General features: G+C 39.8%; 3 protein-coding genes and 1 non-coding gene across 17 annotated transcripts in view; 1 reads left to right on the plus strand and 3 right to left on the minus strand.

The window, feature by feature from the left end:
- The window catches only part of MYBL1 (MYB proto-oncogene like 1), a 21972-nt gene extending 11356 nt beyond the window's left edge, over window positions 1-10616 (minus strand). For 2 of the 4 annotated variants that reach the window (XM_020812109.3, XM_020812101.3), the window contains exons 1-7: window positions 10447-10616; window positions 6548-6667; window positions 6393-6464; window positions 6019-6111; window positions 5612-5832; window positions 3609-3786; window positions 1238-1312 (exon numbers count right to left, since the gene is read on the minus strand). In XM_020812109.3, coding sequence (XP_020667768.3) covers window positions 1238-1312; window positions 3609-3786; window positions 5612-5832; window positions 6019-6111; window positions 6393-6464; window positions 6548-6667; window positions 10447-10482 — 795 coding nt within the window. In that variant the 5' untranslated portion in view covers window positions 10483-10616. The remainder of the gene's footprint in view (window positions 1-1237; window positions 1313-3608; window positions 3787-5611; window positions 5833-6018; window positions 6112-6392; window positions 6465-6547; window positions 6668-10446) is intronic. The other 2 variants (XM_078393787.1, XM_020812119.3) reach the window with 1 other exon arrangement.
- Window positions 10617-11866: 1250 nt separating this feature from the next.
- TRNAY-GUA (transfer RNA tyrosine (anticodon GUA)) lies at window positions 11867-11959 on the minus strand. Its single transcript has 2 exons — window positions 11923-11959; window positions 11867-11902 (listed from the first exon to the last, which is right to left on the minus strand). It is a non-coding gene; the product is annotated as a tRNA-Tyr (tRNA).
- A 17880-nt stretch (window positions 11960-29839) lies between these two features.
- On the minus strand, window positions 29840-41421 carry VCPIP1 (valosin containing protein interacting protein 1). The gene is made up of 3 exons (XM_020812129.3): window positions 38428-41421; window positions 35538-35624; window positions 29840-31064 (listed from the first exon to the last, which is right to left on the minus strand). Exons 1-3 carry the CDS (start codon window positions 41108-41110, stop codon window positions 30190-30192), a joined length of 3645 nt encoding a protein of 1214 aa, XP_020667788.3. The 5' UTR covers window positions 41111-41421; the 3' UTR covers window positions 29840-30189.
- Window positions 41422-56276: 14855 nt separating this feature from the next.
- Window positions 56277-121668, plus strand: SGK3 (serum/glucocorticoid regulated kinase family member 3). 11 transcript variants are annotated; one of them, XM_078393790.1, is made up of 19 exons: window positions 56288-56450; window positions 91615-91718; window positions 96559-96765; window positions 99527-99610; window positions 99727-99799; window positions 104800-104875; window positions 106209-106284; window positions 108480-108567; window positions 110048-110100; window positions 111059-111116; window positions 111660-111743; window positions 111826-111957; window positions 112422-112534; window positions 112769-112805; window positions 112901-112987; window positions 113753-113848; window positions 117213-117368; window positions 118822-118911; window positions 120516-121668. In XM_078393790.1, the coding sequence occupies exons 6-19, from the start codon at window positions 104842-104844 to the stop codon at window positions 120684-120686; spliced, it is 1275 nt and encodes a 424-aa protein (XP_078249916.1). In that variant the 5' UTR covers window positions 56288-56450; window positions 91615-91718; window positions 96559-96765; window positions 99527-99610; window positions 99727-99799; window positions 104800-104841; the 3' UTR covers window positions 120687-121668. The 11 variants fall into 11 exon arrangements, 9 of the variants coding, with proteins under 9 accessions (XP_078249914.1, XP_078249916.1, XP_020667808.3 ...); XM_078393791.1 differs by lacking the exon at window positions 56288-56450 and adding an exon at window positions 56728-56865 and having other exon boundaries at window positions 110051-110100; XM_078393788.1 differs by lacking the exon at window positions 104800-104875 and having other exon boundaries at window positions 56277-56450; window positions 110051-110100.
- Window positions 121669-121896: the final 228 nt, after the last annotated feature.

Consider the following 121896-nt stretch of genomic DNA (forward strand, 5'->3'; position numbering starts at 1 on the left):
TTAAATGACAACTTGATTTTCCACACAGATTTGAAACACTTCTTAAATTTTAATTGCTTTCAAAATATTGATGGTTAAACAAAATTAAATGTGGACAATTTGGTCACTGATATTGTTCCCATAGATGAGTTCTCCTGAGAACGAGGAAACTACATCAGTACTTAAACAGGTTATTCTCTGTTCTTGTCACGATGCATTTGGAAGAGAATCTCCACACCATTAAACTGACATGTCAAAAATATCTACTCCTTTTTTGGAGAACAATGTAGAATTTGGATCCTGTAGGCCTTTAAAGAACTAAGCCCTAAGACTGATGCATAGTGCATTATTTGATGTAATATCTAGAAATAATGCAATAACCATTATGTCTGAGTAGTACTATGGTTTAATTATTATCTGTCAGCCTCAGCATGGTATTCTGTTTGTAGCCTCTTTCACGTCTATCATTTAAATGAACTATTAATATCTAGATGCATGGCACTAAGATCTTCAGTCCTTTAATAAATATTGTTTCCATTTCTGTTGGCAGCACATGTAATTGTAGTGTTGACAGCATGACTAAGGAAAATTAATAAAGACTAACAAACTGTAAAATACATAGAATGCAGAAAGCTGTAATAGTTCAGTTATGTAATGATAAACTAAAATACAGATGGTTGCAGTTTGAAGTACAGATCATAAGAAAAGAAATACAGGAAGAACAAGAACTTTAGAGGTAAAAAAAAATGGAGATTGGTTTGGATGCAACATAACTCTGTTTAGAACCGCCACATTCAAAGGCAGAAAGGTGACATTCATCCTCTAGTAGAAGAACACAATGTCTTAATTTTTTGCGTTACTTAAATTACAAATAACCTTGATTCTGTCCCTCTACCCTTATATTTTTTTCAGGTGCAGAAGTAAAATTCCCCATAATAAAGCCACTTTATCATGGGTACCATAATGCCCTTGCCTCGAGGAAAAAAAGCACAGGCTTTCAAACTAACTGTAGACAAATGTTCATAAAAATTTCCTTTGCTAAAGAAGCATATAATTAGGATAATGACCACTACAACACACGTAAGGAAAATACACACTGCACAGGCTGTCAGCCATCTCACTGTTGCTGAATGCATTTGCTGGTAGATTGTACATGATAAAACCTTAAACTAAAATATTCTCAAGTAGCCTGCCTGAGAAGAATTTTCAGGTTATTGTAGAATGCCTAAAGGTTAGGTGTAATGGGTCAGGACATTACCTGTATGAAGTCTGAAGAAGTGGTGACATGGTCTATGAAATTGCCTTCTGCTGATACATACTGGTATCCTGGGATCTATCAAATCAGAATTATTTCTTGAACATTAATATCTAAAGCCAGGGTCCATAGAGACAGATCCCCCACCTACCCCCGCATGTACGCCCCCCACGCACTCACACACATGCACTCACACACACAGGCACAGATGCCCTGCCCACTCATGCAAGAGTGCCCCACACACACAGACCCCGCCCCCAACCGGTCCACAGTTCGAAAAAGGTTCGGGTACACTGATCTAAAGCATTTCTTTAACATTCTCCAATTTCAGCAAACTTCCTATTTTATATATTGTTATTTGCAAAGGCTAATTGCTTTGAGTTAAGTAGGAACACTCAGATTATTAGATTAAGAAATAATTGAATAATTATTTTTCCAAAGTACCATTCAAAGAGAGAGAAATTCATCAAGTCAAATATTTAATTACGTAGGGATTTTTTTAAAGCACTCTATTCTGTAGCTTGCATCTTAAAACTAATTGTATATCCATTTGTTGCTCAAGAAAGAAAGAAACAGGTATACAATTAGCTTTAGGGTGCAGTCTTAAAAACTACGTATTTTTCGCTCCATAAGACGCACCTTTCCATAAGACGCACCAAATTTTTAGGAGAAGAAAACAGGAAAAAAATTATCTGCTTTCTTCTCCTAAAATTTGGTGAGCCTTATGGAGAGGTCCATCTTATGGAACACACCCTAGGGTCCTAGGGTGTGTTCCAGGACACTTTGGAGCCTCCCTCTGCCTCCCTCGGGGGCCAGAGGGGGTGAAATCGCCACCTTTTGGGGCTCTTCTGAAGTTTCCCAAGCCTCAGAAGAGCCCCCAAAGGTGGCGGTTTCATCCCCTCTGGCCCCCAGGGGAGGAAGGGTCAGTCTCCAAAGAGTCCTAGGGTGTGTTCCAGGACCCTTTAGAGACTCACCCTGCCTCCCTCGGGGGCCAGAGGGGGCAAAATCGCCACGTTCTGGGGCTCTTTTGAGGCTTCCCAAGGCTTCCCAAGCCTCAAAAGAGCCCCAGAAGGTGGCGATTTTGCCCCTTCTGGCCCCCGGGGGAGGCAGGGTGAGTCTCCAAAGAGTCCTAGGGTGTGTTCTAGGACCCTTTGGAGACTCACCCTGCCTCCCCTGGGCGACAGAGGGGGCAAAATAGGCAGCTTCCAGGACCTTTTCTGAGCCTTTCCAGGCTCAGAAAAGGTCCTGGAAGCTCCCGATTTTGCCCCCGCTGTCCCCGTGGGGGGGTGGGGGGAGCCTGGCAAGGGTCCTGGGAGGCTCCCTTGGACCCTTGCCACGCTCCCCCACCCCCCATGGGGCCAGGGGGGGTAAAATCACCAGCTTCTGGGAGTGTTTGGAGACTCCCCAAGCCTCCAAACACTCCCAGAAGCTGGCGATTTTACCCCCCTGGCCCTGTGGGGGGGGGGAGGGTGGCAAGGGTCCTGGGAGGCTCCCTTGGACCCTTGCCACCCTCCACCCCCCCATGGGACCAGGGGGGCTAAAATCGCCAGCTTCTGGGAGTGTTTGGAGGTTCCCCAAGCCTCCAAACACTCCCAGAAGCTGGTGATTTTACCCCCCCTGGCCCCATGGGGGGGTGGGGGGAGGGTGGCAAGGGTCCAAGGGAGGCTGCCTTGGACCCTTGCCACCCTCCCCCACCCCCCACGGAGCGGGGGGGTTTAAAATCGCCAGCTTCTGAGAGTGTTTGGAGGGTTATCAAGCTTCCAAACACTGCCAGAACCTGGCGATTTCGCCAGGGCTGGCCCCGTGGGGGAGTGGGTGGAGGGTGGCAAGGGTCCTGGGAGGCTCCCTTGGACCCTTGCCACCCTCCACCCCCCCATGGGACCAGGGGGGGGTAAAATCGCCAGCTTCTGGGAGTGTTTTGAGGCTTGGGAAGCCTCAAAACACTCCCAGAAGCTGGCGATTTTGCCAGTGCTGGCCCGTGCGTGGGTGGGAGGAGCGTTGCAAGGATCTGAGTGAGCTTCCAGGACCCTTGCGACGTTCCCCCCACCTGGAAGCTGGCGATTTCACTGGTGCTGGCCCCGTGGGGGGGTGGGGGAACCTCGCAAGGGTCCTGGAAGGCTCACCCGGACCCTTGCGATGCTCCCCCCCACGGGGCCAGCAGCGACGAAATTGCTGCATTCACACCATTAGACGCACTGACTTCCCCACCCACATTTTGGAGGGGAAAAAGTGCGTCTTATGGTGCAAAAAATACGGTATTTTCCTGCTTCTTCCAGAGTTGAGTATTAATAAGCTTTAAAAGATTAATAAATTCTGAAAGGTTCAATTTCTTCATTTTTTAGATGGACAAAACAGTCTATGATCTTTCATGTACCTGTACAGGTATGTAGAACTGATTTGAGACATGAAGATGGTCTGTGGATGGACATGTTTTTGGTGGCACTTTGGATAAGCAAGGTCGCTCTGTTTTGATTCCATCCTGTAAATATCCTTCTTGTTCAACTTTTCTTCTCATAGTAGAGTTCCAGTGATTTTTTATTGAATTGTCAGTTCTGAACAAATTATAAAATACATGTCAGCCAAAGATAAGTAACTTGAAATCACATTTTCAATGGAAGAAATAAGTGATACTGCATTTACTTGGGACTTTAAGCAAATTATTCAATAAGGAAACAAATAGGTATACAATTAGTTTTAAGATGCAAAGTTACACTTCAAAAATTCACTAAGTTAGAACAAACATTTCAAACATCTCTTTACAGCAGTGTGACAATTCTATTATTAAAAGTGAGTCTAATGCCTCCTTAGATTCAAAGAACTTGTTTCAATGATTGAAAACTTTCAAACATTTACAGAATGAGTAGTAGAAAATTAGGACACTGGAAGCTGAACACACAAGTAAATTTCTTTGTGTTTAGTAGTAGAACCACTTGAAATAAAATAATTTGTATCAGCAAGTAAATCACAAAAACATTCAGAAGCAATCATTTTCTAAAGCAAGAAAATAATTTAAGAAAATGACACCAGCACTTCTTGTTTCAGCCAAGCACCTTCCTATATAGGAATCATAAAATAAGAGACACTAGTGTATGTCTCTTAAAGAAGATCAGTCTACACAGAGATAACTCTAATTTTATTACTCCTGCACATAAGCCCAGTATCTTCACTATATCATGCCATTGTGAGATGTAAAATGTAAAGGACATTTTGCAATTTGGGTTTTTAAGTAACACCAAATGAAATATGAATTTAAATGAAGAAAAAATCTTGGATATTTTTCTCTAGCTTCCCTTTAAGAGTAAACTTAGGAAGAAACTGAGTCTGCTATACTGAATCTAGGGACCATATGTGTGCACTTCTACACTGCAACATACATAACCTGTGAGAAACCATTCTATGCTATAAGGAAAGGTACTTATTAAGAGCATTTATATCAGCTAGCAACATCTTGGAGACTTTAATAAACCAAGGGCTGAAATCGTATTACACTTGGCACAGTGTAGAGTTACTCTGTATTGGGTGCCTAATAGTGCAATGAATTTATTTATTACGGTCAGGTGACCAGCTCACTAATAGCGCAATTCCCATGTTGTGGGAATGCATCTGCAGAATTGCTTGGGTGTGATTTTTACCTTGGATTGAATTTCACAACTGCATGCAAAACTTCAAGTTATGCAAGAGTAGCTTCACAACTGGATTTTGGCCAAAGAATTTAGTATATTGCAGGCTGGCAATCTAAACTAAGGAACTGCAGAGCAGCTAATCTACCTAACTGTCTTCCTGCTTCTTCTAAACCTCTAGGAATGGGTAGCAAGATGACATGAACTAGCACATACCTCGAAGTTAAGACTATTTCTACGTCATTTCACAAATAAATTGTTGGCATATCAGCAAGATTGTATGGACTGGTTCCACACAGCTGCACAAAATACATCCTGAATGTCCAAGACTAAACCTAGAGAAGAGGGTCATACGAAACCAGTGGATGCCTAGCTAGGTTAGTCAGGCATAGGACTTTCTGTTATGGAGCACAGCCTACTGAACAAAAAACCTGTTAGGTCAAAATTGATGCACATATTAACTTGAGACGGAAGGTAGATGCAAGTTCAGGTAACAAGGCATCCTTGATTTCTGAGATTCCCCTGGACACTCAGAACCACTCTTGTACATAACTAGATTGTGTTTTTGGTAGGTCATGCTTTGACAGTCACACACTAAGCTCTGAAAAATATCCTCATGTCTATTAGTAAAGCTTGTGGCATCACTGATCTTTAACTGCAATAATGTGCCAAAGATTTGATTATAGATTTTTGAAACCCAGAATAACTCTGTATTGACTATCGTATGCACACATGGAAATGTTAAAATAAAAAGCACCTTCCAGGCAGCAACTTGGCAATTTCAGCCCACCGATTCCCCAAACGTTTATGAGCTTCATAGATGATTCTGTCCTCCTCCTCAGTCCATGAAGATTTCTTTACCTCTGGATTAAGGTGATTGTGCCACCTCTCTCGACACTGTTTCCCTATTCTTCCTTTTAAGTGCTTTGCAATCAAAGACCAGCGCTTTGGTCCATATTTCTGAACAAGTTCAATGACCTGGAATGCAAATTGAACAGTGACAGTATTCAACAAATTAACAACAAAGAGAAAAATACACATGGATCCTTAATAAATGAAGCAAAGAAATTCAACTATGTTCAGTGCTCCCTAAAAAGTAATGCTAAGCAAAACAGTACACTGTAGGCTAATCCTATTGTATGAATAGAAATATTTATTAATTACCCTCTGATCTTCTTCCTTAGTCCAGGGGCCTTTAATAAGTTCTGGATTTAGAACTTTCTGCCATCGATGCTGGCATTGAAAATCAGATCGATTCTGTGAAAAAAAAAGAGGGGGTATCTATCTAGTCTCTCATGCTGATTCAAGATTGTATAAATCACATAGGATTCTGTAAAACATTACGAGAGCTTCCACTTGTAACTAAGACTTGTTGCTCAGTGTTGAGACCACATGACATATGCAAAAGCATTAAGTGATATTTTTGAAATTTGACTTGGTATACATAACCTTTTCATATGGACTGATGCACAGATGATGTAACACCTGGGGACACTTGTGTGTTAAAAAAATTCTTCACTGAAACAGTTTCCACTTACTTGCAGATGACTAGCAATAAAGGTCCAGTCACTTGTCCCATGCTGTTCTACAAGCTTCTTCAGCTTTTCATCCTATTCAAACATTAAGAAATGCTATAAACAGATACATAGCACTACACTGAAGCATAAAAGAAAAACCATTATCTAAGACTCACCTCATCACGTGTCCATTTTACTCTATTACATAGTTTCTTTGACCCTTTTTGTTGTGGCACTTCATAGTCATGATCCGCATAATGAAAGTCGTCATCATCTTCCTCACTGCAAAGTGCAAGCTAATATTAAGTTAACACAGACAGTGAAAGTATGCTTATGCAACAGCTCAAGAAAGAAGTATTTAACATAAGATTTAGAATCAATATTGTTGGCTTTGAAGACATTGCTGCTGGTGTTTACTCAGTTATTAATATGTTATCCTGAACTGTCACAAAACTTAATAAAAGTCAGTTAATAAAATCCTGTTGTGTAACTTGGATTGGGCACTGGAAACATTCAATTTATATTAATTAGATGGTTTCCAGTCACTCCCTATTTTAGGCTCTGAGGCTCCCTTGGATTCCCTTGTGTCCTGGGAAGATTTTGGGAGCCTCAGGACAACTAGGGGAACCTTTAGAAGTCAAATATCGCTACCAGATTGCCGCTGTCAGGATCAGAACCACCACCACTGATCTAGCAGTGATTTTTTTTTTCAGTTAAAGTGTTGTCCAAGGGAGCCTAAGTGGAGTCTCAGAACCTAAAATGAGGTGATTAGAAGCTTTTAATTCATATAAATTAAATAAAGATTTCCAGCTTTCAATCTGAGTTGCACCAGGTATAAAGTTGTGCAACAGGATTTTGCCCTATGCAATGTAACAAAACAAAACCTCGTCACAGTATGCATCTTAATCTGCAACATCAGTAGAGAATTCAGCTTGAAATTCACTAAATAATACAAATAAGAAGCAGATTTGTCACTTTTGTACCCACCTGCCAATCATATGACATCTAACAAAATAGTAATTCTAACACTGTCAGGTGTTTCCATCACAATTTTTATTTATCACAATTCTATCACACTCTTCCAAGTTGTTCAGGTAGGATGCATATACAGTGGTGCCTCGCAAGACGAGCACGCCATTTAACAACAAAATCGCATTACGACAAACTTTTTGCGATCGCAAAACGATGGTCTAAATGGGGGGATTTCGCTTTGCAATGATTGGTTCCCTGCTTTGGGAACCGATTCTCGCAAAATGATGATTTTCAGCCAGCTGATCGGCGGTTTCAAAATGGCCGGCGGGTTAAAAAAATGGCTCCCCGCTCTTTTCTGGGACAGATTCCTCACTGCACGGGCAGTGAAAATGGCCATGCTATGGAGGATCTTCGCTGGACGGTGAGTTTCAAGCCCATAGGAACACATTAATAGAGTTTTAATGCGTTTCTATGGGCTTTTTTATTTCGCATTACGTTTTTGTTCTACAGCGATTTCGCTGGAACGAATTAACATCGTAATGGAGGCACCACTGCAAATATAACGATATCCTGTTCTTTTTGAGACTAAATTATAAGAAAGCATAATTCTTCACAAAGCCTCTTCCAAAACTTTCATTGGCATGTTTACAGCTTTTATATACATGTGGGGTTAACTGTTTTGTATCCAGCCATTTTTTAAATGTTCTATAATAAATTTATAGAATGGAAATATAAAAAAAGTATAACATTGATACACAACAGTTGACTGGGTAGTTTGGTAGCACCCCACATTTTCATACTAACTGTAGAGCAAAGGTGTGTAGAATTACAACTCTGAGGTAAACGTAGCAGACTAGCTATTATAAAGTAAATCTGGCATCTTGCCATAATATGCACACAAGCCTTCTCAGAATGTACTCAGTGTAATCCCATATTTAATAATAATAATAATAATAATAATAATAATAATAATAATAATAATAATAATAATAATAATAATAATTATTATTATTATTATTATTATTATTATTATTATTATTATTATTATTATTATTATTTATTGTCATTGTAAGTATATACACAGTATACCATACAACGAAATTCACAGACACCCAGAGACCAGACATATGCACACACATAACATTCCCCAAACACTCCCCACCCACTAGAAGTCCCCCACTAAAAATACAAACATGTACACCTCAGGCCAAGTAACACATTTCAAACATTAATTTCCCTAGATCCTTATGAAACCCTGTTGAAGTTTTCATGCTTTCAGGGTAGCATCATCAAAGAACTGCAAACATGATGGCATTCCTCTAGCTCTGCTAGTATATTTCTTAAATGCAAAGGTAATTATAATATATTAATTGTGTGCCATCAGGTTAATTACCACATATGGCAACCCCTTCCATGTTTTGCTAGATACTGAGTACTCAGACGTAGTCTAGCATTTCCTTCTGGGGGCACTCTGGAACAGTATTGTGCAGCTTGCCTAAGGCTAGAAAGAGTTGCTCTTCTCAAGTACCCAACTCACTGAGCACCCAATCAGCCAGTAGATCTCATTCAGCAAGCCATACCTAAAGCTCCCACCAGATGATTTTTTCAAATCTACCACTTTTCTAGAGACTACTGTTTGCTTTTATACTACTTCCAACTTCAGTTGTGAAGGGAACCTCTGTTAAACAGAAACAGCAGTAGTTTGCAAACCATATTTGCACTTGGTTTCAAATCACAGCTTGGTGGCTCACAGGCAGGCTCTGGTATGGATATTAACATTTGCCACAGCTTTTCTAAACAACATTTCTGTGCTACATTTGAATTCTTGGGTCTGGCTTTGATTTTGATATAATAACCAGTTTCACATCCAAAAAAGATTATCTAATTCACATTAGATCTGCAACCTACTCATATTTACATGAAAATAAATACTACTGATTATTCATAAAGAGTCAATAATTGTGCATGAGCATTACAAAATTATAACCTGGCAATTCAAACTAAGCTGACAACTTTTTTAATCATGCAGTTTCAAGACTAAAGACAGAAAACAGAAAAATATAATTAGCATTTGGTAGGAAACAGAAATAATTGGAAGGGCAAAAGCAGGAATTATTGGCTTAATGTGAGAGCAGAAAACAGTATTATTACTGCCATAGCCAACATCACATTATATTGCATACTCAAACTACATCTCTAAGGCATACTGTTCTGAGTAATTTGTTCTATCAGTAATTCCCAAAAGACTTCTGCAACTAGGATGCCTTAATTAATATTTAAGTGTCAAAAAGAAGGTCAGCCTAAGAAGTCTATATGTTTTTACTATAATTTGCAATGCACAAACTTCTGAAATTGTTTATTTTAGAAACATTAACTAAATATCAGTGAATATAAATATTATGTGTCAATATATATAGACAAAATTGCTAAGTGTATCTTTTTCAAGTCTAAACACTGAGGACCAATACAATATTGTTCTCCTTGTACCTCGTTGTGAATTCTGCACAAAACAAATAATATTTGACTTATTTCTTCGTTGCATGGCGAGTTCACTTACAGCTAAAACTAGATGCCACTACTCAGGCACACACCCCTACAAGCCAAACTTTTGCCTAGGAAAAAAGTCTGCCAGAAGAAAATGGAACTGAAAAAAAAAAGCAAGAAGGCATGGATTACTAGTAAGCAAGACCTTTTTTATATATATCTACATGAATCTGTTCCAAAAAGAAAGAGAGAGAGAAAACGGAGTAGAGAGTGCAGGATGGTCTGCGATTCCAAAGAGAAAGAAATCGAAGTGTCGGAGCCCCTGATGGTGGGATTGGGGAGGATCAAGCGGACAGATGGCAGCACCCCACCCAACCACTGTTTAGCATTGGCACTGAAAAAAATACAGAGCGAGGCACTCCAGAGGAGAAGTAAAGCAGCAGCCCCAAAGATGCTGATGTCAGGGCAGGTGGAAAAGGAAGAAGAGCGACGTCTGAAGGAGAGGGGATCCATCTGTGGAAACGGCAGGCAGGCAGGCAAGCTGTCAGCCGCCCCTTCTGTCCAGCCGGCCTGCAAGAAGAGATGCCGAGAGCGGGAGGCTCTCTACGTGGCTCCTTACCTGCGCGGCCTCTTCGCCATCCTTCGCGGGCACCATAAGGCGAGAGAAAGGGAGCAAGGATGTCACCACCCCTGGCCACGGATGGCCGTGGCGGTCGCGCAGCCCCCGAGGGACGAGCCCGGGGGCGGTGGGGGGAGCTGCCTTTTAGCCGCGGCCCCGCCTCGTCCCCCACCCGGGGGACATCGCCCCGACACCCAACCCCGTTTGGGAGGGAAAAGGGTCGGGCACTGAGCGCCAAATTCCTCTCCGTAGCCTCGTTCGGCTGTCACTGCTCGCTTCTCCTCCCAGGCTTTCCTTAGCGGAGGAGGAGGAGGACGCCGCCGCCGCCCTCGCTGTCTTTTCGTCCCTGCCGCCGAATCTCGCGCCCAGCCTCTTTCCAGAGCCACCGTTTGAATCTGGGCACGCGGACTGCCTCCCCATTGGCTGCTCCAGAAAGCACGCGACCAAACAGAGGTGTCGGTGCGAGAAAGGAAGGGGAACGGCCAGTAAGGGAAAAGAGGTGGCGGGATACTGCAGAGGTCGACAGGATAGGGGAGGAGTCAAGGGCGGGTTGAAGCGCAGGGCATGCTGGGAAAAAGAGTCTTTTCCTCATCCGAGACGTGAGGGAAACCAAAAGGTGTTGGAAAGTGTCTCCAGCAAAATAACCAGCCATGAACTTTGAAAATGTTCCTTGCTCGTCGGGGCAGCCTATTACCTCCTTCCCTCCTTTCCCCCCCCCACGTTAAAAAATACGAACAGACACAGAGGATAGCCTCTCAGTTGCTCCTCCTGCTGGCCCCATGGCTTCGCCTCATTACGAGGACGTGGACTACAAGCCAGAAAAGCTCGTGCCAAATGAAATTAGTTAGCCCTCTGGTTCTTAACCTTGGGTTACTCAGGAGTTTTGGACTACAACTCCCAGAAGCCTTCACCACCAACTCTGCTGGCTGGGGTTTCTGGGAGTTGCAGTTCAAAAACATCCGAGTAACAAAGGTTAAGAACCACTGAGTTAGCCCACGGAGCCGCCCTTTCTAAGGGGCAGTTGTTTTTGTTGGCTTACAGCAAAAGCAACAACCTCGGAGCACCATAAAAACTAGCGAGTTTTACTTGACATAAACGTTCGTGGATGGTAACCATGTCTTGGAAAAAATGATCTTCAATCTACGAAACCTTACGCCAAATAAAACTTCTTAATCTTTTAAGCTGTGCAAGCCTACGTTGTTGTTTTTTGCTGGAAGAGGCTGCAGACTAACGTAGCTACCCCCTCTGGAGTTTTGCGCGAAGTGGTTTACTCTTGAATTCTACTTTCAAGGGAAATGGAAATTTATATTAATAATAATCGGACTCGAAATATGGAACATTGCCGCTGAAAATAAAGCGAATAGGAGGTGAGATGTAATAGTTTCTGACGAAAGCCACCCCAAAAATGTAAAAACAAGTCTCCTTCGAGCCGGAATCGAACCAGCGACCTAAGGATTACCGCTTCGAAGAACACCTCTACAGTCCTCCGCTCTACCAGCTGAGCTATCGAAGGGACGTTGCTACGAAGCTTCTATTTTGCGTATACATTCTGCTGAGAGGCCAAATACGAACTCATGTCATTATGTCGTTGATTTTTCAGACTTCAGTGTGTTTTTCATAAGTAATTTTTAATTTAAAATGTAAAATGATTTTAACACCATTTCGTATAGCAACAGATATAACCGCACTACCGTCCAGAGTTTCTAAATGTGTTAAAAACCACTTTCAATTTTTGGAAGCAAGTATGATCTCAAGTCACTTGTTCCTACTGCGTGGTGCCGATGCACAAGTAGGATTGTTCTACCGCACCATGTGAAACCGCCTCAGATCAGCACGATCGTAGCCGAACTTAGTTGCAGTGTAGAGACTATTTCTATACACATTTTACTCAGAAGCAAATTTCTCCAAGCTCAGCGGGACCTACCCCCAGGTGAAAGTACACCGTAGTCCAACTGCCGGCAGCCCAACGTTAGACCATAATACTCTCCCCCCCCCCCCTTCAATACAGCAAAAGGAAAGCGGGAAATAGTGGAAAAATCTTTATTAGCAAAATGAAGATGGGTTTGTGCAATAATCAGTACATACCGTTTGCGAATGCCAAAAGAAAATGCCCTGCAAAACTTAGACAGCATAGGGATGTAGTTCTTTGTTTTCAGACAATAGAGTGAGAATCGGTACGCACCTGACAACAGAAAGCTGGCAAAATAATCCCTTCGAGGTGCGTGTCTTCAATCGGTGCCCGGACTATGACGGCAGCTGAGGTTGCTGCTGCACACATTGGTAGGTGTCATCAACTTCAATTCAGCAGCCACCTACCACACAGGGAACATTTTTGATCCGGATCCGGCTTACTCATATAGCCCATCAGCGAGGATTCTTTTTCAGGGAATGGTGAGGCTATCCCCAAGAACACTGACCCAAAGCAATAGATCCTCGCAGGCCATGTGTCTGCAGGTTCCCATACCAAGGGAGGCTAGAAAGACTTCCACCAAAAACTGAGCCTACTCAATTGTAGCACCAGCCCTTTGGAATAGGCTTCTGTTGGAGCCCTGCCTCCCCAGCCCCTTTTCAACCTATAAGAGGTTGTTAAAAATATTTTTCAACGAGGCTTTTGATGGCATCCTCTAATGATTGTCAAATTTCCGCTGCATTTCTTACTTTTCTTTGACACACTTGGCACACTTTTTTGTTGTTGATGATGGATTCGTTTTGTTGTTATTACTTCAGCGTATTGTTTACATTTTATTTTATTATTATATATCGTATTTATTTAATTTATCTGTTAACCGCTGAATTTTTAGCATGTATACATTACTGAAACAGCAATGTCTATGTTGGCTAGGGCATGTCGTGAGAATGGTTGATGGTCAGATTCCAAAAGATCTCCTGTATGGAGAATTAGTGCAGGGAAAGCACCCCAGAGGGAGACCACAGCTGCAATGCAAGGATATTTGCAAGCAGGATCTGAAGGCCTTAGGGATGGACCTCAACAGATGGGAAACCTTGACATCTGAGCGTTCAGCCTGGAGGCAGGCGTTGCATCATGGCCTCTCCCAATTTGAAGAGACACTTGTTCAGCAGGCCAAGGCAAAGAGGCAGTCCTGAAACCAGCAAAATCAGGGGACAGATTGTATTTGTCTTCAATGTGGAAGGGATTGTCACTCTTGAATTGGCCTTCTCAGCCACACCAGACGCTGTTCCAAGACCTCTATTCAGAGCATGTTACCATCGTCTCTCAAGAATGAAGGATGCCTACAGCTAACCACCCAAATTAATACTTTGCACTAATTAGATAGTAGCAGGCAGGCAGGCTGGCTGGCTGGCTGGCTGGCTGGTTGGCTGGTTGGTTGGTTGGTTGGTTCTAATAAACCAGTTTTTAAAAATAAAATAAAAATTAATGGTAATTGTTACGTTCACCCCGTGCCCGTTTCTTTTTCTCAGCCCAAAAGGGCTCACGCTGGTGATGTTCCCTCTTTTCTTTCACTGCCACCAGTGGATTTCTTTATTCATGCTGTAAAGGACTTTAGTCTGACCCTGGCTGCCTACAACAGACCTGGTTTATTAAAGGGTATTAGGGTATTTAAGGTAATTCAGGATCACAGATGTTCTTCATTCATTTCATAGAATCAATGGTAATCTTCTACCATGAAAAAGAAGGTTGCCATGTCAGGAAATGTTATGTTTAAAAAATATAATTATTAATAGCTAAAAGTCAGAAGGAAAAGTGTACCCCATTCACCCTTCCACATCTCTAAGCCAGAGTCAGCATTATCAACCCATCCAACACTTATTGTTGAAGAACATTTTTAATTACTGTACTATTAGATGTATGTTAGGAAGAGACAAAACAATGAAACAATTATCACAAGAGGAGCTGTGATTTTGCCGCCTGTCATCTACCTCCTTTTTCTTTACTTTATCCAAAGAAGTGATTGTCACACCCAATTCTTCTAATAAAACCAGTTTATTGTTTAGCATGGCTTCATCAATTTGTAGGTCTTATTATCATCATCCAACTTTAACAATAAATCATAAGTCTTAACATTATTAAAACTGGGTATCTCTTCACAGTACGGCAACAGGGAATAACTGTTAAGTTTGTGGGACCATTTGGATCTGGTACCCATCAACTCAGGCGTGTTCTCAGCCCACTTCAAGTTTGTGGATTGAATGTCGAACTTTCCTGGTGTTCCCCTTTTATTGCACCATGCATTGTTCTCTGGTGGGGTCTGAAGGAGCTGGGCCCACGGAATTTCTCTGGACTCACTGTACATCTCTGCCTTTCTCTCCTCTGTTCTTCCCTCTTTACACACCCTTTGTACTCCTTCCTTTGCTTCCACTCCTCAGTCTCCCCCCAGTAAGGTGGCTTTCTATACATCTGTTGTCTCCATTCCCTTTCAGCGTACAAACGGGGCACCTTGAATTCTACCCACTCTCCTGTCCAAGGGTCTTTTTGGATCAATTCTACAAGTTCTTCTTTTTCCTCTCCTTTCTCTTCCCCAACGTGCTTCTGCCTCCACCCTTCCTTCTTATCCTCTTCCTTTCCCACCTGATTTGCGCCACTTCAGTCTCTTCTTTTATTTCTAGTTTACTTAATTCCTTTTCTATCACTACTGTCTCTTGTGCTTCTGTCTTTATTTGAGAGTTGGAAGGTACACTCTCCTGATCCTGGGCGAGTTGGTTCTTCGCCTCACAGGAGCACATGTCTTCCTAAGATAATAAACATTATTTGTTCAGACACATCCCTGTGACATTCACATTGTATGAACCCACAATTAATTGTTTTCACTGTTTACATTCAACCAAATATCTTCACGTTTCACCAAATTTTATGACTATTTTAGATTGCAGCATTCATGGTTCTTGTGGTGGACTTGATCATGTCAACAAATTTGTTGAATGTACTTTTGGAGGAACAACTACCAAAAAGACAAGTCCACACTGAAACTATCTGCATTAAAAGGGCCTCAACACATAATAGTTTGGTTTTTTTTCTTTTTTTAATACAAAATCTTGGCACGTTTATTCAGTGACTGAGCTGGCACTTCAGTTCTGCATTTCTACCATAGAGCCATCCGTAAGGCTGAGAAATAATTACAGTATTAGTAGTCTGTTTAATATAGAAAGGGCTCTATTATGTAATTAATTATTAATAACCCTGTTATCCAATAAGCTCATGCTGAAAGTTTCTAGTACCAATGCAAAATAATTTGAATACAGATAAGACTGCATTTGTAAGTGCTTCCTGGTCTGTTGCCTAGATAATAGGTACAATAAGTTATAATAAAACTTAAATATATGCAACTAAAGGGAAAAGTATCACAGATGGATCTTATAACTGATGAATTATGACCATTTCTATTTTTGAACATTTCATGTAGACTCGTGAGTTATGGGTTCCATAAATAGGATAAAGGAGTTTCCAATATAGTCAGCTGAGAGGAGCATGACAAGAGCAAAATCCTATTTAAATCACTAACCCACAGAAGAGTTGGATTAAAAGAAATGTTTAGTGGGAAAAACAGAAACACCTCAAAGCCTTGCAAATTGAATATGTGTAGAAATTGTGCTAGTACGGAGGTATTGCAATCTGCTCTGTTAGATATAGAATATACAGCTAAGTTAAGCGCACGGCCACTCCCTAACAGGAATTATTCAAAGGAAGCATTTGTTTCAGTGAACAATTTGGCCTTTCATAACCTAGCTCTGTGAACTACATTGTCATGGCAAAAAAACCCAAAAGTCAAAAGACAAGATATGAAGAATGCAGCTCTTTTATATGGAGAAAACAATCCTAACATGCTGGCAATAGACTTCGCTCTGCTTCAGAGGTGCAAGGACAGCCATTGATATCTACAGCTGTAATAAAAAGTATTCAACCCCCATTGCAAAACAGGTTTATTGTCAAAATGTACAGACTTTCAGCTGTTTGCAATAGACAAATCAAACAAAAGCAATTGAAATGGCTCAACACAATGAATGCTTCCAGTGGTTTCCCCAAATTCAACTGAAATGCAACTTTTAATGAACTCTCCAGTCTCAAAATTATTCAACTCCTTCATGGCAAGCATCTTTAGTATTTACTAGAGCACCCTGTTGCTGTTATGATCTGCTGCAAACGAGATGCATAGACAGACCCCAGCTTGTTGCAGCGTTTCTGAGGAATCTTAGCCTATTCTTCTTGACCAATGGCCTTCAGTTCAGTAATATTCTTGGGTTTGCATGCTGCAACCACCTTCTTCAAATCCTACCAGAGATTTTCTATGGGGTTCAAGTCAGGTGACTGTGATGGCCACTGTAGAATCTTCCAGGACTCCTTCTGCAACCAAACCTTGGTGGAATTTTGGGTGTGTTTGGTATCACTGTCCTGTTGGAAAGTCCAATGACACCTAAGCTTCAGCTTCTTCACAGATGGCATGACATTTTCTGCTAGGATTTCCTGATACTTAAATGAATCTGTCCTGCCTTCCACATGCTGCAGGTTTCCAGTGCCGGGGGATACAAAGCAGCCCCAGGACATCACCAAGCCACCACCATGCTCTGTAGGCAGAGTGTTATTTTCAGCGTGTGCTTCATTCTTCTTCCTCCAAACATACTGCTCATCCAGTTCCAGATTTGTTTTACAGATCCATAGAACAAAATCCCAAAACTTCTGTGGCTTATTTATATTATTTTAAGCATATTGGAGCTGACTGTTCTTGTGCTCTTTGGACAGTAGTGGTGTACATCTTGGAGTTCCAGCATGGAAACCTTCTTCATTTAATACGCGCCTTACTGTGCAAACTGAAACCTCAGTGCCTGTTTGTGGGGGTTCAAACTCTGGCTCTTGTTTTTGTCCAAATAAATCAGCAGACTTGGAAAGTTTTGAAACAGGTGTAACATTTATTGCGGTGTTTAACAGAAAACCAGTACAGTGGTGCCTCGCTTAACGATTGCCTTGCTTAACAAGGAAATCACTGTACGATTAGGTTTTTGCGATTGCTTTTGCAATTGCAAAACGATGGTTTAAATTGGGTTTTTCTGCTTTGCGATGATTGGTTCCCTGCTTCGGGAACCAATTTTCGCTTTACAATGATCAGCAAACAGCTGATCGTCGGGTTTCAACATGGCCACCGGCTGAAGAAAATGCCCCCCGCTGTTTTTAGGAAGGCTTTTTTGCTCAATAGGCACCAGAAAATGGCTGCCATATGGAGGATCTTTGCTGAACGAGCAGATATTCAGCCCATTGGAACGCATTGAACGGTTTTCAATGAGTTTCAATGGGTTTTTTAATTTCATTTGACGACGTTTTCACTCTACAGCAATTTCGCTGGAATGAATTAACGTCATCAAGCGAGGCACCACTGTATCAGCAAACGCATTCCAACCTCTGTTACCTTCCAACGGGTTGGCAAGGGGCTTCCCTTCTTCAGAGTTCCATGGTCCAGGCCAGTCCGTGGACAGATTTCGGTTCAATACCAGTCCGGTCTCACCTTCCTATAAGGGGACCATGTCCTCATCCCGGTTATCCACCCAGATGGGGTCCCTTGTAGGGATGTCGGTCTGCCATGGTCCTCCAGGTATCCCCTCACTCTCCATTCTAACCTTTCACATTTCTCTCTCTTCACTTTCTCCTTCTCTTCCCTTAATTTGCTTCTCCACTCTTTTGCCTCAGCTTCAACCCAATAAGAAGGTCTAGGAGGTATTTCTCTCCTTCTCTGATAATCAGCCTCCTCCTTGGGTATCCTGAGTCTTTCCCATGCCCCAGTCCATGGATCCTGAATCCAGATCAACTCCCAACCTGGTGGTAACTCTCCTTCCTTCCTGTTTATATCTGCCACCCCCGCCTCAACCTCTACCCCTGGCTTCTGCTCTTTTCCCGCCATTTCTTTCCTGGTTTCTTTAACCGTCAGTGTGCAGTTCTTCCCCTATTTTCCCCAGGTCTGTTTCCGGTGGTTCTGTTTTTCTAGGAGGAGAAACATGCAGGGTCTGAATCTCCTTTTCTGCAGTGAGGGGTAGGGATGGCACTCCAGCGAGAGTGCCCTTACTCTTGCCTCCGGTCTCACATACCCCCCCCCCATCTGATAGGGCTATCCATTTCACCTTGCTCTTTACCCAGGGACCCTGCCAGGAGAAATAATCTACGTTAGTGTGTTCTTTCCCCTTCCTATATTGTACTGTAAAGGCAAAGGGTGGCATGGCTAAATTCCAGTGGGTAAGTCTGGGATTAGTGTCCTTTATTTGCACTAACCACTGCAATGGTGCATGATCCATTATGAGGGTAAAGGGGGGTCTCAGTAAATGATATCTCAAGGTGTGGGTTGCCCACCAAATCACCAAGGCCTCTTTCTCAATAATAGTGCATTTCCTTTCTCTCACTGTAAGTTTTCGGCTCAGATAGAAAACAGGGTACTCTACCCCATTGCGTACTTGAGCCAGTACCACATCTAATCCTTGATCTGAGGCATCGGTGAACAGGATGAAAGGTAGATTGAAATCTGGTGCAAACCTGGTTGGCAGTTCACACAATACCAATTTAAGCATTTGGAAGGCCTCTTCTTTGACTCTGTCCCATTGAACCCATTGTCCTGCCCTTTTCTTGGTGGGGTCTGTCAGCGGGACTGCTATGGTAGAGAATTGGGGCACAAATTGACGCTAATACCCAACTAACCCTAAGAATTGCTGAACCTCTTTCTTAGTGTGTGGCTGGTACCACTGGTTTATCTTAGTGACTTTTCCTTCCAGCTGGATTTCTCCCTCTCCTACCTTAAAACCCAAATATTCTACCTTTGAAAGGGCTATCTTTCATTTCTTAGGATTAGCAGTCAGCCCCACTCATTTCAAGTCTTCTAAGACCCTGCGCAGATGTATCAGGTGCTCTTCTCATGTAGAACTATATACAATGATGTAGCCTATGCATGCTGTGGCACAGTCTTGGACTAGGGCTAACACTTGGTCCATGAGGCATTGGAAAGTAGCAGCTGCCCCATGTAATCCGAAAGGCATTTTTGAGAATTGGAAAAAAAAAACCCGGGGGTAGAGAAGGCAGTCTTTTATCTTGATCTCTTAAGGGGTTCTGCCAGTAATCCTTTGTTGGGTCTACCGATGATAGGAATCTGGCGCCCCCTAGTCTGTCCAACAAATCCTCCACTTTTGGCATCGGCTACACATAGAATTTAGAGATGGTGTGGACCTTTCGATAATCTATACAGAATCTCACTGATCCATCAGGTTTTGGTACGACCACAGGATAGCTGCGCCAGGGCCCCTTGGCCAACTCGATAATTCCCAATTTCAATATTACTGTTACCTCTTGTTCAAATACATGAGCCAATTGCCATGGCCAGGACCATCCTGAAATCCTCACCACCATCCCTGGGGGAGTTTCAATGCTATGTTCCACCCACTGTACAATCTGGTTTGATGGAATACACGTAAGGGAATTCTTTCTCTAGTTGGCGAATTTGAGTTATTTGTTGGGGCTCCACCCGATCATCAATCACTACATGTGGGTTCGGTTCTCGCTTATCTGTCTGGGCCTCCAATTCTTCCTCTCCACAGTCTCCATAAAGAGACTATCTATCCAGAGTTTCAGCAGATTAACATGAAGCACTTGCAACTTCTTTTTCTTGTCTACCATATTCACTTCATAATCTGCTTCACTAACCTTCTGGGTCACCTTGTAAAGTCCCTGCCATTTCGCAAATAGCTTAGCTGAATCCGAGAGGAGCAACACTAGTACCTTGGTGGCCATGGCATTCGGACCTCAGGTGTTCACTCCTGTCATCTCCACCATCTTCTCTATCCTTCTAGATTTTTCTGCTTGCATCATCATTTTATTCAGCCATGGCTCTTCTGCTCCTGAATAATCCTCTAACAGTGTCACAGCGCCCTTTAGGCTGGAGGGATTGTTTTTCATTACCCAGTTTCTGGGTCCCGTTCCTAAGGTTGATACTAGTTTTTCCATGATTATAATCGCCAGCACTTCTGCTGTTTTTCCTTTAGGTTTTACCCATCTTGTGGCATTAACTCTCATTTTTTGTGCTAGGGTTCGCGGGTGTATCTCTGGGCATAATCTTAGGTCTCTAAATCTTCATCGGTATGCCTTTTCGTTTAAGTTCAATGTATTTAGGATTGCTGTCTTTACCTTTGTATAATCAGCCACATCCGTTGGGTCTAGTGTGTCTACTATCTCTTGTGGTAGACCTGTTAGGTACAGCGTGAGTATCAGAGCCTAGTGTTCTATTGGGCACTGTGCTGTCATGGCCACTCTTTTGAATGTGTTAAGAAATGCTGCCGGGCCATCGTAGGGCCCCATCTTCTGTATCCTTATAGACAGCTGACTTGCTATCAGTGTTTTTTGTGGTATTGTCCCTGGTGTTGACGGGGTCATTAAATCGGTCTTCATCAGTTGTTCTATCAGTAAATTCTGTTGAACTGCTAGTTGTTTCATCAGTGCTTCTTGACCTTCGGTTACTTTACGGAGCCATTCGTCTGCTGGGCCTTCTGATATCGAAGCCCCCCCCCCCCGGTTGTGCGTCAATATGTGAGGATTCAAACTCTGGCTCTTGTTTTTGTCCAAATAAATCAGCAGACTTGCAAGGTTTTGAAACAGGTGTAACATTTATTGCGATGTTTAACAGGAAACCAATATCAGCAAACACATTTCAACATCTATCACCTTCCAACAACGGGTCGGCAAGGAACTTCCAATCATCAACTGTAACGTTCACCCTTATTATGTTAAGTAGTTATGAATATTCATATTGTAGGCTAATATTGCTGAGAGGCGGAGCTGAGAGATATGTAATAAAAAGGCGGAGTCAGAGAGTGGGTCAGTCAGTAAGAGTCAGTCAGTGAGAGAAAGAGTGAGTCAGAGTGGAGAGATAGAGTGTGGTATTTGGGAGATCTGAGGTGTGGTTAGAGTGAAGAATGAATAAGAACTGTTATGACAAATAGAAGGTTGAGACTGATGATAATAGAAGTTACCTATGATTAATAATCAAACATCTGTAATCAATAAACAAGTTTTATTTAAAAGACAGTGAAGTTTGGACCTTTATCTTCATCCTTCCAGAAGTAATGTTGATTTAGTGATCAACTGGTGGCAGTGGGGTAAAAAGGAGTACTGTAGTTGTGTGCTCTGTGTTTGGAGGCCGAGGCAAGGGGCACGAGGGCAAACACCACATCAACCTTAAAGGGCTCCGTCCTTCAGAGTTCCACAGTCTGGGCCAGTCCGGGGATAGATTTCGGTTCAATACCAGTCCGGTCTTGCCTTCCAGTAAGGGCACTGTGTCCTCATCCCAGTTATCCACCCAGGTGGGTTCCCTTATAGGGATGTCGGTCTGCCATGGTCCTCCAGGTATCCCCTCATTCTCCATTCTAACCTTTCACGTTTCGCCTCAGCTTCACCCCAATAAGAAGGTCTAGAAGGTATTTTTCTCCTCCAATAATCATCCTTTTTTTCTCAACCTACCTTCTCAGAAATCTGGTTGCAGCCACTGATAGCTTCCTTTTTCTGCCCTGTCCAGGTAATATAACCACTGTTCCTTTAACTTTGAACTTGCAAACTATGCTTCCAACAATGTCTCTAGGAACATCCAGTGCTTTCACTATGTTTTTGTAATCTTTTCCCTTGCTTGTGAAGGGCAGTGATCATTTCTCTCAACTTTGTGGACCATTCTTTTGATTTAACCATATTTCTATCATGCAGTCAAACATGACACTCACCAAACCCCTGGCCAGTTCAGGTATTTCACGTGTTCCAGCTCATGCACACCTGGAGCAACTAATGAAGCCTGTAATTAGTTGCATCAGGTATGCTTTGGACAATATTTGTTTTCCATATTTGTGCTGTTGTGAGGGATTATCTTCAGGAGGTTGAATAATTTTTGCCCTGGCAGAGATCTGAACAGAAATTCCGCCACTCTTACAAGAATGGGGAAAGATATGGACTGTTATGGGATCCTTGGATAGCATTCTACGTATATGCCTCTCTGGCCATTCTTGCCAAAAACTTGATGGTATTTACCAAGTTGTGAATAGAGCACTGCAAGGTAACTCAACATATTGATTCAGGCTGTCTATGCGTAATGCATAAAATAGATGGAGGATGTGTCAGAATTCCATCATCTGATCTCTTCAGTGTGACTAAATAAAACTCAGTTCTAAACGCAGTTATCCATATAAGTGGCACTTCAAACTCAACTGCAGCAAGTGCTATCACATTTGTGAATACAATTCCTCCTATGTAGTCTGGGCAACTATGTCAAAACCAGCCACCTCTCCGCAGGGAATTATACTGACATCAATATGGAACTGTACCCATCTTATTCTGTTTTCAGGCACCTACACAACTCACACCAATAACAATGCGTAAGTAAAGCTTCCCACTCAACCCACATAATTAAAAGAACATAATTCAGACTTAAATAATCTTAAATTCAGGAACTCTACCCTTTGGTAGACAGCAGGACTATATAATTAGGCATTAATGAATAGTAATAAATTTGGACTTATTCCAACCTGTTCTAAATCAGGAAATCATTACTTATTTACTTCTGTAGATAATTATTCCAGATACTATGTGATGTACCTGCTGAAAAATCGAAGATGGATCTTACAGCTGCTGAAAGAATACCCCCACTGAGGCGCCGCCGTCGGCGTCGATGCCATGAGGGAGCAGGCTGGGTAAGTGGGGCTTGTCAGCCTTGGAAGGCAGCCCATCTAGGAGAAGGAAAACTCTAATTTCAAACCTCCACTGCCTTGTGGCTATATCCACTGATGGAAAAGGCTTCAGGAGTTAACCTCGAGGCAAAATCTGGAGCCAGAGTCCCGTAGGCAGTTCGTGTCGTTCTGGCAGCTCCTGTGACGTTGCTGGAACCAGTTGTATTGGCTCTTGCCTTTCCATTGGACTATTTCAGCGATGTGGAGAGGGGGGATTTGCTGCTTGGGTAATAGCCTATCCTCCATATTATTTTACACAGAGATTAAGCATATAAGCCTGCTTCACCAGGCAAGGGTGAAGAAATAAAAGTCCACACAGAAGCAGAAAGTGATACAGAGTAAGCAAGAGGAAGTTTAAAGCTAGACGTTACCACAGAAACAGACCAGGCTCCAAAATTGGCACTCAGATGCTCATTTTGACTGAACAAAGGCAAATGACTGTACTACCTCTCAAGGAATAGTGACATCACAGGAATCTTCAAGAAGCAGATGAGACTGAGAGAATAATTGCAGTATAAGCAAGTGAACGGAGAAAGGGTGCACAAAAAGAAAGGGAGATTATGCAACAATGCAACTTGAGGGAGAGCTACTAATAGGCAAAAATCCTATGGGGCACAAGTCTTCCAAGTGAAGCAAAATGCAGAAAGAGCAATTCAGAGATTCGAGGCCACGTGCTTGCTCCAGAAAATATTTTGATGAGCACTTTGCTCTTATAGTGCACCATCTCACAACAAGAATACTGTATCTTTAAACATGGCAACATCCGGAAAAATGCATGTTTAACATTAAGGTATCAAGACAGCCTTCTATCTGTAGAAACAAGGACAATTTCCACATGAAGTGGTCTCCTGGATTTGAAAAACTAAGAAACAAGACTCCTGCAAGCAACCTTCAGAGAAGCTTTGTGGACTGAAGGAAGAGCATGGTATGTAAAACTAAAGCAGACCCTCATCAGAAAAGGCTTCATAGCAAGGCACGCTTATGTCACTACACGCAATACAAAAATTACAGGCAGAACTATATACTGATATATGTTAATGACTTGGGCATAGCATGTGAACATGAAGCTGATCACAAGGAGGTCCTATACTATCTGAATACAGATGAAGAGAAAAAAAGTAGGAGACATCAAGAGAAAAGCTTCTTAGTAAAAACCAGATAAATAAAATCCTATAATACTCAGGGAGTAGAGATTATATACAGTGGCTACACTGGTGGAAATAGGCTTCTCAAGAAAAATGTACGAAGTGGATCCTTGCCAAAGAATAAACAATACAGAACTGCTATAGTAAAATTGCTGTACCTAGCCGTACCACAAGATCAGACATGGCAGCAGCAGTTGGAATACTGTGCAGAAAAAAACAATTTACCGAGCAAGAAAGGAGTACAACAAAAAGACAAGCCAGAGCAACAGACTGCTATCATATCTATCAGCTGAAATCTGTTCTTCCATGAAAGTGGAAAAGTCAGGTTGGCAAGCAAGAAGCATTAGCAATATCTTCTATCAAAGCAGGGTATGTCAGCTGCCCAAGCATGCCAAGAGATTATTTGACTCTGCATAGTGTGAATGGTCATTAATAAAGCAAAGGCTGGATAGACTATGTAAGACAATTTCCATGTTGCATAAAATTCACGGACTGAGAAGATAAATCCACAGAGCACACTGATGTGACTTATCATCTACTGAAAGACATGAGACCTTCTCTCTTATTGAGGTAGAATATTATCCATAAAGAAACTTGATTGTGGGCATCCACACAGAGACCGCTTCTATATCCAGCAAGAGAAGAACTGCTGAATAGCTTGGTGGCTTAGGAGGTTGGGAGTTTGACTCCCCACTTTGTCTCCTTGTCACTTCTGGACTTGAAGATCCATAGGGTCTCTTCTTAGCTCTGCAGTTCTAAGATTATTATTATTATTATTATTATTATTATTATTATTATTATTATTATTATTATTATTATTATTATTATTATTATTATTATTATTATTATTATTATTATTATTATTATTATTATTATTATTATTATTATTAAATTTACACAAGCATCATTGGGAAGGTATGTTAAATTAAGTGCTGCAGTGTTGTATTTAAAATACCGTAACTATTTGAGTGGAGACAGATCAACAGGAAGACAGGTGGAATATTTTCTCTACTCTTAACAGTTGAGTTGTAGTTGACTCATTGATCACTTTCTCCTTAAGAGTAGACCTTTGGTCTAGATGGGCGGGATAGAAATCCAATAAATAAATAAATAAGCCACTTCCCCCTTCTTCAAGGAAATAGTTTTGTTCTCTTCTCCAGTGGATGGAAAACCATGATGTTGTCTCAAGCATACTTGCATGCATAGAAACCATATGGGAGCTTCTCCAGTTGAGTTTTATTTTATTTCATGTTGAATAGACTTCTTAGAATAAAGAAATTTTCTTTTTAATCATACAATGAGCATCCTCAGGAACTACTTATAATTCATCACCATAAGGTCTAGTTACTAGCTTGCTCCACTCTGCTAACATAATTAAGACAAATTCCTACATGTGTAAGCACATGCTGTTACAGAAATTTTGCACTGGGAAGGAGCGTTTTTGGAGTCCTGCTGCCTTCCATGTACTCCTGACAGAAAGCATGGAGAAAGGTGAGTTACACTCAATAGTGCTAATTTTGCTACAGAAATTAGTAAAATAGTTGTTTAGCTTGTATTTTTAATATTGCAATCAAAGAGAATTCCAAATACTGTACAGTAAAGTGTAATATAGTACACAGTTATAATACACTATTGTTACATTACAAATAAAAAACGAGTTAGTACAGCAATCACCAAAAAAAAAAAAAATCCAAATGTGCTGAACAGCCAGCACTGTGAACATGGTATAATTGTTATTCTAATTTAACTCATATGTAAAGCACTTGCTGTTTTAAAAGATTTCCTAAATATATACAATACTAATGCTTATTTATACAATTTTTAAACCAATTGCTTGCAAAAGTGCACTATTTCTCTTCCTGGTAATAATTCGCAGTAAAATAAAATCTAAAAAATAGCAATCGCCATTCAGTCTCTTAACTTTACTACAATCAGAGTGGCAAAGCAAGAATGCTACTTTAAATAATCTTAAAAGGAACATTTTAAAATGTATGATATATGAAAAGCCTTTTGCTGGAGCATAATGTTAATATTTGTCCTGAGAATGCCAAATTCTGAATGCCAACCAAGACGCCAAAATGACCAAGGGCAGATAGCATAAATTTGCAGATCCTGAGCATACATTTAACTGAGTTCCACTAGAATGAGTAAGATTTAGGACTCTCATAAACTTGGACAAACAAAATACAGCTGGGTTGAATGCACTAATGGAGGAGTGGTTATTAAAGTTCTCCACTAGACTGTCATATCTCAAGAAAAAAAGTCAGTCATTGTAGTCTTGCAAAATATACCCTTTCTGAAGCATTGTTAGTATACGATCAGAACAGTGCTCTTCTGTGATAATTACTAAAATGGAAATTAGAAGCCACATCTAGATCACCACAGCAAATCCTAACCAATATCCCCATATGTAATGTTCAATTTAAAGTATATAATAATCTTACAGCTACAAAAAGGAAACACAATATATAGTCAAATAATCATCCTCTCTTTTAAAAAAATCAAGACCTTTTTTACTTTTATGCTCTTTCTGTGTAGCTAACAAGCGACACACCTACCAAAGTTAAATTAACTGAACAAGCCATTTTGCAATTGTGGAACAATTTTAGCATTTGGTATTTTAAATGACACTGACTTCCTACCATTAAATTCCCCCCAAAATATAGTATAGTCATGGGTTAAAGGTATATACCCTAAAATATGTTTAAATCTGAAATGAAAAAACACCTACAAACTTAAATTTCAGAATTTTTTCAAATGTACTTCATTTTTTGTTTGTTGCTTCTGATTGTATAGGATCTACTCCTTTCCTTAGTAAACCAAAGTATTGAATACCATTATGCTACTACTGTTGTCCAATTTTCTGCTCATTTTATTGTGTACGTATGAAACTGCTATTCTGCTAAAGAAAAAAAAACAAGCTTGTTTAATCAGGAAGGTTAGTCTTTGATTTGTTAAAACAGTGGTATTTCTGCTGCCAAACTGGACATATACGTGCACCCTAGAAAACCTGTTGACAAGTTAATACAGACAACTTTGCAAATTTTGAAGCTTATTCTAGCTGTCCTTAATATTCTCACCAGAACTATTCTCATCTTCCACAAATGCAGTTAATATTTGACACTCACCCATTAAAGCTAAAACCTGAAGCCAGGAACATATGCTTAACCTCACAGTGAAATCCAAAAAGTGAGTTGTAGTTAGGTGCCATCGAAGGCAATGAGGCATCTACATTTCTTTTGTGTTCATAAGTCCCATCATCTTTTATGCAGATCAGCCTATGTATTGAGTGCACATCTAACATTAAGAATTTAGATTTAATTACCCCCCCCAACATTTAGAGACACAGCAGTGTTTTTCAGATACTTCTTAAGCTTTGAATATTTTCATTTTAAAACTGAGCACTACAAACAATCTTTTAATATCTCAGACAAAAGAGAAAATGCAAAAGTGAACAACCAGAAGTGTTATTTTTTGGTTAAGAGAAAAATGTCATAATACCATTATTCAAAGAAAAGAGTTACTATAAAAAAAAACTTAACTCATATTCAAGAGCTGTCTTACTGTAAACAGATGAAATAATAATGTCACCCATGGCTTACTAGCTACACGGCTCTTGCTTATTAAACATAAATTTTATGCAAGTGCTGGTGAGAACCATCATGCTATTTCTGCATTACAGAAGTCACCAAATTGTCAGGCTATTTATCAACACTATGGAGAGAATCCTGTCAGTTGCACCCATCAGTGCAACTCCACTGGCATAAATTTCAGTGGCAAATTGCCACAAGTTAAGAAGTTGGTGCAGGGGTTTGGTATCATACACCAGGCACATGAGATAGTAAATATCCACATTGGCTTGTCAACTTGCAGCAATTTGCCACTGAAAGTTATGTCAACATATTTAATAAGATTAACAGACTATAATAATAATTCTAAATTGTGATGGTCCTCACCTAGGAAATAGGAATCACAATTTTGTGAATGTACTATACATTCTGAATCAACTTTTTTTTGCACCAAGAGTACTATAGTTCCAAGTGTTATTTCTTGGAAGCCACACCTGTTGATCCTGTTTTCGAAAAGACAAACACTCAGTGCAGATGCCCCTTAATCAGAGATAGGACAGCAGCTTTCCTGTTTGTCATATCAGCTGTCTCATACTATATTACAAGTTACTGTTCAAAGGAGGACATGGACTATTGCTGTGCCATAAAGCTCTCCCACCGTGCACATCCTCTTATGAATGCATAAATTGTTCCCCTGGATAATGGCCACAGACATGTTTGTGCGTTTGTTACTCGTTATAGTGGTTTTCTAGATGTAGCATCAGAAATCTTCTTAAGGGGATGTGCATCAAACTTAACTCCATATTTCTATGACACACTTTCTTGAACAAAGTGAGCAGCAATAATAGTAAAATTATATATTTAAAATAATTTATTCATGAGAATGTGATCTATGTACTTTATATATAGGCAGTGCACTAGGTGATAAAAGGTGTTTCCTGTATGAGAAAAGAAAACAGTGTTTGAATAGATTAATATACTTGAATGAACTGAGGCAGCTGTACCTTCAGTTAATGTCCCACATAAAAATAAACTTTCAATTACATGGGATATTTAATCACAGCATTGTTTCTTTTATGATTATAACTGCAGAAATTGTGAGCGTATTTTCAGAAAAGAAACATTTATCATACAAACTTTATATCTGTGGACCAGTGCACAAGCACTGGCTTCAATAACTAAACACTTGAAATTTCAATATCCTTCTGTTCCTTAAGCTGTCCACTCTTTCAAAGTTTATTTTCATCTGATGAATCAGCATTAATGCACATGAAATAGAAATTTGCAAAGAGGCAAAAGTGCAACATTAGTTTCAAGATAAACATTCTATCTTTATGGAGCAAACACAAAGGCTGCTTCATAAAAATCAGCACTGTAGATCTGATGAATAGGCTGTTTAAGTGGATGACAGTTTAATCGAAGTGGTTCACTGAAGTAAAATGACGAAATACTTCCCATTCCCAGGGAAAGTAAAAAGGACATGTTACAATGTAAGTGAAAACACCTCTGATGAAATTTCTGTTAAATCCCATGAATCCAACATGCTTAGAAAATGTTGATAAACAGCACAGGTAACCAATGGCTACTTTCAAAAATTTCCTGTACAAATAAATTTCTTATTAGTCTACTATAGTTCTTAAAATACTTGCTTACTGTCATCTTTCAATATAAAAGCACATCATAGTACCTTACCAGATGAAAGATAAATCATGCAATCATTTGCCAGCAAAGCAATGAAAAAAGCTATGCTGGCTCAGATTGCCATGTATAACTACACCTTCCCTGTTTTAACATCATTTCCTATAATCTGGTGCTTTTGCCTATCATTTCTTAAATTTACTTTAGTAAGAGCTCAATAAATATATCTGGGTATTTTAAGAAACTTGATGAACCTAAATAAACAGAAATATTCAGATATAAGGAAAGGTCTTTTTATGCTGTAATTTCGAACGGACCAATATCTGAGAAAACACATTATATTTGTCAGGTTTATTTTGACTTATCAATACTAAAATAAATTTATGATTTTACATGGACTGGAGGATAAGACATTAATGGAATTAAAATGACAAAAAAATTGATATCCCACATCTACAGCAGATATTCATCTCAGTGCATATCCTAATAACTAATTTACAGTAACTGAGAGCTAGCCTGGGCAGCAGAATGGCATATTAAAAGCTATTGTCTATCACATATCTGCTATCATGCAATGAGTAAGATATAATCTTTGAAACATACAAGATTCAATGACTAAATTTATGTGGCCCAGCCAACAAACATTACATTTGCACAGTAATCTATCTTTATCAGCTGTTAACTCTTCAAGAATGATCCATTGGCTCAGCTGTATTAGTGATTTCTGCATCTTGACTGTCCATCTCTTCAGGTTCTTCAACAGAATTTCCTTTTTGCGCTTTTGATCTTGTGGGGAAGGTTGTTCCCACTGCATTGGGCACATTACCATCAGTTGTTTCTGTATTCAAATGTCCACTGCCACTTGATAAAGTAAATGATTCAGACAAAGCAGTCTGAGGGCTTCTTGTCTTAACAGATGAACTTGCTGCCTCCAATTTCCTTTGAGAAAAATCATTTGTTGCCACTTGCTCTGTATTCTGATCCCGCAAGTGTCTGTCCATTGAAGCCTGAATTGAAGAAACCATTTCCTGCAATTTTTTTCGCTGAGCCTCAATCAAATTAGGATCAAGCTGCCTGCTGTCTCTCATTGTTCCGACTCCAGGAGCTATCCGTATAAGCTCACTGTTTCCAGAATCGCCTGTGTATGCAGAAGGCTCAGATTTGGCAGAACTGAGACTGAAATCCGTGCCTGTGCTTTGCTTTCTAGCAAGTAGAGATTCTCTAGCTCTTTGATGAAGCTGCTGACTTCCAGCTGCAGTTCCCAGAGAATGGCCTTTTCCTTGAAATGCAGTTACATTATGAAGTTGCTCCGACTTCTTTTTAACAACTCCACCACTACCTAACTTTAGGACTCCATGTGAAGGACTTGCTTCCCTGCTTCTTGAAGAAGCCTCAGAACGCACTTGAGTTAGGGCTTCCTTAACCAAGTCTTCAACATCAGAACCCACTGGGAAATGACCAGCAGCATCCACACAGAGCTCTAATCTATCTTCTGCTGCATTGTATACAAAAGTCTTACCAGGCAAGTGTGGAAAAGTACAGTGGTTACCATCAGCCAGGCCTATCGGGAAAAAAAGAGATCATATTTATATTCTGTTTCATAAAGTGGTTGAAAATAAAACAAAATATAAAATGCTGTCTTTGCATTATAGATAAATTCAATGTAACATTAAATTCCAAGCGACTCAAAAATAAGAACCAAACATAAGTTCTGTTGGGTCAAATGTGAAAGTTTACGTAATTATTTTCTGTAATGGCCAAAAAGATGCCCTTGGAAAGTGCACAATCAAGGCCCAAATGAAATAGCCTTACTCCACTGTTACTCTCTAGGAACTTGGACATTACATGCAGACACCACAATTCATGTGTTTGTGTGTGTGTGTGTGTGTGCATGCAACTAAATCTAACACTACTTAAGAATAAATCTACAGAACCTGCCTAGCCACAATTAACAAGCCTGACTGACTTCCATGGGTCTACTCTAGATGGGACTAGTGTTGAATTTAGTTTATATATCCCCTAAGATTGATATGAATATGCCACATCAGTTATAGAAAAACATGATATCCAACAGTTTTATAAAGATAGAAAGCAAAATAGATAGGCTTTCTGGTTGTAATACTGTAACTTCTGAGATTTATGTTATGATATTTATTATTAACATCTGTGGAAGGCCAGAAAATACTTGTAATGGGATTATTCAGATGTCATCAAAACATCTGTACAGATCACTATACAATGTCACAACACTAGATGCAATCATTGCTCCCTGTTCTCTTAGTGTGACAACACAATTCAGCATTTCACAATTTTGAGACAACTCAAAAAATAGGGGGACACCAAACAAAAATTATAACTTTGAAACTGGACTTCAGGACAAATTTGGCACAGATGTAGCAGACAGTCTGTTCCTGCTCTATGCCAAGTTTAGGACATTTGGCAAATGGTTCTCAAGTTAAGACTTTTTTTTTAAGTGAAGCTGTTTTACCACACACACACATGCAGACACCCGAGATCTTTTCTGTCTGCAGATTTAAAGAAGATCAGATATACTGAAAAGGTTAAGGAGGCAGATCAGATATATTGAAAACTTGCTTAACTTGACAGAGAACGGTCAGTGCCAGACCCCTTTTTATTTATTTATTTATTTGGAAGGAATCCAGGCATCCAGGGCTCTAATATGACTCTGAAAAAAGCAATTTCAAAAGATGGAAAAGGTTGACTTTCTGGCTTTCTTAAAAGCAGAACATTCTAAACATAAACGTTGTTTCAGTTTGAGCACTCCCAAGGAGAGTTGAACATTTGATTTTGACAGTCAGGCCCAATTTAAATGACTATCTGAGGAAGAAATGTTTAACACCTTCCTGGCCAAACAGACATTAAAGAGAGATTCTATTTCTGGTATAAAAATACGTAAAAAGATATTTTAAAATAAGAGAATAAATATTCAGAAGCTCACTCATTCAAGCAGTGAAATTACTTTTTTTGCTTGGAGGTTGGGGATGATGTACCTTGATGTCAGCAGAGCTTGGGTACCTATTCCACCCATATTGTCACTATACAATTATTGGGTAATTAAGTAAAAAAACTCCAGAGACGTTATGTGCCATCAAGTCACTTCTGATGTATTGTGACTATATGGGTTATTTACTTCCAAAATATCCTATCAACAGCTCTGCTGAGATCTTGCAAACCAGTAGTCTCATGGTACATTGTTCTCTCTTCCTATTGCCCTCCTTTCCTAGTAATATTGTCTTTTCCAATGAGTTCTGCTCAGATCTTGCAAACTAACTGCTACAGGTTCCTCTGTTGAGTAAACCCATCTCATGTTAGGTCTTCTTTTCTTACTGCCCCTCTCCAGTTTTCCCAGCAATTCTGGCAACTTCTGTATGTATGTATGTATGTATGTATGTATGTATGTATGTATGTATGTATGTATGTATGTATGTATGTATGTATGTATGTATGTATGTATTTATTTATTTATTTATTTATTTATTTATTTATTTATACCCAGCCTATCTAGTCATTTATATGTGCATAGAGGATAGATTCAGTTGACTAATTTTTCCTGCAGTGAACATGCAGGCTTGATTTGACTGAGCACCCACTATTCTGCTTTTCTGGCTGTCTTTAGTATCTACACTAACACCACATTTCAAATGAATTTATTTTTGTCCCTGCTTTTCTTCACTGTCTTTCTTTCACATAGTGTGGATGGTTTTGACCTTGGTTTTCAGTTATATTCTTTGCTAACTTCAACGTTTACCTGTTTTTAAATTCAAAAGGAAAAGGGACATTTTTTTGAAAAACATGCATATGGACAACAAGCCCATAGAGCTTTCCCTACTCAGCTTGCCTAACTCAAAGAAAGGGTTTGGAAACTGGAACATAGCTGTCTAGTCTCCATTCTGCAGAGCGAGCATGGCAACATTAGTTTACCTGAGAGGTTAAAGGATGTGTATGTTTCTTCATTCTATATATTGTACCTACTCACACCTTTCCTCCACCATTTCAGTAAGTCCAAAACAGCCCTTCAAAATATTTTGGCAGAGGGACTACAGCCACATCCAAGCTGTTCTTGCTTCTGCCTTCTCCCAGTAACCATAGTACAGGTCATGTATTCATCTTCTGGAATCCTCTAGTACTGGGTAATTCTATATGAGGGAAATTTGTGTTGCAATTTGTGTGTAATGTATGCATATTTAAATGCCCATTTTAAAAAGCTAGGAAATTCAATTCTTCAAAATACCTCCAGTTTATGAATGGAGGATGTTATGCTTCTGTACCCAACATTCAAAAAAACCCGGAAATGGCGCATTCAGACTTGTTGAAAAACAAGTCTGTTTGGATGAGAAGTGGTTAACTGATGAAAAAAACTAATGGGTTTCTGGGATTTTCCTATATGTGATGTCACTTTGTAGTGAGCAGAAGAAGATATCCTGTAGACCACTTTGACTGCTGCCAGTGGTGTTGTCAACATTCAGGCTGCCCTTTGCTATGTAAAGCTTGACATTCTTTTTCCTGCTGGCAATGCAGGCATGATATTGTACAGCAATATCGGGCCATTTCATGGGTTTCTGAATCATGGGCACAGAATGACAATATCTTTATCAGGCCTTTGGCTGTAGAATAAATGTGTACAGTACTGTATTGTATAATATCCCATATTCATAAACCAGACGTTTTTAAAATAATTGAATAATAATAATTTTTTAAAAACAAAAATCCTGACCTGAAGTTGGAATAATTGCTACATATGAGAAAGCAGGCAATGTGAAGTACCTGTCAGCTTGGACTGCAAGTTAAAAAAATTACACTATACTGGTGTGCATATGTGTGTGTGCATCCTTTTCTACTGGGAACTGGAGAAAACACTGTGAAGTACTATCTCAAACACTGGTACAAGTAGCATAGCAAGGTTAATTATGATTGTTGTACTGTATTAGATTATTACGGGCCATACTGTAAGGAAGATATATCTTTTGCACATTAATAGCCTTTGTATGTGGCAATGAAATAAATACATCACATGCTTGAATGTAGCCCTGAAAAGTGCTCTGGTCATCAACAGCAGGGGGAGAAAAGTGGCAGGCTGAATCAGAGCAGCAGATACAGCTCTTTAGAACTTCACTTCCTTCAATAACTGAACCAGGTTTCATTTTCAGTTTTGGTCTTTAGTTCATTATTCAGGATTTCGTCCTTCTCCAATAAATAGAATGCATACATAGTTCAGTTCAATAAGCGTATTAAAAATGTCTCTGTGATAAAGCGACCTTGGAAGTTCTCATATACCTCAACTTCCTGCAAAACAGGAAGTAATATACAGTGGGGTCTCTACTTAAGAACGTCTCTACTTAAGAACAATCCAACTTAAGAACAGCTCCATTTGCTAAATTTTGCTTCTACTTGAGAACAGAAATCCAAGATAAGAACAGGAAAAAAAACCTTTCCTGCTCTTTTTTTAACCTTAGGTCATCTTAGGTTAAAAAAAAAATTCTCCCCCTAGTGGTAGAGTACGCATTAACCAGCTTTGCATTAGTTCCTATGGGAACTAATGCTTCAATGTACGAACGCACCTCTACATAAGAAAAAAACAGCCAGAACGGATTAATTGGTTTTCAATCCATTCCTATGGGAAATTTTGCTTCAACTTAAGAACTTTTCAACTTAAGAACACCATTCCAAAACGGATTAAGTTCTTAAGTAGAGGTTCCACTGTAGTTTCTATGGACGGAAAAGAGCAGATACGGATTAAATGGTTTTCAATGCATTCCTATGGGAAATGTAGATTCAACATAAGAACTTTTCAACTTGAGAACCACCTTCCAATACGGATTAAGTTCTTAAGTAGAGACCCCACTGTACTTTGCTCTAAAATATATATGCACAATCAGAAACTGATATTATAGCAATCTATGACAACAATATCTACCAGTTTTCCATGTAAAAGACAGATAATTAATACCAGTGTATCAAAAACAAAATAGGATAGCTAGATGGAAAAATATACAAGGACAATTAGAAACTATACCCATTGTTTTCTTCATTATATTGTAGAACACACCACCCTGCTGAAACAAGTGAGGAAGCCCCTTTGCATAAGACCAAACATCTTCTCCTGCAGAATAGGAGGAAAATGATTCGTTAGAAAAGCAAACTATGAACTCTGTCTATATATAAATGCAAAAGCCAATTCCCTGTATGTAATTAAAATCTTCCAACATTCCATTACACTCTAGTATGACCAAAAAACAGACTGGAAGTGATTCCTTGATTTCTACTGGCTGAAACCCTGTTGTGCAGTTACACAAACAGCTGCGCATTTGGAAGTAAATTGTTTTAAGTTAAGAAATCTTTGTACACATATCCTATTTCCTAGTGAATCACTTAACTTGGTGTACAACAGATAAAGCCTATGGAGATTTCCTAGTAAAGGTAAAGGTTCCCCTTGACATTTAGTCCAGTCATGTCCGACTCTAGGCGTGGTGCTCATCCCCATTTCCAAGCCCTAGAGCCAGTGTTTGTCTGAAGACAGTTTCCGTGGTCATGTGGCCAGCGCGACTAGACACAGAACGCCATTACCTTCCCACTGAGGTGGTACCTGTTTATCTACTCACATTTTTACATGCTTTCGAACTGCTAGGTTGGCAGGAGCTGGGACAAGCGACAGGAGCTCACTTCGATCTTATGACTGCTGGTCTTCTGAGCTTGCAGCACAGAGGCTTCTGCGGTTTAACCCGCAGCGTAACCACATCCCCTTTATGGAGATTTCCTAATTCACAGCAATTTGCATCTAATTGTTATGTTGTTTGTATAACTATGCAGTAGGATTTCATCCATTGTCTTCTAGAGCATGATTAAGAAACTATCAGTTGTTTTGTACTACAAATCCACAACTTCTGTTCACAAGCAGCTTATGGGAGTTATAGATACCTTGAGAGTATCAGGTTGCATATGCCTTTTCCAGAGGAATCAGGACAACATGGTCTCCATAGTTATTAAATAAGAAGCTGAACTGAAGACCGTGATATCTTTGGTTGCATTGTTTTAATTTTGTTTGTAAGTTTCCTTAGAAATCTCTGAGTGAAATGAAAGATGTAAATATTTAAGTAAACTCTCAGTAAAAGATTGCAGATAGGAACACACTTCTTTTTAAGTAACTGAGGTCAAATTATATGCTATTTCCCAACACAATTTAAATATATATCTGATTCAGATTAATACATTGTGTTGCTATAACAATGAGCGTGGAAGAGATTGCACATAGCTGAACTTCAAACATTCCCCTCTTTCCATTCCAGTTCTGTCTGAGGAGGAAAATGAAAGCTTCTGTTTCCAAATTACAATTTTCTTGTGCATCTAAATCTAAAACTGTGGGTTGCCCTAACTGTAATTCATTAATGAACTAGAATTAAATAGTGGTTTGATATCCTGATTAGCCCTAATCACAATAAGAATAAACCATGGCTTCCCATGTTTGGACTCTGCAAAAACTGCAGTCATATGAAAAGCAGAATCATGGTTTGCTTGTATTTTTCCTGACATGAAATGCTTCTTCTTAAACTGTCCTCTTCTGCTGATGGCAGTGGAGCTTGTAAAATAACCCACAGTTTATTTCAGGCTTTTGGCTTCTCTTGTCCTTTCCTTAGAGACCTTCCAACATGCAAGAGGTCATATATTCTCTTCTTTCCACCACCTTCTACTCCAGATGAGAAAGAGGAGGCAGGAAGCATATCTAACTTTGTTAAGGTATGGATGCCTTTGAGAAGATACTAATTATTTACTCAACTACAGAAAACCCATGGCAAGATTTGCCAAGCTAACCTGACCGTTTTACTTTTGTTTCCTGTTTCTACTCTGTTTCATTCCCAAGAGTAGAAACACTGCTTTCTATTCACAAAATTACAGATGAAAACTTCCCTTTTCTTTGAAACAGTAATTTGTATCATTTTAATCAGTGTTTTAACATACAGACTTTCAGATACAAGCCACACAGATGATGTCACTGAGAATGATAATAAGAGAGATACTAATTCTTAAAGTATTCTGGAAACTTTAATTATCAAAATAGTTTTAGTTGCAGCAAAGGAATCCTTAAACACATACATCTTGTACCAGTTAGCTGGAAACCAAGCAGAACTTTTGATGTCATGTGGCCTACAAGTTAATAGCAAAGGTTACAGGGTATTGACTGAATCTGTAACACTGCCAATTAATTTTGTTTAAAAGGTTTCTTAAAATATTACAATTCTTAGGTCTAGCTCAGTAGCAAAAAGACACTTGATATATCAAACTGTGTGTCAATATACTTATTTTTATATGTTCTTTGACAAGCAATTTTGCATTCAAATGTAACTGTTTTGAGAACACCAGCTTACTATGCAAAGAACTGTACTCTACAAAATCACTAAATATTTTGCCTGCTTCCAGTAGACAAAATTATTGTTTTAGATAATTAGCAAGACATCATCATCATCATCTTAGCACTGCAGAGCAGGAAAGGATGCTATGGATCATTGAGTCCAGCCCCTCTTTGTATGTGTGTAAGGCAGAAGACATTCCAAAAGTTGATACACATCTCTTAATGTACATCCTTCTACATTACAGGAACACTATAGATAACAACATAAGCAACTCCTGTCTACTTCAATGACTGTACTATAAGAATGATTAAGTTTGTTTCCAACTCTATATTGTTTTGCTAGGTTAATTCATACATATAAATGCAACATGTAGGAAAGAAGGTGGCTTTTTAAAAAGAAAAAAAGAATGAAAGAGGAACTGTACACACATGAAGGCCATGTCACCAACTTGCACTAATATCCTAGCTGGTAAGACCCTGTATGCATTTCTAGCTTCATAAAATTCAAGATTGAGATACATTTCTGTACTTTGAGAGATAAAATTAAGTTTTGACTTACCCATAAACGTTGCTAGAAGGCACAAGGAGTACATTTCCTTGTCAATTTGCTCTTGGAGTTCCTTGGAAGAGATTTTACTAGTAACTGCAGCATCATCATGTTTCACAGCATGGGTTGAGTGCACTGAAGTAGTCTGGCTGCTATCCTCCTTTCCTTTGAGGATCTCAACAGTTATTCTGTCTCCATGCAACAGAGGGACAGGTTCATTTTCCTGTCCTTCTTTGGGTGGCAAAAGCTCTTTGGGAGGAAAGCCAACACGAATGCACTGCAAATGTGGAGGAATATTAAATTCTCTTACAATGCTTTCTTGCAATTCTAGAAATGTAGTTGTGGACTTCAAATTGAGCATGGCCTGCCGCCCATCATTAGTAGTTATGCGTATTTTCTTTTCCTTTGTAGATGTTGGCGAATATGGTGATTTGGTGGGGGTGGCAGGAGCAGAGGATGACCCTTCAGGAATAGCACCTGGAGATGAAGTTCTAGTTGGTGCCTTTTGTACTTGTTTCAATTTTTCAGTTTTTCGTTTTTGCATAACAGGTGCCTGTTCTGCAATGTTTTGCTGAATGGCTCTTTCGGTTTTACTCATAGTTAGCTCTTCTTTGTGCAATGTTTTTGTTTTCTGCCCAGTAAGAATAATTTTGGTTGGAAGCTGAGACTCCATGACTTGTTCTTGTTGCACATCATCAGCTCTTCGGGCATGAGCTCCATCGATGTTTACGGGTGTATAATCATCAGGGTTCTTTTTGGCTGTCTGATGCAGAATTGTGTTGACAACTTTTTGGACAAGAATCTCACTGCCAAATTCTCCAGGGAAATGCTTAGTCACAAGTTTCATTGCAACGTCATACACATTGCTGTTTAGGGATGGATCACTTTCATACTGGAACCAGTATACTGTCTCCCTCACAACTCTGCCACCCCACTCCAAAGTAATAGGGAATGCTTCAGGGAGATTGTCGTATTCTTTACCTTCCCAAAAATGCTTGAATCCACAACCACATTTGCCACCTGTAGATCTAGTGTTTGTTCTATCACCATCCAAATACACAACAGAGCCATCACTTCTGACACGACGCACCAATGAGCCATGGCACCAGTTACAGGCAGTCAAATTACTCAAACTGTAGTCTGGTACAAGTACATCCTTCACAGGATTATAGGAACATACTAAGCTGTTAAGAGGGAAGCTATAATTTTTGTCAGGCCTCAACTGGCCGTGAGTCGTTTTTGCCAGGTTGTACAGCTTCCCTCCTGGAGCAAGCCACTCTGGAGGAACATGAAGTTCTGAAAGGGCACCACAAATGAGACACTTGTGAAGGCGGCTGTCCGTCACTGCCTTTTTAGCAGCTGCTGTGACATCTTCAGGCTGAACTCCTATTACACCTGTCCGTCTATAGAAATATTGATGTACATCAGCTACTAAACTCGGATGAATACCATGCTTCTCCATGAAGACTTCTTCCATGGCAGCAACTAACCTCATCAAGTATTTGTCTTGCAAACTTCTGTCTCCTCCTATCACACACCCACCATCCTCTTCCAACTTGATGTATTTTTTAATAAGGTCCTGAGGTACTCCCCAAGCTTTGGGAAGTAATTTCATAGGCAATTTAGGCAAAGCAGCACCTTTTATTCCAACCAAAGGAATATAATGATTACGTCCAGAACTACTCCAGGCAATGCAGATTGGTTTGTTCAACATGCCATCTTTCCCCATGCATTTTTCTTCAGGTATCAAACCAGGAAGGAAAGTAGCGGAGTAGTCTCCTGAACTACGCATTCCACTCAGGGAATCCAAGAGAATAATGGGTCGGTGTAGTACATTGGCCAGTCCAAATATGTGGATGTTTCGAAGGCCCATTGGTACACCCTCTGGAGGAACGAACAAAGGATCACATTCATTGATTATATCTTCCCATTCTGCGGCATCAATGAAATCATGAAAAAGAGCTTTGTAGCGGCTGAGATTCTCTATAAAGTGCTTCTTGAGGTTCTCTCGCAAAGCATGCCAGAACAGCTCCCTGCCCACCAGCGCCCGAGAGATTGCATGGACTAAGCAATGGCCATCACCATCCACATGGACCGGGATGAGGCACTCCTGGCTACTGTTGGCCTTCTTGATATCTTCCAACGTGTCATGCAAATAAAGGAGGCTGCCAGAGCGATCTTTGCCATAACCTACCGTGTCAACATGCTCAGGCTCAATCAGGAAGGCACGGTCCCCAAGAAGAGCGCAGTCAAAGACGTCTCCCTGGTTCATCTCCGTCAGGAGCTTGGCCTTGCCAGTCTGTTTATCCATGCCATAACGAGCCAGGATAGGAGAGAGCAGTTTGCAATGATAGTTGGACAGGCCCATGACTTTAACCAGTTCCGTGTTCTTCCGGGGGGGACCAGCGCCGCTCACCCCCAGCAATGCGTTCCGCAGCAAGTTGTGCAGCACCAGGTCCGGGTCCGTCACCTCCTCCACCCCCACCAACTGCCGCTGCTCATGGCGCTGCCCGCAGTCCGTGCACTCGATGCTCCCGCTGCTCAGAGGCCCGTGCGCCGGAAAAAACAAGCGCGCCTGGCACTTGGGATCCGGGCAAGTCCCGGAGAAGATACGCCGGTCCCTCTTCTTCGAGACCGGGGCTGCCACGGGCGGCTGCTCCTGCTGAGACGGATGTTGCTGAGGCGGCTGAGACATTTCTCCGCGCCTCCGCCTCCTCCTCCTCGTCGTCTCCTTCTCCTCCGCCTCTTGCCTGCCGACGGCCGGTCTCCTTCCCTCCGCTCCCTTCGGCTCGCGTCCCCTCACGGGTTCATCCCTTCCTTCTCTTCCTCCCGCGTAATGACCGACCGCCGAAGCCTGACAGAACCTTCCCTTCCCCCTACCGCTAGCACCAACCCGAGAGCCAACACGGAAGCCTCCGGCACCGCCACTGATTGCCTCCTCACTGCCCTGGCCGTTGCCCACAACGTAACGGCCTTTCCCCTCCCGCCTTCCACGTACACGGCGCAAGCGCAACTTGTGGAGACAGACGGGAACTGTAGTTTTATCTGATCAGGAAGCCGAACGCTACTCAACCGCTCTTAAGGGTGCACAAAAAACTACCAATGCCGTGATGCATTGCATTGCGGGGGGGGGAGGAAACAAGAGTCAGGCGAAGGGGGGGAATGTTTTTGCACGAGAACGATTGGTAAATGTAGTCTTTTCCACTGTCAATTCCTAAGAAAGGTAAAGGGATTGGGGAGTTGAAAAGAATACACTTCCCAGAATGCTTTGCAGCTCTCCCTGACGTTTTTGTGCGCCGGCGAGTTCGTACAGCGAGGTCAGAGTAAGAGAGTTGCCAATATTATTAAAGTGTCACGCACAGAGCAAAGGGCGATGTTTGGTAGGCTTACTCTCTTGTCAGGTGTACCCAGGCTTACATCTCTGGACTGTAAATCAAGAGCAGTTGACTTTCCAGTTACTCTAGGCCTCTTGGTCGCTCATTATTTATTTATAATTCATTTAGATTTAATCTCTCTCTTCAGTGCCATCTTAGTTATTGAGGCTGGTTACCACAATGGCATATTTCTACCTATCTCTTCCTGTGTGGATTCGTTGTTATTAAGACCCAGCTAATCTCTGATGTTTCATTTCACACGCTAGCAAGGTTATGCTCAAAATCCTACAAGGTAGGCGTCAGCAGTATGTGGATCGAAAACTCCCAGAAGTACAACCTAGATTTTGAAGGGGCAGAGGAACTCGAGACCAAATTGCTAACATGCGCTGGATTATGGAGAAAGCCAGAGAGTTCTAGAAAAACATCTACTTCTGCTTCATTGACTACACAAAAGCTTTTGACTGTGGACCACAGCAAACTGGCAATTTCTTAAAGAAATGGGACTGCCTGACCACCTTATCTATCTACTGAGAAATCTACCATATGTGGGACAGGAAGCAAAAGTTAGAACTGGATGTGGAACCACTGATTGGTTCAAAATTGGGAAAGGAGATTTGTTTTGGGGATTTGTTCCACTGAAGGACACTACAGGTGCCTTTATGACAGAAAATCTTCTTGGACAGCTGGAGCAAATGGGATTACCATCTGCAGATCTGTGTGGTCAAGGTTATGTTAATGGGAGTAACATAAAAGGCAAAGAAAATGGTGTACAAAAGAGAGTCCTGGACATAAATCCACATACCTTTTTTGTGCCCTGCAATGCACACTCTTTAAACTTGGTAGTCAATGATGCCGCTAAATGTTGTCTGGAAGCAATAAGTTTCTTCAGTTTGATTGAACAGATCTATAATTATTTATCTGCGTCGACTCGGCGTTGGCAAATTCTAACTAGCCGTGTATCAGACATAACTGTTAAGTCACTGAGTCAAACAAGATGGGAGAGTTGGATCAATGCTTTAAAACCCCTGAGATATCATCTTGGTAGTATATATGATGCCTTAATAGAGATCTTTGATGACACAAGCCTAAAGAATTTATCTGGAAATAGTTCTCGAATTGAAGCTAAGGCCCTTGTTGATGCAATTTGTAAGTTCAAATTTGTGCTATCCCTTGTTACATGGCACAACATTCTTTTTGAAATTAATCTTACAAGCAAACTATTACAAAATAAGGAAAACGATTTAAATTCAGCTACAAGCCAATTGCAAGTGACTAAGAATTACCTTGTGGGCTGTAGATGTGATGCGGGTTTTCAACAAGTTTTGATGGATGCTACTGAGATTACAAAGGAGCTAGAAATGCTACCAAACTTTTAGACAGAACAAGTTAGAAAAAGGAGAACAAAAAGCAATTTGAGTATGAAGCACAAGAGGAGGCACCACAAAATCCAAAGCAGAAATTCAAAATAAGTTTCTATTACGTATACTGTCTTAGACATGGTCATACAATCTGTTGAAGAGAGATTCCAACAGCTACAACAATACTGTATAATTCCTTGTTTGGCTTCCTGTCTGAGGTGTACAAGATCAACAAAAAATGTAATGAAGATGTACTTAAGGCCTGCAACAATTTAGAAGAATCATTGATGCACAATGGAAACAAAGATATTAATGCTGAAGATCAGTGCTGTGAATTTATAGCAATAACTCAAAAACTTCCAAAGTCTATGCCACAACAAGAAGTACTTCTCTTTACAGTGCAACAAAAACTCCTGGATAGTGTACCTTATGTTTCTGTTTCTAAAGATCCTTCTCACACTTCCAGTGTCAGCGGCTAATGGTGAACGTAGTTTCTCAAAGCTGAAGCTTATAAAAACATACTGTATTTACTCTCAACAATGCTGCAAAGTAGACTAGTTGGCTTGGCAACTATACCAGTTGAACATGTTGAAGGAATCAGTGACAAAATTTGTAAAAGAAAAGGCACACAAAATGAGATTTTGATGTGGCAAAAATAGAAGCATTTAAGAGACATTACAGTTCATCGGATTATTCAAAATGATTTGTGTGCTAAAACTGTTTTGTATTTGAGAAAGAAAATTGAAGACTGTTCTATTACTTGTTCTCTCAGGTTTTTTTAAATAAACATTTTCACAATTTCAACTTTTGTGCTTTGTTTTTCCTACAATTTGTCTATTTTTGAAAATTGGTTGGGGGAGGAGTGCAAGTAGTTAGTCTTGCCTAGGGTGCAAAAAGCCTGGCACCAGCCCTGGTCCCAGCCATAATTAAAAATGCATTGCTTGTCATTATTCTGGTAATTATGTACTTTTCTGCCTATTGCAAGTCATATAAGCATTGTTTGATATAAACTTTTCAAAAAATGCCTTTAAAATTGCTAATGAGCAGTTAAGCCATCTTATATAAGGGGCACACTTTATGGATTTCCACTGTTTCAGTTATGAATTGTAAAGGAAGCCAATAAGTTGGTTCACAACAGCAGCATTTAGGCTGTCAAATAAAAGAATGACTTAAATCATGTTGCTTAGCATAAGTCAAATTGGAACTTTTGGTCCATTTATCCCTGACAAATAAAATGTCCTTCCCCCCCCCCACCCCCATGATTCTCAAAGTGTGGCCACACCCCCAAGAACTGTGGCCGGGAGTTTTTTTTTACTAAGCAGGAATAGATCAAAAGTAATTATCTGGCTTTTGCTAAGCAACAGGTTTCTAACCAGTGTGCGTCTGTCAGATAACGCAACTTCTAATTCTTTTACATTGGTGGAAGTCCCGTTGCACAGTAACACAATCAGAATAACTTTTTGAAGCAAATTATGATAAATTAAAAATCTCCATAGATAGCTGTTGCACAGTGAGCCATGTTACTCAGTATGGAAAAGACAATGCCTACAGAGATTTCTTAATTTACAGCAATTCACTTCTACCATGTTTCCCCGAAAATAAGACAGGATTTTATATTAATTTTTGCTCTAAAAAATTCATTAGGGCTTCTTTTCGGGGGATGTTTTATTTTACAGTCATGTCATCTGGTTGCTGCACAATGCTGCACAATGGTGGAGGGCGGGGTTTCACTTAACTAGGGCTTATTTTTGGGGCAGGGCTTATATTACGAACATCCTGAAAAATCATACCAGGGCTTATTTTCAGATTAGGTCTTATTTACATACCTGTGAAACAAGATTCCAGCCCTTGTGTAAACTAGTAGTACTGTTTCAAGTATGACATTTGGAATATAATTGTCCAGACTTTTCAAATTACGTGATAGGGATACTCTCAATATTACTAAAATAGAATGCAAAATGGAGTAATTTAATGATGCCTTATCTTTATTCTAGGGTTGTATGTATGTTTATTGTTAATGTACAGTATGATGCACAGTACTAACTGTGCTTATAATGCAGACACTCTTTCAGTTCTTTCTTAGTCGACATATGACACACTAATGTTTGATATTTCACCTTTCCAACTGAAAAGATACAGGCTAATGCCCGCAAGCCAAAGTATCTCATGCTGTGATCACATTAGATTTTATATGTTAAGCAGTCTGTGATTAGACTAGTGCACCACATGCATGAGAGACCTTAAAAAACAACTCAGACTACAGGAGGACATGTAAGTAGGTGATTGTGGTTTGGTTTGACTTGGTTTTTGTGTACTGTAGTTTGTTTTGTTTTTGGATTATGATTATACTGAACCACCAAAGTCCTGTTCCTTTGTAATTATGCAAGTACTATATTCTGACAGGGTGACTTTTCTTCTTTGATATTAACTATGAAAATAATGTTGTGCTCAATCTGAATACATTTTTCTTAAGCACTGGATATCTAAATGGATTCAGAGCATGAATGGAGTGAAAGCATGGTTATTTGTTCTCGATTCTCCACCAATTGGTGCTTTTTAGCTGACCATGCAATGTATCTGTTCCATGCTACATTTGTCATTATGGCCAGCCCTACCATGAGGAAAAATGAGATTATTGCCCCAGGCAACAGATGCTGTGAGGATGAAGTGGCAGCTTTTCAGGGCTTCCCCATGATCAGTTGTCAGCTGTTGGAAAACAAAATTGCTATTTGCCAGGATTGTCCTACAACCTATAGTCTAATCTAGCCTACTGCCTCTGATGTGGTGGGTAATGATACTGCACAGCCTGTGCTAAAGTAAGTTTGAGTTGCCAGTGCAGTCAGCATCTGGTTTTTGACCTAGGGTCACCATTTTGTCCTTTACCTCATGCAGCAAAATGTTGAATCCTGTCCATGGTATCAGTTCAGCAAAGGAAACCAAGTGTTGCAACATGGAGTGCTCCCATTTTGTATTTGCATCCCAGAATTTCCAGTTCATTTCCCCATCCCTGTTTTATGTTTTATTTCCCAACAGCCACTCAACATCCCATGCTCAAAGAGAATGTCCAGTCCTCACTGAGCTGTTTTAGAGCAAGTTCTCCTCCATAGAGGGGATTCTTGAGGGCCTTCTTTTTCCATATTCCTGCAAACTTTAGGATTCCTCAGATTCTTCCAGTGTCTCTGTCTGGTGCACAGATCTCATTTTGCAGGCATTAAGTACTGACATTAGGAGAACAGAAATACTGTAGCTCGTCTTTTATATGATGAATTAAGCAACGTTTCAACTTGCAGGTAGATGAAATACATGTGAAGCTGTTTATTTTTTTGCCCTGGACAGATATTCCGTGCTGAGAAGAAAATATAGGAAAGTGGAGGGAAAACATAGGAATTTACAAATGGGAGTCAGTGAAGTCAGAACCACATATTAAATCCTGTGAACAAGGTAAGGAGATTGCACAATAAATGCCTCATTTGGAAGCACCCTGAATGCATTGTATTAACACAGTGAACAGCCGTTGAAATTTAATGGTATTAATTCCTATTTGTATGCCTTAATTTATATTCTGAATAGAATGACTAATCTCTGCATGCAGAGATTTAATTTGCTCTGGATGAATTTGCTTTTTCCTTCTTTTTCTTTCCTTTTTCTTTTTCTTTTTTGCCCCTTGCCCACACCATCCGTCTTCTTTCTGCAATTTAATCAAAAGCAATAGCTGGCTCTTATCTGTTAGCAGGACAGGCAGGGTCCAGGAATTCAATTAGGAAATTACAAAGAGGATAGCAAAATCTTTTCCATGCAGAATGAGTATGCAACTGTTATCGAGAATACAGCAGTGAGCTTTTCCAAATAATGGCCTCCCTGAATCCCTTTTAAACTCTGTCGGATAGAAATGTGTGTGGAGGGGAAGGTATTCAGTCTGGTGTAGTGGACAGAGTCACAGGCTAGGACTCAAGAGGACTGAGTTCAAATCCCCACTTGGCCATGGAAAGTCACTGAGGGAGTGGAACTGGTAAAATGACCCACCTTGAAAGCCATATCAAGTTCACTACAAGCCAGTTCTGACTTGACAGCAGCTAACAAGGATACAAAGGAGGAAAAGGGAGGCATCCTGAGGAAGGACAGGCAACACACATACGAACACTTTTGTGCTGATTCAAAGCCATGGCACCAGTTGGGAATGAATGAAAATAGGTATGCTGGCCCTTTTAAAAAAATCTATCAGCATTCAGATTAAAGAATGGGTCAGGAGGATTTTAATTAAACAATGCACTTGTTATGTGGCATTAGATCACTTGCAATATATAGTGATTCTAATAGGATTTTCAAGGTATAGGAGATATTCAAGTTGTTTTCCATTGCCACCTCTCTGTCTGCATGTAGTTACCTCCCTCACCCCCTCCCCTCATTCCTCTTTCTCTTTCTTCTCTCTCTTCGTGGCTACATGCTTTCCCTGTATCTTCTCCTACCCCTACCCCTCTGCCTGCCCTTCCCTCTCTATCTCCTTTCTCTTTGTGGTTCCTTCTTTTTCTCTCTGTGAATTGAAGAATTCGGTACACCCAATTCTTCTAGTAAAACCAATTTATTGTTTAACATGGCTTCTTTGATTTTTTTATCTTGTTTGTCATCACCCAAGTTCAACAACAAATCATAAGTCTTTACATTATTAAAACGGGGTATCTCTTTGTGGTAAGATAACGGGGAATAACTGTTAACTTCTTGGGTCCATTTGGGTCTGGCACTCATCAACTCTGGTGTGTTCTCAGCCCACTTCAGGTTTGTAGATGGGACGTAGTAGTTCCCTGCAGTCCCCCAGTCGTTGAGCCATGTATCTTTCTCTGTCAGGATTTGGAGGGGCTGGGCCCACGGGATTTCTCTGTAATCACTAAACATTTTTGCCTTTCTCTCCTTTGTTCTTCTCTTTTCACCCATGCCTAGGGTTGCCAGATGTTAGGCGAAAGGAGGACATCTCCTCCTCTTTAGCCTAATGTACTTTGTCCATCAGGCAAAAATAAAAACCTTTAAAATGTCAGGCTTTTGTATATTTTATGTTATAATTTTGGATGGGAGGGGGAGAGGTGGAAGGCAACCCTACCCATGCCCTATATATTCCTTCCTTTGCTTTCGCTCTTCATCCCCCCAGTATGGTGGCTTTCTATACATTTGTCATCTCCATTCCCTTTTGGCATACTCACAAAGCACCATGAATTCTACCCACTCTCCTGTCCAAAGATCTTCTTGGATCAACTCTTCCAGCTCTTCCTTTTCCTCTCCTTTCTCCTCTGTTCCCCAACATGCTTCTGCCTCCTTCTTATCCTCTTCCTTTCCCGCCCAATTTGCACCCCCTTTAACTTCTTTTATTTCTAGTTTACTTAATTCCTTTTCTGTCACTCCTATCTCTTGTACTTCTTCCTTTACTTGAGAGGTGGACGGTACACTCCCCTGATCCTGGGCAAGGTGGTTTGTCACCTCACACCGAGTACTGGCAAGAAATTTGGAAAATTGCTACACAGTACTTTAACAGGCATATGCAGCCAAAGTTTATGAAATGAGTACATGGCAGAGGGAGAGATCTTTTAAAACACTAAAACTTTAATAAAAGTCCTTTTCCAGATATGTCTAAATGTGCCACAGAGCAAGCCATACTATCTGCTACTGCTCTTCCAAATGTGGTCCCAAATCAAGAACCCATTGAAAAGTAATAAATTTTATTTGGACTAGTCCCTCTTATCAGAAATTGCTAAAAGAATGTTGTCAGGATTGACAGTGCAATATCAGTGGTACACTTCTAGGCATGTCTAATAATGTATATGTTTAAGTGTTGCAGGAATAGATTTTACAGAGAGTAAAATATAGTCTCATCAAGGCAGATGTGCTCAGAGACATCTGATCTGTGTGGAGTAAATACATGATGGATTATAGTTCTCCTAGTAGCGTTGCTCTTTAGCTCCATAACTGTCTGAAGGCTATGTCTTTTTTTTAACAAGCTTATGCCTGTTAACACAGAAGTAAATTCCATTGTGTTCCCTGGGGATTATTCCCAGGTAAGTGTACCTAAGGTATACATGTGAACACTTCACCATCTTGAATGTAAGTGATCATACTGCATTTTGGAAGTAGGGTTGGGACTATATTTACCACAAGGGGTGCACTGCATTGTTTTGTTTGTTTCCTTTGGCCTAAAACATATCTCTAGATATGATGACCACAGCCTAAAACACTGAACTAGGTGTGTCTTCCCTAGCCTGGTGCTTTGATAACTAAATTTTTACCTCCCACAATCTTCTAAGCCAGCAACTGTCTGGTGGATTCTGGAAGTTGTAGTCCAAACATCTGGGTGGCACCAGGCTAAGTAAAGCTTTCAATATAGGATTGAATAGTTTTATCTCAGTATTAATAACAGCCAATATGCCTAGTATTAGCAAATAGTATGAGATGAATTTTATCTCAAATATAGATCACATTTAAAATAAAGGTAAGCTCTCCTGACAAAAGGATTTTACATGCCAGTGACTAAAGAAAGTGCTTCTCTATGTGTAGTATTTGGATGCTGGCCTATTTTATTTGAAAACAATAATAAAACAAATTTACTAGCAGCAGCTAGGATCACATAAAGGAGTGCAAACAGTATATCAGATACTTATAATTTTGTTTGTTCAGCATCAGCATTGCAAATAAATCCCCAGCAGCTGAATGTTTTAATGTTTTACTGTATATTACTAAGATCTATGGGTGTTCTCAGAGTGCGTTTTGTCCTGGGCACAGTATGGAAACAATATGGAGGGATGACAGTGATAAATCCACAGGTTTGTCTTGTAAATAGTTTACCCAAGTTGTAGAGGGAAAAGAAACCTTCTAAGGTTTGTTATCACTAATTAGAGTTTGGAGAAGTTACTTTTTTGAATTACAGTTCCCAGACTTCCCTAGCCAACATGGTTGCTGCTGCTGCTTCCAAGTCTCACTAGCAGGTATACCTGTCCTTAGTGTTGAGGAAATATGTATGTTGTATATACTGCCTTTTGTGAGGAGCTGGGTCATCTTGAGCCCTAGCCAATGTTGCCTCTGACTGGATAGCCTCCATGGGAATTTGCTTAAATAACGTTTTGCAAACAGCGAGTGTAGAGACTGAAATTGTTGTTTGTTTGGAAATAGTGTCTACACTTGCAGCGACTGTTCCCACAAATAAATTTTTAGTCAGGATTGACAGTTCTTTATGGTACGTTTGGTGAATTTCTGACAAATCAGGCAATTTGGACCTTATGCCCATCACCCAAACAGTAAAAGCGCTTCAAGTGTCCATTGGTGTGGGGGATCTTGTTAGTGCAAGTGTCACACTTCCTAAATGGGCCTACAGGGGCCATAAAAGGCAGGAAGGCCTCAAACATAATGAACACTATTATACCTATTTTTTTTTTAAAAAAACCCAGACTTAATGATGAAGAGAAGATGAGGGACAGGGAGAAGTGGATAATGGGAAATTTTTATTTATGTTTCTCCCTCCCTAGAGAAATGCTCCAAGAGATGCTTCCTCAGCAGTAACTGAAATGGATGGAACTGAGGATTCGCCACAGGGAGTCAGCCTAATGGACTTTTAGGCTCTGGGATGTTCTCAGGAGTTTCATAGAGGTGCAGAAAGAACCCACACGTGTGATTCACCAAGACCACAAAGAAGAAGGGTTGTTTGCTTGCTTGCTTAATAGAAAGACTGTAAGCTCAGTCATATTCTTGTATTCCAAACAAAATTCCTGGGCTTCAAATTCTTTAATATGAATTTTGCACCTGGCTTCATTTGGTGAGTAATTTTTTGGTAATAAAACAGAAGAGGCTTGTTAGGCTTGAAGTGTTGGAGGGATTTGGGTAGTCTTCACTTGAAGTCCACAGTTCTTTTCAGCCACACTTTTCACAGTGGTCTAATCACCCTGTGTTGGTCAGCTAGTTTTAATGTCTAGGATTCCTACAGCAGTGGTTATGTCTTGTAGCAGTAGTGAAGTACAGGAGCTTCCTATAGCTGTTTTGTGCTTGTTATTGCTTGGCAGAGATTCTCCTGTTTGCCTTTGAGAAAGTCTGTTGTTGTAGGTGTTGTCATAGGGTGGGTGTCTTGGAGACCTAGTGTCTCCACAATTTTAATGATCTTTTGCCTCTGATTCGAAATATATGATCCATCTGCTTCCTACTTTGAATAAATGGTGTGTTGTGTTCCCTAATTCCTAAGGTAGTGTAGAATCTTTTTGTCCTGATCTCTCTGGTTTGTAATGATCAGTTCACAAACACAGGGCTAAATAAATATCAGATGTCAATTTCTGCTTCCAGAACACAAGCGTTGGTATACTTCTCCTTGCCTGAAGCCTTTCTGCTGCAGCATCCTGCTTAAATTTTCTTTCCCGGCTCTGTGCTTTTCCAACATGAAGTCAGCACACTCTTACTTTATAAAATAACAAAAGCAACAGTTGTAATGGTAAAATTCGTAGTGGTAGTAATAATGTTAAAGTTTTGGGAAAACATAAACAGAATAACCATGGGGTAGTAATGCATGCAAATGTCTACAGAAGTCTTAGTGATGATATTATGGATTCATTCCATTAAATTATGTGTATTGACCCTGATGAAAGACTAAAGGAGGTCATGATAACTTCAGGTCAGCTTGCTTATGTCAATACTGATGTCAACACAGCCCTTAGGAGAGCCAAGAACTGACCTAATTTTAAAATAATCTCTCTTTTTTTGGGCCCTGATACTGAGTTTCTTACTTTATTCAGACCCTTTGTATGCCCTGTTTGGTAGGTTATGTAAACTGAGTTTATTAATAATCACTTCAGAAAACACTGTATCAATGTGCCTTTTACACAAATGTATTCCTAACAGCAGTCAAAAGTCAGTCATCCATACTTAATGAAGGAGGGCAGCAATAAGAGAGCTATGGTGTGAATATAGGAGATGCTTGTTGAATTAAAGGGGATTGTGGCATGATTCTAATTAAATGAATTAAGTCTTCTTAGCCAAAGGGAATTGTAAAATAAATTATACAATGTAAATTTCTGTAGGGACTTCTGTTCATAGCCATGAAGCATGCTGATGCAATATACTTTCCTTATATGTGTAATGAGTTTTAAAATAAATGTGTATCATTTAAAAATATAAAAAGTCAACCAATTATATATTATTCTATAATTTTTTTAGTTTTATGCTACTATGATTTTTAAATCAGGCATTCACTATTATTGATTTTATATTTCCTACATTATAGTCCTTGTTTTGATCAGTACAAAGATCTGTAGAGATCTTTGTAGGTTTGTCCAGATCCATGGGACATTTCAACACTGGATGCAAAGCAAAAGCTAATGGAATTGTATTTGCCAAGACAGCAGGTATATATGGTATCAGAGTCCAGAAAAGTTACTTTTCCAGAATACAAAATTAATCCCCAAATCTGTCAGGAAACTGGAAGTTATAGTCCAAGTAAGTAGCTTTTCCAAACTCTGAATCATAGTGGTACTGTATTACTGTATATTCACTGAAGCTGCTGTTGGGCATCCCTGCATCAACTTGGCCAAAAATCCAACTGGACAAAATTTCTTCCCCAAGGTCTGTTTTGCTTATGCGGTACAGTATTCTATCCCTCATTTCAAAACTTGCTTCTCCCTTTTGCATAGTTCCTTCCGGAACTGCCTTTAGGTAGATCTCCTCTGGTCTCATTTCATCTTGTTGCCAGTTTCTCAGTTGATCCCTGGACATGTTTAACATTTCTTCCTCTAACATACGATTCTCAACTTCCCCGTTGTGCGCCTCGGCTATTGTTTGCGTCAGTTCTTCCACTCTTGGCCATCTCTTCCTAATAGCATCTCTCTTCCTAACCCGGGCACCACCCCAACTTCCATTTCTCTCATCTGGTCTTCTATTTCAATTTGGGCTTGCACCACCCCATAAGATTTTACATCCCTGTGAACACATTTGATAAACATCTGTTCAGGTAGCCTGTCTCCCGGCAAGTCTCGTATAAGGGTCTTGCTACACACAGTATCAACGAGAGCCCTTTTCCATGCTCCATTCACTTTCACTTTGACTACCCAGCCCGGATGATCCTCTGTACCAACCTTGGCCATGAGGGCATATATGTTTGCCCACACGCATTCCTTGGTTGACCAGTATTTTTAATACACCCAAACTGCCCGCAACCATAACACACAACCATACACTATTTTGGGGTGGTCCATGTTGTTGCTTGTCATGCTTGGCTGGGTTCCTTCATTATCATGGGTCTCGGCATTTTGCTACCTGTGGGTTTGACAAACTATTCGGTCTGGTCGTGTCTTCTTGTATGCTTGGGTGTTCAGTCCTCTCACATTCGCGCTCCCTGCTGCTTCTGCCATCTTGTCTCTGCCTTTCGGTTTTTCCATCTGCGTCATTCCTCTGTTAAACCACGGCTCTTCTGCTCCTAAATAGTCCTCCAGCAAAGTTACAGTAGCAGATACGTGTTGTTTCAGCAGATGTGTGTTGTTTCAAAACAGGTGTGGGATTTATTGGAGGATTAATAATAAAAAAGTGTCTGGAACATGATTACAAGTCCTTTCTCCTTCTGCCAACTGGTCTGGATGAGGCTTCCATTCGTCAAACAAGAACGGGTTTCTATAACTGCTGCCACATGGTCCCTGGAGATCAACTGAGACCCAGCCCTTTACTGTCTGCCTCGTTGCGCCTTCCAGCGAGGGCATGGTCTCCTCATCCAGATCGTCATCCCACAAGATCCGTCTGTCGGGGTCTCGATTCTCCCAGGGTCTTCCCTGTAGCACCTTTTCTTCATCTCCATTCCAACCTTTCTCACCTTTCTCTCTCCACTTGCTCCTTTTCCTCTCTCAATCTCCTTCTCCACTCCCTCGCCTCTGTTTCCCCCAATAAGAGGGTTTAGGGGAAAATATCTACTCTTTTCCTATAATCTGCCTTCTCCTTTGACACTCTCAATCTCTCCCATAATCCAATCCACGGATCCTGCACCCACACCCATTCCCAACCGGGCGGTAACTACTCTTCCCTCCTCTCTACTTCCCCCGCTCCTGCTTCAAACTCCACCCTCCTCTTCCTTTCCCTTCCTGCCTTTTCTCCGTGAACCTCCCCTATCGTCACTTTCTGTATATCTTCCATCAGCTTGTCTACCACTGTCTCCCGCGGAGATTCTACTGAAGGTTCAGGTATGGGTTTGGGGTCCACTTCCTTATTTCTGTTGTTGAGGATGGACGGCTCTCCAGCAAGTGGGGTATCCCTCTCACCCTCTGTCTCACACAGTCAAACAGCAGTTTTTCCATTCCTGTTCCTTTCCATTCATGTAACTGGTTATGCAACAAGCTGCAGACCCGAATTTGCAGGCAGTAGAAAATTAGTCACACAAAGCTGAGCTTGTAGGTTATTTTATGTGATCACCCTTACACAAACAGGATTTCGGCCTTTTTTAGGGTGAGGTAGGGAAAGCAGCACAATCTATCTCCGAATGCTTCTGCTTAGATAAGACTGCAAGAAACCAACAGTGCACATATGGCAACATATTCCAACTTCCTGATAATAATTCTCCAGCTGCTTGCATAATGATATATCACTTTTTACACTTCATATATATATGTAAGGGCCTCCCAATGATCCTCTAAGCTAACTCTGATGCAAAGTGAATTCATACTAACAGCCAGTGCTACTGCAAATAATAGCGGGTAAATTAATCCTATTTAGGCAATGAGGGAATACATTCCTTTAGATCACAAGCATATAAGAAGAGGCCCACTGATCACACCAATGTTCTATCTATTCCAACACTGTTTTCCATAGCAGTCAACCAGATACTTCTGGAACCACATGAGCAGGATACATGAGCAGGCTGTGAAGGCAACAGCCCTCTCCTACTCTTGGTGGGAGGAAGTTGCATATGGAGAAGGCTAAAAAGAGCAAAGACCAGTGATGGAAAGCAACCAAAACAGAGGAGAACAACTTATTAAAAGATGGGAGAAATTCAACAAAAATTACGTTGTTCAGTTGTTTAGACCCTAAACAGATCTAGAGATATCTGTCTCTGTAACTAATATTTAATACTTCATTTATTCAAAATTGTTATTAAGCAGATCTTTTTCTGGAGCCCTCTTGCTTATTCTGCTCAATGTGGTTCCCATCTTCAGGTTCCAAACGCTACCTTAGTATGCAAATGCAACTATCAGCAAACAGGTGAATTAATGGCAAAAAGGTATTGTTGTTAAACTGAATTATTTTAAAAAAATATTGACAATTATTTCAACAACACTCGAGTATGTCACCTTTAAGAAATAAATAGAGAGGTACAGTAATAATAATGATAATATTTTTTGAACTGCAGAGCTGGAAGAGACCCTATGGATCTTTACATTTAGCCCTTGTCAGTGAGGAACAGCGGGGGAACTGAACATTCAGCTCTGACTGCTGAACTACTACTATTCAGCAATTCTACCAAAGAAATAGAAAAAACAGTCTTGCCATTAACAGGTTGCTTGCCTCTCATTTCTGTGTGAAGGTGAGGAATACTGAACATTTCTCTGGCCTGGAAAAAAAATTACATTATTTGACATGGAAAAAGATGCAACTGATACACTGTACCAGCTCAATTTCTGCTTGTCTACCAGTTATCAAAGAGACAATTTATGGAAACCAAAACAAATAAGCAGGGAGGCAAAAAAAAATCTACCATTAGGCAGAATGATGTAATTGCTTTAGGTGGTAGATTTGTGGGGGTCACAAAAATCCAGAAGACTGCTGTTAGTATATTTTTCTTTTTATGGAGAGAGAGAGAAAGGTTCCTGTGGGATTTCCCTCAGGGGCCAAAATAAAACGGGCACAATTCGGCAGTTCTACTTTTTTGGACTGCAACTCCCAGAACCCCTGCACTCAGCGTGACTTCCGACCCGCTGGAGGAGTTCTGAGGGTTGTATTACCCTGACTGAAAAAATAAGTTTTCTAAACTCCAGCCTTAAATACTTGTCACGAGTAAGATAAGAAGGGATACTGTACTCGGCCTCCTCAGGTAATCAAATGCCTCTGGCCGGCAGCGCCTCGCTTGGCAGAGGCCGGGCCGAGCCAGGGGTCTGCAGTGGTCGCCACCGCCCGCCAGGTGGCGAGAGGTCCCTCCAGTTGCGCGTCACATGAGCCACGGATCGCTGAAACTCGTCCTAGAATGACCCCGCCAAGCTCTTCTTGCATCTGTTCCGAGCGCCTAATAGGAGAAGCTGCAGCGTTATGGCGCCTCCCGTCCTTGTAGGAGTAGGAGTCGCCGCCGCCGCCGCCGGACCAGGTGCAGGCAAAGGTTAGCGGTTCTTCGGGCAAGATCTGCTAATTGCAGCGGTGCGTGTGCAGCTGCCGCCGCCGCCTACCACCACCCACCGTAGAGAACCGAGCGAGCCAGGCAGACTAGTTCTCCCTTGGGAAGGGTGGAGAGTGAAAGCTCCACCCTTCGCAAGCACGGGACGATGAAGCAATTGTGGGTGGTCGCTCTCGCCACAAGCTAACGGAGCACCTTGCCGCGGCGGGGGGGGGGCAGGAGTGGCTTTGCGCGGGGCGGGACGGGACCTGGAGACCGGGGAGGGGGGGGGTCTGGCTCGGGTTCCCGCCGCCTGTTACCGGGACTCTCTGGGCTGACACGTCAGGAAGGGAAAACGACCCCGGGCCGTAAATGTGCGGAAAGCGCTGGGCGACGCGAAGCGTGCGGTGAAGCCCTGAAGGTACGACCACAAGAGTCTTTGCTCTGCATGTTGTTGTGTGTCGTTAAGATCTCGCGCAGGCCGGGGGAGAACTTCTGGGGGGGGAGCAGGATTAAGACTGAGAGCGGCCCGTTCACTTAGAAGCGGCAGCACATGGTTCCGGCGGTGAAGCAGGCGCGCAGCAATTGCTGCTTGGAGAACAGGGCAGCCCCGGCGGCGCTGGATTGCAGCCTCGCGTCGGAAAGAAGTTCCAGGATCCCCGGCGAGTCGTCGGGGCAGAACCAGACCGCCGCCCCCTCCATTAAGCAGGGCGAGGTGGTTGCTCAGGCAGCCGGGCTTAGAGTCTCCTGAAAGGGCACCATGATGGATTGGTTGGTTGCCAGAGACCGGGAGAGGTGGTGGTCGGGCTGGGTGCCACCGATATTAAAATAGCGCGCCTGAATTGGGGTACTGTGCACCTTCACATGTGGGGCAAGTCTCGGGCAGCAAAGCCACCAGCATCCGAATAAAACGTGTATGGGAGTGAACTGGCAGTGTCCTAAAAGCTGTAGGATCCAGGAAGCTTTGTATGGACAGGGCTGCGTTTTCATATTCTGCTGTATCTGAATAGTAACCGCTTGTCCTTGTTGGAAATCCATTTTCTTTGAGGTAAGGTAGTCATCAAAGTTGATTTTCAGGCCCAGAGATCACCAAGACTCAACCCTGGTGTCTTCTTTCTATCCCAGGACAGAATGCACTCTGAGCAAGTCTTGAGTAGCTTCCTCTCCCTTCTGTAGATTTTATCTGCAGGCGAAGGACTGTGATTTAAGGAGTTCCTTATTTTAAAAAATAGTACTAATTCTGTTCATTTCCTCTTAATTTGTAATCATTTTGAATCACGATGCTGTGTTTTATTCCTTCTTGGGTTCACTCATTATGTATCAGGGCCCATAATTAGTCCGTTGCATAATTATTATTAACTCTGTTTAGTTATCTACGTATATTCTGCAGTGTTCTTTATTTTTGTTTGTATGTTGAACTGCAGTTGTAAAGTATTATGTTGATGACTAGCCTAAAGTTAAAATAAAAAATAGCCCATGGTATCTACCTGTAGTAGTGGATATGATCTCCAGGCAAATTGTGGTGGGTGTTTTATTAAGAACTAACTGCTGTAGAGCAATAAGTATTTAGCAAGAGCATGAAGAAACTTTGTGATACGTGAGTTGTATACATCTAATTCTTTTGCCTGGTTCTTGTGTACACAGAAAGTATGAACTAGTGGGAAATATGGTGAAATCCATTTTCATGTTTCTGTTCTCAGATTAGTTACCAAAGGGGTAAATGACAGTTCAAGTAAACTCTTGAGTTGTTCTGTGCAGTCTCTGTTGTAAGAAATAAACGTATGCTCAGAAAGAGGGAAGAAGAGATAATCCTAAAGAAAGCACACTTTCCAGTTAAATATAAGTGCAAGATTACACTGATGAACTTTAATCTTGAATTTCCTGACCATTTGGTTCAGTCAGTAAGCTTATCTCAATTTGTCTTTTTGAAGATGACATTTTCACAAAAAAATTGGGCCCTCCTATACAAAAACTATTAAGTCTCTGAAAAAAAAGATAGTAATTAAATATGAAGCAAAAGAAGAGTGAACTAATCACTGAAGAAGTAAAATAGTAGCAACTTAAGAGTTTTTCCAAGATTCCTCAAGGAACTTGTAGGAGTCTCCAAAGCTTGTAACAACTAGTTACAAATACCCACTTGTCTGTAATTAGTTACTTTTTTACACTAATGGATTTAGAACTAAACTTGATGTAAACTGTAAGTTAAAAATCACATCACTTCTTTTGTGATGTGAATGGTGTTACTTCTATAATTACAAGGAATGGCTTTAATTGATTTTGAATTAAAATATCACGTTGTTCAAGTGCTGACTTGTATAGTGCCCTGTGCTGCTTAAGTGCTGACTTGTATAGTGCCCTGTGCTGCTTTTTGAAGGCTTGGCATGGATATTGAAGTGATTATAAGATGCATGGGAGGAGAGGCCACTGGCTCTTAGCATTCGGACTTTTTTTTAAAAAGTAATGAAATGTAATTATTTTTATTACTGTTTGCAATGGGAAAGTAAATATGTACTTCTTTTAAAATAACTATCAGTTACTATAATTTCTTTTCATTTCTTGGGATTACAATTGTAACTGACTTTTTTAAAGATAATTTTCCAACCCCTGCACACTTCCATCCTAATATTGAGTCCAGTTTTGAACCTGAACCATAAAATATATGCTAGCAATGCTTATTTCAGCTGTACCTAATTTGTTGTCTGTGTTATGGGCAACAATTAATATTAGCCATGGCCAATGGCCAGAGATGATGGAGGTTAAAGTTAAAATGCATACAGGATGAAAAGTTGGGTAAGGCTGACTTATTTGCTTGTTTTCAGAGAATCTGTGTAAGTACTGTATTTTACCGTTTATAAGACAACCAAATGTATAAGAGGACCTCCCCTTTTCTAATCCCAAATTAGAAAAATTGATCCCTGCTTTTCCCTTCCTTTTGTGAAGCCACGGGGCTTAGCAAAAAGGAAGGGAGCATTCATTCCCTTCCTTTTTGCTAAGTTCTGTGGCTTCGCAAAAGGCAAGGAAAAATGCTGGTCACTTTGACAGCCACTTTTCCTTGCCTTTTGCTAAGCCCCATGGCTTCAAAGTGGCTTGTCAAAGTGACTGCCTTTTTTCCTTGCCTTTCGTGAAGCCCCGGGGCTTAGCAAAAAAAGAGGGATGGCTCCCTTCAGGTAAAGCAGCAATGAAAGGTCTGCACAATCACAGCCCTTTGATCCTGAAGCCCTTTCATGGCTGCTTTCCTAAGCTCAGCAGGGCTTAGGGAGTGGGTAAAACTTTACCCGAAGGGAGCCTTCCCTTCCTTTTTGCTAAGCCCCATGGCTTTGCAAAAGGCAGGGAAAGCGGCTGCCTTCCATGTATAAAACAAACCTCAATTTTTTGTCTAATTATTTAAGGAAAAAAGTGTTGTTTTATACATGGAAAAATACAGTATTTCCCATATCTCATTATCAGGCTCTCTTTGGCCTAATGATGACCCTCCGAGCATATTCACTGGAACATCGCTAATACATTAACTGAGCCGTGTTTGAGTGAATGTTAAAAATACAAAATTCAGTTTAGCAGAACCACTCCATATACATGTCAGTTCAAATGAATGACCAAGAAGGAACAACGAAAGGTAGGTCAATATTTAATACTACCTTTCGGTGCAAATATTTTGTAGATGTGTAACTCCATATACATGCACATCAGTTAATAAGAATCCATACCAAACTTCCTGTTCTGTCTAACAATCAGCCTCCAGAAAATTGGACATGTCAGTGTGCTGTTGATGGCAACACTTTGGACTTTTGCCAGTTCTTTCTCTACTCCAGTTAATGTAACCAAGTCTGAAAGGTATTTCTTATTGACAAAAGCTGAAAGTCATTCACGGGCAGGTGGAATGAGGAGAAAGAGAAAGTTGGCACGAGCAGCTGGGTTTCTAATTCTTTCTGAAAACCACTCCTAAGTTTAATAAGTGAGTGGTCATGTGATTGGCCCTACCAGAAGGGAAAGGCAACCGCCTCCAGTGGCAAAGTTGGCAGAGTACATAACTGCAAACAAGGAATTGGAGGTGAGGGCTCTATCTGCATGTGGCATATGCCCTGACCTGCACTCCCTAAAGTAGCTTTTTCTCCTTAAGGCATGCTCACCTGAGGCAAATGTTCCCCAGTAATACCCCTTTTAGATTCTTGTAGACATTTGTGGTCACACGATGCACAGCCGTTATTGAATTACACAGCCAGTAGCGTAACTATGGTTTATTTCCCCCTCGGTGGAAGACTTTTGTTACTTTGTTCCTATGGTGTTTAGATATATTCCTCAACAGTATGGCATGTGTTCACAACTCTATTGATTCTTTTCTGAAGCCAAGTCATCAAAGGAGGCGGCTGACCTGCTATAATTTTTTTTTTTTAAATTGTGACCAATATGTTGATATTTAGGTAAACTTACATCAACAACAAGGTATGCCAGAGCACTGGTAGGTGTTGCATCAGTCAACCTACTGTTTGGCAAGCAACACACCCTTAGATGGGGGTACTGGGTCCATTGAATGTGATGCAGTTCTTCCAGAAGTGCCAGCATAACAGATGAAATTTACCAAACAAGAACCCCTACCTTAACCATCAACGTATCATAATTTGAAAAAAATAATGAAGGGCCTGCAGTGCCCCCCAAAATGAGAGAAAAAATAAATCGGCCCCACAGTGTAGCCAGCCATAATGATTCAAATAGGAGAAAAATAATCAGTAAATTTAAAACACATTGGGATGTTCGTCCAGGTATATATACCACATGACTGTGATTCAGTGCAGCAAAGATATGGACAGTATTGTGGGAAAAGGGGAACATTTCCCTCGTTTGACTGAGGCTTTACTAATCAGATGTGGAGAATGCTGTTCCGTCACGAGTGCTGAAGCTACCATTAGATTGTGTATAATAATGGGATGGAAGGCCCTTGGTTTAGGCAACAAAATGTTTTAGATCAGCCTTGCTCAGTGTGAAAAGGCCCAATTGCTGTGTAAAAAGGCATACAAAAAGCAATGGAAACACTATTAATTCATAAGAAATTTTTTGAAAAATCTGCAATTTGGTAACATGATGATTGGAGTGGCACAAAATAGTGAGGCATATTTTGAGATTTCCTAGATACTTTATGAAGCTGGATATTAGGCAAACAGCAGTCAAGGATGGGCAGGGGGTGAGCTAGTTCAGTGTAGTCATGAAGTATGTATTTAATCACAGATAGAGTATAGGAAGAGATTGTTGACTCAACAGTGCAATCTTGTCTATTTACTGAGTAGATTCTACTCAAAAGTCAAGTTATATTAAGCTGAATGGAACTTACTTGTGGATAAACATATATGGGCACCCCGATTGGATGGAGCTCTACTATGTGCTGTGCTCATTTCAGTTTACACTTAAAAGTACTGAATGGGTGATCCCATGTTTTGTTTTATTTTTAAAAGAAATCCTACGGTTTCTTGGACTTGAATCCAACTTGAGAGAAATGCATAGGGTTCTTGTTAGTCAGAAAACAGAAGGGAGGAGAAAGTCTGCACAGCATTAGTTTAAGATGTTCCTGCAGGATAGCTGTGTTAGGTTGCTGCAGTAAAGTAATGAAAATGCATGCAGCATTTTCAAGACTAATAGGTTTAGTATAGCATGATTTTTCATGGACACATAGACCACTTCTTGTTTACTTGGTGTACTAGGTATGAAAAAAAATCCTCCAATAAAAGCTAAAATAAGTAGCATTGCAAAATGCTGAACTTTTGCATAGGTGCATAACATGCTTGGTTAATATTTCAGTAATTCAGCATCTCCATTGTTAGGGATTTGATCAGATGTCTGACATCTTATAATACAAAATAAACTTGAATATTCTGTAATGTAATTTCCACGTGAAGGAATTAAGAACATTAGATACCAAATCATGTGTGTGAGCATTTGGAAATGGAGTTAGATGTCATGCATTACTACTGCTATTCATCCCTACTGTGCAAGTTTAAAGTATTAAGTGCTAAATGTGAACTTTGATTCCTATCAAATTTCCATTGGACTGCAGTGGCTCTATCTGCTGAACTGAGAGCAAGTGTTCTGCTTATATACCACCCTATAGTGCTTAAAACAATTTCTGGATGGTTTGCAATTTAATTATGCAGGCTACACATTGCTCCCCACCTCATCAAGCTGGGTACTCAATTTACCAACCTCAGAAGGATGGAAGGTTGAGTGAACCTCGAGTTGGCTACCTATGACTAAACCCACATTGTAAGCACAGTTTTGGCTGCAGTGGTCCATACTACTGAGTACACAAGTACATAAATAAGTTGTAAAAAACAGCTGGTACCTCTGACAGGAAGTAGAAGAATGATGCTGGGATCTGTCCTGCCTGTAGGGAAGAACTTCCCGGGGGCTTTGTATTTTCAGTCTTGCTCAATGGTGTTATGTAACTGGCAAGACACCGCTGCAACATCTTGTTGCTTTTTAAAAAAGTTATGGTTGTAATTTTTGGGAACTGCGACAGTGTTGAAAGCACAAAAGTGTGTGTACTTGAGAAAAAGAATATTGGGAGGTCCCAACAAGAATTGTTGCCCTGCAAGCAAAAATTGTAGTCTTGTTACGTATATGCAGCCAGGGTGACTCCTTACCTTTGGCTTTCACAAAAAGAGCTGACCTAAATAATTTTCCTTTTCCAAGTTAATGTATCATGCAATTTTTGAAGAATACACCAGATCATTGCAACATCACAAAGGATAGGAAAGTTATATTTGTACTTAGTATTGAATTACGTCTGTGCTGCTTCTTAAGGATTGCAAGATATCTATGGCATGCTGAAATGATAGTGCTGCTAGTACAGTCAGGCCAGCCCTGGCACCATCTATAACTCTTCCTATTGCAGGAAAAGTAGGATGTTGAAAATTGCCTTGGGAAGACATATGGTGGCAACCTGTTTTTGAAAGGACTAAAATACTTCTTAAAAATTTTAAGTATTGCTCTGTGATTTGCCAGTCAAGCTGTTTTGAATCATTCCTTGCTGTTTACCAAAAAGTGTTTTGGCTTTTTAAAAGTTAAATATGGAAGCAAGCCTTATTGTTGCTCCTCTAGCAAAGCATGTCAGGTGTGTGTTTTTTTAAATGGAAAGCCATATAACAGTCTTAAGAGTTAATTAACTTTAATAATACAACTTGTAAAAACCATATAGCTTTTTGAACTGAAAGTTAAGATGTACCTAAGAGGCACTGTCTTTTGTGTTTGTGTTAACTGGTATGTTTGTTTCAAATATTTTTCTTATTAAAATCAGTTTCGTATTAATAAAGTAATTTCATTCTTTGTTGAATATTTGAATAATTTCGCCTAGTTATAAATTAAGTGAAGAATATTGGTTTTATAGTCCTAATCCTGAGGTGGAACAAGCACGTGGTATAGGAATGTACAATCCCCTAATGAGAGGGAAAATTTTGTTGTGCCCCACAGAGAGGGATGCATGAATACAGCTACTTTTAAAACCTTGACTATGCAGGCTATCAAGTAATAGTAGGAAAAGGATCATGTTGCTTAGGTCACTGACCTTGGGTGATTCCATTAAGTACAAAAGTAGATCTTTGATCCCTTCCTCTTGAGGTATTTGTATTAAGACTTTAAACATATACACACACTTAGAATCAGGTGTTAAGCTGAGGATACAGTTTACCTGTTACTAGTTGGACTGGGAGCAGCCAAACATATGTGATTATTAATTAATAATTTAATTTTTTAATTTTGCTGTAAATAGTACATTGAAATTAATTACAAAGGAAGCCACTGAAGAACAGGGTGTGTTGAGGGAAAACTTGCTTCTTTAAATCTTTTTCACTGCCTTTCCAAGAATTTGCAGGTTAACTGTCTTCATGCACAGTAAACATGTAGCGTTTATTGAACAGCCACAAAAACAGGTCAAATATTTTGCAAAGCAGCTTTAAAATATAAGTTATTTCCCCCTTTTCTCTTAGGCTGGACATTCATTGCCATTGCTTTGGAAACATAAATGTATTATACAAGGAGTATTATAATTTCTTACAGTAGTATGGACATGTGCTGACTCACACAACGAAGCCACTTCCTTTATGCTTAAATATGTAAATTTATAAATTATAATATTAGGAAGCTAGGAAGCTGCCTTATGCTGAGTCAAGACTTTGAGTTACCTAACTGAATATAGTGAACTCTTAGTGGCAGCCGCTTTTCAGGGCTTTATGGAAGAGGCCTTCCTGGTAATCCTGGGTATTACTTTATGGCCTCTCTTTCAAGTAATAACCAGACCCAGCTCTTTTACATTTCTACCTTCAGATGCAGTTGGTGTGTTCTGGTTGCTATGGTAATGGTATTGTTGTATGAAGACAATTTCAAGACCAGGGCCAGCAGTGCTATTAGGCAGAATTGAGGCAGCTGTCTTAGGCTCCAGTTTTAGATGTCATAGAAGAGCAGTACTGTACCTTATTAGTTATTTGAATTAGTTGTAATTTACCTCACAGGGATAGAGGTGCTTGTGGGGTTTTCTCTTGCATGTACCAAAATAATTTGATTTTGGGAACTTTGTAGCCTAGTGTGGCACCCATTTGCTGTTTAACCTCAGTTTCAGCTAGTCCTCCTATTCAAGACTTTTATGAAAACAAAGAAATATGTGACTTTCCAGATTTTATTTAATTGTAACTGCCATCATTCCTTATCATTGGCCATGGCGACTGAGACTGGGTTTCAGCCTACCCACATCAGAAGGGTCACAGGCTCCTTGTTCCTGACATTGACATATTCCTGTCAGGATCTGTAATTTTCACAGTAATATTTTTTTTATCTCCAGTGTTTTGTGGACAGATATTGTACATCACATTGGCTTTCAGGTAGTTAAGTTTGCTAGGCTTGTGACATGGCAGGGCCTCTTAATGGCTGCATGGAAAAGTGGAGGAGTCTGATAAGCATAGCTGCCCTCACTTCCTGCTTCAGTTTTCAATACTCCTGTCATGTGAAGTTCTGCCATTGTTGAGCACTTTGCTATTTAGTTGAGGTCCTGCTGTGGTCTTCTCCAGTAACACAATACTGCCTTGGGATCATGGGAGTTGTAGACCAGTAGATCTGGAAGGTGTCTGCTAAGGTTGGGGAGGAACTGTCCTGGGGAAATGATTAATGCAGCCCATTACCATATAGTTCCATGCTGGACATGTCCAGAGCCAGTATGAGTTGTATGACATTGTGCATTCTAGAGAGAACTGAATAATGAGTTCAAATGCAAACACTGAAAAAATGGTTGGAGGAATTTTAGATTTAGAGTCACATCTGAATTGCCAAGTCAAACTAGAAAAAAGTTTTCTTTTGAGACAACTTGTGTTTTTTTCTGAATATTCTATTAGCTATAGATATTAGAGTTATCCTAATGTTATCTTAATGTTTAGCTACCCTGCCAGGTGTTTCCAAGAATCATGCCATAAGGAATCCAGTGGGTAGGCCTCCTGGAGAGAGAAAGAGTTTAGCTAGATCAAAGAAGAGTTTGTATGAATATGCTGTATGCTAAGCGGAGTAGTACAACCTTCCCAATCCCTTGTGTTTGTTTAGGTTCCCACCAGGAGTTTAAGAGGGATCATACCCTTCCCTTGTTTGGTTGCACGACCCAGATGTGGGATCTTGCATTGCCAACTAAATGGGCATGCAAACAGTTAAATGCTAGTAATTACATGACATAACTGCAGATCTGATTGCAAATAAATAGTGGTGAGTTAACTTGTAGTATATAGGAGAGGGAAAATAAACTGAAGGCTTTCCAAAGTATATCACTGACATGAGTTTTTGTGATTGTAAAAACTTTCTGTTTTGGAAAGGCTGCAGTTCTGGTCTGGTTTTGATTAGTTTTTTTCAGTAAGTTTTATTGTCTAAAAATAATCACTTTGGAGGATGGAAGGGGATTCAAAAATATTTGAATAAATAAACACTGTGTTGATGTGTGGTTTTTAAAGGGGGTTATAATCCATTGTGGATTATATCCTAAGTATTTATGAACACCAGTTTTTGGAAGGGGATTCCCATACTAGAGATACACTAATTTTGTTGTTGTTTAGTCGTTAAGCTGTGTCCGACTCTTTGTGACCCCATGAACCAGAGCACGCCAGGCCCTTGTCTTCCACTGCCTCTCAGAGTTGGGTCAAATTCATGTTGGTAGCTTCAGTGACATTGTCCAGCCATCTCATCCTCTGTTGTCCCCTTCTCCTCCTGCCTTCACACTTTCCCAACATCAGGGTCTTTTCCAGGGAGTCTTCTCTTCTCATGAGATGGCCAAAGTATTGGAGCCTCAGCTTCAGAATCTGTCCTTCCAGTGAGCACTCAGGGTTGATTTCCTTCAAAATTGATAGGTTTGTTCTCTTTGCAGTCCAGGGAACTCTCAAGAGTCTCCTCCAGCACCATAATTCAGTTCTTCGGCGGTCAGCCTTCTTTATGGTCCAGCTCTCACTTCCGTACATCACTACTGGAAAAACCATACCTTTGACTATGTGGACCTTTGTCGGCAAGGTGATGTCTCTGCTTTTTTAGATGCTGTCTAACTTTGTCATCGCTTTCCTCCCAAGAAGCAGGAGTCTTTTAATTTCGTGGCTGCTGTCACAATCTGCAGTGATCATGGCGCCCAAGAAAGTAAAATCTGTCACTGCCTCCATATCTTCCCCTTCTTTTTGCCAGGAGATGATGAGACCATTGGCCATGATCTTAGTTTTTTTGATGTTGAGCTTCAGACCATTATTTTTGCGCTCTCTTCACCCTCATTAAGAGGTTCTTTAATTCCTCCTCACTTTCTGCCATCAGAGTGGTATCATCTGTATATCTGAGCTTTTTGATAATACTTCTGGCATTCTTAAATCTGGTTTGGGATTCATTCAGCCCTGCCTTTCACATGATGTATTTTGCATATTAGTTAAATAAGCATGGAGACAATATACAGCCTTGCTGTACTCCTTTCCCAGTTTTGAACCAATCAGTTTTTCCATATCCAGTTCTAACTGTTGCTTTCTGTCCCACATACAGATGTCTCAGGAGATAGATAAGGTAGTCAGGCAGTCCCATTTCTTTAAGAAATTGCCATAGTTTGCTGTGGTCCACACAGTCAAAAGCTTTTGTGTTGTCAATGAAGCAGAAGTAGATGTTTTTCTGGAACTCTGGCTTTCTCCATAATCCAGACCATGTTAGCAATTTGGTCTCTACTTCCTCTGCCCCTTCAAAATCCAGCTTGTACTTTTGGGAGTTCTAGGTCCACATACTGCTGAAGCCTACGTTGTAGGATTTTGAGCATAATCATAATGGTACTAGGTGCATTCCTTGGCACTGCCCTTCTTTGGTATTGGGATGTAGACTAATCTTTTCCAATCCTCTGGCCACTGCTGAGTTTTCCAAACTCGCTGGCATATTGAGTGTAGCACCTTAGCAGTGTCATCTTTTAAGATTTTAAATAGTTCAACTGGAATGCCATCACCTCCACTGGCCTTGTTGTTAGCCATGCTTTCTAAGGTCCACTTGACTTCACTCTCCAGGATGTCTCGCTCAAGGTCAGCAACCACACTTTCTGGCTTGTCCGGGATATCCATATCTTTCTGGTATAATTCCTCTGTGTATTCTTTCTACCTCTTCTTGATGTTTTCTGCTTCTGTAAGGTCCCTACCATTTTTATCCTTTATCATGTCCATCTTTGCATAAAAGGTTCCTTAAATATCTCAGATTTTCCTGAACAGATCTCTGGTTTTTCCTTTTCTGTTATTTTCCTCTATATCTTTGCACTGTTCATTTAAGAAGGCCCTCTTGTCTCTCCTTGCTGTTCTTTGGAAGTCTGCATTCAATTTTCTGTAACTTTCCTTGTCTCCCTGGCATTTTGTTTTCATTCTCTTCTCTGCTATTTGTAAGGCCTCGTTGGACAGTCACTTTGCTTTCTTGCATTTCTTTTTCTTTGGGATGGTTTTTGTTGCTGCCTCCTGTACAGTGTTACGGGCCTTCATCCATAGTTCTTCAGGCACTTTGTCCACCAAATCAAGTTCCTTGAATCTGTTCTTCACTTCCACCGTGTATTCATAAGGGATTTGGTTTAGATTATACCTGTCTAGCCCAGTGGTTTTTCCTACTTTATTCAGTTTAAGGTTGAATTTTGCTATAAGAATCTGATGATCAGAGCCACAATCAGCTTCAGGTCTTGTTTTTACTGACTGTATAGAGCTTCTCCATCTTCGCCTGCAGAGAACATAATCAGTCTGATTTCGGTATTGCCCATTTGGTGATGTCCATGTGTAAAGTAATTCTTGTGTTGTTGGAAAAGAGTGTTTGTGATGACCAGCATGTTCTTTTGACAAAACTCTATTAGCCTTTGCCCTGCTTCGTTTTGAACTCCAAGGCCAAACTTTCCTGTTGTTCCTTTTATCTCTTGACTCCCTACTTTAGCATTCCAGTCCCCTGCAATGAGAAGAACATCTTTCTTTGGTGTCAGTTCTAGAAGGTGTTGTGAATCTTCATAGAAATGGTCAATTTCAGCCTCTTCCACATCAGTGGTTGGTGCATAAACTTGGATTACTGTGATGTTGAAAGGTCTGCCTTGGATTCGTATTGAAATCATTCTATCATTTTTGAGATTGTATCCCAGTACAGCTTTTCCCACTCTTTTGTTGACTATGAGGACTACTCCATTTATTCTATGGGATTCTTGCCCACAATAGTAGATATAATTGTCTGAACTGAATTCGCTCATTCCCATCCATTTTAGTTCACTGACACCCAGGATGTCAATGTTTATTCTTGCCATCTCCTGTTTGACCACATCCAGCTTACCAAGGTTCATAGATCTTACATTCCAGGTTCCTATGCAGTAATATACACTTAGATACACTAATACATGTAGCAAATCATTTGCTCTGACTCTGTATGGTATTGGTTGTTGTAGGTTTTTCGGGCTCTTTGGCCGTGTTCTGAAGGTTGTTCTTCCTAACGTTTCACCATCTTTAGAGGACAGCCACAGAGACTGGCAAAACGTTAGGAAGAACAACCTTCAGAACACGGCCAAAGAGCCAAAAAAACCCCACAAGAATCATTAGATCCCGGCCGTGAAAGCCTTCGTGAATACATTGAACGCCTCTGTATAGTATTATTTAAAAAGTGTTGACTCTCTCTCCTCTTTCTAATTTTAACACTGAGAGAGATTCTGCATACAAGAGAGTTATTATATTTTGCTGTCTCTGTCCACTATTCGTGTAGCAAAAAATTGTAATTTTAGTCAGTTAGAATGGTAGTAGTCAGGTAAGCAAACTTTTAACTATGAATATAAGGTATAACATACAATAGGAATAAATGAACATCAACACGGCTGCAGATAAATAGCATGTTGGCAGTTTTGTTTTTGTAATTCATTAAGTTGACATGAAAATATTTTATTTTGTAATTATAACATATATTGCACTTGAACCTCATGCCTGTGTGGAGGGGAGGGAGAAAAAGTGCCTCCCATTTTTTTATAAGAATTCTCAGTATGTTGCATGGTGGATGAATAGGATTCTCATACAGCCATTTACTTGCCAAACACTGATGTATTTGAAAACAAAGACTTTCTTCAGAGCAAAGTTTAGGCTGGCATGGCTATGAATCCCAGAATTTTTCTACATTTGAATGAAAACAGTGGTGCGCTTGTCTTCCTAGAGTGCTAGAAAGCTGCTCATCGCTGAGTCAAATTCTGCTAAGCAATTCTAAATCTTGCTTGCAAACGTACTGTTCTGCTACCAGATAATGAAAAATCAGACTTGGCAGGTATAAAACTACTGTATATCTGTGATATAAAAACTGAACATGTGGTAGAAGTTGTCAATCCATTGAGGCAATAGAAGTTGGTCATTTGAAGACAGTTAGGTTCCTACACAGCTATATTAAAAGATATTAAACATGAGCCGTTTCAGTGCATGTCTGGATGGTATTGGTGTGCAAGGTCAGCTTTCTAGTGACATGAGGGAAGGAATGAACACTACCTCCCCTCATTTGCCTTACCTTACTGTGCTTTGGTCTCCAGCGAGTTCAACTGCTAGAAGAGATAAAAATCTATACAACTGTGGAACTCAATGAGTTGAGAAAATGTGGCTTATTTCGCTCCCTTCCACCATATGCTTCAGTTTACTCTCTCTTATATGTTAACGGGGCAAACACATGTTTAATATATAGGTGGGTTATTTATTTAAAATGTTTTACCTTTTCTTCCTCCTGGAAAAGGACCCAAGGTGGGTTACCTCAATAAAAGATAATATTTAAAGCTAAAATGATAAGTGTACAGATACTTCAAAAGATCAAACTAATACTGCACTAAAAACGGTAAACAAAAGCAACACCAAAAATACATTTAAAGCAGGAAGGCACAACATCCCATTTAGAAACTCCACTCAGGTAACTTGCCTGAAGCAGTCTTTGCTTGCTTGCAGAAGGATAGCAAGAGGCCACAGTCTGGCCTCCTGTGAGAGGGAGTTCCAAAGTCTGGGAGCAGCAACAGAGAAGGCCCTCTCCCCTCACTACCCTCTTGCATCCTTAGCCACTTCCTTCTGTATAAGATCAGGGATGGGCAGAAGGCCCTGGAATTCTTTTTCCTCAGTATGAAGAGTGACAGAAGACCCTCCTGTTGCTTTGTGTCTTGTCAGTCAGTTCAGCCCTGGAGACTATTAGGGCCTTCTAATCTTTTTCCTGGCTCCCTTGTTGTCAATGTGAGCATCAGCCAATGCACTCCTGTTGAGTTTTTAGGCTCAGCATCTATCATCAGCTACCATATACAAGCCAGTGGGTGGAGGGGGGGGGAATCCTAAATTGATTTATCAGAATATGTTCCACATTTTGTTGAGAAATTTTTTTCCCCAATTTTTAGTAGTAAGGAAGACAGTTTATAGTTAAATAGACATTCATAATTAAATAACCCAGACTGTGCTCCTTTAAAATATATATGCACATAAGGATGATTTGCTAGTCAAGAGAACCAGTTGTGAGATGCCCACTTTTCATTGTAGCCTGACCATTCAATCAACTGTACAGCCATTAGAAAAGAAAAAAGTGTAACCCATCAGTTTGGGGTTTTTTACTATACAGTATACAGTATTTAATATGCTGTAATTCATATCCTGATGTTGCTCACCAGAGAGGTGAGATCAATGTGTACTTAAACACAGCAAAGCAATATGAATTAGCGACTGTACCCTAAAACAGTGCATAGGCCAATATGATTTTTTTCATTTTTCACCTTAGTAAAATAATACACAAATATTTTACTGTCTCATCATTAAAGCTTAGAAGGGTGGTCAGAAATAATTGCTTTGGGTGTTTGTTGCTAAATATCACAAATGCAACAGAATTTTGCTACTTAATTGTGGTTGTCTTTTTCAGTTCAGTATCTTTTCTTTGAGATGAACACTTCTGTTTAAAAAAAATTCCCAAATTGCTTCTCCTCCCCCCTTACCACACAAGGAAGAAAGAAGATATATTGCTTATTATTAAGTTTTCCATTCCATCCTCTTTTTGGTTCCAGATCTCCTAATACCCACTTTTTTATGATGCCAGTATTAATCAAATAGTTTTTCATACAAAGAATGGATGTAGAATGTAGACCAGTATTGGGCTGGCTGAATAGCTTTGCGATTTAGGTCTGGAGAGCTAGAGACTGAGAGTTAAATTCCCAAGTCTGCCTCCTGCAAGTAGAGCTAGCCTGTTGTGGCCTTGGACAACCTGCAGAATTCCAGGATGCCCCTGAAGAAGGGAATGGTAAACTACTTCTGAATACTCTTCACTTAGGAAAGCCTAGAAGGGGTTGCCAAAAGTCTGAATTGACTTGATGGCACATTATTATTAACAATGGGCAGTTGTGAAGTTGGTTTGGATTCCCTGGAACCAATGTACAGTGGTGCCTCGCTTAACGAGCGCCCTGTTTAACAACGAAACCACTTAGTGATGAAGATTTTGCGATCGAAAAAGCGATTGCATTGCGACGTTTTAAATAGGAAAAATTTATTTTGCGATGATCAGTAAACTGTTTCGCTTACCGATTATCGCATAGCGATCTTCTTCCTACAGTTGATCGGCGGTTCCAAAATGGCCACTGGAAAAAACATGGCCACCCGCTGTGTTTAGCGACGGATTCCTCGCATACCAGGCAGTAAAAATGGCCGCTGTATGGAGGATTTTCGCTTAAAGGTAAGTTTTAAGCCCATAGGAACGCATTGAAGGGGTTTCAATGCATTCCTATGGGCTTTTTAAAATCGCTTAGCGATGTTTTCGGTTAGCAGCGATTTTTGCTGCACCGATTAACATCACTAAATGAGGCACCACTGTAGTTGCTTTAGAAGTAATTGATTATTTTACAGTATCACACCTTTGTGTGTCACTATGTAAACATACCACTCACTTGTAATGAAATAGGTCAAAGACAACTTGAAAGTCCTTGAAAATACAAGGCCCCTTGTCCTCTTTTCATGTTTTTCAGGAACCTAATGCATAACTAAGTTATCTTGAAGAGGGAAAGAGAGAGCATGCTTACCTTGATTTTTCCGTGTTAAGTAGATTTTTGAGGTCTGTATAAAGTCTGAAGTGGAGGTCAGCAGTTGATACAATGTTTGCTGTTTGATACTGAAGAGTCCAGAATAGATGTTGGAAAACATCTGGACCATAACTTCCAAAATCCCCCAGCCAGCATAGATATGGTTGAAGATCTGGGAACAGTAGTCCCTGCCCGCCCAAAAACAGAATTTTCAGTCTCTGGAAAGGATTGCATTACTACCTGTGATCAGGTTTTTCTAAAATTGGTGACGGTTCCCTCGTTTTGGTGGGAATAAGAGTCTGAGATGATTTTGAATGACCAACGGCTTCAACTTTATTAACATCGACTTCTGAATTAATAAGATTAAATGGATCAAAACAGCTTAATTTTGGGATTGTCTTATAATTCAAGATCTTCGCATCTGGTGTAAATATATCACTTCTTACATAGGGGCTGGAACAAAGTGCTCACAGTTGGTTATCACTGCACACACCGTCCCACAACAAGGGTGTCTCGCCCAGTCCCATTCTGGAGGTGGGTTGTTCTAGGAGGGACTGGGACGGATCACTTTCCTCCCTCCACCTTGGTTGCGGGGGTAAATCACGACCATCCATTCCAGTGGTTTCACCTCTTTCCTTCATTTCTAGGTAAGCTGGATCAGGGAGTAATCCCCCTCCTGTCTTAAGGTTGAGAAAATCTCTTAGTAAGTCACAGACCTTGCTAGATGCCTCAACACTCCCTTCTGTCTGTACTGCGCTGTCTTTTATGCTTTTCTCTATCTTGTCAGTTTCCACCCTGAATTCCCGCACGTCACCCCACTCTTTTATAACCTCCTCCCACACTATCAGATCTTGCTCCTCCCCCTTGTCTCCTTCCTTGTCTTTCGCCAAACACACCTCTATTGCCTTTCCCTCCGTCACTTCTTCCTCTTCTATCTTTATGAGTATGCCCTCTACGCATCCACACGCCTCCTCCTGTCCATCCTTTGCTGAGGATGGCTCACTAGCCTCCTGTCCTTCACACTACCTCTGTTTATTTTATTCCACAATAACAATCTCCTATACTCTCTGGCAAATGACATTTGAAACACTGGAAAATCTCTAACATTTAATTGTGGTGTGTGGGGATGTAAAGGGAGTCTGTTAAAAACAGAAGTAGATGTTCTTAATTTTCTGCATATACTATATACCAAATATAAAGTGGACCTTCACTACGGCCACAGTAGTCTTATAATACTCTGCAGTACTCTGAATTACTGTAGTGCACAGATAACCTTGGCTTTCAATTGTGCATATGTGCTGCTAGTACAACCCCTTCCTCTCCTCAGAATTCAGTGGCTCAGTTTTAAATCTGGCATGGTCTTATCATCGACATGTAGTAATTACATAGTAAATTTTGTTATAAAATTACTATCCCCAGGCAAGTAGTACTTGCCTTCAAGAAGACAGCATGCAGGCGGGGGAGGGGTCTGAAAAAGGACTGTCATTATGTAAGTACTTAAATGAACTCTGTTTATAGACTAGAACGATTCTTCATCTGAGTACTTATATAAGATACAGTATTGGAGCAGAATTACCTTATATAATAGAGCAAAATTCCAATTTCCTACTGCCTGCTTGCCTTATATTTCTAAACTTCGCAAAAATATTTTTTTATATTGTCAGCTGTCCAAAGTTTATTTGTTACTTATTTCTCAGGTTGGTATCTCCTTTTCTGATTAAAAACAATGACAAATGGTAAAGTGCTTCTTATAAGTAAATTGGAAACAAAGGTTTGAAATGTTAGTTAAACTGCCTTAGTCTGTTTAAGAACATGTTTTTTGATAACCTACAGGTTAGGCTGGATGTCCTCTTGAGAATCCTTTATAACCTTATGAGTATGTGGTTGAAAAACTGGAATCTGAGCAATAGGAAGATTTAATTAAGTACTGTAATCATATATGCCAAATATATAGAATGTATTATATCTGCATATATTAATCTATGTGTCTCAGTGCAAATTTTAAAACAACTGTAATTGAAACAAGCACCTGGTACATCTCACCATCATAGGGAAGTTTGTGACTCCTCAGGCTTCTTTCAAAGTGGCAGAATCGGTAATCACTTATTCCATCTTACTGTTCTTCACTCTTAAACCAGACTCTTCACATAGCAGATTCTCCTCTGTAAAGTAGGACATATGGCCACCTTATTAAAAGGTCTACATGCATGAAGTAAATTATTTTCCTTTCTGGAGATTATCCTGATGGGCCGTCTATTGCAGCTGGAGTGAGTTCAATTAGACTATGCGCTTGTCATGTTTTTAGAAGTGTTCCCCGAAGAGATGGAATATATCTTTTTGTGTCTGTTTCTTATTTTCCTTACCCATCATCATCATACAATTGGAAGGGATCCTATGGATAATTGAGTCCACTCCCTGTCAAGGAGGCACAGTGAGGAATCAGACTCCTAACCTTTAGCTCCGCAGGCAGATACTTAAACCACTGAGCAATCCAGCAATTCATGTGTCTTGCATTTATTTTGCTTTGTTTTATAATTGGTTATTAGAAGGGAAACATGAACTTCATTTGCAAACCCGATTGCTGAGATGCACACCTCTGAGTAAAATGTGTTGTGGGAAGGAGAATTGGTTAACCATTGGAAATATGTTTCTATTCTTATAGTTTGACCAGGAAAAAAAAAAAAGAAATGTGATTTTTAAGAGATGAAAAGTACTCTGTGAATGGATTCTGTGCAGTTAAAGGGGCTTCTCTACTGGTCTGAGCCCTGACATTGTGTCCTTCCACCTGACTATTTCCTGCTCTCTGTGTGCTGAACAAAGGTCTTGCATGGAAGCAAGTAGTGGCCTGGGTGATGTCTGTTTTCCCTTTCAGATAGTCATTCAATTTGAAGAGGTTAGGTTGACGTATACAGGTCAGTCAGTTTCATTTGCACTTGTCAAAAAACAGCCCTGACAGTGCTTTGTGTTTGGATGAGAAATGATTAATTAAAAAGGGAGTCAGCTTCTGAGATTTTTTCCTTGCTTAGTATTAGTTTGTAAATGGAAGTGAGCAGAAGAGGGTATCTTGCAGACCATATTGACTGCTGGCATTAGTGTTGTCAAATTTCAGGTTGATACATAAAGCTTGGCATCCTTTTTTCTGCTGGCAACGGATTCCATTTGGATCATTGATACAGAAGCACAATATTCCACATTCACAAACCAGAGGTTTTTTTTCCAAGAATGTAATTGCTTTTCTGCCCAAGTATACCTGAGATTTGGCTTCAGTCCAGTTGTTCAGTTGTAGTATACAGACACTGATCTACAATTTAAATGCTGTTTAACTTTATTTTAAGTGCAAAGAAGAAAACGTAAGCTCTCCCTTGGTGGTTCTAATTTATGCGTTGTGTTGACTAATCATCCATGACACCAGATGTAACAGAGATAATATTGTTAGAGCATTGAGGTTGATTTGGATTCTGTGTGGATGAGAATAGTTCTGTGAGCTCTCTCTCTCTTTCTCTCTCTCTCTCTGTCTGTGTGTGTGTGTGTGTGTGTGTGTGTGTGTGTGTGTGAGAGAGAGAGAGAGAGAGAGAGAGAGAGAGAGAGAGATGTAAGGTGTTCTCACCCTAAGAACCTTGTTGCATTCTCTCTTTTTCCTACATGCATGGGTGAACATTTCTGATAATGGGATAGAGGTGGAAGATAGCCATTAGTAAAAAAAATTAAGAAGTCAACTGTAAATTACTATTGAAATAGACCACTTTGAAACCTCCTCTTGAGATCATATTTGAAGCACCTTTAAAAGTCTGTTGCTAAACTTCATTGTATAGCTGCATCACAGTAAAATGCTGATAGTGTGTGATCATTTAATTATTATAGGTGTGGCCAGAGTCATCTGTTGTTGCCAAAAACTTGGTTTTTGCCAGTACCAACTGTTGTCAAAATACTGTTGCATACTTACACTGGTGTACAGGAAATGGCATAAGTCAGAATAGCAAAGTGCTGCAAATTAATGAGTGCTTGCTTGGATTTTTTTTTTGCACACCAACTGGGTGGCTTGGCAAGCAACCAGGACTTCAAGCAGAGAGATTTATTAGTTGGCATCAGTTTACTACAGGTTACATCATTTCCTTTACACTGACATAATTATGCAACAGTATTTGGCTATGATGTTTGTGAGTCAGAACAACTGAGCAGTAAGTCAGACATTTTCATCCCAGTTCTTGGAAATGCACTGAGTAGCAATATAGCTACTTATATTTAAAGTGCTGTTTGCATATCTTTTTCTCAGGAGAGTCCCAGGTCTTATGTAGACAAAAAGAGTGTGTTTATATTGATCATTTTTCAGTTGAGGATCAATAAAACCATTTAATCTCATCATAAAATTGTGAAATACAACAAAACCATTATGTTTGACATACATGCAAATTTTATATATGAATGTTGAAATACTGTACAGTGGTACTTCAACTTACAACCATAATCCATTCCAGAAGATGGATGTAACTCAAAATGGTCGTAAGTCGAAGCACCATTTCCCATTGAGATGCATTGGAACGCGACTAATCCGCTCTGGCAAAAAACAAAAACACAAAAAACTCACCACACAGCAAGCCCCATCGGAAGGTGCTGGGGCTGAAAAAAAAAACCCAAAAATAAACAACAGAGCAAGCCGCATTGGAAGGCGCTGGGGCTTAAAAAACCCAAAATAAACAACAGAGCAAGCCCATTGGAAGGTGCTGGGGCTTTAAAAAAATAAAAAATAAATAAACAACAGAGCAAGCCCCATCGGAAGGCGCTGGGGCTTAAAAAACAAACACATACAAAAAAATCACAGCACAGAAACATAACCCCCCAGCCAAAACCCAAAGCAGAAAGCAGCACCAGGCAGTCCCAAGCCTCCTCCGACGCACACTGTCTAACCACTGGGACGAAAGAGCTACAAAAAAGCAGCCTCTTCACCACCAATGGTTAGCAATTTGAATTCCCTGGCTTTTTCCTCACCTTTTTTCCAGTCGTAACTCGAAGCTTCGGCTGCAAGTTGAAGCAAAATTTTGCAGCTGGAGCTGGTCGTAACTCAAAATGGTCATAAGTTGGGACGTTCGTAAGTCGAGGCACCACTGTAGGTGGCAGAGCCCTGTTTTTGAAGTTATCTAGATTAAAGCAAAAGAAAGCAAAATAGTCAGGCATTTATTTTTCTTTTGATCCCCACCAGATTGGTCCTTGTAGCAAATCAAAATGATTCACTGCCTCTGTGTTGTACATGCATAGCATTTTTGCAGGGGAAAAAAGAAAGAAGGGGAAACATGTTTCATGGGCGTAAATACGAATGCTAGTGTCAACCAGAGTAAACTGGTAGTGGTATGTCAACAGTTGTGTAAATAGTATTTGCTTAATTGGTCTGCTCTCTAATTAGCAATAGCAATTGGATGTAGGCCATATTTCTTGTTTCTTATAATCAGTAATAGCAAATTCTATTAAAATTATTCATACTCAAACGATCGTGCAATTGAGTGTAGTCAAGATAGATCTGAAATATAGTGTCTGACTAACCTCTAAAAAAATAAAAACATAATATCAGCCAAGCAGGACTGCAAAATGAAGAAAGCATCTTCTTCCAACCACTAGGTAATAATACTAATACTAATTTGGCTGCAATTGGCTTCACCTAGTGGGTAGACTAAATGTTATCCCTAATTTTCTGATAGGGGGGTTGCCACATGTCTGTGTAACCTCAGTCCCCTGCCAAGTGAGAATCTTGAGTTTCAAAATAAGATGGTAGGGGAGGGGGATATGCTGAATACCTGGCCACGACTTTTGGGACTTCCATATGTTTCTTCTGCACCATCCACAATATATTAGTGGCCAGCCTGACAGAGGTTCCCCTTGACAATTTTTTGTCCAGTCGTGTCCGACTCTAGGGGGCGGCGCTCATCCCGCTCTTCAAGCCATAGAGCCAGCGTTTGTCCGAAGACAATCTTTCCGTGGTCACATGGCCAGTGTGATTTAGACGCGGAACACTGTTTACCTTCCCACCGAGATGGTACCTATTTATCTACTCGCATTTGCATGCTTTCGAACCGCTAGGTTGGCGGGAGCTGGGACAAGCAACGGGCGCTCACTTCGTCGCGTGGATTCGATCTTACGACTGCTTGGTCTTCTGACCCTGCAGCACAGGCTTCTGCGGTTTAGCCCACAGCGCCACCACGTCCCCTGGCCAGCCTGACAAGGAGTTTTATTGGTTGAAAGCTAGCATTTTTTTAATGGTCCAATAAAGGTCTTGCCTGTCCTTGCTTTTGAATAATAAGCTTTTACACAGTTGAACATCATCTTGGCAGGCCTCACTGTACTATGCTAAGGTTTTTCTCAAGCTGGCTTATTTAACTGAATATCAGAAAAAAATGTTCGGATGTTGAATGCCAAGTAGAGTGGCTATGTTGGTGAAAGAAATTTAAGTATTTTATACTTAGGGTAATGCCTAATGGTTTAGCAGTAAATTATTAGTTACTATGATAGTCACAATTCATGTTTGACTTAAAAGCAAACTTTAATTACTGTCATGCACTAGCTCTTAAGTGCTATTTAATGAGATTCACTACTGTGGCTTGTACATTCTTCTTGAGACTTATCACATGGGAGGGAGTGCGAAGCTGTTATCAGAAGTGAATTTAGCCTTTAAATGAATGTCTCCATGAAGAAGGAATATAGGAGGAGGCAGAAGAGGAAGTTTCTCCCCAATGCTGTTGTGTCAGTCAGTACAGTAACGTACAGTCTGTGCTTTAAGATATACAGTACTATTTGGTTTGTGAACTGTTCAGAAAACCCACGTCATAGGACATGACGTAAGTATAGTAAACAAAATAAATAAATTTGATAAACAAAATAAATATAATCTCCACATTTCACAGTCCCCCCCCCAAAAAAAAATAGCAGAACTAAGCCAAAAACTTATAATATAGACAGGCATTTAGACCTCCCAACAACTCCTGTGACCTGTAGTATAGCCTGACTAAGGGGCAAACTTCATGCTTTTGAATGTATGTTTGCACTTGCTTGTGTGTTTAAATTGCAGCTATGAGGCTGGTGGTAGTGGGGAATGCAGATCAATACAGTACAGCAATATGGTTGGGTTGTGTCTATGTTTAACCCTATCTGTTCTTCAGTATTTTGACACATTATCGCCCAAAGCTGTTTGTATGCCCCAGAATTTGCATTGTAGTTTTAAGGTGGAATTGGATTCCTACCACACTTGTGGCATCTATTTCAAAAGCACACAGACATGCAAAAATGCATGTTTGTTTCTAAACTGTACCGCATAAGTATTTTGAATGTGTAGGTTTGTTCTGAGAATAATTTTTTGATTATATGGTTGCCATTTCTGTGTATTATTTATAACTCAGGATAGAAAGAAAAGGTATTATTTGAGCTGCCTCTTTGAAACGCCTTTCTTCTTTTGTGTTTTTCAACAGTCACCTTTGTGGGTGTTGGAACAAATCCTTGAATGATACTTTTTCTTGGGCTTACTTTTTAGTAATAAAAATAATTAAGCAGGTGAGTAGTTTTAGCATTGATATAAAATGTAAGCATTTATTTTAAACTTAGTTTTAATGTTAAATATTTTGAGTCTTGAGATAAAGTTTTTAAAAGCGCCTATTTACTGTACCACTGCAAATCAACTTCTAGTAGCCTTAAAGTGAAAGGGCAAAAAAATGGGTTGAACTGAGGGTAAAGTAGAGTGGTGCCTCGCAGGACAAAAAACTCACAAGACAAATGGTTTTGGCAATGAGGTTGATGACTCACAAGACAAATGTTCCTATGGCCGTGCTTCGCAAGACAAATGATTTCCATTTTTTGTTCCTGCCTCATGTTTGCTGATTTTTAAATGTTTTTCTATAATGTTTAAAAAGTTAAAGTTTTTTGATTGAAAAATTTTAAATAATCTGCACAATATGTATGGCTTTAAAGAGCACTTAATAAACCCTTTGTAAACCATTTTTTTAAAAAAAAAACAGAGTGTGCTGCTTATATACCGCCCCATAGCGCTTCAAGCACTCTCTGGGTGGTTTACAATTTAATTATGCAGGCTACACATTGCCCCCCCAGCGAGCTGGGTACTCATTTTACCAACCTCGGAAGGATAGAAGGCTGAGTCAACCTTGAGCTGGCTACCTGGGATTTGAACCCCAGGTCGTGAGCACAGTTTTAGCTGCAGTACAGCGGTTTAACCACTGCGCCACGAGGCTCCTTGTTCTGACTTTTTTTGCCCATAGGAACACATTAATTAGATTTCAATGCATTCTTATGGGAAAACGCATTTCGCAAGGTTAATTTTTCGCAAGACAACATTAACCGCGGAACAAATTAAATTCGTCTTGCGAGGCACCACTGTATACGATGAAGCAAGCATACAACCCAAGGCACATATGCCTAAGGCTGGAGATAGAGAGCCATCATTTCAGCGTTGAGAACTTGTGAGTGATATGAGAGTGGTACTGTTTCTGTTCCTCTGAAGTGAATGCTCTGATGCTGCCTTTGCTTGTCTCAAACTTTAAATTTTGAGTTTTGGCAAAGGTATGAAATGTCAGAGAGCTTCATTGTTGTAGAAAAGCACAAAAAGTAATCATTTGTACTCTGTCATAAACTGTAAGTTTTAGGTGCCTCCTGCCATCCCTGTATTGGCCTTTTCTCACTTTCCTCATTGACATCTGAAGGACACTGGTGTTTGGCACCTAAGCTGTCTTATTTTCTTTCAATTTAAAGAAAGCAGTGTCAGTTTATAATGCAGAGTAGTGCAATAGCAACAGAATGCTTGTCTAAGTAGGGCATTAAAATGTGTTGAAGTGCATAAATATTGCAGTATCTGAAACAAAGACATACAGAAGGAATAGTTTCATAACAAGGAAAGGAGGCCACAAACTCACTTGCCTTCATTGTAGCTTATGAAGTCTTGCAAGTAGTTAGTTGCTCATTAGAAGGCTCAGAGTTGTTGTGCATTCTTTTTTCAGATCCTGAGGCAGACAGTAAACTGATCATGTAGCTTAAAAATAAGCATTTGTAGACATTGAAAGTGCCTTTTATGCTTTCTAAATAAGGAAATATGATTATTAATGATGAATTGAGTTAGCTGGAGGCAGTGGCTTGCATCTTAAAATAGGTTAACTTAAGGAGGAGGATGGAAAGAAAGTTTGACATCAACTCCTTTTCCCTCTACCTACAGAAAAGCCTGTTTGAAACATTAGGAATCCCTCCTGAACCATGTGAGATAGATGAGGGGGCTACTGGCAGAGCAGAGAGTGGCCCCAAGTTGTCTTCTACTGTGTAGATTCCCTCTACTTCTGTCTTTCAGTAATCAAGAAACTGTGTGTTTGCCCTAATGAAAAAAAAAATCCCAGTTCTGATAGCCTGTTTCTTCTTCCCAGTAATGCATGGGAGTGTCCCATTTTAGTTTTTATTATGCTGTTTCCAAATTAAATCTGCTTCTCTTTGAAATTTGTTGATGATAAAGTGAGTAAAAATTTGGTGTAATGTTGGTAGGAGCACAAGCTGATTAGGTGCTTCAAAACAGGATTTTGTAAATAGTTGCCTCTGCTCTGTGGTGCAGATAAGATTCTGTGGACTTGACATCAAAGAACAGTGTCTCCTTGGGGAAAATCTGAAATGTTACATTTTGTAAAAGTAAATAAAGGAAAGTAAAACAAGACGAAAAGGAATGTATTTTGGTGGAAATGTGATCTAGGTAGGACTCAGAAATGCATTGTTTGAGAAAACATGAAAAGTCAGAATGTTTGTTGTTGTTTTTACATAGTGTAATAGGTAGAGTTTTTTTCCCCAGTAGGAAATGAACATGATACTGCTGAGTTCATTTACTGGCAGTACATGCAGTCTAATAAATTATATTCCAGAAAATCCTGGGATTCCTGCTAATTGCAAGAATGGAAAGATTGAAGCCAGGGATGGAAGCATGTGGCCTTCCAACTGTTAGATTTCAGCTCCCATCCTTGACCAATGGCTACACTGGTTAAGGCTTATGGGAGTTGCAGTCCAACAGCATTTGGAAGGCTACATTTTTCACATACAGTGGTGCCTCGCTTTACGATGATAATCCGTTCCATGAAAATCGCCGTTAAGCGAAAACATCATAAAACGAAATTAAATACCCCATTGAAACACATTGAAATCTGTTCAGTGCGTTCCAATGGGGTAAAAACTCACCGTCCCGCGAAGATCCTCCATACAGCGGCCATTTTCACTGCCTGTATAGTGAGGAATCCGTCCCTAAACACAGTGGGGAGCCATTTTAAGCACCCGGTGGCCATTTTGAAACCGCCAATCAGCTGTTAAGAAAACATCGTTTTGCGAAGAATTGGTTCCCGAAGCAGGGAACCGATCATCACAAAGCGAAAAAACCCTATTTAGACCATTGTTTTGCGATCACAATTGCGATCGCAAAAAGATCATCGTACAGTGATTTCGTCGTAATGTGGGGAATTGTTAAGCGAGGCACAACTGTACTTGGTTTTAGTGTTCCTATAAACCTGCCATTGTTGTGCTCCACATTACAGTCTCTGAAATTTTTATTTTCTTTTATAAGTACAAAAAATTTGCAAAATGGAAGATATCCAGCACAGGAAGCCAGGAACAAAATTCCTACTGGAGTAGTCTTCAATTCTCTAGGTCTTCAATTCTCTAGGTATTTTCTCATATTGTGGACTCCTAATGCAGTTATCATAGAAGTTATCAAGTGTGCTGTAGGTGATAGAGTGATACACCACAACCCAGTAGACCTGGGTTTGAATCCCCACTTGGCCATGGAAACTCACAGAGTGGTGGTGGAACTAGTAAGATCATTCCTTATCTGTCATTTGCTTAGAAAGCTCTATTAGGATTGCTGTAAATTGGTTCTGACTTGACAGTATATAACACAATCTAATGTCGTCATTTCCAATAATATGCTGGGTCCTTTTCTGGAAGCATGCTGGGGAGTTATTTACAGTGGTGCCTTGACTTACGAACTTAATCTGTATTGGAACGGCGGCCGTAAGTCAAAACATTCGTAAATCAAAGCAGCCTTTCCCATAGGAATGCATTGAAAACCGATTAATCCATCCCGGCTGTTTTTTATCCTTATGTCAAGGCACGGTTTGTAAGTCAAAGCATTAGTTCCCATAGGAACTAATGCAGAGCCGGTTAATCTGTACTCTACCACTAGGGGGAGAATTTTTTTCTTCTTTTGATCTACGATGAACTTGGCTCAAAAAAAGGGCAGGAAAGGAGGGAGGGGGGAGGGAACATCTTCTAAACAGCACACCTTTAAAACAAAAAAAAGCACCTTTTAGGTTTCAAAAAGGGAGGGAGGGAACACGTTTCAAACAGAACACCTTTAAAACAACAGAACACCTTGAAAAGCACCTTTTCAGCCAAGCCAAGCCAAGCACCTTTTAGGTAAAAAAAGGGCAGGAAAAGAGGGAGGGAACAATGGGGAAAAGAGGAAAGAAAGAAAGAAGGTCATCACTGGGGCACACAGACCCCTCAGACAAAGATTAGTGCTTAAAAGACAGAGATAGAGAAGACAGGGGGAGGGGGAGAGTTTGGAGGCTAAAACACATTTTTTAACCAACACATTTTCACAACATTTGTAAACCATGAAACAAGCAACTTTTAAACCTACCCACCAACACCTTTTAAAACAAAAGAGAGGTCACTTAGCTTTCGGTGTCTTCTGGAGGACATCACAGTGACTTCTGGCTAGAGGATGGTGAGATGGTCATCGCTGCGAGGTAGGAGTCCCCTCCTCTGGATCATCTTCTCCAGGGGTTCCCTGTTGCTGTCTCTTCGCTGCAGGCTCCATCCGGGTGAAAAATCTGTTCCATGTTGTCTGTTTTGTCCTGCAGTGCAGAATCTTTCTGAAGTGGCTGACCACATTGTCATTCATCATGGCCAAAATTCTGACAGTCACAGTCCTGTTTGGGTGGTGCCTCTCAAAGAACTCCTGGCACTTGATCCAGCTCTTGCAGATGGATCTTATCTCCTTGCTGCTAAACTGTGGTGCCTCTTCCTCTTCTTCAGTGGAAAGCTCCTCCACAGTAGCCTTCTGCAGCTCAATTTGCAGTTCTGCAAGTTCTTCTGTGGTCAACTCCTCTTCATGGTCTTCAGCCAACTCCTCCACATCCTCCTCGTCGACATCCAGACCCATGCCTTCACCAATGGAGATGATGTCCCTCACCACCTGTTCATCAGTCACCTCAGTGCCACTGTGACACATTCTAGCCACAGTTTCTTCCAGGCTGAGTTCAAGGTCCTAGTTGTGACATCTTGCCAGGCCTTGTCAATGAGTCTGACACAATGGAGGACATTGAAATGTGTCCTCCAGAACTCTTTCAGGGTCAAGGACGTCTCCTTGATATTGAAGCACCTGGTGAAGAGTGCCTTTGTGTACAGCTTCTTGAAGTTGCTGATTACTTGCTGGTCAATGGGCTGCAGAAGAGGTGTTTGTTGTGTTGGAGGGGAGACTTAACCCTGATGAAATCATCCACCAAGGATGGGGTGTGTGTCAGGGTGTTGTCCATCAGCAGAAGGCACCTCTCAGGAAGCTGTTTGTCTGAAAGATATTTCTTCACAGTGGGTGCAAAGACTTCATACAGCCATTCCATAAACAGCTGCCTTGTCATCCAAGCTCTTGAATTGGCCCTCCACCTGACAGGCAGTGTGGCCTTGTTAACTTTCCCTCACTGGAATGAGCGAGGAGTCTGGGAGTGGTACACCAGCAGAGGCTTGATCTTCAGATCGTCGGTAGCATTAGCACAGAACGAAAGGGTTAATCTGTCCTTCATGGGTTTGTGGCCTGTTATTTTCTCTTCCTCCTGAGTGATTTAGGTTCTCCTGGGCATCTTCTTCCAGAACAGCCCTGTCTTGACGCAGTTGAAGACTTGCTGGGGGAGGTAGCCTTCTTCCTTGATGAATTTGGCAAAGTCCAACTTGAAGGCTTCTGCAGCATCATGGTCAGAACTTGCAGCCTCCCCATGTCTTACAATGCAGTGGATGCCACTTCTCTTTTGGAAATTTTGAAATCACCCCTGCTGGCTTTGAATTCTTCTTGCGCTGCACTTCCAGAGCGGTTTCTTTCCATTAAATCACGGTGCAGCTTCTTCGCTTTTTCACAGATCATGGTTTCACTGATGATTTTCCCCTTTTAGCTGTTTCTCATTCATCCACACCAGTAAAAGTCTTTCCATATCTTCCATCAGGGATGGCCTGTTCTTTGTTAGGATTGTGACTCCTTTTGCCAGATTAATGTCTTTCAAGACTCTTTCTTCTTTAATATGGTGCCAATGGTTGACTTTGCCATCTTGTATTCCGTAGCCAGTTCTGTCACACACATGCCCTGTTCATGCTTTTTGATGATTTCCTTTTTCGTTTCAATGGAGATAAAAAAAGTTTTGCCTTTGCTCTGTTCTTTCTTTGGAACCATGACTATGGTTCAGCACACCACAGTACACAAACCCTAAAAGGCACAGAATCCAGCACGCATTATTCCAGCATAGACCCCCTCATCACAAAAAGAAAGCATAGAGAGGGGGTGTAGAGACCTGAGTCTAAGCTGCATTTTAAAGCCTGCTTGCACCAACAATCAGCAAGCATTCTTCCAGCACAGAACTCCTCATCACAAAAAGAGCATAGAGGGCAGAGACCTGAGTCTAAGCTGCATTTTAAAGCCTGCTTGCACCAACAATCAGGAAGCATTCTTCCAGCACAGAACTCCTCATCACAAAAAGAGAGCATAGAGAGACGGGGAGGGGGTAGAGACTTTAGTCTAAGCTGCATTTTAGACCTGCAGCAGCCCAATAAACCTTTGGAACACCATTTCAGATTTTTAAAATGTATTTTAAAATGTTCCCCCCCCAGCTGCAAAAACCCTGTATGTACAGTAAATACAGTATACTCACCCAGAACAGGCAGTCTCTTTGTTTTAAAAAAGAAAGTTAAAAAATCCAAAAATCCAAAATCCAAAAATAAAAAAATACAGTACAGTACCAGGCAATGTACTGTACCGGGCAATACCAGGCTGTCTAAAGACTCTTTCCCTATCTAACCACTAATCTCTGGGACAATCGAGGTAGCATACAAGCAGCCTCTTTGTTGGCCTGCTCCACTTTTTTTTTCATTTGTAAGTCAAAGCTCCATTCGTAATTCAAAGCAATATTTCGCATCCGGAGCTGTTCGTAACTCAAAATGTTCGTAGCTCAGGGCGTTCGTAAGTCAAGGCACCACTGTATTTGCATGGCTTGCATATCAGTATGGCTGCCATGTAGCACTTTCCTTCCCTGAAAGGAAAACTGTAAAATAAGCTTCCTCTTTTCACAAGAGAACTGTGTGGCTCGTAGTTGACACTCTGTTTGCTAGGAGAACAATGACATGGACAGTTTTTTAAGTAGATGTTGTCCATTATAGATTATCAAAAACTTCTAGGGAAAGCCCTTACAAGTGAATCTGTATAAAACCAGTATAAGATTATTGGATAGCTGTGCCCAGCTTAGCTGTCCTTATTTCTTGTTAAAAATAGCAAAGGGGCCCAGTAGATAGCATGTGAATAGTATGAAAAGTGCAAGAATAGGAGAGAAGTTATCTCAATTTAAATTTTATGCAAACATACCATATTCATGCCTCATAAACTGGAATAAAATTGTGCACTGGAATGCATTGTTCCTGAAATTTCCCAGGTTACCTGTGTTTGTTGCAATAAGAGCAACAAAGAGAGTTGTGGCACCTCAAACATTGCTTGCCATTTTGACCTAATCCAGTGGTTTGTCCAGATTAGTGTAGCCCTGTTGACTTATTGGAACTTAGACTGGTATACATTAAATTTCCATTGATTCGATTTGTTGGTCTTTTTTTTTTACTTGTATTTTACCTTAGTTTCATTCCCCTCTGTCATTCAGCCTCCACTATTAGGTGGCTGTGTAAGGAGAGGCTTATACAGTGGTGCCCCGCACAGCGAGGTTAATCCATTCCGGATTAACCTTCGCTGTGGGAAACATCGCTGTGCGGGAGGGAAAAAGCCATAGAAACGCATTGAACTTTGTTCAATGCGTTCCTATGGCTTTCAAACTCACCGTTCAGCGAAGTTCCTCCATAGGCGGCAGCCATTTTCGCGCCCTCCCCTCGCAGAACGAGGGCGCCAAAATGGCTGCCATCAGCTGTTCGGCGGGTAAAAAATGGCCGCCGGAACAGCCGAAAGGGGCCGGGGTGCAGCGTTTTCGCGCCCTTGGTAAGCAAGGGGAGCGCGCGAAAACGCTGCCGGAAGCCCTGAAATGGTTGTGCGCAGTCATTTCGGGGCTTCCGCAGCGTTTTCGCGCGCTCCCCTTGCTTACCAAGGGTGCGAAAACACTGCGCCCCGGCCCCTTTCGGCTGTTCCGGCGGCCATTTTTTACCCGCCGAACAGCTGATCGGCGGGTCGCAAAGCGAAGGTCGGTAAGCGAGCAGCTTACCGACCTTCGCTCTGCGATTTTTGCCCATTGGGGCCATCGTTGTGCGATTGCTTTAGCGATCGCAAAAGCGTCACCGTAGAGCGAATTCATCGCTCTACGGTGCGCTAGTTGTGCGAGGCACCACTGTATATATATATTTCTGGACTGGGAGAGCACAGTCTTACTTCTTTTCCACTGGGGTCAAGGTGGGCAAGCGGCACAGTGAAATAATATGGTTGCATGAGATGGGCATGTTCTGGTAATTGAGGTTTGTTTAATTTTGCAACATCTTGGGGTAGTATCGCATACTAAGGAATTACAGTGGTGCCTCGCATAGCGATGTTAATTCGTTCCAAAAAAAACATCGCTATTTGAAAACATCGCTATGCGAAACACCATTTCCCATAGGAATGCATTGGAAACCGGTTAATCCGTTCCAGTTGGAACGGATTGCCGTCGTTAAGCGAAAAAACCCATAGGAAACATCGCTAAGCGAAACAATGTTTCCTCCATTGGAATGTATTGAAGCTGACTCAATACATTTCAATGGCTTTGCGAAGTCAATTTTTGCAATTTTAAATGTGTCATACAAGGGGCAAAAATGGTTTTAAATGCTTGGATTAGCTTCTGCACCCTCTAAAACGGATGCAAAAGTTAATTTGGCTTTGATCTGACTTTTCGTTAATTAATGGTGAATTTTTCCCCCCAACTTTTGACAGCTGTCAAAATCTGACAGCTTCATTATTTCCTATGGGGGAAGAAAAAATTCACAAAAAATTAATGAAGACTCAGCAACTGTTCTAAATGCTTGGATTCGTTAGAGGACCCCCTAAGTCGTGTGCAAACCTGATTTGGCTTTGATCTGAACTTTCGTTAATTTATGGCGAATTGTTTTCTCCCCCATAGGAAAGCATGGAGCTGTCAGATTTTGACAGGTCCATTGGTTCCTATGGGCCGAAAAAAAAATTAACCATAAATTAACGAAAAGTCAGATCAAAGCCAAATCAGGTTTGCACATGACTTAGGGGGTCCTCTAACGAATCCAAGCATTTAGAACCGTTTTTGACCCTTCTGAGACACTTTTTTAATTGAAAAAAAAAACATCGTTAAGTGAAGCAGGGGACCTAAAATCGCATTTGTTATGCGAAGCATGGTCCCAAACTTTGCTAAGCGAAAATCGCCCATAGGAAACATCGTTATACGGGGCATATTATTTTCTAAAAAACCACATCGTTATGCGAATTCATCACTAAACGAGGCAATCGTTAAGTGAGGCACCACTGTATTTATCCACTGGTATGTGCTGTAGATTAGTTCATAATGAAAGAGGTACTAGAACTCAAGACAGAGTTAAGGGGCAGGGGAGATGATCCTTATTAATCATTCTTTGTATGATCTAGTCCTTGCTGCATGAGAGCTGGAGTGATGGGCTGAAAATGTTTAAAGTTTGAGCAATTCAGTGAAGCCTCAGAAAGATGGGCCAGTTTATACCACCTAATAATAAAAAAGTGGGTTAGTATGTGGTTATCCTAGATCATGTTAGCATGACCTTGCCTGCAGTGTGACTAGCTAATTTCCAGTCTGAATGCTAGTGTGAGACAGATCTTCCACTGTAAAAGGAGCATACATTATCATACAGCTGGCCAGGAGAGGAGAAGATTTTCAGGTGTCTCCTGCCAGGCGACCTCTCATTTGCAAAGAGAAAAATGTGTGCATGTGTGTTCAAATATGCAATTGGAAAGTGGGACTTTCCAGCCTTAGAAACACCAAGGACGTTTATTTGCTTTAAAAACCTAACCAATTTCCTTCTCAGTGGTGTGTCATCTCCTTATAATTTCAGGTGCTGATTTTTTAAGTGTAATGATGTTTTCAGTTCCTCATTATGCTTCTCTTAAGGAGAGTATTGCTTTGTTTGAAATGTTTGTAGTGAATAACAATGGCACATATTGATATTTAAACATTTTATATGTAGCCCATGAATTCTCTTAAGGAAGGGAAGTCTCTTCCCTTTCCTCTAAAATCCTATAAATATTTTTGATATAATTTAACAGGATGCTGTTTCTTCCCAATTCTGGAACTCTGGTACTTGCACTATCTGTTGTTTCTAACACAGTTTCCTTCTATGTGTTGTTTCAATATCTTTGACCTGCATAGTTCAACCGCTAGCTGAATTATTCATAGTCAGGTACTCAAAAGGGAACAAACGCTTAACATGACTATGAGGTTTAAAGAGCTGCTGAATTTGCCAGTTCATTCTGTGTACAAGATTCAATGTTATACTGTATTTATGTAGGATCTGGTAGTTTCTATCAGAATAAGCCATACTTTCCTAAAACACCCACCCTGGATCCTGAAAACTTTATCTGGAGGACTGGGAGACCCTCTAGAGCAGGTTTTTGATGTCCCAGAGAGCTAAAGAGAGGTAAGGAGTAGAAAGTTCTAATTCTGCAAATGTTGCGTACTATTGATACACATTGTTGGCTCTTGGCCTCCTTATAAACCACATTGCCTTTTTGCTAAGTGCTCTATAGGTTTCTGTTTCTTGGACTCACTGAGATGATACTACAGGACTTTAAATTAGCCACAGAAATATCAATCTCTTCTTTACATGTGGTACCCAAAACAGTGGGATTAACTGCAAAATCCTAGTGTAATTTGGAATGGAAAATGGCAAGGGCTTGGCAAAGTGACTTGAAAATTGAGGAAATAAGATACAAGTGGAGGACCAAGCCTTGTCAATCTCAGTTTTTAAAAACTTGGGTTGGTAGTACACTTGGCTCTTCACCAGCTGTGTATAGGCGTGATTATTCTTGTTGGGTACATAGAAGAGGCATCAAATAGAAAATGGAGTCTTCCCTTATGCTGGCTCAGCTCTCCCTCCGATCGCTTAGGAGCTCGCGGTTGGCTATCCGCTCCTGGCAGAAGGAGGGAAGACAAGTCTCCCTGCCAGGTAAGAAGTGGATAACTGACTGTGAGCTCTGGAACTATTGGAAGGGAGAGTGGAGCCAGCGCCAGTAGCAGACGTGTGAGTGGACGGTCCGGCCCCAGGGGGCTGGAACCTTGTTACATCCAGCTGTGCATGGGTATTCATATGCGAATACCCCCATCTCTAATAACTACTGTAAAGATATGAGAGTTAACAAGAGATACTGGTTAGTTTGTCTCATTTAAAATCCTTCTCTCTTTTTTTTCCATATAGGTCTGTCCTCCAGCCAGAAACAGTCTCATCTGGACATTGCAAAACCTATTACTGTTGATCCTACCTGTCTCTAGATTTGTACCTCACTCTTGAGAGACTGCAAGGTAAGTAATCCTTTCAAGTATGTCACTTTGCTTATGATTTCTGTTATAATAAATTTAACGGTAAGCAGTTAAATATGCAATCAAAACTTTCCATATTTCCTTTTTCCAGCGTTGCTTTAAATTATTTATTTATTTATTCATTCATTCATTCATTCATTCATTCATTCATTCATTCATTCATTCATTCATTCATTCGGTTTTTGCCCCGCCCCTCTAGACAACGTCTACTCGGGGCGGGGTAGTAGATTATAGTAGATAATCTTAATAAATAATTCATAGAGAAAAACTTACAATAAACATTGTTGCTATTATAATAATTGCAGTAAAAGTTATAGCTTGTATGTGGGAGGAGCATTAATTGGTTCAGACCATTCTGTTGCAGTGAAGTTTTTGTCTGAACAATGTTCTCAATCTGCAGAATATCTTGCTATGTCACCAACCTGGACTGTGAAAAATACGTTACTTTTTATAAGGGATGTTGGCAGATCTTTGGGTCTGAGTCTTTGGTATCAAGTTCCAAGTCTGAATCCCTATTAAAGAAAGTCTCCCCCCCCCCCGGAAAAAAGGGAGGGTGAGTGCGTTCTAAGTTCCGAGTCGAGTCTGAGGGGGGAAAACACTGAGTCAAGTACGAGTCAAGTCGCCAGTGCAACTTAAGTCTGACTTAACAGCAAGTACCGTGACTCAAGCCCCCATATCTGCTTTACGCTGAGTTTCTTGGGAACCTTAGTTTGGTGTGTTCAATATACACTAACACTTTTGCAATCATTTGTGAGTTAGAAATTATTTATTCCCTGGACTTCTGTGTGCAGTGTATTCTTCAGCCTCTTGGAATCAAATGGGTTGAATAGTAAGTAATTCACCACATTTATTCCCATCCTCAAATCTAATTTGACAGGGTCATGCCACCACTTAAGGGAAGTGTAGAAGAACAGCAAACTACTGTACTTAATCTCAAAACCAATTTTCTAGTCGGTGATGTACTACAGTGAGGAATTTACCTGACCTGGCTGAAGATCTGAGATGAGGCCCACTCAGAATAAAACTTGTCTGAAGCGAAAGGCTATGGCTGTGTGCATGTTATATCTTGTTGTGCATCTCGCTACTGTCAAAGGAGGCAAGGCTGTATGAGAGGAGGCTGTCTGTGGAACTTCCAGAAGCTGTGCTCAGTTCAAGATAGGTCTCAGAACAATCAAGAACACCCAAATAACATGAGATTGTCCTCAAGACAAGCCATAGTATCTGCCTTTCTTGGCTATTGCAACCTTGTTCCTTCTTGAAGAATCTATTTTAGGTCAATGAGATTTTTCTTTCCATTTGCCAGATATTAAAAATATTGTGCAATCTTTTCTTCTGATTAAGGTGCATTCTCTGAAAATTATTAATTCTGGTTCATGTCTTGACAAAGATATTAATATGCATACCATCTTATTTTTTCCTAAATAATTCTCTAATTTTGCCTTGGCTGAATGAATAACATCTTAAAGTTAGCTGAAATCGGAAGGATATTGTTTCCCCAGAAACAGTGCAGTAGCTAGAAAGGACAGATCAAAATGCATTCTATGGATGCTATGAGGTCTGCAATATACATCTGTTCTTATTTCCTGTTTTCAGAGGTAGCGGTAATTGCACATGGATTTCCACCTTTCCTGAATGATCTCATTTATTGAATTTGATCACTTTAGTCCTCTGTTTCTCCAGAAAGTATGTAGAGTAGTGCCTGTTTCTTAATGGCAAAGAGCTGCTGCCTGGTCTTGTTTTGTCTCATGTACCTAACAAAGGAAACAAAAGTCAAAATATTCTTGCTGTTTATTTTTACAATACTCTGTACCTTAAAAATAGCATATTTTAATAAGCTGTCTTGTTTTACTAATTCCTACCATTCAAGACGAGTCTTCCAAGTCGAATACAGTACTCTATCCAGAATGCCATGATGGTTTTCATAGCTTTATATTCATCAAACAAAACTGCTTAATTTTCTGAAAACAGAAAGAAGGTGAATAGATGTACAGTACATGTGTGCACAGAAATGTGGGTCACTGTTGTAGAGCGAGTTTCCACAGAGCAGGGTCTTCTAGAATGGTTTGGACTCCTGCTCCCAGGATTATGAATGCTGTTTTCCAACTCCTCTGGAGGGCATTAAATTTAAAAAGAGCATTAGAGGAAGATATTTTTGATTTAGAAATATCATTTTGAAGTAATTCAAATGAAATTAGAATGCTTTACAGGAAAGGAATGTTTTGCTCAGTTTGTGTGAAATACTAGATAATAGAGGGGCAATGGATGAGATTAAATGTTTAAAAGAAATCATGATGTAATCTGAAAACCACACAACAGAATAGTAAGAACTGCAGCAGCTTGGATTTGTTCTGCTGCACAGTGTGATACTGACCAAAAAGTAGCCATAATACAACCATCCTTAAGCACATTTTAAGTGATATTGTGAGGCATTTAATTGTATGCTTAAATAGTCTTTTGATATCTGTTGGATTTGAAAGTGCTTAAATATTACCCTAGATTTTAAGCTAGTCTACAGGTGGTACCTAGGTCCTAAAATTAATAGAGAGGTACCAGAATTGTGCTGGAAAAAGTGTGGTCATAAAGGAACATTAAAACACATGTGATTAGTTTGGCTAGAAAAAAATAACAAATCAAAAAACAATTCCAAATGAAACTTTATTATTATTCTCATTATTCATTGAAGGAAATGAACATTTATCAAATAAAGAAACGGTGGCAACTCTTACAGGGGCAGCACAGAATGCTGGAAAGATGCTCAGGACCTCATTTTGCAAAGATGTATGATAAAATATGGGCAGTGGCGCTAATGGAGAACTGACTAATCGGGTCAGATTGTACAGAGAGGAGATTAAACAAGATAAGTTTATGAAGATATGGCACCTCATGTTGAAATCTGATATGGAAGCCAAAAAAAAAAAAAAGAGTAAATAAAGAGGAAAATAGATTGGACTGTTGGCTATTCTAACCGGTATCAACTAGACATACAGTAAAATTGCAGTAATGAGCCACAGAAGAGACTACGTGAAAAGATAAAGAGATAATGTAAACATTGTGTTTATATGAAGGTATAAGAGTTTATAAATAACAAATTTACTATTACAGTAGTGCAATAGATATGGTTCTGTTGTGCTATTTTGAATGGATTGATAAAAATACAAATTAAAAATAATTAAGCACGTACATATCAGTAGAAAAGGTTGTTGTTTTCTCTATTTCCCTTCATAATAATGTGTTCTTTTTTATCAGGTTTCCATCTAAAATTTTAAAAATGGTATTTTACTAAATTTACATTTCTCAAAAAGGAACCAAATCTTGAAGTAAGAGAATGTTGGGCACATAAGGCCAAACTAGGTCATCATATTGTATAAATTATTAGCTGGATGTTTGAAACAAATCGCTTAACTACATTTTGAAGAACTTTGTCCCCTCAGCCAACACAAACAGGGTGTCTCCCTAACAGGAGAATTACATCACATAAACTTTTTGAAAACACTTGGGAGCATCTGCAGTTCAATGACATATTTCTGTTTTAAAATGAGAAATATGAAGTTGTAGCCCTCAGCCTGAATGACTGCAAGGGTACCTTTATATAAATGGACATTGTAGATTTACAACTTTAAATTATACCAGCATTGCTAATACTATATAATAATGCACACATTCATATTTAATGTTTTCTGACATGCAAGGGCCCTATGTTTGCCCCTTTAGTGCTACAGAGAGATTCACATAATTGCTGGGGGTTTTTCAAACAGGAGTTGCCATTTTTACTAAGGTTGCTTTGATGAGATATGTGAGATATAACAAATGAATCCAAGTCTTGTGCAAAGATGTTGAATGACAGTGGGTTTATGTTCAGTCTTAACACCAGAGGAGCCCACTGGGACGAAAGAAATTTCTTCCTGACCTTTCTGCTGTGCAACTCTCCACATACTGTAAATCAGCTGTGAAGGGTTTCCAGGCCTTCTGGATGACTTTTTTTGGAGGTGGTAACAGGCTACATGAGGAGATCTGTTACTCCATTCCAGTGCTGCTAAAATATTTCTATTAGCAGGAAGTGGGAAATTGGAGGTAACAGTGGGAATTCACTCTTCCAATCTGGAAGGCCCAGCTGAGTGGAAGAACTCCTGCTGTTATTTCTGATCAGACATGATGGTGGTGAGCTTTGCCCATGCTGCATCCTTTCCAAAGAGGAAGGAGAAGAGTGGGTAAATGCTGCAGCATCCTGGGTGATGGAGTTGTTTTTGTTTACTCTGCTTTCTCCTTGATGGGTTGAGGCCTTGAGCAGATTGTTGTTTAGTCGTTAAGTTGTGTCCGACTTTGTGATCCCATGGACCAGAGCACACCAGGCCCTTCTGTCTTCCACTGCCTCCCAGAGTTGGGTCAAATTCATGTTGTTAGCTTCAATGACAGTGTCCATCCATCTCGTCTTTTGTCGTCCCCTTCTCCTCTTGCCTTCACACTTTCCCAGCATCAGGGTCTTGAGTAGATTAACCTTCAATATTCCCTTGTCCCTTAATGTACTGAGAGCTTTCTGAACATGTCAAATGCCATGTTGCAGTATTAAAGATGTTTAGATATGACAGAGGTCTGCATATCTGCTGTCACCAAACATGGATAATCACATTGCTTGTTTCTTGTTTACTCTTGACTGCCATTCAGTTCCCAGTACTGTACATCTCTCTTATTCTTTACTTGTTCCTTGTTAGCTCTTCAAACCTAGGAAGTTGAACTTTAGGAAGGATGACGAGACTTAATATTTAGTTTTTTGTCATGAATGAAACCGCCTGCCAGTTGATCTTACTTTTCATTTGCTTTTAAGGTTTGCATGATGGAAGTTACATTTACACAAGGGAGGCCACATGTTTTGGAGGAGTACTGCTGACATTTTCTGCATCCTGCTGTGCCCTGGTGTGGTGGTCTTGACTTGTTTGCCTAAAGACAACATAAAATGGATCTAAAGGAAAGCTGCCCAAGTGTTAGCATCCCAAGTTCTGATGAACACAGGGTGAAGAAAAAAAGATTTACTGTACGTATATCTGCATAAAGCATATTATTCTTGGGCTGTGTTTCATATTTTGTTAGAAAAATACAGTGACCCAGTTCAGCCATAATTTTGCAATTTAGCATTATAATAATGAGCCCAGGACTTGCATTCTGTCCCCTCACAGCATGCAACAGATGTTGCATGATATAAATCAAGGGATGGAAATTTAGATGTTGTACTGAAATAATGAGGGGGGGAGGCAATACTTTCCTTATTAGACAATGTAATTAGACAGCAGGCAAAATCTTTATCTAGTGCCTGTAAGGGATTAAGATTATAGATCTGAGCCCTATAGAAGGAAACTGGACAGAGAAGCTGCCAAAATTCCAGGATGAGGAAATGAGTTGGCAGAATTCCAAAATTTCCTTTCTCCGGTGTTTACATTGAAAGTGGGAAAAGGAGGTAGAAGGAGCATCTCTATCCAGAGACAAGATGGGAAGGTGTATATGCTGATTGCACTCTGGATTCAGACTCTGATTGGTGCTGCTGTATTCAGTGTACAGTTTTATCTCTTGGTGTGCTATTTTCTTTGGAGAAAACCTGGTTGAAATCAATTATTGATGCTGTTCATCAGGCAAGACCCTGAAGGATGTAAAAGTGGAGACTATAGACAGTTTCGGATTCCCAGTTAGATGCAATTAAACAATCTTTTTAACTTGGTGTTTTGAAGATTTCCTGATATAAGCAGATTCTGCCTGCAGGTTGCAGATGATACCCAGGGAAGTATTTCTCTTTGTTTTCACAGTACAGTTTCTTACAACATCATGGAACTTGTCCATATATTTATATTTCCTTTTAATAAAATATAACTTTTTACAGGAGGATTTTTTTTAATTGTATATTCATTTGAGGAGAGAAGGGTTTGCATATGTGCTTGAGACTGCAAGTCAGCTGCTAAGGAGATACAAGTTCTGGGAGCTACCACAGAATTCAGTGTGTTTGGAATCCGGCCTCTACTTCTGAGGAGAGGGCATTGATTTCTGGAGGCAATTTAGATAGAGGAGGAACTTAATTGTCCTCCTTGAGTTTTAAATGATTTTTTAATAATGTTTTGGGTGCTCCAGTAGAAGGAGTCTGAATCCAGTGGAAGTTAAACACAACTCACAGAAGTCACAGTCAAATTCCAGTGCCCCACTTTCTGCACTCGGAAAGCAAGGTGTGGAATCAACCTTTGCATACTTGCTAAGCAATGAGTAAGCATTTTCATGGTAAAAGATTTAGACAAAGAGGAGAAAAAATGAAATAAAGAGCACTAGTAAGGATACGTGGTAACATTTCCATAATTATTATATTTTGTATTTGAAATTTTCCCTTACAACAAAAATACAAAATATAATAATCATGTAAAGTTAATGAGCACCACTTCCACGATCCTGCTACCAGCAAAGAACTCCAATTTAGGAAATACCTTAAGATGTTGGGTTGTCAAATGACAAAGGATATTTGATCCATTGCATGTATTAATTTCTGCTTTAAAAAAAAAGAAAAGACACATACATGTGCTAAAAAAGTCACATTTGTTTTTTAATCAAGACATTTAAATAAAAACACTAATATGACCAAATATTTTTGTCTCATTTAAATAATGTTCTGTTTCCTCTTGCAATCCATTATGAAGCCACGAAGTACAAATCAATAGATATAAAATCAGATTTTTTTAAACATTGCTTTCCTTATGTTGGGTTACTAACAAAGAGACTGTATGATACAGCAACTGGTTTTTAAAGGATTTTAATAATTTATTATGTGCCTCATGCTCTTTATAGAACAGTTTTGTGCCAGCAGTGGAATTAGCTAATTTTAAACCCTGGACTTAATCACAGGATGATTGGAGATGGGGCTCTTAGGTGGTAATATGTGCCACTTCACTTCAAAATGTGGTAATTTAATGTATAGTTTGGTCTTCAAAATACTTAATAGATAATGGGAAGAATTTCTGCCTCATATAAATAGATGTTGTTATCTGTTTCATTTCCTAGAACATATGATCCTAAACCAGGCCCTTTTAGCTTTTTCCACGTAAATCTGATGCCTTTGCCATTGTAGTTTATATTTGTTATATTTTGCTTTCATTAACATTTTTAAAATTTTAAATGCCACTTCTGGGACCATTTATTTCTCTGAATGTGAAACTTCAGAATCTTGTTTGTAGTAGCTTGGATCCAAAGCTGTCCAACGTAACTGGAAAATAATGCTATTCAGATGAAGGAGAGGGTAATACAGTATTCTCTGACACACACACCTTTTTTTCTGCAGCCTCACACCATATGTCATCTCATTTCTGATAGTCCCTTACTATCTTTGGCTTTTCAGGGGCATAGTCAGGAGGAGGGTCAGGTGTGTTATATTCCTCAAGTGACATTGCACAAGCAATTTTTAGGATACAAGATACTTAGTGGCATATAGGAAAACTGAAGCATGCAGTTCTATGTATGCCATTTGAGCAATAAACTCTAATTAATTGCATCACGTAGCCAATACAACCCTTTCCTTTGGATTTTAAGACCTAAACAAGTAAACCCAAGAATTCTACACATTTTATGCACTGAGGCTTTCTGTGTGTCCATCTGGAAGAATTTCAGTGTGCACAGAGTACTCAGTCTCAGATTGCTGTTATTCATAAATTCCCTGGGATTTAAATAAACAGTAAAACAAGATTGCATTCACAGATGCACAGTCCCAAAGCTATCATTATTTGTTCATATTGATTTTTGCATTTGTCATTTTTTTTGTATTACTATAGGTGTACAAAGTTCTGGTTTCAGTTGGGACTAATGAATGGTTCGTCTTCAGGCGATATGCTGAGTTTGATAAACTGTACAATACAGTAAGTAAATGGAATTGGGCTAAAATCAGATTAGAAAATGCCTGTATTGGTAATATTTCATGGTCAGGAGATTTAAATGTATCTCAGAGCAAAATTGTGTATTTTATATATTTCAGCTAAGGAAACAATTTCCCACTATGAATTTGAGGATTCCAGCTAAAAGAATATTTGGAGATAATTTTGATCCAGGTAAAGTTACTTTGTTTTTAAGTGAATTCACACTCAACTAAACAAAGCAGAGATTTGCCTTTTTATCACTTCTTTTTCTGTGTGCAAGTCTCTAGTAAAATATTGGAAACCTGCTCGTAATATCCATAAAAATGGAATTGATATACAGTACCTCAATTGAAAAATGTGTGACTTCTGCATTTCAGGATTCAGATAAGTAATACTTGAGAAGAGCAGATGGCTAGTATAAAAGGTAAAGGTAAAGGTTCCCCTTGACAATTTTTGTCCAGTCGTGTTCGACTCTAGGGGGCGGTGCTCATCCCCGTTTCCAAGCCATAGAGCCAGCGTTTTGTCCAAAGACAATCTTCCATGGTCACATGGCCAGTGCGACTTAGACACGGAATGCTGTTACCTTCCCACCGAGGTGGTCCCTATTTATCTACTTGCATTTGCATGCTTTCGAACCGCTAGGTTGGCGGGAGCTGGGACAAGCGACGGGAGCTCACTCGTCGTGTGGATTCATTCTTACGACTGCTTGGTCTTCTGACCCTGCAGCACAGGCTTCTGCGGTTTAGCCCGCAGCGCTTGAGAAGAGCAGATGGCTAGTATACAGTGCCTGATTTTCCTTCCTTGAAAAAGAGTATGCAAAGCCTAAAACACTTGTTCCTTTGAAAAGGAAAATGTTACACAGATACACCTTCCATTCAAGACCATTCAGCTGCTGGTAGACATAATCATGCACACAGACAAGGAAGAAGAAGAATACTATAGTAATGCGAGAACAAGAGACAAACTGCAAATCCTGTCAGTTGTTGGAGAACTAAAAGGAGCTGTTTAAAAAAGATTTATTGAATAAGAGAGGCTGTGTACATACTCAAAACAGATGTTTTCCTAATAATCAATTAGTATCAAAGATTTTTGCTCTTTTTTTCAACAATATTTTTGTTTTTGCAGTGGCAGTCTATCAGAGCTATCTTTTTTTCTAGTATTATATGTGTGTAAAGTAACAAACGTGGTGAATTGTAATCATTCCCTGAAGGATGGTATACAGCTCAGGATTATGAAGGAGATAATGGCTGTAATCTTTTTTAAAAGTTTCGGTGTTCACACAGCCTGTTCATCTTACTTTTCCCCACTTTGAACTTTCCTGAGAATTAAAAACAGCTTGCTAGGCAGCACAGGCTGGAGATTCAGGAATTATTGCTAAATCGATTTACTAGTCCCAACTAGCATAGACCAACTGAGCAAATGAAACATGTGTTAAGTATTGATTTACCAAAGACCCATTGATTCAATTGGTCTTCTCTAGTTGGGACAAATAATTGGATTAGCTTTTTGCTTTTAGTATAAAGAACTAGATTGGAGGTCATATCAGAAGTCACCTATTGTGGCTGAATTGTGGTCTTATCATTTCTGTGTATGGATTCCAGGGTGCTGCAAAATTAAAAAAGCTGCCAGCATGTTGGTGATCACAGAATAAAGGAAGGCTAATTACCTTAGAGAAAGTACACAGGAGTAGACCACAGATGTCCGAGCCAGCGGAGTCTCAAGGCAACGTCCTGAAAACTCTTTTTATTGACTTAGCATAAGTTACATAATATGTTGTTAGAATTCAGATAGGATACTAGTTACCTAATCGCCACTAGGACTGGCTGAAATAACTCTTTGATCTTATGCTCTACGTCTAAGCAAAAGGGCAGAATAAGGGGTTACCCCACCTGCTGGCAGCTGCTACTTCCTGCCAGGAGTGTATGCAAGTGAACAGAGTGTAGCTACAACCTTTAGGCAGAAGTTTCCCACACCTGCATATGCACCTTGAATGAATATAACTTCTGTCTGATTCTTTGTAATAGTTATATGAAAGTGGGCAGTTGAGCTTTGAATCCCAATTCAGTCATCTGATCTGATGTATCATATTTTTTCATGGCCTCTCTTTATGGAGCATAATACATTGTTTAATCTGCAAGAAGCTGGTAGGTGGCATAGGCCTCTTCTGAGCACAGGGCTGGTCTGACCTTTTGATCTCTTTCAACTGCACAAATCTGTGATTAGATCCCTTGAAATTCTTGCTTCACAGCTGACTTCATTTCCTTCTATTTAAAGCCTAAGACTTTCAAAACAGGTTGAAAAGACTGTTAATCAGTGGAATTCTGCCAGCAGAAATGCATTAAGGATCAGAGTTCTGAAAAAATTAGTAGGAATGCTTGTGAAATGTGTTTGTCTGCACATATCAGTGGAGCGTGTTCTGGTCCATTGTGGGCTATATGATATTGATAAATGTTAGCTATACTGCAAATAACCAGAACAGTTTTGCTATTCACTTACATGCAAATAAAATGGTGATTTCCTTTCTAAAATGAATGTTTAGGTCCATGTCAAGAAATTTAAATATTCTGCTTTTCCCCACATATATTACCTCTGTATATGCTGGATACACATACTGTATTCCCACATTCATTATCTTTGCATATGCTGGATACTCAGTGTGGTGTAGTAGATAGCGACCTAGGTTCAAATCCCCACTCATCCGTGGTAACTCACTGGGATGTGGAACTGGTAAAACCACTCCTTAATATCTCACTTACCTTGAAAGCCTATTAGGGGCACTACGTATAAGTTGGTTCCTACTTGATGACAACACATGCTGTATCAGGGTTTCATCTTATCTGGATTTGGCTAAATATTGGACTATGAACTGAAAATGCAACGAGCAGATGCCAGCCATCAACGGTGATTTAGAACAGTGATGACCAGTTACAGAATAAAGGAAGCTTGTTTGCAAATTACAGGAGATCAGAAAAGCCCATGGACAACTTTTAACATGTAAAGATTTGCTACTACCACAGACTAGCTAGCATCAGGTTCACATGTAGAATTGTAAAGCTGGTTAAGACCTTTGGACCTCCTGCCATATCAAGTGAAGTATCCCTGATAGATGGTCATCCAACCTTTGTTTAAATACCTCTAATGCGGGAGAGTCCATCAACTTTTGGCATAGACCATCACATTGTCAAACTTTTTAATGCCTGGAAGTTGTTCTGGATGTTTCATCAAAATCTCCTTTCTTGTGTTTTGAATTCATTTGTTCAGACCATTTCCTCTGGAGCCGTAGAAAACAAGCTTATACCATCTTCCATGTGATAGGTATTTTAGGTTATTATTATATCCCTTCTAATTTGGGAAGTATACAAGGCTTCCTCAGTAATTCCTTACAGAGTGACATTTCCAGACCTTTTACCATTTTGTTCAGCCTCCTCTCGACATGCTGAAGCTTGTCCAAATCCTCCTTAAAATGTGGTGCCCACAACTGGACACAGTATTCCACGGTGAAGTCTGATCAGCAGCAGATTAGAATGGTATTATTACTTTTTTTTAATATGGACACTATAGTTGATGCAGCTTTATTAACTTTTTTAATTAACTCTTTTTTTGCTGCTACATCTGACCACTGAAACATGTTTAGCTTGTGGCCTACAAACACCCCAATTTTTTTCCACATGTACTACTGCCAAGCCACTTATCACCCTTCATGTATTTATGCATCAGAGTTTTCCAGCCTAAATGTAAAATATTACAGTTTTCCCTGTTGAAACTGCTTTTGTTTATTTTGGCCCAGTGGATTATATCCTTGAAAGCTCACAAATAAATTTGTTAGTCTTAAAGATGTTGCAATAATTTTGTGTTTGTTTTGCTTTTCTTGATGAAACAGACCAACATCTTTGAAGAATAAGTAACTTTATTGAAGACATTGCTGAAATTAAGGCTGCAGTTATAGTGGCTGCAGTTTGATTCTCAGCCTAGCTTCTGTTTCAGTTAGCATTTAGTGATGATCACACAAGGGGTGCAGATTGATTCGGAGCCAGTGTCCACACACAGATACTGTGTGATCTGCATTTCAGCCCACAGCCCCCCATCTTCCTTCCATCTTTCCTCTGTTCTCTCCTCTGCTGATCCTTTATGGTTCTCTGTCATGCCGCTTCATTTTTAAAGGATTTTACAGCATTAGAGAAAAGATTGCAGTTTTCCAAAGTTCTTCATAACATACACGGAAATACACATACCACAGAAACATATGTAGTCTTCTACATTTTCTTGGGGTTATTTCTATTTTGTGGCATTTTTTTCTGCACAAAGGTGATATATCACCAAACTATTGTACTAGTATATCAGTACAATGTCTCAGCACTAGATGTATGTATGTATGTATGTATGTATGTATGTATGTATGTATGTATGTATGTATGTATGTATGTATGTATGTATTTATTTATTTATTTATTTATTTATTTATTTATTTATTTATTTATTTATTTATTTATTTATTTATTTATTTATTTATAAATTTAAACTAGAAACACTCAGGCACATTGCAGGGGAAGTGTTCCTATTGTCTCTAAACATCACTCCCCAATTGCCTACATCACCACAACAACACCCACAGACGCACACACCATCCTTTTGTAGAGGGAAACAACTAGTCACATGGGAAAGTCTGTATCATCCCAGCTTGAAAAAAGTAAAAGCCTCCACAGCATTCCTCTGATCTACCATGCTTTACAGCATGCTCGCTCTCTCAAAAGAGAGAGAGAGAGAGAGAAGGAAGCATCCCATTATTTCCTGAAGCTTATTGAAATCACCTTTCTTCAAGTCTGAGTACATCTTGTATCAAGCTCAGCTTTTCCTTTCCTCTGTATAATGAATCCAAAGAAAGCATGACCATTCAGAGTTTCCACTGTTTCCACCTTATTGATCAGTCCTTTCCTGTTGACCAGGATCAAATGCAGGATAGCTTCTCTTGTGACTTCTCTCTTCCAAAAGATGAATTGTTGGCAAGGCAAGGGAGGCATTTGTTCTTTTACCTTCTACTACTTCCAGTAGAATTTGTTGTGCTCCATCCAGAAACCCTTCATCTTTCCTTATGAGATGAAGTGATAAAAGGTAGGCCTAAAGATACTGTACCTTCTCTTCCAGCAGGGCAAACAGGATGCACTTACTTTAGCTGTACATTTCTACATTCTCAGGCAGGAAGATGAAAATCGCACAGAAGTTGCTGGTCACTGCAGATGCTCCATCACCATCCATATCACTTCTTCCTAGGTAGGCAGTGGCACAGTGTTCCTGGCCTTCCTGTCAAATACTTATGCAAAAATCCTGTCTGCTTATCCTGCTCACAGACCTCTGCTCATAAGTTCACAAGGGTTGCAAATGCAGCTGTTTGCAACCTCAACCAAGTCACCATCTCACTTCCCCTCAGCAGTACCTACTATCTGTAGCACCATGTGCTTAAATCAGAGCATATAAAGAGCCAAAGACACACAAATCTCCAGACAGCTCACACAGTCAGCTTCGAGCAACAGCTACAACCTCACCCATTTTATCTCTTCTGTGATACAAAACACCAGTTTTCACTTACTCTGTTCATTCACATCAGACCTGAAACCGGATTCATTCCTGTACTGAATTTGGGAGCTGTTTTCCACATTTTGGCTTGATGTGCAACTGGAATTCTTCTAGTTCTTCTCCTACTAGACGTATTGACTTGTGGTGGACACCTAAACAACCATGTAGTGCTCACCCAAGATAACTGCCTCACCTTTACTTCCAGCTGAGTTCAAATAGTGATTCTCTGTGCAGGATAATATTGCATGCCATTAATTAAAATGTGAGTTGGATATACTGCGTACTTTGACAGTGAGGACTGTGTGTAAATGATAACCTTTGAGGCAGGGGCATATAAACTCAAGAGGTCTGGGTTTCATGGTGTTTTAAGATGTACTCTGGAAAAGCTGTCTCCTACACAGCCCCTTCAAAAGTATATACAGTCCTTCTGTAAATGCATTGCCACATGTGTTTCTTGGATATTATCTATTTCCCCATTCTCCCTCTTCTCCCTCGCTGGTCATTTTTAAGAGCCAACTTAAGACCTGGCTCTTCAGACATGCCTTCCCTCCTGTCGATACCTAACTTATTTTGCCATCCTCTAATGTATTAATATTGTTGTTTTTTTAATATTGCTGTTGGCCACCCAGAGTAGACTTCGGTCTAAATGGGTGGGATATTAATTAATTAATTAATTAATTAATTAATTAATTCACCCCCTAAAAATCCTAAAGCACTTCTGAAACTAAATGCCTTTTTTGAAGGGATTGGTGCATATTCAAATGTCCTTCTGTATCCTTATTTCAAAAACCAAAATGTTCCTCTGTCGTATAGATTTGAAAACCAGTATCTGGTCTAGTCCATTTCACCCTTTATGTTGACCTCTACAGCATTTATTTGAGTGAGACAGAGAAACATTGGGAAGATAGAAGCGAACATCGTTCCTTGTTTTCAGCATGGAACTGAACAATGCTTAAATAATCTCAAATATGTAAACTTAAGTATTAAAACACAAAATCTAACATTTGGTGCTTATTTTCATTTCAAACAGATTTCATTAAGCAGAGAAGAGCAGGCCTAAATGAATTCATTCAGAATTTAGTACGACATCCAGAACTCTGCAATCAGTAAGTAAACATATCTTTCTATGCAGGGTTGAGAAGATATAGATTGTATAACAGCAGTCACATATTATACACTGGTTTTAAGTGGTCAAGTGCAGTGTTTGGACAAATTACTTTTTGGGCCACAAGTCTCAAATCTCTCAGCCAGCGTGAAATTTGCTCTGCTTGGCTGAGGGATTTGTGAACTGTAGTTAGGGGAAAAAAAGAGTCTAAATTCTGGCAACATAAGATTGTTTTTAGAAGTATGTCTGTCATTACCAGATGCTGTACATAATATAAATAGGAAGGCTAATCACTGTCATGGTCCTCTTAAGAGGAGCACCTGGGTGACAGAACTACTTGCAGCAAACAGTTACGTTGATGCACACTGTATGTTTCCATTGAATTATTGTAGGATAAGCATTCGATGGTTGTTGCCAAAAGAATTTTAAGCATAATTTGTTTAGTGTGAGCTTTTCATCCAGCCTTTCCATTCTGCAATGGAGTCTTCAAGGCACCTAATATCCTAAACATAAAAGACAACTGTTAAATATTATATTTATTTTAACGTCATTTCAAGTCTCTGAAAATTAGTTTAGGACAGCAAAAAAAAAAAAAAAAAAAAAAAAAAATCTAAAATGGAAAACCATATAGAAGTCTAGCTCATTTAGCCACTGTATATTTATACATGTACAGTCTGAATAATGGTTGTTGTGGGTTTTTTGGGCTCTTCGTCATGTTCTGAAGGTTGTTCTTCCTAACGTCTCTGTGGCCGGCATCTTCAGAGGACAGCACTCTGTGCTCTGATGTAGTTGGCTTTGGGAGTGGATTATTTATGGCTGTGAGGTGGGCTTTTGTCAATCTGAATAGTTGGAGACACGCGTTAAAAGAACTGAATTAAGAAGCTCTAGTATATTCTAACATTCCAAAATGTTTTTATCAGGACTTCTGAAAAAAACAGTGTTTTTCTAAATCTTTATCACCATGTTTTATGAAGAGTTTAGTATCAAGTGGGAGCTCCAGCTAATGCAGAATGCCCCAACTTTCTTCAGAAAGGTGGTTAGAAGAAGCATGCTCTTACAATTTTGTCCCAATTTTCTGGGCTGTCTTTAGTTTTCAGGTCCAGACAAAAGTGCTGGCATAATATGTGCCTTCTTTGTCTTCAGGCTGATGTGAGAAGGCACTGCTTCCTGTCTCATCTAAAAGGAATTTGGAAATTATGTGGTTGTGGCAGTGTGTTTGCCCAGCCAACAGAGACATGTTTAGCAACTTCACTTTCTGTGGCTTAGAAAAATGTGGCTTTTTGGAAGGCTTTAGACAGAATAACTGTGTGGAACTGTTTTTACTGCTAAGTTTCCTGCAGTTTTTACTCAGGTGTGTGTTTAGACTACGCAATTTTAGTTTTATAACATTAATAACATCTGATACTGAAAATGATGAAAGTGTTTCCTACTGGTCTTGCTCCCAAGTTACCCAATTAGTGTTTATTTTTGGGAACCTGGTTCTAATTAAACTACGTCAAGATAATGTAATTAAATAACTTTCTTTTTTAGTCAGTTTCCCTCTTACAAATTGTGGAAATGATCTCTTGTTTTCTTTCTGCATCTATGTTTCATTCTGGTTGCCTGTGTTTTACAAATAAAAGAGCTATGAAACAGCCCATGTCTGCAAGTTTTTACAGTGAAATAAATAAACTTATTTTACTCCCATAGAAAAGGTGTAATTATCTACTACAGTGGTGCCTCGAATAGCGATGTTAATGCGTTCTGCAAAAAATATCGCTATTTGATTTCATCGCTATTCAAAACGTGGTTTCCTATTGAAATGCATTGAAAGCCGGTTAATCCGTTCCGATAGGAACGAATTGCTGTCGCTATTCAAAAATCTCCATGAAAAACAACCCTAATCAAAACGCGGTTTCCCCATTGAAATGCATTGAAACCTATTCAGTGCATCTCGATGGGGGGAAAATCAACAATAAATTAGAGTCAGAACAAAGCCAGCCAGCAAGGGAGCGAAGAAGGAGGAGGAAGCCAGCCAGCCCAGAAGGAGCGTCGCGGCCGCCCGCCCATCCCTGCCTGCCGGGGGGGGGGCGCGCCTGGTGGGTCCCTTTGTTCTTCTCCTCCCTCGACCCCCAGCGCCGCCTGGAGCCAGAGGAGGCGCTCGCTATTCGAGGCACCACTGTATTAATAATGGATCGGTTTTACTATCTTTCTTAGCCCAGATGTCCGATCATTTCTTCAGATGGATAATCCAAAGCACCAGTATGATCCATCTGAAGATGAGGATGAAAGAAACAGTCAAAAGGTAACTGGCATTGTCATCATCTACTAGAAGCAGGGCCATTGTCTGATTTCGAGCCCACAGTATAATTGTGTGTTTCATGCTACAATACAAGGTGAAGTGCTTTCACATTCTTTAATAGTCTTCCCAACTTCTAATAGTCTTGGACTTCTAAGTTGGCATTTCAAATAATTCTCCTTTTTTTGTCCTTGTAAGTCTATTGTTGAGATATTTTCTATAACATATACAGCCACTCTTACTGGCTATAATCCTATTTCTGTAGTGTATCTTGCATAAAGCTGATGATGTCATCAGCAGTGATGATTTTCCAGAACTCAAACATTTTTGACCTTTCTCCTGAAGCTTGTAAGGCTCCTGCATAATCACTTTCATTGTGAGGAAGCAACAAAGCTGTGAGACAGGAGGAGGAAATTGTTATTTACTGAAAATCACTGCCAGTTGGATAACTTCTGGGTTAGAGAGCACCTTCAGCCTGTTACTTCCTTTTATGTAGGTATCCTGCTTCATGAACCTCGGTGGGCTTAGCTTATGCTGGACATTGGCAATAGCACGGACATTTCTTGGGCATGGTTTGGAGCTGTTTAAGCTTCCTGCACTACTATGGAGCAACCCAAAACACAAAAAACAGTATTGACTACACTTAGTGGAAATATGTATTCGCAAAAGCTTTCACGGCCGGGATCTAATGGTTGTTGTGGGTTTTTCGGGCTTCTTGGCCATGTTCTGAAAGTGGTTCTTCCTAACGTTTTGCCAGTCTCTGTGGCTGGCATCTTCAGAGTTTGCTGTCCTCTGAAGATGCCAGCCACAGAGACTGGCAAAACGTTAGGAAGAACCACTTTCAGAACACGGCCAAGAAGCCCGAAAAACCCACAACAACCATTAGTGGAAATAGCTTGATAATTCCTTGTCTAGTTGGCTGTCCATGTGAGCCTGATCAATTAAATGCTAAATATATTTCCTGAAACAATATATGATCTCTATTAAGGGAGGGAAACGTTATAAATGACATTATAGCTGAATACAGGGATAACATTTGATGTAGGCACTTCCAGGTCCTCTATCATTTTAATTCTATGCATTTCTTTTGTCAGTCTTGTAACTTCAGGTCAAAACAAGATGAATTTTCCACTGTCAGCACACTTGGCTATGTGGAGGACATAGACTTTGCTCCCAAAAATAAGAAAACTGTCTGAGAAACAATCTTGAAAAAAGAGCAATTTGCACTTTGAGTGTTAACGACCGGTGTCAGGAACATCCTGCAGTGACTGAAGTCATAGCAATTAACCTTTACTCATTTCAAAGGCCAGGTTGCAAGTGTGCTGTCTTGGTTTTTTTGTTTTTTTCCCCCCATTTATTTTTAACCAAACTTGTTTTTATATTATCAGAGTGGGAGACATTAGGCACAAGTATTTCTAATGGGTTCAGATATTGAAAACTTGGATGTGACTTGAATTTGTCTTTGTCTTCTTCCTCTTGCTTTCAGCAGCTAATCTCTACCTCACAGAATATCAACCTGGGCCCATCTGCAAATCCTCAGTAGGTTTTACTTATTTATACCCAGGTTTTTCATTTGATCATCCATCAGATAAATTGTGGTTTCATACATTTGTTTGCTATTTCAAACAGTTTAAAGAAAAAGGAACTGCTGCATTTTGGTACCAAGTAAAACCATTATCTGCATATTATGTAAAGGCTAAAAAAAGAAGTTAGGGAAAGAAGAAATGAGCAAAATCTGTATGGAATACAGAAGCTATATATAAAATAGAATGTGTTACAGGAACATTTGTATTCATTTGAGCTGAAAGGAAGCAAAACATAATTTGTTAAATTTTAATCGTGGACAGAGCTAGTCCCACCATGAGGTAGAGGGGGGCAGTCTGTTTTAGATAATAGATTTTAGGTGATAAGAAAAGGTGGCAAATTGTTAATTATTTAATTTGATAGATCGATCGATCGATCGATCGATCGATATGGATAGATATGTGTGTGTATACACACAGAAATATACACATATATACATATATACGTAACACACACACATATATACATATATGCATGACATGGACGGACAGACAGACAGACAGACAGACAGACAGACAGACAGACAGACAGACACACACACACACACACACACACACACACACACCATGTTGCTGTCCTAGGCAGTGGAACAAACTGAACAGTGTTGAAATGCTTGGTATTTTAATACCTTAGGCCTGTTTTGGCTTAAAAGGCAGCAAATCTCATGAGCACTTCTTTCTGTCTCATATTGGACAGCAACATGTTCTAGACCAGTCCTCACATTAGAGGAGAGCACAAAGAATATAGAAGCGATAGTCACGATAGTAAAAGAAATCAGGTGTTGTGGGAAAGAATAATAATACGGTATGTGTCTGCCATCAAGCTACTAAATAGCTTGATGGCAGACACACTGCTACTGTTTTTACTGTCTTAACTACCTTAAGTGACCCCCTTTGTCCTGAATCCCTTCTAGTGCCAAACCAACAGACTTCGATTTCCTAAAAGTTATTGGGAAAGGCAGCTTTGGCAAGGTGAGCTCTATATTATATTATTTTATATATTCTTATACTGTTCTGTCTGAGCTCGTTTTGTGTCCATCATTTGGGGATGTTGTCTTTTCATGGTGACATGGGAGAAGGCCCATGGTGCATTGGTAGAACACAGGCCTAGTACTATGCAGGAGCCTATGCCCGTGACATAGATAAGAAAAAGATTGGATAGCAAGAGATATGAAAGAATCTTCTCTGAGATCTGGGCAAGTCTCAGACGTAGTAGCAGCTGATAAAACTGGGCTAGACAAAGAACTAATCTGAGGGAATGTGAGTGGGCCGAAGAATGGGCAGCATATGGTACTCCAGTTGTTGACCATAACTCCCATCTACTCTAGCCAGCTTCATTAAGTATGATGGCACTTTCCAGCAGCATCTGGCAGGCTTCAAGTTGAAGACTGCTGTTCTAAGAGAGCTTCCTGTGTATATCTGTAGCACCCAAGGACCTGACGTTTAATGGTGAAATATTATTTTCCTTCCTTTGATATAAGAACAGATTTTAACTGGATACAAATTGTTCTTCAGGTTCTTCTTGCAAAACGAAAACTGGATGGGAAGTTCTATGCGGTTAAAGTGCTTCAGAAAAAAATTGTTCTCAACAGGAAAGAGGTGAAAGGAAATAGATATTTTATTTTCCCCTCCAATTACAAAATTGTTCCTATTTACTTATTGACCTTTCACTTCCTTGCAGCAAAAACATATTATGGCTGAACGCAATGTGCTGTTGAAAAATGTGAAACATCCATTTTTAGTTGGATTGCATTATTCATTCCAAACCACAGAGAAGCTTTACTTTGTACTGGATTTTGTTAATGGAGGGGAGGTAGGTATATCTTTGGGACTTACGGGAGAATGTGATCTTTTGAAATTCACAGAACACCTTGTTTTAGTTCACTTTGGAAATAAGCTGCAATAACTAATTGTTGTGACAACTTAATTCAAAACAACTATCTTGCTGTTTGTGCTGTTCTATTATCCTCTCTACTGAATGATGAGAATTTACAATTATGTGGAGCAGTCATCATATCCATCACATTAGCCCAACACACCTACAGAATGGGCTTAGTTCATTTACCATCTGTAGCCCAAACATATTGGGGCCACAGATGTGACAAAATAAGGAAATGGCTTAAAGGAAGGATGTGAATAATTATGCACAGAATGTGTTTTCACTGTTATGATAGTTGTTCATAGGGAAATGGCAGATTGTGTTAATCCATCGCTAAGAATGACAGCATACTTTTTAAAATACCATATTCTTTTAATTTTTGTTCTGCATATTTACAGCTCTTCTTTCATTTGCAAAAAGAACGTTCCTTTCCTGAGCACAGAGCCAGGTTTTATGCTGCTGAAATAGCCAGTGCTTTGGGCTACCTCCACTCCATAAAAATTGTGTACAGGTAAATGTTTAGACTACATTTATTTGTTAAAATGAAACTTAAATAACTGCTGTGCTGAATTCAAACATGTTGTATTAGTCACTTTTTAATTCTCATATTTATAAAGCATACTTTCTTAATTTACACATAAGCCTACATTGTCTTCAAAAGATTCCTTTTTATTGCTAGATATTTCACTCAGATATCTTATTCTGAACTTTTGTGTTGCCTTTTCTTCTTTGTGTGTGTGACCAGAGATTTGAAACCAGAAAACATTCTTCTAGATTCAGTGGTAGGTAGTCATTCCTGTTACCTCAGTATACTCTTAAGTAATTGGATCACTAGAACTTGGCACTATTTTACAATTGAATATTTGTTTCAATGCAGGGACATGTTGTCTTAACAGATTTTGGGCTTTGTAAAGAAGGAATTGCTATTTCAGACACCACAGCAACATTTTGTGGGACACCAGAGGTCAGTTAATTTCCTTGAATGGTATTTTTGTAGTCATTTTCTAGAAACTACTCTTTTTTTTCTGAAGGACAGGGTTATTTTTAAGGGGGAGAGGTTGATAAAAAATATTCCTAAAATATTTGCACATCAGTGCAAATGCCAAACTCCTTTTCAATGCATTTGTTTTTTGGATGAGCAGAACATTTACCCTAAACAGCAGGAACATAATGTTTGATATAAGGGCAACAGTATTTCATAAATTATGTCTTCTTTTACTTAGGGTGTTTCAGTCAGGAGGATCAGGTCAAATAAAATCTGTAAGAAAGAATGCTAGTATATGTGGTCTTTGCACCTGAAATGCATATATATTGCAAGAAAATTCAAACACCAGGAAAACACTGCTCAATCTGACAGTGGGCTAACAGTGGGCTAAGCTGTATAAGGAGGCTGTATCATCTTTTTCCTTCAAGTAGAACAGAAAAGCTAAACTAAGACAATGATGCTTATTTTTAATACTTTTAAGTGATTTAGAATTTTATTGTATCCATTAATAACTTGTTGGGTGCCCCATGCAGATTTTTGGAGAAGCAGCTTTTAAACCATGAAGTTTTTTCTCTTCAACTTCAACTATTTATGTTAAGCCAGACTGTTTTTTTATTACAAGAACAGATGTTGGTAGTTAAAGGTGAAACTTACTGCAGAATATCTCATTATACTTGTGCTTGTCCTGTATTATTGTTTTAAAGTTATGTATCTCTAAATGGGTGGTGATGTTTCCTTCTATAGTACCTGGCCCCAGAGGTGATCAGAAAACAACCATACGATAACACAGTAGATTGGTGGTGCCTTGGAGCTGTTCTCTATGAAATGCTATATGGTCTGGTATGTATTTACTATTTTACGCATAAATAAGCAATGTCTCTGAATGCTGGGGTGTTTGTGTGCCTGCCTATATCCTGCCTTTCTTCCCTGCAGGACCTAAGGTAGCTTATACTGTAATATAGGTTTAAAAGCTATAAAGCTGAAAAAACACAGTGACCAAAATCCTGTTATGTAGTTATGCCAACAAAAGAGAACTGGCATAGCTCACAGAAGCAAATGGTTGTAATAAGCTAGTTCCTGCTTGGATTCTTAGTTTTGTGCCAAGCCACCCACCTTATTTGTTTGTTTGTTTGCTTGCTTCTTTGTTTAAAATATTTTACCCCACCTTTCTCCTTGAAAAGGACCCAAGGTGGCTTACAACAATGGAAGATAATATTTGAAGTTGAAAACAATGAATATACAACAGTGGTTAACATCATTAAAATATCATATTTAAAACTAGGAACAATTAATAAGGAGGCATCTTACAACATTAACAGGCAATATTAAAGCAAAGATAAATGAGTATACAATTTTTTTTAAAAAAGTCACTCTAGTCAAAGCAGTAATACGTAACAATGTATCTAAAAATCACACTCAGGTAGCTGTTTTACTGAGGGGCAACCCTGCCTGAAGAAAAAGGTCTTTGCTTGCCTGCAGAAGGACAGCAAAGATGAGGCCAATCAGGCCTCCTATGGGAGAGGAGTTCCAAAGCCTGGGAGCAGCAACAGAGAAGACTGTCTCCTGTATTCCCACCAAATGCACCTATAAGGGTGGCAGAACTGAGAGAAAAGCCTCTTCTGATTATCTTAACATCTGAGCTGGCTTATAAAGGAAAAGTCAGTCTTTGAGACAGCTTGGATCCAGACCATTTAGGGCTTTATAAGTTAAAACCAGCACTTTAAGTTGTGCCCAGTAACTGATCAGCAGCCAATGGAGCTGCTGTAACAAGGGTGTTATGTGATCCTTGTAACTAGTTCCAGTCAGCCATCTGGCTGCACATTTGGACCTGTTCAAGTTTCCTGACACTTTCCTTCAGCAGCCCCACATAGAGCACATTACAGTAATCCATCTGGGAAGTAACTAGGGTGTCTATCACAGTGGCCATATCAGATCTCGCAAGAAATGGATGTAGCGGGTGCACTAGTTTTAATTGCTCAAGGACACTCCTGGCCACTGCAAAGACCTGGGCATCCAAGTTCAGGCTCCAGACACTTGTTTTGAATCAAGACAGCTTTCTTGGATTTAGATACAAAAGAGAGATAGAGTTACCTGTCATCAGCATACCCGTGGCACCGAAGATAATCTCACCCAGCATTGCCTCCCTCAGAGGGATAAAATAGAACTCTGAGGGACTGCACAAGCCACTGACCCCAAGCACTACCTTCTAAGTTCACCCTCCAGAAAGGACCTGAGCCACTGTAAAACAATATCTCTGAGTCCTATCGCAAATAGACAGTCCAGATGGACATATGGTAGGTGTTACTGAAAACAGCCAAGAAGTCACACAGAACCACTGTTACGTTCACCCTGTGCCCCGGTTTCTTTTTCTCAACCCAAAGGGCTTATGCTGGTGGCATTCCCTCTTTCTTTCGCTGCCACCAGTGGATTTCTTTATCCACGCTGTAAAGGACTTTAGTCTGACACTGGCTGCCAACAATAGAACTTGTTCATTAAAGGGTATTAGGGTAATTTAGAATCACAGATGTTCTTTATTCATTTCATAGAATCAAAATCATTGAAATAACATATATTCTACCACACATTCAGTCACCTCCTGTTTTATTTATTCACTTTAACCAGTTTATCTTTATTGGTTACAGTTCTCATTCTTTCACTGACTATCCCTCTCTATTCACTGACAAACCTCTCTCCTTTTATTTTCCCTCACTGTCTCTAACGCACTTAACTGGCTCTCTGCCTCCGCCCCTCCTGTCCTCTCATAGGCTTATGCAAATGAGCTCCTATGAGTGACAGGTGGGACAGCCGTCACTTACACCTTCTCCAATTCCCTGCATAGTTGCCAAAGCTGTCTGTGTTCCATAATCAGGCCTGAAGACAAATTGAAATGGCTCTGCATAGCCCCTCTCATACAGGATCACTTGAAGCCAAGAAGCCATCATGTATCTTGCCCAAAAATGTCTGCCACGTTTTGCCACTTTTTCACAATGGGCCCTTAGTAAATTTTGATCATTTCTTGTGGGACAAGGCATAAGAATCCCTGACCTCTTAGAAAATTCTGCTGGATGATTCTGTGCAGACACCATGGTGGCAGAGAAGGACTTATTTGCTGCCAGTGCCATGAAGTAGGCCTTCTAGTGAGTTCTAGCCCATATTTGGTTGCAACTGCTTTTATCCATTTCTGACATTCTAGTCATCATCCCATTTATTTCATCACCATCTAAACACAATGCATGCATTTTGCCTAGACAAATAGGGGACTAGTTTAGCTCCACTCTGTGGGAGGGAACACTTAGGAGCTATTGTGTTGTTAAGAAACAAAACCACATGAAAGGTGTTGCCCTCACCTGCTTTCACAGTCAAAGACAAAGTGCTAGAGTACAGGAATCCTTGCTCTCTTCCATTTGCATTAGCCTTAAAGATGGCATTTAGAACTAACAGAATTTCCAGGATGTGTATTTGTGAATGGGCTACTTCACTTTCAGCACGTCTTGTGATTTTCTTTTCTGCTGCGTAGTGTTAATTTCCTGGCTCACTAGTAGAAAGAGATTATGTCACCCAACACAAATGGAACAGACAACTGAAGTGGCAATGATCCTATTCATTGCTAAGTAGAAAGGAATCAGTTAGAAAAGGCTGATGGTATCAGTGTCCAGAACATTAGCAACATGTTCTCATTTTCACAGGTCTTATAGCTTTATGTCAATTGCCCTTTTGTTTTTTCTTGGTACTAAGGTAAAAGGAATCTATTCTAGACTCTTGCCATATATATATTTTAAAGTGTGTTTTTCAGTACTTGAGAAAATATTTTTCTCTGCCCTTCTTTATCTCTCTTACATAAAATGCAGTTTTTCTAGCTGACAAAAGAGTCCAAAAGCTGCTTGTTAAAAAAGTAATCATGCCATACACAATTTTGAAAATAGATATTGGACCAATGAAACAACAAACCAAGAGTTAGTAAACTGACGTAAGAACACGATTGCAGACTTTTCTTCCCCATGCAGCCCTCGATACCATGTAAAAATGGAGGGTTCCCCAGCCGTTAGGAGCAGTTCTTTGTGGTGCATAAGAAGTTGCAGTAGAATGGAAGCTTTCCTCTTTCCCAGTTCTGGTGAAAGCAGTTCTATCATATGTATATGCTTTTTGGATCCTAGCCTGGTTTTTTAAAATCTTTGTTTTAATACTGTACCTTTTCCCTCTTCAGCCTCCTTTTTACTGTCGTGATGTTGCAGAGATGTATGAAAATATTCTTCACAAACCCCTACACTTAAGGCCAGGCATCAGTCTTACTGCGTGGTCCATTTTAGAAGAACTTTTGGAGAAAAACAGACAAAACAGACTTGGAGCTAAAGAAGACTTTGTATGTAATGTATCTGACGTGAACTAGTAAATATATTGAAAAATATGTAGAGCTTAAGGCCATAACAACATTAAACAAGAATTCGAAATGTATCTTCATCATTTAAATTTACAGTTGCCATGGCAGTTCTTTTAAGTGTGAAAAACACATCATATGAAACATTTAGGAATTTGAATTTGGCTACTATAGCTTAGTGATTTAAAATCAGCTACTGTAATTTCTTTTAGATAAAATACATTTGAAATATAGGGTGTTCCCTAAAATTGGTTGATGTAACAAGTGTTGCAACTTTTCAGATTAGCAGAGCAAAGGAAGTGTTTAATTTGTCAATGTCATGAAGTAGTTGTCTATTTAAGCCACTTCACAATATGAGTGATTCTCAATATAAGGAGCCTTGACAGTGCCAAGATTGCTTTGGTTTGTTTCCTGCAATCACAAACTCTGGAAACAAGCCAAAACAGAGTGATCTTACCTGAACCAAAAAAAGTAGAAGCTACTGACATGGGTCCAAAAAGTGCAGGTAAGGATGCTCTGGGGATGGGCTGGTTTTCTCTGGCGATTGTGACATGTGATTGTAGGGAAAAAGAAAAAAGCAGCCAGTCCCAGCAGTGGACCAAACAGTCCACTGTGGGATCTAAATGTTCCTCTAATTGCACTCTAAGCTGATTATTCAATAATTGTAACTTCAATTTCACCTTTTTCTCTCTAGCTTTTGTTCTTTGCCTTTACTTAACCTGGGAATTGTGGGTGGTATACTGACAATATAAATACAGAGAACATACATTGATTGTATTCTGTCTTGAGCAGTTCACTTGATAATATTGCAGTATATTTATGCAAAGACTGTGAATAGCTTACAAGAAGAATTGGCGCCTTCTGAAATATGGATTTCATTATAATATTGATAAGAAACAGAATTAACTAACTTTTCAGGACAGCCCAAAATGTTTGGTACCTGAGGCAGAATGGCAAATGATACCTCTATTTCTTCCTAGAAGTACAAATACAATAGTAACATAAACAAATCATAGCCTTCTTAGATACCTGAATCTACTGCCTCACTCTACCTAATGGTAGGGCTAACCCCTCAATTTTTCCAGAACTTTCCTGTAAAGTCTATGATTAATCATTTTTGCTCAAATGTTAAAAAACAAACCTAAATTTGATGGAACATCATGAATTTAGAAAATGGATTTGAGTTTTTAAAATGTGGTGCCTCCAAATGTTTTGCCCTACACCTTTGGGACTCTGTGACTATTGGCCATCCTGTCCTGGGACAATGAGAGTTGTAGTCCAAAATAGGGCAAGGCCTGGGGGAATTTCTGTAAATTCAAATACATTGCTATACTGTACTGTATTGCAGATATTTCTTTTATGGACAATGGAGGGCAGCTTTGTGTTAAGACAGGTGAGGGTAGCATTTATTAAATTAATGATTTATTTTGTATTTCAGCTTGAAATTCAAAGGCATCCTTTCTTTGAATCTGTCAACTGGACTGACCTTGTACAAAAAAAGATCCCACCACCTTTTAATCCTAATGTGGTAGGTATGATGCCTTATACTGTCTTAGTAGACAGAAATGTAACATTTTATCTAAGCAGGGGTTATAGTTAAGCTGCTGAAGACAGTGGTAATAACTGCACTTAAAAGGTGTTGGTGGAAGGGAAAACATGGAGAAAAACTATTACTTTTTTTGTTCTTGTCTGAAGCTTTGCCATACAATTAATAAATAAATAATTTTTACCTAAAAATGGGGATTATTATATCAAAATATTTCAAGGACAAAAACTATCGAGAAGTATTTGTCGTTGTCGTTGTTATGTGCTGTTAAATTGCCTCTAACTTATGGCAACCCTGTAATGAGTTATCTTTAAAATGTTCTGTCCTCAAAAGCCCTGCTCAGCTCTTGTGAACTGAAGTTTGTGGATTCTTTTAAGGAGTCAGTCCATCTCATATTTGGCCCTCCTCTTTTTCTGCTGCCTTCAAACTTACCCTGGCATTATTTCCTTTTTCTACCCTGTCTTCTCATGATGTGCCCAAAGTAGGGCAACTTTAGTTTCAATATTTTTGCCTTCAGAGATGGTTCAGGTTTGATTTGATCTAGTACCTACATGTTGGTCTTTCTATCACTGAAGGGTATCCACAAAGCTCTCCTCCAGCACCACATTTCAAATGATTTTTTCCCCAAAAATAATTTAGAAGGCAAAAATATTTATATGGAGCTGTAAGCCAAGTTGTAGCCCTCATCATTCTAGGTGGTGTTCTTCAGATTCTGAATCCCAAACCAAATAGGGCTGATTTATAGATATTAGGAAGATAGCCAAATTGATGTAAATTCCTCTGGAACAGACTAATGTCAAATTTGAACATTCCCAAAGTTTTGTCAATGATCCAGATTCAGAGACTCCCAGATAATAAGTCTTATAAAAACTCTGATACATTTCTGGTAATCCATGTAAGGAAAATGTAAGGAGGTGGTTGATTTGTGACTGACAATTCTATCATCTAATTATACTTTAGATTTTTACCAAAGCTCTCCAATCACAGCATTTTGAAGGAGAGATTTTGGAGTAAATACATTGCATGATTCAATGTTCCATGATCTTGACTGGTTTTATTTGCAGAAGGGCAAAAATGCTAATGGATTTTTATTTAAGTAGAATCTTTGGGAGCCATGATGATCTAGCTTTTTGAATGTTCAGGTTTATCTACCTTGTTTTATTATACGTACTCCAGAACCACTTGTGTGCTGTCACATTCTCTATAGTTTTGATGCCAATTGAGCAGAAAACAAAATACTGTAATCTTTGTTATTCTTAATAATTCCCTAACTCTTGCACCTAACCTTCTAAAAGCAAATATATTATCTATTGTTGATTTCTAGTGTTAGTCAGTGGGAGGCATAAAGATCTGGACTTCTGACTGAAATTCAGCTTTGAACCAGATAGCCTCTGAATCAGAGAAAGCCAATTTAAACTGTTATCAAATTCCTGAATTAAAAGTACAGATTGAACTGTGTGGCCAGTACACACTCCCACAAAACACACTAAAATATTTTGCTGAGAAATGAATAAACTTTCCCAGTTTCAATGGAAGTATGAGAAATTTAGCTCTTTGCAGTGACTTGTGTCTGTTTTCTCTCCTAGTCTGGTCCAGATGACATCAGGAACTTTGATGCAGCATTTACAGAAGAGAATGTACCCTATTCAGTTTGCATTTCTTCTGACTATAATATTGTAAATGCCAGTGTGCTTGAAGCAGATGATGCATTCATTGGATTTTCTTATGCACCACCTTCTGAAGACTTATTTCACTAAGACTTCTGGAGATAAGAAATACATCACAGATCATCTTTAAATGGACTAAAATGTTTTGATTGTGAATAGCTTTTCTTTGACAATACGTGCAACTAGTGCCTCATTTGATATGTTGAACAAACTTTATCTGCTGTAATTATGAGGAATGTGGGCATTTTGGATTACTTAGACTGTTACACCTTCTGCACAAAAATATTTTTAGAATAAATGTATTTAGTTAACTTTCTTAATCTTGAGACTTTTTCTAAGAAAAGACACTGACTGTTTCACTCCAGTTTACATTAGCATATCCATATTGGCGGTCTCTAATAGCAGCACACTTTAACACATTTAAAAGCCTTTATAACTATGTTGACTTTGTTCTTGAAATGGCATTATGCAACTATTTTTGTATATTATTGTTTAAAAAAAGATAATCTTATCCAGTACAGATTTGAAGGCTAGTCAGTTTATTGACAATGCATTCCTCTAACTTTCTAGATATGCCACCTATAGTCATGGTGGACACAGAAGTATGGTTAAAGGACCAGTTTACTGAGAAATTTGATTCATTCCTGTTGTAAAACCTAAAAATATACTCCCTAGGTTAGGCCAGGGTGGAACAAATTAGCCTTAAATATTTCTTGATAACATGTCTCTTATGACTGTAGTTTTGTTCCTCTTCTTGTAGAAGAAGCTACGTAATGTTTTTTTCCCAAAGAAATAGACAAAAAAAAAACATTTGTAGAAGGGAAATTTCCTTCTTGTATTTAGAAAACTAATGTATTACAATCTGATTGTATTAAAACTCTTACACTATTGTGATTGGGATTTCAGTTAGTTTTTGCTTGATAAAGAAAACTTTCCACAAACAGTTTGCAGAAAGACTGGCCAGAATAGACAACTGTTGTGACATATCTATGTATGCTAAATAATGTTGTGAGAATTTGTGGGTGTGAAAGGTTGGGGCAAAATAAAGACTTCTCAAAGGAATGAAAACAAATTTACCATCTGAAGCACTGAATATATTGTGTCTTGTCATCACCATGGCCATTAATTATCTGTCTGTCTGTCTGTCTGTCTGTCTGTCCTATCTATCTATCTATCTATCTATCTATCTATCTATCTATCTATCTATCTATCTATCTATCTATCTATCTATCTATCTATCTATCTATCTATCTATCTATCTATCTATCTATCTATCTATCTATCTCAGACAGACATATAT

This window comes from Pogona vitticeps, chromosome 4, assembly GCF_051106095.1.
Source record: "Pogona vitticeps strain Pit_001003342236 chromosome 4, PviZW2.1, whole genome shotgun sequence".
NCBI lineage: Eukaryota > Metazoa > Chordata > Lepidosauria > Squamata > Agamidae > Pogona > Pogona vitticeps.

Coding starts and splice junctions, on each gene's coding strand:
- VCPIP1 (XM_020812129.3), bottom strand. CDS start 41,110: ATGTCTCAGCCGCCTCAGCAACATCCGTCTCAGCAGGAGCAGCCGCCC. Junction 35,625..38,427: donor CCTTCTAGCAACGTTTATGG/GTAAGTCAAAAC, acceptor CCTATTCTGCAG/GAGAAGATGTTTGGTCTTAT. Junction 31,065..35,537: donor TATAATGAAGAAAACAATGG/GTATAGTTTCTA, acceptor TTTTCCCGATAG/GCCTGGCTGATGGTAACCAC.
- SGK3 (XM_020812149.3), top strand. CDS start 96,688: ATGGATCTAAAGGAAAGCTGCCCAAGTGTTAGCATCCCAAGTTCTGAT. Junction 108,568..110,047: donor ATGAAAGAAACAGTCAAAAG/GTAACTGGCATT, acceptor TCTTGCTTTCAG/CAGCTAATCTCTACCTCACA. Junction 112,806..112,900: donor ACATTCTTCTAGATTCAGTG/GTAGGTAGTCAT, acceptor GTTTCAATGCAG/GGACATGTTGTCTTAACAGA.